Source organism: Bos mutus, chromosome 17, assembly GCF_027580195.1.
Source record: "Bos mutus isolate GX-2022 chromosome 17, NWIPB_WYAK_1.1, whole genome shotgun sequence".
Classification (NCBI taxonomy): Eukaryota; Metazoa; Chordata; class Mammalia; order Artiodactyla; family Bovidae; genus Bos; species Bos mutus.
The window spans coordinates 19,161,805-19,300,811 of record NC_091633.1 but is presented as its reverse complement, the minus strand read 5'-3'; the positions used below and the strand labels follow the sequence as shown (position 1 = coordinate 19,300,811).

Here is a 139,007-nt window from a genome sequence, read left to right as displayed (position 1 = left end):
AATATGCATTCCTCAAGCAGGTGAGGGATAAACTTGGGCATTAGGAATTCACATCCCTCCTCAGCCCAACCGCGGACTTCTGTGACATTTGTTGTGGTCCAGACTTGGACCTGGACCAGAGCTTTGTCTGCCTGCCTTTGCCTTCTCAAACTTGCTCCCACCTCGCCTGGCTGCAGTGCCTGTTACCTTCACATCACCTGGGGGCACACGGGCCTTCTTGCCAACTCCTCGCCTCCTGCTTCACCTGCAGTCTACTTCCATAGCTGCCCTGCCCCCACCTCCTGTCTGGCTTTTTCCAGTCCATGCCATTCACTAGCAACACCACCCCCAGTCCAGCAGAGCCTTGGCTCAGAAACCTCCAGCCACTTCTTAGCATCCACGAGGCAAAATGAACTCCTTAGGCCCATGCCTGGGCTTCCTCCACCATCCTAGGCGCCTCCCTGACCCCTGCCATCAAAATGCACCTCTCCCCAGTTCCAAACTGTCCCCAGCATCCTAACGTACCAGCTTATCTGCTTAGAAAGAAAGGGTCAAGTTGGAGTCAATGCTGCCCAGGGCTCAGTACACAGATGGTGCTCAAGTGATGCCTGTAGAGTCCAAATTTCCAGCCCTTGGGCATGACTGGTCCTTGATGAAGGGAGATGAGAGGAAGTCAGAAAGCTCCACAGAGACAGGGAAGCTGAGAGAGACGGAGAAGATAAAGCAGAATGTCTGAGACGAGACCCAGGGGCCGGGAGACAAGAATGGCAGAAGGAAGGGGAGAGATCCAGTGATGAGGATGAGTCTGGAAGGAAGGGACCTTCAGCTAGAATTGGAGACCCAGGGAACAGATCTCAGGGACACCAGAGAGGGTGAAAGTGTGCCCGCTAAGGCACTTTTTGGTTAAGCAAACAAGGTCCCTATGATTTATGTTTTGTCAGGATGAACTTTCCATATCAGGAGTTTATTTCACTGAGCAACCAATCCTGGTAAAAACACTGGAACACCTTAAAAAGGAACGGGGTGGGGAGGAAAGTCAGACAAAACAAAAAGGAGAACGTTTGCCTCCAGGTCGGGCAACACGGTGACTTAGCACAGGGCTGCTAGAACAATTGTCCCACCCCTTCTGCCCCTAGCTGGTGGTTCACCTAGGGCCAGGTTTCAGGCGCGAGAGGAGAAACAGAGACTGGACAGAGAAGAAAGGAGAAAGTCCACTGGGGGAGGGAGGCCGAGCTGGAGAGCAAGAAAGAGCCTGAGTTGTGGGGGGAGAGGCCCTGGGGCAGTCCTGGATCCAGCCTGACCACGAGTCACTAGCTGTTAAGGCGAGTCAAGACAGAGTTGCAAGTCACCAAAGAATCGACCCCTGAGCCATGGGCCAGAGACTCCTGAAATGAGGGACACTGCCAGGACGCAAGATGGGGGGCAGATGGCCTGGCTGTAATTTATATCAGGGTTCTAATTGGCTACCAACTCAGCCTTCCAACAAGGTGGTCGACAACACCCACCCACACCATGTGGGAGCCCACAGTCCTGGCGTTCAAGTTGTACACAAAGTCAGGGCCACACTGGAGACACCAGAGCAGCCCACTCTGTGAGTAAAATCTCACAGGATCTTACTCTTTACTCCAAAATCACATGGTGTTCATGATTTGAATTTTTCTTTTATTTTCTGAAATGGAACCATTGTACATTGTACAAACCATATCTACTGATGGAATAAATAAGTGAAAAATTATACTGCTGTACAACACACCAAAAAAAAAAAAATCGTAAGAAAAAAAACAATTAGGTAACGGTGAATAAAAAGGTCTTTGTATCTCTAACCAGGTCCTTGGCTGATAATGGAACATTCCAAACCATGACATCGTTGGTAATGGGAGGTCACCACCTGTGAGTCGGTCTTCCGCCTTCGGGTTATGGGTGTAAGTGCCAGCACTTTGTGGAATGTGTAACCGCAGCATCCCCAACTTCAAGTTTTGCGGGGAGTTAAGTTCGCCCTGGGAGCCCTTTAGGCTGCGGGGCCTGGTGTTGGCGGAAGGCATTCGCTTAGGACCCCCGCCTCTGGCTCGGCCGGCTGAAAGGTCTCAGATTCCGTGGTGGGAGAAGGGGTGAGGGGCGCAGGATGGCGTGGGGCAGGGCGGTGGCCCTGAAGAGCGGGCCGTGTTGGGGGAGGAAGCACATGTGGGTTTTTGCAGTCTCGCCATCCCGCGTGGAAGGCCTTCCTGGCCGGCGTGGATGGGGGCGCAGGGCCGCTGGCCACTCTGCCTGGCGTGGCCGTGGTGGGGCCCAGTCGGTCCGGACCCCCGGCCCATTTCCTACCTTCAGGCACTTCAGAGAAAAACTAATGACAGCCTCGTATCCTGGGCGTCATCTTGTGTTCACCCTCAACCGTGTCCGCTCCCCTTGCCTGTCGAGGGGACCCTGCTATTTCCACGGATGCCTGTGTTGTGATTCGTCTTCGGCTGTCTTGCTTGTCACCTCTCGTTTCCCAAAAAAAATAAAAAGGAGGAAATAGATATTCAGATTCATCTTTCATCCAAATGGAGTTTTGCTGCAAAGAAAGGAAGTTAATTCTCACTCTATAGGATCTGGAGGTAAAGCCGCCTTGAGATACGCTGAGAGGTAACTCAGAACACAGTTCTCCTAGAACTGACTGCCTGAGGGGCAAAATTGACAAGGATTTTTTAAGACAGAAACCTTCCGGCATCCTAACTTCAACATGACCATTTTCAAAGTTTGTGTGTGTGTGTGTGTGTGTGTGTGTGTGTGTGTGTGTGTTGTTTCCCTTCCCTTGCTTCAGGAGACATGTTTGCATGAGGTATTTGAAATTCAGGAACATTTTGATTCTTCTTGAAGTGCAGGAAATAGATTGGCTCCCTTCAGAAACAAAGAAGAGCCTCACCCTCAGAAACGCTTAGAAAATGGAGTCTGGCAGACACTCCCCATGGTGGTCAGGAGAGAGATCCACACGTGAAAGGTGGGACTTGAATATATGCACCAATTGGCCGAACAGAAACAAAAACAAACGAACAAACAGAAAAAAAAAAAACAACAACCAACCAACAAAACCCGGAGCCCCCCCTCCCCCCTCACACAACCCAAAGGGAGTTGGAACTCCAGTGCAGTAAAGAAAGCTCAGGAGAAGGGGTAAGGGTCTGAGGAGTCCATAGAGGAATTAAGAGCAAACCAGGCCTCAGAACCAAACAGTGAGGCAGTTCATCCAAGGTGGGGGGCGTGGGGAGAAGAGGTGCTTCTCCGTTTTAGTGACAGGAAGCTGTCCCAGTGCAGGCAGGGGATGGAGGCGGGGGAGGGACCCCAGGGCCCCCTTTCTGGAGGAGCGCAAAGCTCTCCAGTTTCTCGGGGGCCTCATTTCCGGCCTTCAAGTTCCAACCCTTGAGGCCTGCTCCCCCGTGGGGACCCTCGGAGCATCCTGGGAAAGAGACACGATCCAACTGATGGCTCCAGGAGTCGGAACAGTGTGCAGAAAGAAGCCAGTGGACTCTGGATTTCAGCCGACTGCAACCTCACCTCCCCCGCGGATGGGGCCAGGTGGAGCTGGGGAGGTAGACTAGGGCAGCAGGTGACTGTGGATTTGAAATCCAAGCGACGTCCTGTGAGAAAAAGTTCAGCACCAGCTATTCCTGACGTCTGCTCCCAGCCTCCTCTGGCCCTTTATCGTCTTAAGGAGACTGTCCTGCCATCAGCCGCAGAAGCCAGTCTGTCTTCGGAGGTGTGGGAGGTTGCCATATGGGGGAGAGGGGCTGAGGCGGGAAGTGCCAGAACAATCCAAGGGCTCTGTATGTCCCTCTGGGCAGCTGTGGGCTTGGAAACACCAGTTCAGATGCCTCAAGTAAGCCCTGGGGACAATGCCCAGACATCTGAGACTCCTCGGACCCTGGAGGCTAGCACTGTCCCCAACCAGGGCTCAGGGTGTGTCCTGCAGCCTCCCAGCTGCACCTAGAAACCAGATGGCCGGGGAGGTCCTGCTCTTCTGTGGCCTCAAGCTCTCCTTCTCCCTGCCTGGTCCACTCCAGCTGAAGTCCTGAGGCAGGGAGGAGAAAGACTCGAGGACCGGAGCAATGGCTGCCTGAACTGAACCAAGAGGGCACTTGTAAGGGGAGATGCAAAACAACCAGGAAAACATGCCAGAGGTCACCTCAAGGGCACAAGGCACAAAAAAAGAAAGCGGAAGGAATATCGGTTGAACAGTGAAAAGCCCCGATGAAAAAGCGAATTCCTGATCAGTACCACCCTCAAATAGCTTATATCATTAAATAGAGGAGTGGGGAGGAAAAAAAAAAAATACAGCAGCAACACAAATGTAATCTTGGCTTCAGAGACAGTGTCCAGACGCTCCTGAGCTGTCGACCCCGCCTTCCCCAGGACAGTCCCTTCAAGATTCGAGTGTTTTGCTTCACAGCAGAAAGTTCTTCAGTGTCTGAGAAGTTACGCCGTTCTAGGTTTTCTTGGATTTGCACTTGGCAAACTTGTTAAGTTAGTAGTTCCCTTTGCACCCGACAGGGATCTGCTCGGGTGAGGTTGTTCAACAACTAAGCCTGCGGATGGATCTCCCGTGAGACGTGGATCAGAGGACTGAACTCAGCGTCTACATCTCCTCGGAGTTCTGTTGCGAAGCCTCCAGTTTCATCTTTTTGGAGGGTGGCACTCCTTCCAGATCCTTGGGGTTGGGAGGTGGGGGAAGAGGAAGAAAAGAGAAATGCAGGTTGACACCCCGGGAGAGCAACTCAGGTCAGCTGGGAGGTTACAAGTTGAGGGTGGACATCTGAGGTTCTGACCCCATGGCCCTGGCATGGACTCGAAAGGGTTCATGGACCCACCGGGAGCCACACACCTGAGCTACTCCTATGTCCACCAAGTCACCTGTGTCTTCCAATTGCTCACTAACTGCAGGGTAATTATATACGCAGTTTTAAGTTTACTCTCCAAGATCGAAGGTTAGACCAACCTGGCTGTGTTGACAACCGCTCATCCAGGGCTCAGCACAGGTGCCTGGCCTGGGGCAGACATTTATGGAATGCATACACGTTGGTTATTCTGGGGGAAGGGTCTGTAGTGCCACCAAATTCCCAAGAAATTCCAGCACTCACACACACACACAAGTTCGACACTCACTCACCTACTTCTCCCTCGACTTTCTCGCTCTATCATCCCAGACAGCTCCAAACTAACCCATCCCCCAAGTTCAGCTCCTAACGTCGCCCATCCTAACCGGCGCTCCCACGGCTGGCGATGGCCCTGAAATCTGCCTGGGATACAGCTGGACAGCACCCTGGAGTCCTCCCTTCTCGCCACGCCTAACTCCATCTCCAGAGACCCTCGGCCCACCCACGGCTGCCCTTGCCAGCCGCCCCATCCACACCTGAGCCCTCCGTCCCTCGTCTGGCTGGAGCAGCACCTTGCTCCGCAGCCGCCCCGCCCAGCCTTCAGCAGAGCTCAAGAGATAGTTTCAAAACAGAGATCATACAGAGCATAACACTGATCTCGGAGCAAAATCCCAACTCCTCATCAGGCCGAGAAGGCCCCTCTCCGTCCCCTCCTCCTCGTCCGCCTGGCTCCAGCCTCCCTGGCCTCCCCTGCCGTTCCTCAGGCTGGCTTCTGCCTCTTGGCCTGTGTAACCTTTTCTCTCCTGCTCTCATCTCACTCCTTCCCGCCCACAGCATCTAGGAGGGCTTCTTTGCATCACCCTGCTCCCATTCTCCTACAGCTCGAACTGCAATCCACTTGCTGGCTCCTGGCTGTGTCTCCGCCTCCCTGAACCCATCCTCCCTGTCCCCGTGAGGACAGGGACCATGTCAGTTGGCTCACACTGCCTCCCTAGGACCCAGCTTACTGCCCAGTACACAGTGGAGGCCCAAAAGGTGCTAAACAGAGACCCCTGGGTCTTGATGGACGAGGTGAGTGAGTTTCCTGAGAGTTGATATGACAGGAAGGCAGGAATAACTGCCCCTGTCTTTCCCCTGGCTTTTCCTCGTGAAAGTGATAAAAGCTCGGTCTCAACGTAACAGGACCAAGTGGGTTGCTGTGCCTTCTGAGGAAGGGGGATACCATTCAGGCCAAGTGTCCACAGAGCATCTGCATGGGGGGTGGACAGTATATGAACTTGGCAGTGGACACTGGAAAGAGAACAACTGTGCCGTGAAAGAGAGGGAGCAGCAGGGAGTGGCTGAAGAGGGGGACGAGGAACCTTTTTCTTTTTTAAATGGGCAAGGCTGAACGTCAATGCTGAGCTCTCCGCTTCAGGGCGCGCACCCACTGTCTTGCTCACAAGCCGAGCGGCTCTGGAGACAAGGGCATGTCTGTGTGAGTGTGACGCCTGCGGAAGGGGCCCCATCTCAGGTCTGGGTCCCTGAACATGGGAGTGGAGGTGGGGGTGTGTCAGAATGGAAGACCCCTGGACTTTCCAGATGCCGGCGGGGAGCACCAGATACCCCCGGGGTGTGGATCAGCATCTCGAGAGGCCAGGAGATGCCAGCTGCCATCCTGGCTTTTGTCAATTCTGAGGGTTGGATTTGTATTGTAATCAAATGGGCTCACACTCCGCTGGAGGCCCAGCCTTGCATCTCACACTGTGAGAATGTTTCTTTATTTTCTATCTGTACCTGGCCAATGCACTTTAACAGCTGCATACCAGGCTGTGCATCTGCCACTCCGGATTTATTAAACCCTTTCGAGACACTCAGGTTTTGGCCGGTTTTCTGCCATGGCAAACTCGTCTTTCATCATCACTGTCCTCCTGTCTTTGGGCCCCTGGAGGAGTCTTGGGTAAGCTGGCAGGGGGTTTCGGAGCCAAGGGTGCCAGGATGTGAGGGTCTGAGAGTCTCTTCCCCTTGAGGAAGGCCTGGTTGAAGGCTCCCTAGAGTACAGATCAAGCTGGTCCCCTTTCTCTGCAGCTACTTGTTTTCAGTTTCTCCCCAGGTGTGAAAATACTCAAGTGGAAATAGTCTTATTAGCTGCAGTTTTGATACCCGAGTCCCCAGACCTCTTTGATGAGCACAGACGACGGACAGTAAAAAAATTCACAACAGAAGCCAAGGCAACGCTGGGGCCTCTGCTGTGTGTCCAGCTCTGTGTTAAGTGCTACCCATATTTTCTCTCCTCTTGTCCGTGTTCTGGCCCCAAGATAGTCCTGTGATCTCACTGTGGCAGCAAGAGACACTGAGGCTCGTGTGTGTGTCAAGTGGGGGATCTGGGATTCGAACCAGGGACATTTGCTCCCATCAGCAAGGCCACCTACATCTGCACTGTCTGATTGAGACGAGATTCTGGCAAACAGTGATAACCTGGAAAGGGGACCAAGTAGCGGGGAGTGTGGTCAGATGCAAAATTCCAAAGGATGGTTCGTCTAGCATTCAGGAGTCTGAAGACCTATCTTCCCAGCTCTAAGTGAAGTTGACTTTGGGTCACTGAGACTGGGCAGTGCTTTTGTGGACCCGAATAAACAAAGTGATGAAGCTAAGGCTGGGATAAAGGACTGACCCCAAGGGGGTCCTGTGTGTCTCCTCTACCGTGGGCCCAGTGACCAGACCGGCTACAGGATGCTCATGGATCCTGCTCAATGAATACCAGAGAGTTCCAACCATCTAGAGAGCAAAGGAGAAAACAAAAACAAGAAGACACCTTTCAACGTACCCCCGACACCCCAGCAGGCTCCTGGCCGAGCTGGCTGCCCCTCTGAGACCTTGATCGAGGTACCTGAGAGATTGTGGATGTCTCTGCAGCCAGGCCCGCATCTCCAGACGGCTGCCGTTCAACTTGCTCTGAACTGTTCATCGAGTTTTCCATTGAAGACTGTGAATTCTGCTCGTCGGAAGCATCTGAGGGAAAAGCAAGATGACAGAAGCTGTTTTCAGACACAGGCGATACGGAGCCAGATGAACCACTTACTAAAAATACCTGGAACTGGGTAAGTTGGGAGGCCAGGCAGTTTGTCAGGACTGCAAGGAGCTGGGGGGCTTGGGAAGCCTCTTATTTTTTAAGGATGTCATTTTAAGCAGCCAGGCCACACTCTGCCACTGGGGACTCTGACCCTTTCCCTTGCACACCTATTACCTGCCAAGTGCCAGGAGAAGCCATGTAAAGGATGCTACAGGCTTTATGCTGCGTGCATCTGGTGCCCTCTAGTGGACACAGCCTGCTTCAACCATCATGGCTGCAGGCCCCTCCCTCCTCCATTAGCGAGTGTGGGGGAATTCACAGAGGGAACTTCTACTTTGTAAACATTTCTCTTGGTAATAGGGATATTTTTCTGATTGCCATTGCAAGAACCAAAAAATACAGGGGGGAGGGAATGAAATCAGCAACTACCTCATGTCACCCACGGCCGCCACGCCACTAACATTTTAGGGGATCTAGCCCTATTTTTCCAGATGTTTCTCCCTACATGCACTTCTAGTTCCGCATTCTCCCCAAATAGGGATCTCACAATATTTGGGAAGAATTCTGCACGTCTTTAAAAAGTCTATAAACATGAGCGCCTACAAGATGGCTGCACAGCATTCTATCAGGCTGTCATTTACATTTAATGAGTCCCTGTTTTGCTGGTCATTTGGGCTCTGTCTCATGCACCGGTCTCCCTGCTCCCCCTACCACGTTCCGTTAGCAGAAGGAAGGTGCAGGTCTTAGCAGGCTGTGGGAGGTGGTGCAGCTTTGGAAAGAGGGAGCAGCCGTTGCACCTGAAGCTTATCTTAGGCACAGAGCGCATGGAAGGAGCAGCCGCATCCCGCCCAGGGCCCTGCTCTGCTTGCATTCAAGATACCAACAACATATGTCACCCTGATTTGTTAAAAAAAAAGAAAAGAAACACACTAAAATATTCAAGAATGTTTTACGTTCTGGGGTTTCTGAGATAGAAGCACAGCAGAGGGAAAAAATTTCCCAGGTCTAAGTTTTCTCTTTCTTTTTTTTTTTTGGCTATGCTGTGCAGCCTGTGGGATCTTAGCTCCCCGACAGGGGATCGAACCTGCACCCCTTGCATTGGAAACACAGAGTCTTAGCCACTGAACCACCAGGAAAGTCCCCAGGCTTAATTTTTAAAGCAAGCAAGCAATTAAGAGGAAGGAGCGGGGAAAAGCAGGCAATATTCCAGAGCTTGAGGCCGGCAGGGCACAGAAGGATGGGGAGCAGGGCGGCAGGAAGGAGCTGCAGCCCTCCTTCCAGAGGCTGAGCCCTAGTATATCCCTCCCAGCGAAGGTGCCGTTAACACAGACTCTGCTCCCCCAAACCAGCTGCTCCCCCGAAACCAGCAGCCCTGAGTGCTCAGGGCAGTACCAGGAGACCCAACACCCTGCCACGGTCTGAGCTGGGTTCTCCTAACGCTATCAGGAGGGTCAGGGGGTCCACCACACCAGGACCCCTGGGCTCTTCCTACCAGCTGGTGTCTGGGTGGGGGGGACACAGGGTCTAGACACAGACTGGGTTTTTAAAATTATTTAATATATATATATTTTATTTGGCTGCGCCAGGTCAGGGTTGCAGTGCACAGGATCTTTAGTTGCGGCATGAGGGGTCTAGTTCCCTGACCAGGGATCAAACCCGGGGCACCCAGCATTGGGAGCATGGAGTCTTAGCCACCAGACCAGCAGGGAAGTCCCAGACCTGGTTCCTAATGCTGCCTCTGCCGCTTGTTCCTATGAAGCCGGGCTCCCTGTGTCAGACCCCCCCACCCTCCATAAAGTTGAGGTTGACAACAGCTGTCCTGTTGAGTTGCTGTGAAGATTAAATGGAAAGATGGAAAAAGGACCCAAGTGGCAAAATAATCCCACGTGGGAGTAAATGAGGGATCATCGAGGGCAGGGAACCAAACTCCCCATAAACCTGACATTTCTTTGGTATCTCTAGTTTTACCTTTAAAGACCACGTTAACAGCAGTTCCTCAAAAACACACAATTTCTATATGACCCAGCAATTCTACTTCTAGGTGTAGCCCCACAGGAACTGAAAACAAGTCTTCAAACTGATGTTTGCAAACAAACATTCACAGGAGCATCACTCATGATGGCCCAAATGTCCATTAACAGATATGCAGATAAACACAACGTGGTCCACCCACACAACGGAGTATTATTCAGCCACGAAAAGGAACAAAGCACTGACCCAAAGCACTGATGAACCTTGAAACCATGATGCTGAGTGACAGATGTCAGTCAACAAAAGACACAGGTTACATGACTCCATTTCTATGAAAGGACCAGGAAAGACAAATCCACAGAGACAGAAAACACAGATTGGTGGAGGCCAGGGATGGAGGAATGGGAAGTGGCAGCTGAAGGGTACAGAGCTTCCTGTCAGAGTGACGAGAACAGTTTGGAATAGACAGAGGTGGTGACTGCGCAACATTATGAATGTGCTAAATGGTACTGAATTGCTCACTTTAAAATGGTGCCTTGCATGCTATGGGAATTTCACCTCAATTTAAATAAAAGAAAAATAAATCCACGTTAACCTTATATTCTAGTTCATATTATAAGTTTGCTTTAACAAACCTTTGCAGTTGTTATTGTCCTCCTTCTCTCTTGAATACAGACCTTTTTAAAAAAAAAAAAAAAAAAAAAGCACTTACTTTTTTGCCTGGTGTAGGTCTTAGCTGTGGCATGGGATCTAGTTCCCTGAGCAGGGATCAAACCCCAGCCCCCTGCACTGGGAGCACAGAGTTTTAGCCACCGGCCCAGGAGGGAAGTCCCGACAGAGCCCTTTCTGCCCTACATGGTGGGCTTTGCAGAGAGGAGAGGGAGGTAGGGGCCAGGATGCAGGCTTAGAAATCATGAAGGTGGTGAGTCACCCACAGAGTGGGTCCACAGAGTCATGCTGACCCCTTGCCTGGCCCAAGAACACAGCGGGAACTGGCCTTGGAGCTGGCCAAGCGTTCCAGGCAGGCCCCGCTGCTGCAGCCTGGTTCTCTCAGCCCAAGGCACTGGAACTCACCCAGGGGAAATTATTTTCCAAGGGCCTAAATTTAGTCCAGGGACTTTGGACATTATGTCATTCCCTGAACTCACTTAGCAGTAAACAAGTTCAAAGCAAGGTCAACAGCTGGCGACCAACCTGCCCTGTCCTGCAGGAAGCGGACCCCCACCTGGGGAAGGCCCCTGACAGTGTGTAGGTGGGCCTGGCCCCGGGGGTGTGTCCCCTGGGCAAAGCTGGGCAACTGTGCCGGCCCAGAGGCCTGGCCTGGCGGGGAAAGGACGCTGGTGTGGTTCCCGTGGACCTGTGGCAGCGGGTAGGAGTGACAGGGTCCAAACACAGCAGCCATGAAAGCACAGACCCAGACAGAATTCCTGCAGCCGAGCTTTAAGCGACCCTTCAGGGCAAAGGAGATGCAGACCCCAAACACGGGAAAACCGAGGGCAGGCCCAGAAAGCCGGGATATGCCACACTGGCCCCGCCCCTCACCGCTCCGCCCTTCCTCTGCCCCGCCCCACCCACAAGCTCCACCCCCTTTCCCAGAGACCTGACGTGACAGGCAACTTTCATTTGTCTCGAGGAAACAGGAAGGTGCACCCGAGGTCATGCTGCCAGCCTGAGGCCACACGGCCAGCACGGGTCGGCCCAGATGTGACCAGCCTGTCTTGCGTTCATGGCCCCGTCCCAGCACCTCTCCCCAGGCCCAGCAGGGGCCCCATGGGGAGGAGAGGGGATGCCCATGTGCTGTACACGGGAGAAGGCTGCACCAAAGCCGCTGGGACAGGATTCTCAACGGGTGTTGGTGTTTTTCCCTGTTCCCCCAGGGGACATCTGCCCCACCTGGAAACATTTTTGGTGTCACTAAAATGGAGGTGGATGCTACTGGCATTTAGCGATAGGGATGTTTCTCAGTGCTCCACCATACACAGCAAAGAATCACGAGGCCCCACAAACCTACAGAGCCCAGGTGGAAAGGCCCTGCTCTGGGGGAAGCCATCCTGCCCATGGCACGGGTGGAAAAGGGGAAGACCACTACAGACACTGTAGATGTCCACTGCCCTTTGTCCCCATAGCCCCTCTCCAGGGCCGCATCCTCCAGACTCATTCACATCTGAGCAAAGATGCCAAGGGACGTGAGTACAAGACGCCTTTCAGCACCGTCGGTGCAGGGGAAAAAAACAACTCAATTGACCCACCAACACGGGGACTATTTAAATACATCATGGTACAGTCACAGCTCTGAATGATAAGCTGGTAAAGAGAATAAGAAAGACCCGTATGTCTTAACGTGGAACTATCTCCATGGTGACTGTTAAGTGAGAGTGTTCTAAAACGGGAGGTAATCATCTCACATAGATGTTTCTAGGTGCAGACTACCTCTAGAAGGCCCCACAACAGATCCAGCAGTGGTGGTCTGTTAGGGGACCTTAATCTGCATCCTAATTCAGATCCTCCTGGCACATGGGCACATTGCCCTGACCTCCCCAGGTACTGCCCTATGGTCCCTTCTGCCTGGATTTTGCTTGGTTCCCTCCTATTTCTGCTCATCCTTTAAGCCCAAGTCAGACAGCACCTCCTCCAGGAAGGCTTCCCAGAGGCCCCCAGGCTCCATTTCCCTATTGCATCTGACCACAAAGTCAAGACCCCTTATGTTCCAGGCAGTGCCAGAATGAGTCAGGAGGGCTGTTTAATTCAGACTCAGATAACCTTTGCACAGAAAATCTAAAGGAACATTCTCTTCTTCCTCAAAGACATGTGCATTTCCCCCCAGGCTCTCTACTCTTAGTAGAAAAAAAAGGTTCAAGAAACATATTAACTTTTTTTTTAAATCAGTAACAAGAAAAACAGCAGTGATCACAGGGTAAAACATAACTGCCTTTGGCCTCGGTGGTGGGGAGATGATAGGGAGTGGTGGGGAGTGTGGTAACTGGAGTATGTAGGTCCTTTGGGCCCTCCCTGGAGACGCAGCCACATCTCTGCTCTAGCTGGTTGCAGCTCTATGGGAATGCAGGCTTCTCTTTTCAAGAGAAGCTGGAGATCGATCTTATTTTAAGTGAGATTGCTCAATTTTTAAATTTTGCCATCAAGTTCCAATTAAAAATAAAAACAACACTGGGCTTTGGGGCCACATCCGCACACCACATGCTGGATCTAGTTTGTCTGCGACCTCTGTGGACTGTAATTCTCAGCTTCAATGCCTGTCTTGCCCATGAGCTCTTGGGAGTCTGGAGTGGGACTGGGCCCTGCCTGTCACCCGGGATGAGTAGGGAGCCTCTCAGGGGGCTAACAAGTGAAGTGTGTGGAAGAGACTAGAACCAGATGTGAAGGAGCTCTCCAGCACAGGACGGCCTTCTCCCCAGGAAATGCACGCCCTCCCCAAGCACCGAGAAGCCAACAGCCTTGCCCCACCGGGTAAGAGCACATCACCCCGAGCCTCTTCCTGGAAACCCAGACTGTGCTCGGGCATCTGCCGGCACCCCAGACCCACTGGCCCTGCCCCTCCACCTCTCTCCCATCACAGATGACGGCAAGGCCATTTCTCCAGGCACCAGGAGTCACTCTCAAGCCCCCTCTCTCACGGCCCATGCACCATCCATCAACACGCTCTGAAACACACCAGTATTAGACAATCGGAAACTATTGTTCATTTTCTGAGGTCCAATAATAGTCACTGTGATTATGTAAGGGAATGTCCTTATTTTTAAAAGAGGCACAGTGAAGTGTTTAGAGATAAGACATCATAAAGTCTACAACTTAACGTCAAGTGGCCCCAGAAAAAAATATTTTTAGGCAAAGCAAAAACAAAACAAAAAAACCCCTCAAATAACAACAGCCTCCAACAAAAAAACAAAAGACCCCAAACATTAAATATCAACAATTGACGAAATCGACTGGTGGGTATACAGTAAAGTATTACACTATTCTTTCATTTTTTTGGAATATTGGAAATTTTCCATTTAAAGAGAACCTAGGGACTTCCCTGGTGGTCCAGTGGTTAAGACTCCATGTTTCTGACGCAGGGGGCATGGGTTTGATCCCCGGTCGGGGAACTAAGATCCCACAAGCCATGCAGCATGGCCCCAAAAATAAAGAAATAAACAGAGAACCCAGAAATCTAAAAATAAACAAACCTATACATATGAATAGGGCTTCCCTGGTGGCTCAGTGGTAAAGAATTTGCCTGCCAATTCAAGTTCAATCTCTGGGTTGGGAAGATCCCTTGGAGAAGGAAATAGCAATCCACTCCAGTATTCTTAACTGGGAAATCCCATGGACAGAGGAGCCTAGCGGGCTACAGCCCATGGGGTTGAAAAGAGTTGGACAAGACAGCTTCTAAACAACAAGAATATGAGCTCTAGGCATTACCTGTCTCTACCGTTACCTTCTGGGGGCCAGAACTTGGCAGGACCTCCTTAAAGTCCCTTCCAGCTGCCTGGCTGAAAGCTGGCTATAGAGAGGTCTCTCTTGAGCCCCACCCTTGAGGGCACATACCTTCGGCCCCGGGGAGCTCCTTCCCATCGACCTGGGCCTCGTCCACCTTGGCGTCAGTGCCATCGCCAGGCGCGGCTGAGTTGGGCTCAGGAGCAGGGCTGGAGTTGCTGCTGTTCTCCTGTTTGATGGGGGAGGCATCTGCGATGGAGCTCTGGTTGCTGTTATCATCTGCATGGCAAGGGAACAGAATCACAGCGTGAAATGCTGCAGCTGCTGAGAAAAGAGGGGTAGGAGGTCATGAGTCTCTATTTGGGTGAAGAAACCAGGTATCTCGTGGGCCTGGCTCTGAAGCAATGCAGAGGCTGGAGCACGGTCCCAGGAGGCAGCATCGCCAAACTGTTTCATGGGATCTGATCCAGCCCTGGGCCAACTGCACTTGATACAAAATTAAAGGAGAGACAGAAAGAGAAACAAGTTCACAACAGAAAGTGAATATTTTACAGGACAAGGTCCCAGGCTCACTAACAAGTCAATGCCATTAAAAAAAAGGAGGAGGGTACTTCCCTGGTGGTCCAGTGGTTAAGAATTTGCCTTGCAATGTAGGGGATCGGGTTCAATCCCTGGTTGGAGAAGACCCCACATGGCTCGGAGCAACTAAGCCCCCCCACTGTATTGAAAGATCCTGAATGCTGCAACGGACACAGCCAAATCAATCAATCAATATTTTTTAAAAAAGAGAAATGGGAAAGATCATTGTCATATTACAGATTAAAGAAATTTAAGAGACCTAACAACTAAACATGACGTGTGGGATTTATCTGGGTCCTGTTTTGAATGCACCAGCTCCGAGAGACATTTGGGGACAACTGGGGAATTGAATACAGTCTGGAGTTTCAAAGTAAGGAATTAATTTTGTTAGGAGTGATAATGGTACAGTGGGTAGATAGAAATGTCATTTATCACTGACACATGCTGAAGTGTTTAGGTACAGACTTAAGTATCATGGTGTGGGGGAAATGTACTTTAAAATCTAGGTTGCATGCAACTGTCACAATTCCCGGAATTTCATACTCAAGAGCTGTGCAATTTTGAATTTGTAAATTGTATTTCAATTAAAAAAAAACCTAACACATTTAAAAAATAGGTGAGGCAAATGTGGCATCATATTATGAAAATCTAGGTGGGTGGGCATGTGGATTTCATCAAACAATTCTCTCTAATGTTCTCTATTATGACATTTTTTTCATACTAAAAAGGAAAAGGGGAAGAAAGTTCATTGGGCAAAAAGGGCACTAGGGGTGGAGCTGGGGGTCCTGGGGGTACATACCTGCTTGCCCTGGATCCTCTCTTGGGCACAAAGAGTCATTTTCTTTTCTTTCTTTCTGTATTTTGCTGCACCACATGGCTTGTGGGATCTTAGTTCCCTGACCAGGGATTGAACCTGGGCCCTCGGCAGCGAAAGCTCAGAGTCCTAGTCACTGGTCTGTAGGGAATTCCCTACAATCTGTCTTTTCATACTGAGTTATTCCCCGAGGCGGAGCACCGTTCCTGGAGGTACTGCAATGCCAGGTTGATGTGTGGAGCGGACAGCGCAAGCTGCTAGCCCAGTGCCTTCCTCCAAAGATCCATGTACTACACTGTCCTCGGATAGAGATATTAAACTGATAAGAACAGATACCACACTTCGTTTTAGCCAACAGGCCGAGAAGCGATCAGAGTCATTTTAACCTACAGATACCCACATGATCATTTCAAAAATATTACTACAGCTTTACCCTGCTTTTCTGGGCCATGCTGTGCACCTGGGACCAAAGCCATTTTTGTAAAAACGAGAGAGAGAGAAACAGAGACACAGAGAGAGGGAGAGGGAGAGGGGAGAGGAGAAGCAACCACATCAACATGTCCGGGGCACCGACTACGTGCTGGGCACCAGGCCGGGGCATCTACAGTCACCTTGTTTAATCTCAGAAGCCTCCCAGGTGGGGAAACTGAGTCTCAGCAGCAGAGCCCGCGCTCATGCTGGTCTGCCCAGCCCCCAACGCCAAGCCTTTCCTCTGCTTCCACCTGGCGAGGCAGCACCAGGCAGCCCCGCAGCCCTGACTTGGTAAATTGCACCTTATTTTAAGTGTACTCTGGGGCACTCATTACACAAAAGCACCCTCTTGTGAATTCTAGGACTTAAAAAAAAATAATAATAAAGATGTAAACTCCCCCTGGTTTATCTTTCGAGAAAAATCTAAAGTTCCTCTCTATGCCAAGATATACATACGGGAGTGTGTGTGAGAAACACAGAACGCAAAGCCACAACCTGTGGGTGCTTGCACGGGGTCATGCTGATTAAGGACAGTAAGCACTAACGTTTAACGATCAGCTGCCCTGAACCTAGCCTGGTAACCTGGTAACAGCATGACCCTGATGCTCGGGCTGACCCCAGGTGGATCCTGGAGACTTATAAACAGCTGGATGCAGAAGCTCTGTCCCCTCACTTCGTCCCAGGTCCATCCATCTGCCTGGAGCATTCCAGGTAATTGTAACCAGGCCCACAACTTTCCCTGAGCTTTCAGGCTTCCACGACCCGTGGTCAGACTTGGGTCTTTCTTGGCTGCACAGGTACTAAAATAAAATGGAAAGTGAGCACGGTTCCTGAGTCAGGGACCCGGGTTGCTCGGCATTCTGGATTTTCCTTGGGAGTTAAGTCTGGGCTAGTGGACATAAACTTGAACTCTCCAAAGGACCTCGGACGCCAGCACTGACACTGACGAACTTCCTAACTCTAGGCAAGGTACTTCACCTTCTTCAGCCCTGGTTTCTGTACAAAAGGGGCTCACTACCAGGACTGAATGAGGTGATGCCTCAAATGGGCTTAGCAAGATGCTTGCTTGGCACACTGGGATGGCTTCTTAAACGTTAGTGACTGACACACCCAGGCCTTTAAGGGACTGTCTTATTTAATACTCATAACAACCTTGTGAAGTAGGTATTACCATCCCTGTGTGACAGGTTAAAAACAGACAAACCCAAGGCTACATGTTCAATAACTAGCTCATGATCATCTAGAGGCGATCCTAGCAGAGTCACATTAGAATCCAGGTGGAATCTGGCTCTCTGCTCTAAAGGTTCTCACCTGTAATTCTATGAATGAACTGAAACCAAGCCAGGCCAGGGCTCTCCTTGGTACCCAGAGGGTAGGGATGCTGACCAGCCCCAGGGAGACAGGGTATGCCCCAACTCAAATACCTATTTCTTTGTTTTTTCATATTTATTTGGCTGTGCCGGGTCTTGTGTCATATGAGATCTAGTTCCCTGACCAGGGATCGAACCTGGGCCTCCTGCTTTGGGAGTGCAGAGTCTTAGCCACTGGACCACCAGAGAAGTCCCCAAAAAGCTGTTTTTGAAAATGAAATGCATCTTGATTATGACTGTATGGCTAGTTGGGGTCCGGGTGTGTGTTGTGTGAGTGTGTGTGACTTTCTTGACATGTTAACCGTCAGCAAACACCCGCCTCTGCTTTTTTCTGAAGCCAGTTTGGCAACCAGCAAGAATCCTTGCCCTCAGAGCTTGTGACTGTTTTCCAGACTAGTCAGTTTGTGCGAACGGGGAAGTCTGCTGGGCTCCCTTCCCCCAGTTAAGACAGCCCTGGGCCCGGAGGATTAGGAACTAGATCCAGCCAAGGTTCCCTTTTGATTATTTGTTGATTTATCTAATACCACTATGCTGTGCAAAAAGAAAACTCAGGTGGTCAGAAGGACAAAAGACACAGCAACTGGGATCGAGACGGAGAATGGCAAGCGCTGGGAGCTCTGAGGCCAGTGGGGCAGGCACGGGACAAAACGGGAGGTGAGCCTGGTGGGCCTCGTGAGGCCGGCTCTCCCCGCAGGGATGGCTGCTTCTGCTCCAACGGGCTGTGGCCTCAAGGATTCACACGCCCAAGGACTGGCAGATCTGATTCCTCAGAGGAAGGCAGAAAAGCAGATCTCTGATAGTTTATAAATATCAGAAACTCAATTTTTTAGCCACTTCCAGTTCAAATCTCTGCAGTTAGAGGTCAGGTGGTGGTTCTCCTTGATGGGGTGGGGACGGCCAGGAGCGGATACCCTGTGGATTGCTGGGAACCTTCTTTTTAAAAAAAAAAAAAAATATTCATATTTATTTGGCTGTGCTTGGCAAATAGATCTGTGGTGGCACTCAGATCTCCTTAGATCTTATAGCTGTAGCATGTGGGATCTAGTTCCCTGACTGGGGATCGAACCTGGGTCCCTTACACTGGGAGCACAAAGTCTTAACCACTGGGCCACCGGGGAAGTCCCAACCTTCTGTCTTGATTTGGGCCGGTTACAAAAGGGTGTGTAGTCTGTGAACATTTCATGGAGCCATACACTTATGATGTGTGCTTTTCCTAAGATAAAAAGGTTAAAAGAAAAAAAAAAAACGCCAGCAGTGTCAAAACACTTGCAGACTGGTTAAAGCACGGGCCCCCAACTCCCGGGCCGTGAGCCGATACCCGTCCGTGGCCGCACAGCAGGGGAGGAGTAGCAGACGAATGAGCAAAACTTCATTCTGTATTTACAACCACTCCCCACTGCTTGACTTCCCCCTGGTCCGTGGAAAAACTGTCTTCCACGAAACCAGTCCCTGGTGCCAAAAATGCTGGGGACCGCTGGGCTAAAGCATGCTCCAGCCTGGATCTGATCAATAGGACATTGGTTACAACTTTTGAAATATGACAGCAAAGGAAATTAAGCCATCAATGTAGAAGGGCAAGTCCCAGGGTCCCAGAATGAGTCACGTGAAGTCAGAAATCCAGTTAGAGCTTCCCAGTAGCCCAAGCAAAACAGGAAATGGGAAACAAGAGTCATTTACATGATATGTCAGGCCCAGGAGAAAAAGAGATAGTTACTCCAAAAAACTTCCTGGGCACATGGGACTCACAGAACATCTCCTGTGAGGTTTGTGTCACTGGGTGAGAAGGAGGTCTTATTTAATATTTCTGGCTCAGGTTTTGAAAATATTTACTTCTTTAGCTGCACCAGGTCTTAGCTGTGGCATGTGGGATAGAGTTCCCTGACCGGGGATTGAACCTGGGCCCCCTACACTGGAAGTGTGGTGTCCCTGGATCTCCAGGAAGACCCACTCTGGCTCATTTTATGATTCTTGGCTCGTTGCTCTGGGAAAAGAAGCTTCTTCTCCTCCGATGAGCCTCTTCCTTGGCACTGGGGCCTCCCGGTCCTGCCCAGCCTGCCCAGCCCTCCTACCCCTGGCCTGGAATGTGAACAAACCTGCTGGCAAAACAAAAACACAGCCGAGCGCTCCGGGCAGGAGACGGGCCCAGCCGGCGGCCGCGCGAAGCTCACCATGCATGTCCATCATTCCCGGGGAGGAGCTGTTCTCCGGCGTGGTCACCTCTGAGCCACACTTCTCATCTTTGCCCTTCTTCTTGTTCTTGTTTTTCTGGAGGAGAAAAGTGATGCAGAAACCGAGTCACTGAATTGTCCATGTCTGCACACACAAGTGAGACCCTGGGGAACGGGATGAGTATTTTATTCCGAGGACGCATCTTGGAGCCCCCACATCTCTGGAGGGCTCCACCGGCCTGCCTTTGAACATGTCCCATGAGGGGGGTCCCCTTGCTTTGGGATCAAGGAGCCCTGTGGAGGGGAAGTTTCTGGGGGGTGGGCTGGCGATGCTGGGGGTAACACCACCTTGCTTGTAGGGGCTACCCCGCAGGCCTGCAAACACCCTGGCTGGTGGGAATTTCCCCTGGTGAAAAGGCCGTGGTCACTCAGCCCGAAGCTGGTACAGGAATGCCAGGTGAGGGATGGAAAAGCCAGCTCATGCACTTCTACTAGGCCCCAGACACTGCCTTCCTTAAAGACAGTCAGCTGACTTCTGACCCAACTCTGGAGACTAGGTGAGGAGGGGTGAAGGGGATGCTCTTTACATGTGGTTCCATTTTTTTTAACTTATTTATTTGGCTGCACCAGGTCTTAGTTATAACATTCGGGATCTTTAGTTGTATCATGTGGGATCTAGTTCCCTGACCAGGGATTGAACTTGGGTCCCCTGCATTGGGAGCATGGAGTCTTAGCCACCGGACCACCAGGGAAGTCCCATGTGGGATTGTGTTGGAAACAACCTAACTGCCTCCATTGGAAAAAGTCTTGTTAAACAAAGTTCAGTACATTCATTCACTGCAACGGTATGCACCAATTACAGACGCCAGGGAAGCTCTTCCATACAAATGCAGAAAGATCCACAGAAATATCCACATATTAAAATATTTTAGTATCCCCGAGATGTATAAAAGACGCAGAACACATGAACAGGATGCTGCCATTGGTGGTAAAGGAAGAGCATAAAGGAATGTGTGTGTGTGTGTGTGGGTGGGTGGTGGGTGGGTGGGTGTGGGTGTGCACATGCACACGCTCCCTGGAAGGATACATGAACATCGGTTGTCTCCAAGGAAGAGAGCTGGGGGGGGTCGGAGGTACTCATGGGAATGGGATGTAGATTTACAAAAAGATAATACTGCGGACTTCCCTGGTGGGCCAGTGGCTGGGATTCTGAGCCCCCAAGTCGGCGGGCCAGGGTTCGATCCCTGGTCAAGGAACTAGGTCCCACATGCTGCAACTAAGAGCCACTACAGCCAAATAAATAGAAAATATATTTTTTTAAAAAGATAAGGCTATTAAAAAAATAAAGTAACATTTAAAGAATATGCAAATATACACAGACAGATAGTTGACTCCAGGATCTTCAGGACAGTATGAGTTTTCCTTATTCTTTATGGGTTAATGAAAACATTCTGGAATTACAGTGATGATGGTTGCAGCACTGTGAACATACCAACATTGGCTGGCACAATTTAAAAGCGTGAATTTTATGCAGGTGAATTGTCATAGTTTTTTTTTTTTTAAAGGGTTTTTAAGTAACATTTGAATCTTGTAACATGTTTTACCTATTTAAGAGAATAAAAATTTCAAGAAAATTCTGAAGAAAAAAAATGATGTAACCATGCCATTAATGGGCATTTAAAAACATGAAAAGCTGTCCTTTTCCAATGCAGATTCCCAGCCACCACCATCAAAGATGCAGATTCAGCTGTCTGGGGTGGCACCTGGGAACCTGCATTTTGTCGAGACTCCCAAGGGATCAAGTGCTCAGCCAGGAGTGGGACCCATCGCCTGAGAGGGAGCAGGCAGGAATATTGTACATCTCAGCTCAGAGACGACAACGAATTAGCATCTAAGCGCCGTCTGCACAGCCACGCTGAGCTAAGTTCTTCCCATATGATATACTGCCTTTGCTCTGTTGCAGAAAACCCCAGGAGCCAGATAGTAATGCTCCAGTGCACAAAAGAGGGGACTAAGACCCAGCAAGGTGGGGTCACCTGTCTGGAATCACAGGTTAATTGAGGCTATCCTGTCCAACTCCACAGCTAGAGGTCTCTGTCCAGCCCTGGGCTGCCCTGTCCTTCCCCAAACCCCATCGATTACGTTTTCTCCTTGATCACAATCCATTTGGCGCTTCCCTGATGTCTGTTTCATGCTATTCTATAATTATCTTCCCCCAACGAGATTATAAATTCCTTGAGAGCAGGGACCACATCTTCTCAAATGCAACCGGCGTTTATACAACACCTAATGATGTGAAAGGCGCAGACATGGGCAGGAGCCAGAAGCTGCCTTCCAGGAGGCTGGCCGCACTCTGCTCTCCCTCCGGAATGGCCCACACTGAAGGCCGTGATGGTCTGTGTTGGTGCCTCTGGGGTAAAGCAGCCCTGGTGGCTCCATGAGCCAGGCCAGGACCAGAGGGGACGACACGCCACCGCCATCTCAGCCCAGTGTCGACTCACCTAGGGGCTAACGTGATCAAAGGGTCAAGAACAGTGCCTCAGCCCTGTCTGGAGACCCCAGACTTGTGGGGTAGGTCATTGGAAATGGCGGAGGGAGGCTTTGCCCTGCCTTTTTTATTTTTTTGGCCAAGCCACGTGGCATGTGGGATCTTAGTTTCCTGACCAAAGGATCGAACCTGGGTCCTCGGTAGTGGAAGCACCGAGTCCTAACCACTGGACCGCCAGGGAATTCCCTGCCCCTCCTTAGGTCCCTAGTAACCTACCAATCATGCATACTGTCACGACTGGAAGCACGTATGTCAGTGTGAGCCACCCTCGCATGAGCAGGGACGGCACTCCAGGCAGAAGGAACAGCCCACGGGGAGGCTAGTTGGTCGGACCATTCTGGATTTTGACTGGAAATGATAGTAGCTGACCCGGGGGTCTTTGAGGGTAACCTGCCTGGGAGCCAAAGAGCTACAAAACTATCTGTGATGTGGGGCAGCTGCCAGCCATCAATCCCTAAAATTAGGACAGCATATTAAAAAGCAAAGACATTACTTTGGCAACAAAGATCTGTCTAGTCAGAGCTATGGTTTTTCCAGCAGTCATGTATGGATGTGAGAGTTGGACCATAAAGAAAGCTGAGTGCCAAAGAATTGATGCTTTTGAACTGCAGTGTTGGAGAAGATTCTTGAGAGTCTCTTGGACTGCGAGGAGATCCAAGCAGTCAATCCTGAAGGAAATCAGTCCTGAATATTCATTGGAAGGACTGGTGCTGAAGCTGAAACTATAATACTTTGGCCACTTGATGCGAAGAACCGACTCATTGGAAAAGACCCTGATGCGGGGAAAGAATGAAGGTGGGAAAAGGGGATGACAGAGGATGAGATGGTTGGATGGCATCACCGATGTGATAGACATGAATTTGAGTAGGGTTCGGGAGTTGGTGATGGACAGGGAAGCTTGGCATGCTGCAGTACATGGGGTTGCCAAGAGTGGGACAGGACTGAGCAATTGGACTAAATTTAAGATTAGGCACAGACACCAGGGCTCCCCCTAGTGGTCATAGTCATCGCTCCGCCTGGAACCCTCCCCTTAACAACTAAGTGCCCAGGCTTCTCTGCGCCACTCTCTGGGGTCACCCTTCACCAGCAGCTCCAACCCCCAGAAGGCTCTCCAAGAGTAGAGAATATGTGCTTTGGAGTCAGACAGATCTGACAGTTGCTGTGTGACTCTGGGGAAATGGCTTTGCCTCTCTGAGTTCGTGTCTTCCTTTGTACAGGGTGGATACAGAGCTCAACTCCACAAAGTAATGTCTGACAGATGGTCAGGGGCCAGGAATGGCCCTACGATGATGGCGGAGGGCCTGCCTGTCTGCAGGTACCACCATGCCCACCCCAAAACCATGGTGCTCAGTCTATGAGAGAGGACACCTTGGCGCTAAAGTGTGGGGCAAATCGTAGGGCTCCTGTCGGAAGAGGCGACTTGCAGGGGACACTCCCCCCTTCTCTGAGGGCCAAACTCAGGCTGGACTATGGGGGAGGGGTAGACTACTGGGGGAGGGGTAGATCCAGCAGCCTCTCCAGCCCCAAGCTGGATCCTTCTGCTTTCCAAGTGTTCTGCCCCCAGGTCCCCACATGGAGGGTGGCAGTGGACAGCCAGTCCCCTGTCGCCATGGTGGGGAGCGTGGACGGGCAGCCCCACTCCAGGGACCAGCTCCCATACTCACATCGTCAACCTTTGGCTCCGTCACGGGGACCCACTTGTAGATTCGCAGGGATGTGTCACCCACAGTCACCCACTTCTTCTCCCTGCAGAGGACGAGGAAGAACCCGTTACCAGGGGGCTTCTGGGGTGGACCCCTGCTCACGCTGGTGGGGGGTGTGGGCCACATGCCCTTGGAGCAGCTGTGACACAGCAACTACCCCAGGTGGGGCTGAGAGAACGTCTCTGGATCATGCAGACGCAGGTGTGAATCCCAGCACTGGCTGGGATTCCCCCCATCCTGCCCCCCGCCGCCGAGAGTAAGTCACTTCACCAGCCAGAGCCTCAGTTTCCCTATCTTTTGGACCACATGGGGTTGTCAACCTCTCCAGGTGGCCACAAGAATTACGGGAGACAAAGCATGTGGACACTTTCTTGTATTTGGGTAGAAGTGCTTGGTAAGATGGGAGTGGGGGCAGGTCACTGCCACTGGGATGATTCCTCTGGATGAAGGGAACCAGAAAACTGGGCCACCTGAGCCCTCTGGGCAGCAGAGAGATCGTCAGACCAACAGGGCATTTCCTCCAGTGGGGCTAGGGTGGGGTGGGAGGGTCTTCAACAAGGGCATCCAGGGGCTCGCCCCGCCCTCCTGGCAAGTCCTCTGAGGTCCTGGGAAGGGAGGCGGGAGCAGAGAGCATGAGTGCCAGTTCCCCAGGCTCTTCCGGGCAAGTGCCAGTTTGATCAGCACGGGGGCAAACCTGGATGCCCAGTGGCCTCGGCCCCCAGACACTGATGCTCAGGGATGGCGACAGGAAGCTCGGCCCGGGCGGAGGGCAGCAGCCAGGTGGGAGGTTGCTCCGAGACCCTACACTCAGAGATGGGCTTGAGTTCAGGGTCTCAGCTTCTAATATCTGCACCGCTGCCCCTGACCCACCCTCAGCTGCATCCTGAACGCCTGGGGCACAGTTGTCAAAGGCAGGTTGACAGTGAGAAGTAAGCCACAAGCCGTGGGAAGGAAAGCGAGTGACTAGTTTTCACCAAAGGTAATGATAATGACCACTCTCTCCTCCCACCTCTCTACTCCAAGCATCATCTTCCTCCTCTAGTAATCACCCCAGCCTCCCAAGTTCAGTCCCGACCTCTCACAGCCTAAAAATCAGGTCCTGTAGCTTCCTGCCCCTAGCACTAGGGGTGACAACCAGAGACCACATGCCTGAGGAAACAGAGGCTCAGGGAAAGCTCCCCCAGAAGAAAGGCTGGGATTCCAACCAGGTCGCTGGGGCTCTGGAGTCCACATTCCCAGCACCAGACTCTGCCGTCTCAGAGACGTGGGAGGTCATGCTAAGGAAATCAGCTGATTCAAGGGCCCCATGAGATGATGTCGGGGCCAGACACACACCTGCTGCAGGTGGCATGGCAGCCAGGAGACCTCAGCAATTTTAGCAACAGGGGTTGCACCAGAGCCGAGAATTACGAGCGGCTGCGGACACCTTGTCCAGCCTCCCCGCCAAGACCTTGGCCTTGGGTCCTCCCCTCCATGGGAAAGTAGACCGAGCTAAAGGGACACATTCCCACCAGCTGGCACCAACCCACCACCGGGACTTCTGGGGACCCAGCTAACCAAAACCACAGACACTTCCACGCCCCAAACTGTGCCTGCATGGTTCCCAAAGTCCTCTGCTGGAAGAAGCTAAGGCCTGGCTTTTTTTTTCAGTTCCCCAACCAGGAATCGAATCCTAACCCCCTGCAGTGGAAGCACTGAGTCCTAACCACTGGACTGCCTGGGAAGTCCCTAGGGCCTGGCTTTTATCAACATTTATCCTACTATGCAGAAGACTTCTGAAAGTCCCTTGGACTGCAAGGAGATCACACCAGTCAACCTTAAGGGAGATCAACTCTGAATACTCATTGGAAGGACTGATTCTGAAGCTGAAGCTCCAGTATTTTGGTTTGGTCATCTGATGCAAACAGCCAACTCACTGGAAATGGCCCTGATGCTGGGAAAGACTGAGGGCAGAGGGAGAAGAGGGCGTCAAAGGATGAGATGGCTGGATGACCTCACCGATGCAATGGACATGAACTTGGGCAAACTTTGGGAGATGGTGAGGGACGGGGAGGCCTGGCCTGCTGCAGTCCATGAGGTCGCAAAGAGTTGGACACAACTGGGCGACAAAACAACAACAACAATTCTACTGTGACCGTTTCTAGTGCCTTCTGTGTGATAAGCACTACACACACTTGCTTTAATTTTCCCATAATCTCTGGTGACAGTAAATAGTCACCTTTCCTGTTTGTTAAAGAAACTGAGGTAGGGGGAGGTGGAGTCATTCTCACCAGTGTTCACACCTCCCTGCCACGCTGCTTTCTGGAGTAGCTCCCCCAGCCCCCAGCCCTGTCCCTTTAAGCCTTGAGAGAATTAAATAAAGGCAGGTACCTAAGTCACCATCCACCTGTCCCCAACCTCCTGGAGGCAGGATGGATGACCCACAACCCCAGTCTTTCCCCATCTCCATTCTGAATAACCAGAAGGTGCCTGGAAGGGACAGAGACATTCCAAGAAACAACCTCGGTGACAAGGCAGCCATCACAATAGCCTTTGTGTGCTGAGAGCTTACTTCATGCCAAATGCTTTATTTACACAGGCCTATCAGAGGGGAACTATTGTCATCCTGCTTTACAGATGAGGAAACGGGAGGCCCAGAGAAGTTATACCACTAGTTCACGGTCACGCAGCTACCGCAACGGCAGAACCGCGGTTGGACGTGGGCTGTGACCCCTGGTATTCTGTCTCCCGTGAAAAACACTAAGAAATGACTCCATAGAGCTCATCAGCCACAGAAGCTGGACAAAGAGGCACAAACTGCTCCAATCCCACCCAAAGGGCCACAGGCACTCACTCCTCACAAGCTGGTTTCTTCTGCCCAGGCCCCGGTAGGTCAGATCCAAGGCTTGATTGTGTTTAAAACAGAAAAAAAAGTAACTGACTTGCAATACACAGGACACCTCTCAGGGTATAAAGGGTGCCAGACCTGGGCTTCGCAGGCCACACGTGAGCTGAGATGAACGTGGCAAGTCGCAGGTACTTTCCAGGGAGGTTACGGGCCCCGCAGGTTCTGAGCGGAACATGGCCGGGTTCTGGTTGCCTCCCTTGGCCCCAGGTCCCAACTCGCTCCAAGCATTAGAAACTGCTCTTCAGTTCCAGTCCTAGGTGTAGGCACTGAGGGGCCAGGGGTCAGAGGGAAGAGCGCTGAGACTCTGATCACAGTCTGCAGTCCAGCCGGCAGCCTCCCAGGGAGAGACAGGCCCTGGAGTTCAGGGGCAAGATGCTGAGTGAGAACCCGGTACTTTGTAGGCATGTCCAGGGAGTGTTGGGTGTGTCATCAAGCCAGCGGCTCGGCAGCGCCTTAGGAAACGACATACGAACCTAGAGGAGCAGCGAAGCGTTCCTACCACCAGCTCCAAACCCATCACCCTAGGACTCGCAGCCCCCTCAACCCCCAAGGAGTGTATTACACTGTACTTATCCCCTTACATTTGTGGTGGTAGACGAGCAGCCAAGAGGCACATTTTGTCTGGTCTATATGGTGCTTTAAAAAATAAGAATCCATTGCCAGACTTGGAAAAATAAAACCAACAAACAAGTCAAACCCCACATTCAAATCCAGATTGCTGGCCATTCTCAAAAACACAAGATGGCCATGAGGGACCCGCACGCCCTGAGGAGCAGTGCCTCTCTCAAGATGGGGCCCTTGGCTCTCTCAGACCCCTGAGTCTCACCACCTCTAGGCACAGGACTGGATTCACCACAACCTCCAGGCTGCAGCCCGACATGGCCTTTGACGGGCACGCCCGGAGCCCTCCTGTAACCAGCCAGGCTGAAGTGCCTGTCTCTGCCCCGCCAGGTGGGTTTCTGAACAAAAGGAGTCAGCTGGAGGAATACAGCCCCAAACGCCCCATCCCAGCACAAGCTCCTGTGTAAACTACGAGCACCCCTCTCCCTAGATCCTCCAAGCTGAGGCCAATTCCTAATGTTCCCTCAGGGTCAGCTCCGAGCGCTGGCCAGCCAGGGAGACCTGACTCCCGCAAAGACAGCTCTGAAGCCATCACTTCCTCTCCACTTCCCAGGAGTAGTCCTTGATGCCAGAGAAGGTCTAGCTATGGCTGGCTTCATCCTAACTAGGCCCAGGCCCGCTTGACCCGCCCTGTGCCTGGCAGGAGGGTCCCCTGCAGGTACTAAGGAGAGTCTAGGCACAGTCAAACCCCCCGCCCCTAGGGACCGTGGGAGGGCTCGGGGAACAGGCCTCTCTGCGGCTCCACAAGTCACTGAGGGACCCTTCAGACCGCAGTCCCAGGGGTCCCTGGGCCTAAGCCTACTTCAAGGCTCAAGCCTTTTACCGCCTGCCAATGACTCCCACTTCCCTCTCTTCTCCACCCGCACCAGGCCTCCTAACCCTGCCCCAGTTTCCCCCCAGAGGAGCCCACCATTTTGTTCTTCCTTCAGCCATGATCTGGCTGCCTTGCACTCCACCAGCTGGCCTCGCTGGGGTATCAAACAGAAAGGAGAGGAGAAATAGCCGGTAGCTATGGACAGGGCGGCCACAAGCTGGCTGCTGGCTTTTTCCAGAGGAGGGGAAGGGTCGGGCTTGGCAGAAGGGGGGATTTTTAGGGGTCACCGGGACTGAGAAACACCACCCTAGGCTTACAGGCTGAGTGGTATGCTAGGCACCTCCATTCTGAATTTTTTAAAAAAAGAGAGAAAGGGGATGTTGAGTTAATTTCAGATAAACAGTGAATAATATTTTTTAGTATAAGTATGTCCCAAACAGTGCATGGGACACACTTACACACTATATATATATATATTTTAAAAATATTATTTTGTTGTTTATCTGAAATTCAAATTTAACTGGGTGTCCTGTAATTTTATTTGCTAAATCTGGCAACCCAGTGTCCCAGCCAGTAGGACGTCCCAGACACGGTTGGTGGCCACAGAGTTAATAAACAACCCCAAACCACAAGGGCTGACTGGAAGACACATTCTAAAGGCAGAGCGAGGGTAGGATTTGGCTTCTTGGTGCTGGGGAAACCTATGAAATAAGGTAAAGTCCCTTTTGCTTAGAATGGGCAGGAGGGAAAAAAAAATCAGCAAAACCAAGCTTCTACCTGACAATAAAGGCAGCATTTAATAGCCAGGGAAATGGCTCCCCACTCCAGTATTCTTGCCTGGAGAATTCCATGGACAGAGGAGCCTGGCGGGCTATAGTTCATGGGGTCGCAAAGAGTCGGACACGACTGAGAGATTCACTCACACACACACACACATACACACACACCCCTGAGAGATTCACACATACACCCCTCCCCGATGTGAAGGATTAAGTGCTTTTGGAGACATGGTATTATTCCAGGAGGGGAGAAGGCACACAGGGACCCTTTGCTGTCATGGTTAAAGTTATGTGGTTAGCCCAAAGTCACAGCAAGGAAGTGAACTGGAAGTCCAGTCATAAGATCCCAAAGTCTGAGGTGTTTAATGTACTTGACTCCTAGTTTCCCAAAACACAAAAAGGGAGGGAGACAGGTTCTCCTCCCCTCCCCCCTCAAACCAGAGCCTGCTCAGCAGCACTGAAGGCTTCCAGGCTGGCTGCTCTGGGGCCCCCAGGGTGGAAAACCCCACAGCTCCATCTGCCCTCCCAGCAGAGCAGCTGGCGGGTGGGCCCTCCAGGAGCAGCTGTCAGGGTGCAGGGGCCTCTGCCAGGCTGGGAACCTGGGGCAGAAGGCCCCACCAGGCCTCCCGAAGCACAGAAAGGCAGCGTGCCCCCACCCCTTTCTCACCTCTAGGCTGGTAACAGAAGGAACTCAGGCCCAGACAACAGCTCTTTCTTTGCCTAGGCGCTCAGGCAGGGGACAACTCCAGCCTTGCCTCTGAGAATCCCGCTGGAGAGGGGGTGGTGGGCTTGTTTTTCCTGTGTGTGTTTTGGCCTGCAGCTGTTTCTGCCATTTTTAAATGGCTCCAGTCCCGGCACTCGGCGCCCTGCGCGTCAGGGGAGCTCCCACGGCAGGGAAGACTTGGATCTCAACTTTGGAAGGCCTCCCCTTCTCACGGTTCTGAAAATTCTTTGTCCCATTGGAGCCAAACCCAGCCCTCGGCTGGGCATCCGGCCATCTGCAGACAGCCCTTTCCATAGGAGGCCCGGGAGCACGTGGACTTTATTGATTTTCCTCTTGCCTTTTTTGTTGGGTTTGACTCAGAAAGGACAGCTAACTTGTGACACGGCTAGACTGGAGGCTCGCCCCCAGTGGTTTTGAGAGACCCAGGCGTTACTTGAGAAATGACACCCCTAAACATAAACAGAGCCCGCCACGGGGCCTTGCCGGGTTTTCAGGCTTTAAATAAAGGGTCAGAATGAGCCCGCGGGCACTGACACTCGAACGTCGCGGCGGCTCTTCTCCCTCCCTGACCCTGGTGAAGCCGTGGGAAAAAAATAATAAAGTTGAAATCCAGGAGCCGGGAGTTTTCAACAAGTCTGCCCCAACCTGACGATCGGCTGCCGTCTCGGGCCTGGCCCTCGGGCCGATTCCGAGACAGACCCGGACGAGGCCGGGGAAACGTTCAGTCGTATTAATTACAACCAGGCCACGCCGGACGGAATCTAACGTGAGCCGGAGAAACCGCACGGCCCGACACCCGAGTCCCCCTCGCCCCCCGCGCAGAGAACAAAAACAACAGCTCTCTCTGCAAAACAAACACGAACCGCCGGGTTTGGAGCAGCACACGCGGCCCAGGACCGGGGTCTGGCCCCAAACGTTAGCTCGCCCGAGCCCCCGAGCCCGGGTCCCGGCAGAGCTGGGCGGGAAGGGGGGTGGGGGGCGCCAGGAGCCCCGGGCCCCGCGGCCGCAGCCAGCGTTTCCTCCTCGCGCTCGCCCCCATCTTTCTTCGTCGCCAAGAGCCCTCTCTCCAGGCAGCCCAAAGCGCTAAATTTAAACGGCTCGCGCTCTACAAACTCCGCAGACTCGAGGGCGCCGAGCCTGGGAGGCGGGGAGCGAGCAAGCGAGCCAGCCGGGGAGGGAGGGAGAGAGGGAGGCCCGGCGCGGGCAAGGGCGCGGGGGCCGGCGCTGCGCCGCCCGGGGCGCGCGGGGAGGAGACGGAGACGGCGGCGGCCCGCTCGGTGCCTGCACAATGGAGCTCGCGCTCTCCCCTCCGCCGCCGGCATCGCGGCCCCGGCGCGCGGGAAGCCGCTTTCATGTGACTTGCACAAAACGAAATGGCTTCTGGGGCCGGCCCCGAGCCCCCCTCCCGGGAGCCAAGCGCTGCGCCGGGGACTGCCCGCTGCTCCACCGCCCGGCCCGGGGCGCCTGTCGCCTCCAGGCTGCCGCCGCCGCGCCAGGTGGGCGACAGGCGCGAGCGCACCTGGGCAGCGGCCGCGGCCCCCGCCGCGCACAGGTGACCCGGCTCGCGCGCCGCCCGCCCTCTCCAACTCCCGGGCCCGCGGGCGGCCCGGGGCGCTGCGCCCCGCCGGCTTTTTGTATCTGGTTTCGGGGTTCGGGGCGGCCGCGGCGCCGAGCCGGCGAGCGAACGAGCCGGCGCCTCCGCTTACCATTTGCGCACTTTCTCGATAGCCGCCATGACCCTCTTGATATCATCTTTGGCCCGGCTCCTGGTCTCGGCTCGAACCGACCTGCCCGACATGGTTCTGGCGGGGAGAGAGAGGCTGGGGGAGCGCGCCCGCCGGGTCCTGCTCGCGCTCCGCGGCGGCCACACTCGCGCCCGCCCGCCCGCTCACTCACTCACACACGGACACACACACACTCGCACACATACACACACACACAAAGCCTGGTGCCGCCGCGCGCCCAGGGCCCAGTGCGCAAGCGCCGGGCGGCAGCTGCACCAAGCAGGGGGAGCAGCGCCGCCGCGGCCGCCGCTAGTGCGGCCTCCGGGCGCCGCCGCCGCGGAGCAGCGCCGGCAGCCTCTCCGCCCACCCGGGGGAGGCGCCCGCGACCCCCGCTCCCCGGGGAGGTGGCGAGGGGCTCCTGGCTACCCCCGGCTCCGGGCACGCGGGGTAGTGGGGGAGGCGGGCTGGCGGGCGGAGGTGCGCACGGACACTTACTCGGAGGCCGCAGGTGCCGAGGGGTCCCCCGTGGAGAGCGGGCCGGCTGGCCGGCCCGCCGTGGAGCGGACGCATTCCTGGGGAGCCGGCGCGGCCGCCGCTCCGCGGCCCCGAGTGTGTGGCAGCGGCTGCAATAATGCAAGTTTCCTGTGGGGCTCCCGACTTCTCAGAGTTGAAGGCGCCGATTCGGGACGGGAGGTGCTCTTGGAAAGAGTTGAGAAACGCGGACCTCTGCTGGCCTTATGCCCGGTTTAAATACGCGAGCTAGGACGTCGCTTCCCTGTCTTTCGTCCTTTTGGAAAAGTAGGGTGGGAGGAAATGAGCTTGGGGTGACCACGAGAGACATTCGACCTTGCTTCTTAAATAGCTTTCGGCGCAGGAGAACCTGGATGATTATTAGCATTTCAAGAGGGGCTCTTAGACATTGCCTCTAGTGATAAGTTGCCCTCGCCATAAATAAGGGAAGCGGACCCACGCTGGAGTTTCTGTCCTAGAACCACATTTGAGCTTAAGCCACACCTGATGTAAGTTCCGGGCTCAGCCCAGCTGCTGCTACCGCACAAATGACCCTGGCAGGTAAAGTAGACTGGCCGGCTACGAGGAGGACTTCTGGGCTGGTGTCTTCCCCGCGGTGCCTCAAGACAGCTCTGCACCAATCTACAATTACCGGGATAAGCCATCCTTGTGTTCAGCTGCAGCTAAACTGGTATTGAACAGAGCGGGTTCGTGCCCAGATGGATGTTCCGGAAAGAGAATGACCCCTGCCAGTAAACCCAGTGCCTTGGAGATCAACTAGCCCAACAAGCTGTGAGCTCGGTGTGTGACTACCACTCATTCTTAAACCAAGCCCTTTGCCCCAAGGTTTTGGTGTGGGGTAGAGAATTTTCTGGCGCTATGGAGTGGAAGCTCCACTGAAGGCCTTTTCCTAGGCATGTCCTTTTACCATCCTGAACCCCACGTTCCTAATGTGAGGACTACATGGGAAAGCATGTCACAGCAGGTCATAAAACACAGGTCCATATCACTGGTGCTCTGACTTACCTGGCCAGCAGATACATGCTTAAAGTTACACATAACATTTAAAAACATACATTTGAATCAAAAGTAGAAGATATATTTTAAAATCCAAATACTGAATGATGAATGGACAAATGTGCGTATTTAATACAGTGGGATATTATTCAGTCATTAAAAAGGAATGAAGTACTGATACATGCCACAGCATGGATGAACTTTGAAAACATCCTAAGTGAAAGAAGCCAGTCACAAAAGGACAAATATCATATGATTCCACTTACACGAGTTATCTAAGCTAGGCAAATCCATAGATACAGAAACCAGATTGGTGGTTGCCAGGGACTGTGGGGAGTAGGGAATGGGAAGTGACTTCAAATGCGTATGGAGTTTCCTTTCTGGGGGTGGAGGGGTGATGAAAAAAAGTTCTGAAAGAAGATAATGGTGACTGTGAATGTGCTTTATGCCACTGAATTGTATACCTTTAAATTGTTACAGTGTTTGGTGAGTTGTTGTTTTTTTTTTTTTTGCTGTGCCGCTCAACTTGCAGGATCTTAATTCCCCAACCAAGGATCAAACCTAGGCCCTTGGCAGTGAAAGCGCTGAGCCGTAACCACTGGACTGCCAAGGAGGTCCCACAGTGGTCCGTTTTATGTTATGTGTATTTGACCACAATAAAAAGAAATCCAAACATCCAGCTTCTATAGACATGTCAGATCTGCAAACTGGGCACTGTGTGCCACATGGCAACAATCAGCTGCAGCTGAGGAGCCCTGTACCCTTTGGATACAGCTCCCCAGGTCACCAATGTGTCACCTAGTCACTGTACTCATTTGTGTTACCACATGGCCCCTGAAGGCATGTATGTTTTTCATCTCCGATTAAACTACAAAGCTCTCTACAAATGTTCTTTATAAATCTAGTGTGGCACTTTTTATAGTTTCCTGTCTCCTGCAGATATTTTTACACTTCTTCCTTTCAACAAAGCACAGTTGTTTAATAGTCTGTGTCTGACCATTGATAGTTGAAGTTTCTGAGAGTCTGTTTCTGCTAGTTCTTACTCATGGTGTCCTATTTCCTTGTGATCTGCCTGATTTTCTTTAACCTTGCTGGACACTGTATTTCCAAATTTATTTATAGGGATAATTGGAGGCCTAGAATGAAGCTACCTTCGTCTCCAGATACTTTACATTTGCTTCTGCCAGGCTCCTGAGGGCAGTGCTAGTGCACAATGACCAACGTCCAAGTTCAGGGGGCTTCCCTGGTGGCCCAGTGGCTAAGGACTCCAAAGGAACTAGATCCCACATGCCGCAAGTAAGAGTTAGCATGCCGCCACTAACAAAAAAGATCCCCCATGCTGCAACAAAGATTGAAGATTGCATGTGTCTCAACTAAGACCTCGTGCGGCCAAATAAATATTTGACATCCAAGTTCAGGGCTGGTGGGTCCCTGGACCTGCAGGTGATACCAATACAGGTTGCCTAAGTGATGAGACTGATTTGCTTATTGTACCCAGGGTGGGGTCAGTGAGTGCTGACAGGCCTACACGTCCCAACTCTGTGTTCAGTGACCTCATGTCAATAGTTTGAGATCACGTTTACACTACAGAAATTGGCAAGTGCTATAGACAGCGTTGACTATGATGGCATCATGGTCAACAAAAGAGTCCGAAAGGCAGTACTTGGATGCAGTCTCAAAAACGACAGAATGATCTCTGTTCATTTCCAAAGCAAACCATTCAATATCACAGTAATCCAAATCTATACCCCAACCAGTAATGCTGAAGAAGCCAAAGTTGAATGGTTCTATGAAGACCTACAAGACCTTCTAGAACTAACACCCAAAAAAGATGTCCTTTTCATTATAGGGGACTGAAATGCAAAAGTATGAAGTCAAGAAATACCTGGGGTAACAGACAAATTTGGCCTTGGAGTACACAATGAAGCAGGGCAAAGACTGAGAGAGTTTTGCCAAGAGAATGCACTGGTCATAGCAAACACCCTCTTCCAACAACACAAGAGAAGACTCTAGACATGGACATCACCAGATGGTCAACACCAAAATCAGATTGATTATATTCTTTGCAAACAAAGATGGAGAAGCTCTGTACAGTCAGCAAAAACAAGACCAGGAGTTGATCGTGGCTCAGATCATGAACTCCTTATTGCCAAATTCAGACTTAAATTGAAGAAAGTGGGGAAAACCACTAGACCATTCAGGTATGACCTAAATCAAATCCCTTACGATTATACAATGAAAGTGAGAGATAGATTCACGGGATTAGATCTGATAGACAGACTGCCTGAAGGACTATGGACGGAGGTTTGTGACACTGTACAGGAGACAGGGATCAAGACCATCCCCAAGAAAAAGAAATGCAAAAAGGCAAAATGCTTGTCTGAGGAGACCTCAAAAATAGCTGTGAAAAGAAGAGAAGCGAAAGACAAAGGAGAAAAGGAAATATATACCCATTTGAATGCAGAATTCTAAAGAATAGCAAGGAGAGATAAGAAAGCCTTCCTCAGTGATCAATGCAAAGAAATAGAGGAAAACAACAGAATGGGAAAGACTAGAGATCTCTTCAAGAAAATTAGAGATACTGAGGGAACATTTCATGCAAAGTGGGCTCAAAGGACAGAAATGGTATGGACCTAAAAGAAGCAAAAGATATTAAGAAAAAGTGGCAAGAATACACAGAAGAACTGTACAAAAAAAGATCTTTAAGACCCAGATAATCAGGATGGTGTGATCACTCACCTAGAGCCAGACATCCTGGAGTGTCAAGTGGGCCTTAGGAAGCATCACTATGAACAAAGCTAGTGGAGGTGATGGAATTCCAGCTGAGCTATTTCAAATCCTAAAAGATGATGGTGTGAAAGTGCTGCACTCAATATGCCAGCAAATTTGGAAAACTCAGCAGTGGCCACAGGATCAGAAAAGGTCAGTTTTCATTCCAATCCCAAGGAAAGGCAATGCCAAAGAATGTTCAAACTACCACACAATTGCATTCATCTCACGCTAGCAAAGTAATGCTGAAAATTATCCAAGCTAGGCTTCATCAGTATGTGAACTGTGAACTTCCAGATGTGCAAGCTTGAGTTAGAAAAGGCAGAGGAATCAGAGATCAAATTGCCAACATCCGCTGGATCATCGAAAAAGTGAGAGAGTGCCAGAAAAACGTCTACTTCTACTGTATTGACTATGCCAAAGCCTTTGACTGTGTGGATCACAACAAACTGTTGAAAATTCTTCAAGAGATTCGAATACCAGACTACCTGACCTGCCTCTTGAGAAATCTGTATGCAGATCAAGAAGCAACAGAACCAGACCTGGAACAATGGACTGGTTCCAAATCGGGAAAGGATTATGTCAAGGCTGTATGTTGTCACCCTGCTTATTTAACTTATATGCAGAGTACATCATGAGAAATGCTGGGCTACATGAAGCACAAGCTGGAATCAAGACTGCTGTGAGAAATATCAATAACCTCAGATATGCAGATGACACCACCCTTATGGCAGAAAGCAAAGAGGAACTGAAGAGCCTCTTGATGAAAGTGAAAGAGGAGAGTGAAAAAGCTGGCTTAAAACTCAGCATTCAAAAAACAAAGATCATGGCATGTGGTCCCATCACTTCATGGCAAATAGATGGGGAAAGAATGGAAACAGTGACAGACTTTATTTTTGGGGCTCCAAAATCACGGCAGATGGTGACTGCAGCCATGAAATTAAAAGCCGCTTGCTCCTTGGAAGAAAAGTTATGACCCACCTAGACAGCATATTAAAAAGCAGAGACATTACTTTGCCAACAAAGGTCCATCTAGTCAAAGCTATGGTTTTTCCAATAGTCATGTATGGATATGAGAGTTGGACCATAAAGAAAGCTGAGCGCCAAAGAATTGATTCTTTTGAGCTGTGGTGTTGGAGAAGACTCTTGAGACTCCCTTGGACTGCAAGAAGATCAAACCAGTCAATCCTAAAGGAAATTAACCCTGAATATACACTGGAAGGACTGATGCTGAAGCCGAAGCTCCAATACTTTGGTTTACCTGACTCGAAGAGCCGACTCACTGGAAAAAACTCTGAAGCTGGGAAAGATTGAGGGCCGGAGCAGAAGGCGGAGACAGAAGATAAGATGGTTGGATGGCATCACTGACTCAATGGACATGATTTGAGCAAACTCCAGGAGACAGTGAAGGACAGGGAGGCCTGGCTTGCTGCAGTCCATTGGGTTGCAAAGTGTCAGACACAAGTGAACGACTGAACAACAAAATAATATATCAGGACCTTTCCCCGGCAAGCCAAGAGCTGGTGATAAACATCTGCCAGCACACCACTGGTGAAACCCGTTATTGTGGGCATTCTAATAAATCTGCATTATTGTGGGCAAGGTCTCATCTCCCCACTATGTGGATCTTGGGCTTCGATTTCTGATCTCTTGCCTCAAAAAACCATTCACACTAAAGTTCAAATATGCTACGCTTGGCAAATATCTACAGGCTTCAAGTGGGCTCCTTGCTGGATTATGTTTCAGGATTCTTTTTTTCCTTGAGTTTCTCCTAGTCCTTACTATCTTGTCAGCATGTGGTGGCTTTTAGGATGTTTTAAAATATGTTTTCTAGCATTTTAGTTGCTTTCAGCTTGCGTATGAGTCTGAATAACTAAGTATCAGGGCTGGAAGTCAAGCTCTCACTGAATGTTTGTGATTATTTCAGACACATTGAAAGAGTGACTGTGAGGTTCCAGAAGTGAGTTATTTAGCCATGACTTGTGTTTTGACCTCTCTGTGCCTCATCTGTAAAATGGGGATGAAAATAAGACTTGCCTCATAGAGTTATGTGAATTAAAAACAGTATTTGTCAAGGAAGGAGGGTGGGATAAATTAGGAGTTTGGGATTAATAAAATTAAATAAAATAAAATTAGGAGTTTGGGATTATACACGTGCGTTCGTGCCTGCTCACTTGTGTCTGACCCTTTGTGACCCCATGGACTGTAGCCTGCCAGGCTCCTCTGTCTATGGAATTTTCCAGGCAAGAATACTGAGATGGGTTGCCATCTCCTACTACAGGGGATCTTCCTGACCCAGGGATCGAACCTGTGTCACCTGAACTGGCAGATGGATTCATTACCACTGTGTCACCTGGGAAGCGCAACATATACACATTGCTATATATAAAATCGATAACCAATGAGTTCCTACTGTGTAGCACAGGGAACTATACTCGATAGTTTGTAATAATCTATAAGGAAAGAGAACCTGAAAAAGAATATACGCACAAATATACACATACACACGTATAACTGAATCATTTCGCGTGTACACCTGAAACTAACATGACACTGTTAGCCAACTATACTTCAACTGAAAAACATACAAAAAAAAAAACCCAGTATTTGTCAAGAATTTAGAACAGTGCTTGGCACATTGTAAGTGCTAGATACCAAAATGCATGCTAAGTCACTTCAGTCTTGTCTGACTCTTTGCAACCCTATGGACTGTAGCCCGCCAGGCTCCTCTGTCCATGGGATTCTCCAGGCAAGAATACTGGAGTGAGTTGCTGTGCCCTCCTCCAGGGGATCTTCCCCAAATACCAAAAAGTGTTGTTAAATAACACCCTCTATGATCTTCGCATCAGTATGCCCCACGCTAGGGACTGAAGTCAAAGTACTCTTCCTAGGACTGGTGAATTCAAGTCTTACTTCACTCCTCCCCCTGAGATGAAGGCCCATTCACCAGGGGGTGGGAGTTTGGGGTGGGAGAAGGATAAGAACACAGATGGAGACATGTGACTTGAGGAAGATGCAGACCCAGCCCTGGCGTTTCTGGGTAGACTTGGTCCTCGCCTAGCAACTTGCAACTGAATACTGTTTTCATAAACAGAGGAGCTTTGATGTTTGGGGAACATCATTAGCAAGGCCCAGCCAAGGGGGAGGTTTGAAGGGAACACTCTAACCACAGGATGAAATACAGTTCCTTCCTCAGAGACAGAGACAGAAAGGATGAGCTGCAGAGTTGGAAGCCTCCCTCCTTGTGCAGAAAAGGATGCTACCATCCCTCAGTCACAGTCTGCAGAGTTCCAGCCAGAGCCCCTCTCGCCTGTGCCTCTGGAGTGTGCTCCCCACTTCATAGTCATCAGAATGTAGACAGTTGTAAATCAGCCCCCTGTGAGTGCTCTGGGGACCCTCCTGTCCCTCCCCACCCAGAGAGGATTGGCAAACATTCACCAGCACGCCATTGCTGGAGCCCTATGTGGTCCCAGTTCATTGTAGGGAAGGTCTCCCCCACAATGTGGGCCTGATGATAACTTTCAGAGACTGGGTCAGTAAAAATTTGCGGGGGAGGGGCACTTCCCTGATGGTCCAGTGGCTCAGACTCTGCACTTCCAACAGGGGGCCTAGATTTGATCACTGGTCAGGGAACTAGATCCCACATGCCACAGCTAAGAATTTACATGCTGCAACTAAATATCCTGCATGCTACAACTAAGACCCAGAGCAGCCGAATAAATATTAAAAATTTTTTTTGATAAACCAAATATTCCAAATTGCTTCTATGCCTACTTTTTCTTGCCTGTAACTACAACTCTAAAAATGGTTCCCAGCTCAAATACTAATAGACCGGCAAGCTGCCAGACTAAAAGTTAGGCCACTTGAGGATATATTCAAACAGAGAGATAGTAGATATAAAGTGCTTCAGAAGACGGATGTGTTCAAAGGTGAGATGGTGTAACACAGCCGCTCTTCTAACAATGAATGATTAAACACGGAACGTCTGGTCATGACCCAGTGACCCGGAGCAGAGTTGGAATCCGTCTACCGATGCGCTTGGTAAGCTCTTAGGTCAGGAATCCAGATGGCTGCCCAAATGTCTTCTCTCTTGCTCCCACACATGTGTCATTTTGGCTGCCTCTGAAAACCTTTCCTAGCTCTGGGTGAGCCTTTAGGGATGGAGGCTGCCCCCTACTACAGAAGCTGGGGAATGGGGGCCATTTCACTCTTTCTTCTACCTGGAAGTTCTAGGTCCTGGGCATGGGACCTAACCTTGATCTAGTAGGTGGATGGTCCAGTCAGTTGATTTTTTTCTTTTTTACTGACATATAGTTGATTTATTACAGTATTATGTAAGTTTCAGGGGTACAATGTAGACATTGGTTCCCTTTTCTCCCCACCTTCACCACCATTTGTTACTTATGGTCTTTTTGATGACAGCCATTCTGACAGGTGTGAGGTGATATAGCTCTTTGTGGTTTTGATTTGCATTTCCCTGATGATCAGTGATGTCGAGCATCTTTTTATGTGCCTGTTGACCATCTGTATGTCTTCTTTAGAAAAATATCTATTCGGGTCTTCTGCCCACTTTTCAAGTGGGTTGCCTGTTGATTTTTTTATATAATAGCTTTATTGAGACATAATTAACATACCATAAAATTCACCCTTTAAAGTTTTTTTTAGTATAGTCACAGAGTTGTGAAACCATCACCACAATCAATTTTAGAACATTCTTGTCATCCAAAAAAGAAACCCTCTACCCATTCGCTGTCATTCTTTCTACCCCTAGCCTTAGGTGACTGAGAGTTTATTTCCTATTTCTATGGATTTGCCTCCACTGGACATTTCATGTAAGTGGAATCATATAATATGTGTCATTTTGGGTCTGACTTCTTTTTCTCAGCATATTTTACATCCATGTGGTAGCATGTATTAATATTTCATTCTTCTTATGGCTGAGTAATATTCCATTATGTGGATTTACCACATTCATTGATGGACATTGGGTTGTTTCCACTTTTCGGCTACTATGAATAATGCTGTGATGATGGTTAGTATACAAGTTTTTGTGCAGATGTGTATTTTCATTTCTCCCAGCTACATACCAGTTCACCAGAGGGGAATTGCTGGGTCATATGGTAACTCTATGTTTAAAATGCTGAGACACTGCCAGCCTGTTTTCCAAAGCACCATTTCACACTCCCACCAGCAGTATAGGAGGGTTCCAGTTTATCCACATCCTCACCAACACTTGTTACTGTGTTTTCATTTCTTTTTCATTTTAGTCTTGTGGAGGTAAAAGGGTATCTCATTGTGGTTTTGATTTGGAATTTTGAGGGCATATGGGGCAGTGGAGAAATGACTTACAGCAGAAATGCCATTGGAGAGCCTGAGGTATTGGAGGCACTGAGCTCCCAGTAGCGCCACTGGCATCCTGGCTGTGGTTGCTTCCTGGTCATTTACTGAGCTGGCTGCTCCAGTCTTCCCACTGAGCCTATGGTCCTCAAATAACGTCACTTTCCACTGAGGCTCAGATCAGATCAGATCAGTCGCTCAGTTGTGTCCAACTCTTTGCGACCCCATGAATCGCAGCACGCCAGGCCTCCCTGTCCATCACCAACTCCCCATCGAGTCAGTGATGCCATCCAGCCATCTCATCCTCTGTCATCCCCTTCTCCTCCTGCCCCCAATCCCTCCCAGCATGAGAGTCTTCTCCAGTGAGTCAACTCTTCGCATGAGGGGGCCAAAGTACTGGAGTTTCAGCTTTAGCATCATTCCTTCCAAAGAAATCCTAGGGCTGATCTCCTTCAGAATGGACTGGTTGGATCTCCTTGCAGTCCAAGGGACTCTCAAGAGTCTTCTCCAACACCACAGTTCAAAAGCATCAATTCTTCGGCGCTCAGACTTCTTCACAGTCCAACTCTCACATCCATACCTGACCACAGGAAAAATCATAGCCTTGACTAGACGAACCTTTGTTGGCAAAGTAATGTCTCTGCTTTTGAATATGCTATCTAGGTTGGTCATAACTTTCCTTCCAAGGAGTAAGCAACTTTTAATTTCATGGCTGCAGTCACCATCTGCAGTGATTTTGGAGCCCAGAAAAATAAAGTCTGACACTGTTTCCACTGTTTCCCCATCTATTTCCCATGAAGTGATGGGACCGGATGCCATGATCTTCGTTTTCTGAATGTTGAGCTTTAAGCCAACTTTTTCACTCTCCACTTTCACTTTCATCAAGAGGCTTTTTAGTTCCTCTTCACTTTCTGCCATAAGGGTGGTGTCATCTGCATATCTGAGGTTATTGATATTTCTCCTGGCAATCTTGATTCCAGCTTGTGTTTCTTCCAGTCCAGCGTTTCTCATGATGTACTGTGCATATAAGTTAAATAAACAGGGTGACAATATACAGCCTTGATGTACTCCTTTTCCTATTTGGAACCAGTCTGTTGTTCCATGTCCAGTTCTAACTGTTGCTTCCTGACCTGCATACAGATCTCTCAAGAGGCAGATCAGGTGGTCTGGTATTCCCATCTCTTGAGGCTAACCAGAGCCAATTTCTATTGCTGCAAACCAAGGGTCATAATTGATACTATCTTTGATAACATTTAACTTAGTCTTTATACTTACTTCTCCTTCCTGAGTGCCTTTTCTCTCGTTGCAGTTCTTCACTTCTCCCCAGAGTACTGTAACAGTCTCCTTGCTGTGGTCCCTTTCCCCAGACAACTCCTCTTGCCCATCACCTGAGGCCCATCACCCTAGGCCCCTGAGATGCAAGTTTGATCTACTTCTCTCCCTTCCCTTTAAGTTTAACCTCCTTGCTTTAGCACACAAGGCCATCCATAATGTGACCACTGTCTTCCCTGAGTTGCTCTCCTGCCACTTCCCCCAGGCACCACTCAGATAGGCTTAGAGCGAGTACCACATTTATGTAACTTCTCCACCTCTCCCTGGTCGCCTCCTCCTGCTCCTCCTCCTTCCCACCCTATCTGCTCTGGATGCCCCTATGTCATATCACAAAACACTATAATTATTATTGACATATCTGTTTCCCTCACTATGATGTAACCTTCCAAAGGGGAAGAGCCAGTGCTTCCTGCCACATTTTATCTCTGGGCTTAGCATGCTGCAGGGCACACACAGTTAAACTGAGGTCGCTGTTAGAGGATCTGGCACCGGTTACTGCTATTCTGTCCTCTCTCCTAGAACAGTGAAAAGGTGGAGGGGATCCACAGCACACTGAGGGAGAGGTAAGTGGCCAGGGTCTGGTGAAGCTTCACTGTATGCTGGGCTGCCTTTGGGATACCACCAGTGACTCGGGGGAACACGACTCTGGGGAACGTGGAGTTAGACCTGACTGCGAGAATGGACAACGAGATAGTGGAGAAAACTGTGTCTTTTTAAAATGTTGAAATTCCTGGGGGAAAACCATGAAGGATGAATTGATGCTGACTGAGGGCTTAAGGTTTATGGGGCTGAAACCCACTGTGAACTTCTGCACGCGTGTCTCCTGTCACATGAGACGACATACCAGCTTCAGGGCGGCTCCACCTGTGACTTCTCTATGGTCTTTCCTGGGCTCCTCTGAGGGGCAGCCTATCCTATATCAAGACTCTGAAAGTGAAGGAGTGAGAATGGCCAGACCATCCTCTTGAATATGCGGCCTCCCTCTCTCCCTCCCTCCCTCCTGCCCATAGCCCACATGAAAACATCCCTATTCGGACTTGGGAGGAAGGACCACGCCACAGTGGTACTGAAGGAACGGGAGAGATGGTTCTAGACTTCCGTGTACCTCACCTTGAGCCTATGTCCCTTTCTAGGGTCTGACCATACAAACCTTTGGCTCACTGAATGCGTCTGGCCTTGGTGTGTCAGAGGGTCCCACGAGACTGCTGGCCCAGCTTCCCTTGTGTGCACGTTTAAGGCAACTAAGATACGCTTATTGAAACTAAGAAATTAAGTTTGGAGCAAACAATATCAACTAAACCACAGACTTCCTCTGGGTTTCACTGGTTCTTCCTAACGTCCTTTTGTTTTTCCTGATCCAGAAAACCAGGATCCTGCTTCACATTTCGCCATCGTCTCCCTTTAGTCTCCTTTGACCTGTGACAGTTTCTGAGTCTTTTCATGTTTGTCATGACCCGGGCTTTCTTTTTCTTTTTTTTGGCTGTGCTGGGTCTTTGTTGCAGCACGTAGACTCTCTAGTTGTGGTGTGCAGGCTTAGCTGCCCCATGGCACAAGGCATCTTAGTTCCCCAACCGGGATCAAACCCGCATCCCCTGTGTCAGAAGGCAGATTCTTAACCACTGGACCACCATGGGAAGTGCCATGACCTGGGCATTTTTGACGAGTACTAGTCAGGTGTTTTGTATAGATTCGTCATATTTGTAAAAATCTGTTGGATTCATCCTGGCCAATGAGGTGTACCAAACTCCAGCCTGTGGGGTGGATCTGGGCTGCCGTGTCTGTGTGGTCTGCAAGCTAAGAATAGTTTTCACAGTTATTTGTTTGTTTTTGGTTTGTTTGTTTGTTTGGGCCACCAGGCAAGTGGGATCTTAGTGCCCCAATCAGGAATGGAACCACAACCCTGCTGCAGTGGAAGCACAGAGTCTTAACCACTGGACCACCAGGGAAGTCCCAGTTTTCACATTTTTAAGTGGTTGAAAATAATATCAAAAGAAGATGATTTCATGATATGTGGAAGTTCTCATGAAATCCACATTAATTTCAGCATCCATAAGTAAAGTTTGATTGGAATGGGGCCACGCTCATTCTTCTCTGGACCAAAGTTCTGTGTGGCTGCGTTTGTGTTCCAGCAGCCGAGCTGAGGTGTCCGACAGCCCACTGGGTCCACAGATCCCCACTGTTTACTCTCTGGCCCTTTCCAGAGAGTCTGCTGACCCTGATGCGGATGGCCTGTAGGGGCCGGATTCACTTTGATTCAGAAACTAAGTCAGCTATTAAAAGAGCACTGAAGCTTCATGCTCATTCATTCAATCGTTCTGCAAATATTTATTGAGGGCCCTTTGTCAAAGCTTGCAGAGACCCTTATTTGAGCAAGTGTTAACTGGTGCTAAAACCCTGGAGTTGGAAGAGATTAATTCTCATCAGACATCTTCCCGAGTCTCAGGCACAATTTCTGCCAGCAGTAATAATAGCTGCCGTCCTATTTTGAGCACTACCTTATGCCAGGAACACTTTATTTGCAATATCTCTTTTAATCCTCACCATCACCCCAGGAATTGTTCCAGGAGGAAACTGAGGTTTAAGAGATTAGCCACACCCGAGGGCACACAGGGTGCTACTCAGTGTCAGAGGCAGGACTCAGCCCAGCCAGCCTGCGGGGCCAGTGCTGTGTAAACAGAACGCTCACCCCGCACCGGAGGGGCCGGGGGTTCTGGAGGAGAGGCTGGGGATGGGGAGGCTCTGAGTGGTTCCTGGACGACTATGCCTTTTCCACCTCCAGAACTCTGGAAGCAACAGGCCAGGATGCAGAGGCCAGCAGCCAGAGGCCCATGTGATATGCTATTATCTTTTCAAAAGAGCATCACATGGTGCTTTCAGAGCATCACATGGTGCTTTCTGGTGTCCAGCGTGTGTCCCCACGTCTTGAGGTACAAGCCCAGTGAAACTGTTTGCCATCTCTCCTTCCTCCTTTCCTGGTGTCCCTGCTCTGCCAGCCACCTGGTTGGGAGAGTCTGGGTTCTCTGTTCACTTGGTAGGAAGGCGTCCCCCGCTTCCTCCCCTGGCCTGGGGCACTGGGGCCCGGCTTCTCCATTGCCTGTGTGGCCAGCTGGTGGGCCTGAGGGGGATGGAGGTGCAGATGCCCTCTGGGGGCCAGAAGGTACATGTGCTGCTCTTCTTCCTGGTCAGACAGGCTGAGAGACACCCCAAGAAAAGCACCAGCAGGAGCTCCTCTGGCCAGGCTGTTGACACGGATCCTGCTGCCCCTGGCCACTTGGGCCTTCCTGGGTGAACAGCCGCCCTGACCCTAACCCTTACTCTATATGTGTGTGTGCTCAGTCGTGTCTGACTCTTTGTGACCTCATGGAGTACAGCCCACCAGGCTCCTCTGTCCATGGGATTTCTCAGGAAAGAATACTGGAGCCGGTTTCCATTTCCTACTCCAGGGGATCTTCCCAATGCTGGGATTGACCCATGTCTCTTGCACTGGCAAGCAGATTCTTCACCACTAGAGTCACCTGGGATGCCCACCCTTGCCCCTAACCCTTCCCGGTCGTCACCAGGACCTCCCCTCCACATACTGACTCAGCACAGAGGGACTGAGGCTCAGCCTGGGCCTGAAGGTGGTTGCTGCTACTGGCCCAGTCAGAGCAGGTCCAACTGGTCACAGGCCTATTCTGCTCCACACAATGACTCCAATATATATATCGTTGATAAGAACCAAAAAAGAGGAGCCAGATCCAATGAGAGAAGCTCCCTGTGGGTGTCCAGAGGACATCCAACTCTGAGCTATTTTTTTTGGAAGGAAACAAGTCATTGGAGAGTTTTCTGTTCCCTAAAGCATCCCCAGGAACCTTTTAACCAGCTTGATAATCTATCTCTCCTAAGCCCTCAGCGGCTGCAAAGTTGATTCATAAAGCTTGTTTTCCTTTTTGGGTTTTTCAAAAAGAATGCAATGTAAACCAGCTTGCGAAGCCCTGAAGGTAAAATCTGACCAGTGGGGCGCCTGCTGGACCATGGTCCACGCCGGCTGTCCCAAGGTCACGGTGACACGGCCTGGCTGGGGAGCTGGCTCTGTCCTGCGTTCCGGGGTGTTCTGAGGACTCACCAGGACCCAGGTTTCCGAATGGCCGCCACACAGGGGGCTCTGTGCCAGGAGAAGGATGCTGAAGCCGTCCTGTTTCTCTCACATGGAACTCTGCCCCTGGGGAGGAAGGACCTTTACAGAGGTCAGCGACGTCATCTCAAAGGCTGCTTTCTCTGGGAAAGGCACTGGTTCGGGTGGGCGGGGGTGTTGGACTGAACACACGTGAAGGATAACCTTTGGCCCACTGGCCTGAGAGAGGCTTCATAACCGAGGACGAAATCGGACTATAACTTTCATCTGTTTTTAGGCGAGGGATACCGTCTTTTCAAGGTCAAAACGGCGCTGCAGCCTTAGCCACGTTCCTGAAACAACCCCTGAGCGGGGATCTGTTTTTGCCTGCTAGGTGTTCTGCAGCCCAGCGGAGTTCAAGGTTGTGAGCCAACCAGATGGGCCCGTGCAGGGTGTGCGTCACGGGAGAGGGTGGCTGACACGGGCCGGGCTCTGCCCTGGGAAGGCTGGCTGTGTGGTTCTAGTCCAGGTGCGCACCCACAGGGCTCCAGGGGGGTGGGGAGGCGGGCTTTTTCTGCATTCTCTCTGGCAGCTGCTACCGGGGTTAAGCTTGGCTGATGATGCTCTTCATAACGGCCGCACACAACTGCTCGGGGGGGTTTACTGATAAGAAGCCACAAGCCAGGGCTCTCAGCAGCACCGAGAGCCCAACACCTCCTGCCCCAGTCTAACAGCTGACTGGGATGATCTGTATCTGGCCATGTTAGGCTAAGGGTCCAGGTGCCACTCGAGACGATGGGAATCAGGCCACACGTGTCACAAGGAAGGACAACTGCTGGCTGAGGCCCTCTCTGCCCCCGGGGACCATGCCACCTCCTCATCCTGGCAACCCTGCTCCAGGAAGCACTGCCATGGATCAAGCATGGGGATGGCAGTCGGGGTTTCCAGCCACCACGTCCATCCAACCCCAGTGTTTTTCTTGCTTCCACCCACTTTTCTATTTCAGACAGAGTGGAATGTCCAACTCTGTGAAATCTGTTGCTTAACAGAAATATGCTTTTAATGTCTAAACATTCTGAAGATTAGAGCAGGGGTAGGGAAATGCCAGAATAGCAGTACCTCTGGAGGGGAGAAAAACCACACATACACACACAAAGTCCTTTGTGCTTCAGAAACTCTGCTCGGCTTCACTGATCCTAGGATCTTGTCCAGAATCTTGGGAAATGGTTAAGCCAAGAATTTCAGTCGTGAATATTTCTGCTGTGATTTCGTCTGGAAGTTCTTCTTCTAAGCAAATTTCAGAACCTAACAAACAAGAGAAGAAAGCAAATGCCTTCATAATGATTAGGTTTCTAAGTCAGAAGCATTTTCCAAAAAATATAAGGAACTGACACAAAAGAGAAGTGAGAGGCGCTCTGTGCCGGGATTTGGCTCTGGCTCCTTGAGAAGTCCTGGGGTGGAAATCGGTCAAAATCCCTCCTTTATGGTTTGGGTTTGGAGCACTCTTACCCAAATCTCTGCACACGTTATTGGAAAACCTCAAGTATATGGCATCATTGATTTTACTGTTTTGAGACACTTAGGAACACTGTATCCATGTATTGTGCATATGTGTGTGTGTGTGTGAAAATTACATTCTGAGATACCAAGTACACAAGGAATGGGGTGGGGGAGCTTGCAGGTTGGAAATGACAGATCAGATTCTGGAGTCTAGAATTGTCTGATTAGGAACCCTGTTCAATTTGAAACTGGGAACAGACAACAGAAGGAGAGGAAGAAGGAAGCCCGGTGAGGGGTCTTTGCTCCTGACTTCTTGGTGGGGCAGTGGGGTATTCCTCGGGGTTTGTTCATAGACATGTTCCAGCACACTCAGGCCAATGGACTAAAAGAAGGAGGTGGGAAATCCTCATATAGGGAAGAAGAAGAGGATGATCTTTTTTTGGCCACACTGTACTGCATGTGGGATCTTAGTTCCCCGACCAGGGATTGAACCTGTGAGCCCTGCAGTGGAAGTGCCAAGTCCTAACCACTGGTCCACTAGGGAAGTCCCCAGGAGGATCTCTAAAGACGTTCAAGTTCTGGCAACTTGGGTTGGGGCTCCTGCCTGCCCCTGAGTCACTGACCCTCTTGTCCTTCAAGCCTCTCCTGACTATACCTCCCCTGAAACGACTTCCAAACCGTACTCTCAATTAGTGGCCAGTGTTTGCCTACCCTAGCTGGAAAGATGAGGACTGGGTCGGGGGAATAAAGGGAAAAACAAGGCCAGAAGACACAGGGGATGTCAGAGCCCGGGAACAAAGCCTTTTATCTCTTCAACGTGACCACCGCTCCCTGGTCCTTTCATAACTTATTCATGTTGGGTTCCCCACAGACCTGCTTTGTCGTGTGCACAGCATGAAGGAGAGTGGCTGGCACCAGTCAGGAGACATAAATGCACTCAAGTCAACAACAAATTAGCGTGCCCTGGTTACGTGCCCAGACAGAGCCCACTCGCTAGTAGTACCTTTGACAGAGGAGGCTGCAGGCTCGGATTTCCAGCCCTCGGGATTCAGTCCAAACAGTGTGGCAAAGCAGTCCGTCATCTCCTCTTCCGTCATGTGCTCACCTGGGCATCGAAAAGGGAAAAGGAGGCGGTTCGGCTTGTGGGACTGAGCTTCACATCAGAGCTTAGCATCATCTTTCTAAAGTCTTCAAGAGAATTATTCCATGGGTTTCTTTTTCTTAAGATGCAAAAGCCACCTAGGAAGTCCCGTGTTACCGTCACATAGACTTCCCTATATGGTGCTAAAAGTGGGGCTTCAACCTGGGGGACTGTGTTGGGGCTTGTGCAGATGGGGAACAGCTTTCTGATAAAGACTTCACTTGGCTTCATTTCAGTTTCCCTCATGTTAGAAACACCAGTTTCGCTGAGATGAAATGATCACCCAGAGAAAAAGGAAAAAAAAATTTTTGTTTTTTTTGTCTTTTGGCTGTGCCACACAGCATGTGGCATCTTATTTCTCTGACCAGGAATTGAACTCGTGCCCCTCACATTGGAAGTTTGAAGTCTCAGCCACTGGACTGCCCGGGAAGTCCCTAAAAATGATTTTTTTTTTTACTTTGGTGTGGTTTTATCTCACAAATGTAACCCAATCTCATGGTACCTCATCGTGAGGTCAATGGCTGGCACTTGTATTCCTGCTTTATGAGTGCTGTGCTAAATTGCTTCAGTTGTGTCCCACTCTTTGCAAACCCATGACTATAGCCTGCCAGGCTCCTCTGTCTATGAGATTCTCCAGGCAAGAATACTGGAGTCAGCTGCCTTTCCCTTTTCCAGGGGATCTTCCCAACCCAGGGACTGAACCCATGTCTCTTATGTCTTCTGCACTGGCAGGCAGGTTCTTTACCACTAGCGCCACCTGGGAAACCCAAGGTAAGAGGAAGGCATCCAGGGCCCTGAATTTCGCAGTCCCAGGAAGTTGGAACACATACTCCATCCTTCAGGTCCCCGCCATCCTTCCCTTTATCCCTTGTTCACCAGCCATGTGGGTCAGTAAGCAGCATCCTCAGGGCTGAAACTCTGTGAAATCAAAGATGCGGGTGTCTGGGGGCTGCCTTCCCAGCTCAGTTCTCTCCAGGGGGATGGGCCCAAGGGTGTTACAAGATCTACCTATTTGTGTATTTACCTTTAGTGTGAAGCAGATTCAGAAAATCCTCTCTTTGAATAGCCTTCTCTCCCTTTGAATTGGTGAAACCAAGAATGTCAAAGCTCTGCTGGATGCCGCTCATGGTGTTACCGAAGGGTGGCCTATGATTGAGGTAGACTTTGAAGAAATCTGGTAAGTTGATTTTGTCGGTGAGCTTTCCAGTGTCCACATACTCACTAAATCTGATTTCATTAAACATATCTTCAATCTACAAAAGAGGTTTGGCGGTGGGGTGGCGGGGGGAAAGACCATGGTAAGCAGATAGATTTCTAAGAATTGGAGCATAACAGACAAATGTTCGTAGTTAGCTTAGAACATGTCTGCTATGGGTTGACTGTAGCCTCCCGCCACCCCAACCAAGAAAGACAGGTTGAAGTCCTAACTCCTCATCTCTCAGAATGTGACTTTATTTAAAAACAGGGTCATGGCAGATGTAACTAGTATGACGAAGTCAATACTGGAATAAAGTGGGCCTTTAATCCAATATGACCGGTGTCCTTGTAATAGCAGTGGGGCAGGTGCAAGCTGGTAGTGGGCCTGCTCAGCCATTGATCGGTGCCACAGTGGGCCCCTCCCCAAGCAAGCGACCATTAGTGAGCAACTGTCAACGAGACACCATTAGTGGCCCTGCTCAGCGATTGGTTGGTGCTACAGTGGCCCCTCCCCCTCTTGTGTATAAAAGGAGCTCGAATTGGGACTGAGCGGAGATGATTTTTTGAGATGCTAGTCTGCCATCTTCTTGGTCTGCTAGCTTTCCTATTAAAATCGTTATTCCATGTTCCAACAACTCATCTCCTAATGTATTGGCCTGTCTGTGGCAAGCAGAATAAGCTTGGCTCAGTCACATTCTCATTAAAAGAGGAGAAAGACACTCAGGGCCAAGATGGACAATATGATGGTGGAGGCAGAGGTTGGAGTGATACAGCTTAAGCCAAGGAAAGACAAGGACTGCTGGTAACCACAGAAACTAGAAGAGGCAGGGACGGTTTATCCCCTATGTGTTTCACAGAGAGCCTGACCCTGCTGACACCCTGATTTTGGATTTCCATGAGAGAATAAATTTCCATTGTGTGAAGCCACCCAGTTTTTGGTACTTTTTACAGCAGCTCTGATCCACTGTCCAACTGGCCAATACTATTAGCACTGGCATGAACAGTGTTTCATTTTATCACTTTTCACCTAAGTATCAAAGGTCTGTATAGTCAAAGCTATGGTTTTTCTAGTAGTCATGTGCCGATGTGAGAGCTGGACAGTAAAAAAAGGCTGAGCACCAAAGAATTGATGCCTTCGAACTGAGGTATTGGAGAAGACTCTTGAGAGTCCCTTGGACTGCAAGGAGACCAAACCAGTCAATCCTAAAGGAAATCAACCCTGAATATTCACTGGAAGGACTGATGCTGAAGCTGAAGCTTCAATACTTTGTCCACTTGATATGAAGAACCGACTCATTGGAAAAGACCCTGATTCTGGGAAAGACTGAAGGCAGGAGGAGAAGGGGATGGCCGTGGACGAGATGATTAGATGGCATCACCGACTGGCCCCAGGAAATGGTAAAGAACAGAGAAACATGGTGTGTTGCAGTCCTTGGGGCTGCAAAGAGTCAGACACGACTGAGCGACTGAACAAGTCTTGCACTGTATTTGCTATGTCCCTGCTTTGTGAAGAAGCTGTTTTATGCCATGTGCTCAGTCGTGTCCCACTCTTTGTGACCCCATGGACTGTAGCCTGCCAGGTTCCTCTGTCCATGGAATTTTCAAGCAAGGATACTGGAGTGGGTTGCCATTTCCTCTTCAAGGGGATCTTCCCGACCCAGGGATCAAACCCATGTCTCATATGTGTCTCCTGCATTGCGGGTGGATTCTTTACCTACTGAGCCATCAGGGAAGCTCACAGAATCCTGAAGAATTTAGAAATTAGTTTATAAAAATAAGCAAATAATTCAGTGTGAAACTCAAATACAGGACCTATCACTATGGTAAGTTTCTTATGACAACTGCATTGTAGTTCTTTTTTCCTTTCTTTCTTTTCCATGTTTATCCTGCAATGTTTTATACACACAAAGATATTTTGTAACATACACACGACTTATGTGATATATTTTTTAAAATGAAGACCTAGGAAGCCATCATTCATTGAAAATATCAACACAGTTGACAAATATTAAGGGAGACTAACCATGAAAAAAAAGACCCAAATTTTTAAAATCATGAATGAAAGAGGGAATGCAAGTATTGACACCAATCTTACAGAAATTAAAAGGAGTATGAGCAACTGTGTGCCAATAAATTAGATAACTTAGGGAAAATGAACAAATTCCTAGGAAGATACAAATGACCAAAACTGACTCAAGAACAAATGGAAAATCTGAACAGACCTATAACAAGTAAATAGATGGAATTAGTAACTTTACAACTTCCGTGAAGAAAAGCCAAGGACCAAATGACTTCATTGGTGAATATGTCTTCCTCCAAATTGAGGGGTTTTGAATTTTATAGAGAAAGACAAGGAGAGAGAGAGAGAATAAGAACCATAGAAAAGTGGGAAATAATGTTTTCCCCCAGAACATAACTCTAACTTGGTCTGTAGGAATGAATTTGGAAGATAATCTGTATTTGTACACAATATTTACTGGTAGATAACCAATTTCTTCCTGTCCACTAAATAATGTAGAGCAAAAACTGAAAGAAGCACCAGTTTGAAGCAGTGTCAAATATCAGCCAGTCTGGAGCATCCCAGCGTCTTGGTCTTGTCCCAAGTATCAGGAAGAAAATACAAACCTCTTACAGTCCAACCGTCTGATCATAATTACTGTGAAAGATCTGGGGCACTTTCTTTTCACTTTTTCCCATGCATACAAAATACATGTGTCTTTTTTTGCAAATCTGGTTTGTGTATATATTCTTTTTGTATCCTGCTTTTTACACTGTATCTTAGTAATCACCTAATATTTTCAAAGAAGCTACATATTCTCAATGTAACACTCCCAGGAATGGTCTTTAGACATAACATCATTGGTTATGGATACAAATGAACCTTAATCATTACTATGTCACAGCTCTAACTGGTAACATTTTCATGTATAGCATTTATTGAGTTATATTATGTGTAACTGATGTTGCTGCTACTGCTGCTGCTAAGTTGCTTCAGTCGTGTTCGACCCTGTGCGACCCCATAGATGGCAGCCCACCAGGCTCCCCCGTCCCTGGAATTCTCCAGGCAAGAATACTGGAGTGGGTTGCCATTTCCTTCTCCAATGCATGAAAGTGAAAAGTGAAAGTGAAAGTGAAGTCGTGTCCGACTCTTAGCGACCCCATGGACTGCAGCCCACCAGGCTCCTCCGTCTATGGGATTTTCCAGGTAAGAGTACTGGAGTGGGGTGCCATTGCCTTCTCCAGTAACTGATGTTAAACTATGTATAATTTTCTGTATAAGTAAAACTATATGGTAGCATATTATTTACAGATTGTACTATACAGATTTTTTTTTTTTTTACTATTATTTATTTGGCTGCCTTGGGTGTTAGTTGCAGCATGCGGGATCTGAGCTTTCATTTCAGTGTGTGGGGTTCTCTCTAGCTATGCCCCAGAGTCTGCAGAGTGAGCACGGGCCTTAGTACCTTAGGCACGCGGGCCTCTAGTCATGGCACACGGGCTCCAGAGTGGGCATGGGCCTCAGTACCTTAGGCATGCGGGCCTCTAGTTGTGGCACACGGGCTCCAGAGCATGCAGGCTCAGTAGTCGCAGAGCACAGGCTTACTGGCCTCACAGGCCATTGGATCTTAGTTCCCTGACCAGGGATCGATAAGGAGTCCCCTTCATGGCAAGGTGACTTTTTAACCACTGGACCACCAGGGAATTCCCTGCACCATATGATTTTAATAGTATGAGTATACGCATGTGCTACCGCTTACTATGAGCCAGAGGAGACTGGGGCTAAAACTACAATCTTTGATGACAGACCTCTATTCGAACCCTGGCTCTGCCATTTTCCATGTGACTTTGGGTGAGTAATGTGATGTTCCTTATCTTCAGTTTCCCTTTTTGAAAAGGCAGGTAATATGGTGAACGATTTGCAATAGAGCTGATCTGCAGCTTACTGTGACAGTGTATCTAAGCATGGACATAATGATTAAAACACAGTCAACAACTCAACAGCCATTAAGAGTTCTTGTGATTATGATACTTTCTACGCCCTTGCTGATTACAATGCACGCAATTATATCATTTATAAATATAGAAACTATAATGTAAATGATATGTGTACATTCTAAACACAACATACGATTTAAATTCAATTCAGAAATAGGACAGTAACTCAAAGATGACAGAAAGAAATCCCAAAGTGCCTGGAGTTATTCATACCCAGAGCATTCCAAAGATCTCAGGGAACATGCTTGGCACAAATCACTCTGTAGGTGATTCACCTCTGACTCTCTTTCCTTAAATGACTGATCAAAACTCACTGCCCAACAAGCAGAGAGCTGGCAGCTTTGGCATCACGACTTTCTTTCCCAAGCCTAGTTTGCAAGTGTTGGTTGAAGAGGCAGGTTCTGCTACGTGTCTGAACAAGGTTCACGCTTGGGAGAGGAACCCTGGAGCTAGAATGAAACACCACAGCCTTCCAAGGGCCCCTGTGGGCGGGCAGAGGCGGGGAGGAGCGGGAGCCCCCAAGGCCACCCAAAATGCTCTGGCTGGCTTCAACCCGGTCTTTTATTGGCATTCTCATGCTGGCCCGTCATCTGCTAAGGCAGGGAGCTTTAACCATTCTGAGGCCCAGGCCCCATTCCCAGAGATCCTGATTTAATTGGTCAGGGGTGGAGTATGAGCAGTCATAGCTTAACAAAGCTCCCCAGGGGATATGAATGTGTGGCTAAGGTTGAGAAGTTATGGCTTTAGGGCAGGGGAACTCAAACTATATCAGGTATAAAGATGACTAGGAGGCCCTGTTAAAACACGGACTGTTGGTCACATCCCCAGGGTTTCTGATTCTGCAGGTCTGGGATGGGGGCCGAGAATCTGCTTTGCTTACAAATCCCCCTGTGAGGACTGTGCTGCTGGTGTTGGGGGCCACAGCTTTGAGAATCGGTTCTTACACCGCAGTGCTTGATGGAGGTGATACTTGTGCCGAAAAGAAGCAGCACCAGCTCTTGTGATTTTCACTGAGGGTAATGATGGGTGGCAGCTGTGATGCATGGTCTAATTCTTCAGGCCTACATCTGTCTCCTCCATTAAGCTGTAGCAATGGCATTCATCTCTATTTCCACTGCAGCTTCCTCATTCAGAAGGCCCAGAGAAATGTTTACTGAATGAATGAATTCACTGTGGGCACAATGTAAAAAGTTCTGTTAAAACTTACAAAAGGCCTGGGACTTCCCTGGTGGTCCAGTGGTTAAGACTCCGAGCTTCACTGCAGGGGATGCAAGGTTCAATCCCTGGTCAGGGAACTAAGATTCCACATGCCACGTGGCGTGACCAAAAAAATAAACATAAAAATAAAAAAACCTCACAAAAGGTGTATTTCGAATAACTGCTTACTGCCCTAGTTAATTTAGTTCAATTTACTAGAAGTTACTGAGCATTTGGATTGGCATTGGCAAATGGAAGACTAGTCGTTTAATTATTACTAGGCGGCCCTGCATTCTAGTGTACACTTAGCCAATCAGTCAGCAAAGATTAAGCACCTACAAAGTGCCAGGCACTGGTCTGGGTCCTGTGAAGAAACACTTAGGAGACCACACACACACACACACACACACACACTCACTCCTGCTACAGTGAACTAACAGGAAGGCTCCATCACTGGCTGCTTAGCCTTGTGCCTACACCTGGGGGCTTTTCAAAACTATCCAGGCCCAGGCGCCACCCCAAAGTTCAACAGATTGGAGGCTGAGCCCAGGTATCAGTACTTTTTAAGTGCCCCCAAGTGATTTTAACACGGTTGGACTCCGTGGCTCTAAAAGATTTCAGTGCCTGAATGCAGGAGGTTGACATCCAGGGCTGGAGGAGTGTTCAGTAAGGGGGACTTGGGAAGACTGCCTCAGAAGAGGTGGGCCACTGAGGATCCAGGCAGTGGGAGGGGAGGGGAAGGCACTCTAGGCTGGGAAACAAGTGTGAGGAGGGGGGAAGCAAGGGAAGGGTGCCCACGAAACCCTTCCAAAGCACCCTCTGTGTGTCTCCCATTGCTGCTGTAACAAACGATTACACCCATAGCGGCTTGAAGCACACAGACTGACCTCACAGTTCTCAAGGCCACAAGTCTGGAATGGGTGTGAAGGGCCAGAACCAAGGTGTTGTTGGTAGGGCAGCATCCCTTCTTCCTTCTTTCCTTTTCCAGCTTCTGGAGACAACCAGCATTTTTTGGCTTATGGCCCCCTCCCACCTTCAAAGCCTGCAAGCCCATCACCCTTTTGAACCTCTTCTTCTGTCATCATGGCTTCTCCTTAAACTCTGGCCCTCCTGCTTCCCTCTTATTTATTTGGCTGCTCTGGGCCTTAGTTATGTCATGCAAGATCTAGTTCCCCCACCAGGGATCAAACCCTGGCCCCCCGCATTGGGTGTGTGGAGTCTTAGCCACTGGACCCCCAGAAAAGTCCCGGGCCTCCCTCTTATAAAGACCCTTGTAGTTACACTGGGCCCACTGGGTGATCCAGGATAATCTCCTCATCTCCAGACCCTTGATATAATCATACAAGTGAAATCCCTTTTGCTAGGTAAGGTAGCATGTTCACAGGGAGTTACCCCCCTATATTCTATGCCTCCCCATTCTAGGCAACACTCTGGGAATGCTGAACCCCAGGATCCCCTCCCTAGATAACCCAGGCCCATTCCTAGGGCCTGTGGGGGTCTTGTCCTGAAGTCACCCACCTGAGAGGAACCTAAAGTGGTGATGGTTGCGTGACTCTGTGAACATACTAAAAGCCATTGACTTGCATACTTTAAAAGGTCGAATTATGTGATCTGTGATATAGCTCAATAAAGTTGTTTAAAAGGAGGAAAAATACAGAGTTCCCTGGTGGTCTAGCGGTTAGGAGTCTGTGTTTCCACTGCATGGTCACAGGAGATCACGCAAGCCACGTGGCATGGCGAAAAATAGTAATAATGATAAAAGGAGGGACCTCCCTGGTGGTCCAGTAAGAATCCACCTTCCAATGTAGGGAATGTGGGTTCGATCCCTGCACTGATGTGGGTTGGGGAACTAAGATCCCACATGCCTTGGGATAACTAAGCCTGTGCCGCAACTACTGAGTACACGGGCCACAACAAAGACCTGATGCAACCAAATAAAAAAATAAACATTTTTTTAAAAAGAAAAATAAAAGGAAGAAAACTAATACAGAGGTGAAGCAACGGCAAAGACAAGTAACAAGGCAAATAATATCAGTATTTTTGAAAATACATTTTTCACTATGACTATGATCTATTCTTTAATCATCATTAAACCAGTCAAGATGACAACATGCTTGTAAAAAAAATTCAAACACTGGAGATGCAAAGGATGGAAGTAAAGTGCCCTATCATTCCTCATCCCGCAGCAATAACCAGTGTTCCATGTCCTGACTTACAGGATTTCTTCCTCGTTTGCAGTAAGAGGCACATGTCAAAACAGAATGTGGGGTCCGAGGCCAGCCTGCTGGGGTGCAGATCCCGGCCCTGCCCTCAGTAGCTCAGTGGCTGTGCGGGCTTCCTCCTCCCCCGAGGCCTTACTTTCCCTGGTGGTGAATGGAGATGATGAAAGCATTCCTTGCTGTGAGGACTGGACGCCAGGGAGGCTGGCGTGGCGCTTGGCGCCCAGCGAGCGCTCAAGCGAGAAGAGCTGGTCGGCTGCTGCCACTGTCGGTGTTATGACACTATGACCAGCTGTGCTCTCTTTCAGTAGCCGCTCCGCACTTCAGGATTTCTTTCTTTAGATGCTGTGAGTGCGGCAGGCAGAAGTCCTGTCCTGATCTCTGTGGGCAGGCACAGCGCTCCCTGGTGTGGGGTTCTCAGTGGACCAGGAAGGCCTCCCCACAACACTGGTTATTGCTGCGGGATGAGGAATGATAGTGCATCGTTCCTCTCGCCTTCAGGATGGAAACGCCTCCTGGTATTTATGTCTCAGAGCAAATCCAGCACACCAGGGACCTCTCTTCAAAGGGCGCGTTTCCAAACTCCCCTGGGGTCTTCGTCAGAGCAGAAACTACCCATGACCCCTCGCTCGGATTTCTCCTCCCTCTAGAGGGGCCGCTGTACCACTTGGCTCTGCTCCCTCCACCCCAGCTGGGACCACGGTTTAGCCACAAAGATCAGCGCACAAGGCTTTGGGAGGATTTGTTCGTTTATCTTTCTGGGTTTTGTTCTGAATACAAAAGCAATACAAGCTACTGCCTGTAGTTAAGAAAAATTAAATTCTTCAGGAATGTATGTAAGATGCTCCCCTCTCCCTGGCAATTTACAACCAAACCATCTATTAAGGAGGATGGATGCAACTAAATGGGAAGTTTTGTCGTTTGTAGACCCTGGATATGGGCTTATGCTGCAGATTCGGAAATACAAGCTAAAAGCTGAGTTGGCGTGGCCAGTAGAGGGAGAGGAGGGGTGCTGCTGGGGGAGGGAAGAGGGGGAGCTAGGAAGCCCCCTGGGGTGGTCATCAGGACTGGGAAGGAGGTCTAATTAGCAGAGGTTTTGGAAGGGGGCATGGTTTGTTTTTTACTTTTTGGCCGCTCCACTCAGCATGTGGGATCTTAGTTCCCTGACCAAGGATTGAACCCTTGCACCACTCCCCACCCCCGGAATTGGAAGCACAGAGTCTTAACCACTGGAGTGCCAGGGAAGTACTAATAAGCAGTTTTAGGGAAACTGCTGTGAAATGTGGTTACGCTTGAAACTTTCTGGTGATTCCCAGTTTTTCAGGAAAGTTGTCTTGCATGGATTGGGCTTTCTGCTTTTGTGGAAACGGAGGAAGGAGCTGAGTGTCGGGTCTGGAATGACCTGGAGTCTGCACACGCACATGGGGGAGGGGCTGCGAGCCCAGGAGAGCAAGAGTCCCCAGGGCAGCCCCAAACTCTGATGGACCAGGGCCAGGTTCCAGCTGGTACTGGAGGCCCCAGCTGACAGGAAGTGATGCACAGAAATTAGGGTTTAGAAGCTCTTATGAGTTCCATGCCTCAGAAGTCAGTATTGCTAAGCGTCTGGAACAAGTTCTTTCAGTTCTTCTAGATCTACGTATTATTGTTAATGAAGGGAGGCCATGCTTTACATACTGTTTTGCAACTTGCCTTTTGTCCTTCAGTAACAAAACCAGCACATTCTTTCTGAGTTGAGAATCACAGGTTGGCTTCCCTGGCGGTCCAGTGGTTAATAATCTGCCTGCCAATGCAGGGGACCAGGGTTCTATCCTTGCTCTGGGAAGATCCCATGCACCACAACTACTGAGCCTGTGCTCTGCAACAAGAGAAGCCACGAAAGGCAGAAGCCTGCTCACCGCAACTAGAGAGCAGCCCCTGCTCACCTCAACGAGAGAAAGCCCGCACGCAGCAATGAAGACCCAGCACAGCCAAAAATAAATAAATTAAAAAAAAAAGAATCATAGGTCAATTTCACTGTTCAGTAACTACTAAATGTAGGTGTGTCTGGCTTGATTTATCCAATCTCCTGTCAACGGACGTTAAGATTGTTTTAATTTTTCATTATTATATAAACTATCCTCGGAGAAGGCAATGGCACCCCACTCCAGTACTCTTGCCTGGAAAATCCCATGGATGGAGGAGCCTGGTGGGCTGCAGTCCTTGGGGTCGCGAAGAGTCGGACATGACTGAGCGACTTCACTTTCACTTTTCACTTTCATGCATTGGAGAAGGAAATGGCAATCCACTCCAGTGTTCTTGCCTGGAGAATCCCAGGGACGGGGGAGCCTGGTGGGCTGCCGTCTATCGGGTCGCACAGAGTCGGACACGACTGAAGCAACTTAGCAGCAGCAGCATAAACTATCCTGCAGTAGTTGTAAGATCTTCCCTGTAGCTCAGACGGTAAAGAATCTGCCTGCGATGCAGGAGACCTGGGTTTGATCCCTGGGTCAGGAAGATCTCCTGGAGAAGGGAATGGCAATCCACTCCAGTATTCTTGCCTGGAGAATCCCATGGATAGAAGAGCCTGACAGGCTACAGTTCGTGGGGCTGCAAAGAGTCGGACACGACTGAGTGACTAACTCATTGCAATAGTTATATGTCACTGTTACCCTTGCCTGAGTTTTTCTGTAAGATACATTCCTCAAAGTAGAATTGCTGGATCCAAAATGAGCATATTTAAAAAGCTAAGCGATTATTTATTTTGTCTCCAAATTCTCCTGCTGCTAAGTCACTTCAGTCGTGTCTGACCCTGTGCAACCCCATAGACAGCAGCCCACCAGGCTCCTCCGTCCCTGGGATTCTCCAGGCAAGAACACTGGAGTGGGTTGCCATTTCCTTCTCCAATGCATGAAAGTGAAAAGTGAAAGTGAACTCACTCATTCGTGTCCGACTCTTAGCGACCCCATGGACTGCAGCCTACCAGGCTCCTCCGTCCCCGGGATTCTCCAGGCAAGAGTACTGGAGTGGGTTGCCATTGCCTTCTCCAAACTCTCCTAAACAAGGCTAAAGTTGCAGAATATACCAAATACTTATTAATTACTCTGAGATCAAATCATGAAGTCAGGGATTCTATCTTCCTCATTGTCTTTGCAGTCAAACATGACTGGTGAGCATCATTCAATTATTCATTTATTAATTCAACCAAGATTTGCTGAGCATCCACCATGTGAGCTCTTGTTGGGCCCATGCCTCTCTGCCAGGATTGGCCTTAATTGGCCTAAGAGGTCGCACTGCTGTGAATTCACTGTGAAAACATCAAGAATGTATAACACTCGGAAAGCTAAATAGGAACATAGCCACAAGGGACCAGGGAACACACGTGGCATGAAGCGTAGGCCAAGCCCAACAAGATAGTCCAAAGACCCGGAAGAGGAAAGAATACACCTATAAAGATGGAAGACAAAACTTTCTCATGGGACTTCCCTGGTAGTCCTCGGGGCAAACTAAGCCTGCACGCCACGACCACTGAGCCCACGTGCCTCAACTAGAGAGAAGCCAATGCAGCCAAAAAAACACTTTCTTGTATGTGAAATCAGCTATACAGACTAGTGAAGGAACCCTAACTTAGGAACCCAAACCTAAGTTTGAGCTCCTTATACAACATCATAAACACTGCAGACCTTTCTTTTGAAAAATGAAGATTTGTAGGAGCAACCCACCCCGACCTCTTTGGCTGTGTTCTGCAGAAGATGGGTGGGGTTAGGGATCCTTTAGGGAGGGTTATATTCTTGTATAATTTGGCTTCAGTTTGCCACACTGACTAGATACAAATTCCCAAGTCAGTTTAAATGACATAAAGAAAAATATAAATAATGTCTAGCCTTGGGGGAGGTCGGGGGTGGTTGGTTTGAATCTCTAAGTCTTTCATGTAACCAAATGCTAAAATACTCTATGAGCTGGGCCTACTTCTTCATAGAACTTCTCGGGGCAGGGGGAGCAGCTGCATCTCAGTAGGAAATGTTTCATGAACCAGGGCAAAGCCTGGGTCTGAAAGTTTCAAAGCCCCCAAAACATTTTTTATTAAAATCGGTATAAATCTGATGAGAACAAGAGATCAAAAAGTTCTCCCCGAGGAGCTTCAGCAATAAACGCGCTCCTCAATGAACACATCTGGATCGGGGGCCTTCAGAGAACGTCTCCAAAGAGTAAACATGTTTTTTAAGTGGATGAAAAACCCTGGAATCCAGGGGATTTATGAAGACACTGGGGCACCGGAACCCCTTTTGTGGCAGCTGGGGTGGGGGACTCATGCAAGAGCCAGTGATAACCCGGCAGTGACCATTTTCATTATTTTTGTTTCTATGTGGGTAAATAATATTCAGTATCACTTTAAAACATTTGTGGCAGGCTAACCTTTTTTTCCTGGTATTTTTTTTGTGGGGGGGAACACCAGGAAGCTTGTGGGAACTTAGTTCCTTGACCACGGATAGAAGCCTGGGCTGTCATCAGCGAAAGTGCGGAGTACTAACATAACTGGGCCACCCGGGAATTCCCTCTGGGTACTTATTACTCATCAGCAAGAACTTCAATAGGTGATTAAGTTTTATTATTTTTGCCCAAAGATACGACAATGGAGTGAGCCTTCAGTGATTACACCTCTTACTTCCAGAGAAAGCAGAAAAACCAGTCACTCTGTGCCACCCTCGAGCACTTTGCGTGGCAGGTGGGTGACAGGCACAGAGGTTAAACATCCAGAATTCACTTCTTGACAAAACAGTACTGCAGAGGACACATTTACTTGAGCCCAGGGTTTAAAACCAAGAATCCTGAGTGACAAGGACTTCCTTGGTGGTCCAGTAGTTAAAAGAGTCCACCTGCCAACGCAGAGGACATGGGTTTGATCCCTGATCTAGGAGGATCCCACGTGCCGTGGAGCAACTGAGCCCATGCATGTCACAAGTACTGCACCAGTGCTGTAGAACCTGAGAGCTGCAAATACTGAGCCTACGTGGAGTAGCTACTGAAGCCCATGTACCATAGGGCCCGTGCTCCTCAATAAGAGAAGCGTATGCACCGCAACTAGAAAAAAGCCTGCACACAGCCACAAAGACCCAGCACAGTCAAAACTAAGTTAATAAATTTAATTTTATATATATATAAAAAGAATCCACCTTGCAGGTTTGATCCCTGGTCAGGGAACTAGATCCCACATGCTGCAACTAAGAGTTCTCATGAAGCACATAAAGATCCCTTATGCCACCACTAAGATCCTATGCAGTCAAATACATAAATAAATGTTTTTAAAAAATAATAATAAGCAAACAGAAGAAGGAGGAGAAAAAAAATTTTTTAAAAGGAAAATGCAGACCCTTAGATTCCATGGAGATTCTGAATGGCTAGATCTGGGATGGGGCCAGGGACTCTGATTTCTTAGTAAATGTTCCAGGTGATTCTATTGAACTTGCCAGCTTGAGAAATAGGGTTCTAGGCAATACGCTTTAGGAACACAGCTCTTAAAAAACACTTTCATGTGGGTTGCACAAACTTTCTGGATAGTTTCCATTTCTGGCCACATACTTTTACAAAATGCACACTGGTCAAAAGACTTTAAAGGAGCTTAAAAGAGTCTCAGGTGTTTTTAAGGTGCTCATTCAAGACCCAACTTGGGTTTGCGGGCTCTGAAAGTTCATTTCTCCAGACTCTATGTGGAGAATAAAAGTCATCTTCTAGTCACACTTGGAGAATTAAAAAAAGAGGTGACTCTGGGGAGGCCACTGAGGCCAAGGGAAATGACCAGGGTCATAGCTCACATCACTAAACTATGCTCAGACACCTAAGACGAACATCAAGTCTCAGCTGAGTTTCAGGAGTTATGTGTGATTGAGGGTGAGCCGTAAAAGGCTACATTTCTGGAAAACTATTTGGCAACTGGGCCTTAAAGTTCTGATCTGGTAATTCTGGTAATATTATCTGATCTGGTAATTCTATTTCTAGGACTTTGACCGAGGAAAACAATCAGAGAAGTACAGAAACCGTATGCAGAGATGTTCATCATAGCCATGTCTCTGACAGCCTAAATACTTCACACAACCTCTGTGTCATCAACTAAGGAATGGATCAACTGAATATATGGACTTAAGAAAGCATGTTGTCGATAGCAGACCAAAAAGCTTATGCACAGGAGAAGAGATGACTGACAAAATGAAAAAACAACCTATGGAACAGGAGAGAATATTTCCAAACCACACATCTGATAAGGGTTTGACACCTAAAATACATAAGGAACTCACAACCAATAGCAAAAAACCCAAATAACCCATTTTAAAAATAGGCAGAAGACCCAAGGGGATATCTTTCTAAAGAAGATATTCAAATGATCAACAAGTACATGAAAAGATGCTCACATCATTAACCATTAGGAAAATGCAAATCAGAAGCACAATGAGTTATCACCTTGTATCTGTCAGAACGGCTTTTATCAAAGACAGAGAAAACCAGTGCTCACAAGGATGTGAAGTTAAATGGGAATTCTTGTGCATTGTTGGTGGGAATGCATAAATAAAATATGCGCTGTGTCTGTGTGCATGATGGAACATTACTGGAATATTATCCAGCCATAAAGAAGAGGGAGTTCTTGCCATTTATGACAATGTGGATGGACCTTTAGGGCATTATGCTGAGTGAAATGTCAAACAGAGGAAGACAAACACTGTATGATCTCAAATTGTATGTGAAATCTGAAAAAAAAAAATTAAACTCATACAAACAGAAGACAGATTGGCAGTTGCCAGGGGAAGAAGGTGGAGAGTCGGAGAAATGGGTGAAAAGTGGTTAAAGGATATAAACTCCCAGGTATAAACAAGTCCTGGGGTTAGAAGGTACAACATAAGGACTCCAGTTAACAACACAAAGGACTTCCCTGGTGGTCCAGTGGTTAAGAATCCACCTTCAATGCAGAGGACACGATTTCAACCCTGGTAAGGGAGCCAGATCCCACACGCTGCATCTGAAGACCCCACATGCCACTAAGACCCAGAGAAGCCAAATAAAAACACAGTACTGTATATTTGAAAGCTGCTAAAATAGTAGATTTTAAAGTTCTTACCATACACAAAAAATTGTAACTCTGCAAGGTGATGGATGTGATACGTTAATTAACTAAGTCGTGGTGATCATTTTATAATATATATGTATACAAAATCACTATACTGAATACTTAAATGAACACAATGTTATGTCAATCAGATCTTCATAAAGCCAGGGGTAAAAAAACACATTATCAAGTAATTTTCACCACATGCTCACAAAACAAGAGTTACTGAGAATCCTGCTGTATACATACACGTATACACATACTCTGTAAAATGTTGAGATATGGCTTCCCTGGTGGCTCAGATGGTAAAGAATCCGCCTGCAATACGGGAGACCTGGGTTCAATCCCTGGGTTGAATCACAAGATCCCCTGGAGGAGGGCATGGCCACCTACTCCAGTATTCTTGCCTGGAGAATCCCCATGGACAGAGGAGCCTGGTGGGCTGCAATCCATGGGGTCGAAAAGAGTCAGACACGACTGAGTGACTAAGCATGCATGCATTTGCTGATCTATACCTACATACACCACATAACAACAATTCTTTTTAAAAATTTATATATCTATATCCAAACAGAAAACAATAGATAGAAGTCCACCAAAATGTTAATAATGACTACCTCTGAGTCATTTCTCTTCTTCTTTACAGTTCTATTTTCTAAATCAAAGTTATAAAATTAAGCTATATCCTTTAAAAATCAAGTTTTCAGAGAACTGTTAATGAAATGGGAAATGTGTATGACAATACTAAGCGAAAATATAGGATGAACATATATATCCAATATGGTACTCATTCATTTTTAAACATTATATATACATGCATTATATATAAATCAATCTAGGAAGATACCAATAACTGAAGTCTCCGTGTAGTGGAATTACAAGTAATTATGTTCTTCATTTCACTTGTGTATCTTTTCCAAACTTTCTACAATGAGAATGTGCTAGCATTTTAAGTCAGAAAGAAAACCCAGTCAGTTGCTTTTTTTTTTTGGCTGTTCCTTGTGGCATGCAGGATCTTAGTTCCCCGGGTGATGGAACTCAAGCCCCCTGCAGTGGCAGTGTGGAGTCTTAACCACTGGACTGCCAGGGATATTCCAATCAGTTGCATTTTAAGCCACAGTTTCCATGAGGACCACTTCCTCTGGTCCTTGTTGGGAGCCCCTTGCATTTGGTGGTGAGCTGTGAGGTGCCAAGGAAGGGCCATGTCTCCCGAGCTCCATCCCCAGCCTGGGATGAGCAGCCACCTCAAGGGCAGCCCATTCACACAGGCCAGGTGAACTGTAGCTACACAGGGAAATGATCACAATAGTGAGCATCCACTGAGATCTTTCTATGCAGCCTACACTGTGCCAAGCGCTGTGCAGGCATCACCTCCCTGAACCCCATGAGGCTGGTCCTCATGCATCGAGGGCCCTTCTGTCTAATTCCGGAAAGGTGGCGCTAGTTGTAAAGAACCTGCCTGCCAGTGCAGGAGTAGGTAAGAGACACAGGCTGGATCCCTGGATCCGTAAGATCCCCTGGGGGAGGGCATGGCAACCCACTCCAGTATTCTTGCCTGGAGAATCCCCATGGACAGAGAAGCCTGGCGGACTACAGTCCATGGGGTTGCAGAGAGTCGGACGCGACTGAAGCGACTTAGCAGGCACGCATGCTCTCACCAACCACATCAAACTCTGGCAAAGAATCCGCCTGACAGGGGTATCTTTACGGTAAGTCTGTTTCTAAGCAGTGCCTCAGCTATGCCCAGAACCTCCTTTCTGACCCATTTATGTAAGAATGGTGTTAGATTTTTACTTTGGCCTATGATGACGGCTCCCTGAGGTCGTTTTTTTATAAATAACACGTCCTGCCTGCGCTTGTTTTCCTTCTACCTACCTCCCCTTCCGATGGGTAAAAGCCAATTGCTCTCATGACAAAAGGAAGCTCCGACAGGCAGATGTGTTCCGACACCTTTCTGGTCTCCATTGTATCGATACCTTGACTACGGAGCTGAGAATAGTAAAAATAGTCTTCCAGCTCCTACGTGGAAATAAAGTGGAAACACAACATGCATTTTTGGCTTTAGTCTGAAGCAGCCATTAAGACTTCAAGGACATTTTCTAGAAAGTACATTTTGAGCTCAGTGGGGAAAAGAGCTTTGGGAAAAATAAAAAAAAGCAAGAAGGTTAACCCCGGGCACATTTGTTTTACAAACTTAACTAGATGTTTCGGGGAAGTGTTTATTCTGAGGACAATTACCCTGTAGAATTTTCCTTCCCTGCCACCAGACACCAGACCATAGAACGGGGTCAGGTCTTCGCCCCCGAGAGAAACCGCTGCCTCCAGGGCACTAGAACAATAAAAGAAACATCGTTATTAGAGAGCACTCAGGCGGGAACGAGGTGGCCCACAAGTCCTGCAGGCTGCAGACCTCTGAAGGGCATTACAGTGCGGATACAACTAGGGTCTCTGTAAATTTGCTAAGCAAATTCCCTCCAAAATGAAGCTGCAAATGGAAAATTCAATTTCAAGTGTGGTACCCGGTGGCTTGGGGCCCCTGTCTTAAAGATGGTGATACTCTCTCGGATGACAGGGCAGGCGCCTGGCAATCTGTCTGCAATCTTTGGGGAAATCTTCTAGAGGAAGAGGAGGGTCCCCATGTGCTGAGCCCACGGACCACCCCCAGCAGAGCGGCCGTGCTGTAACCTTAGATCTGCGTGTGACCAGAGCCAGGGGAATGGGATGTGGCACAGGTGGATGGCCAGCACTAATTGCTTCCATAAAAACTCAGGAGGCCACAAGGGGCCCACATTGGTCAGATAAAAATAGCCCTCTGCTCTCTAACACAGGGTCAGATTTTTCCAAAAATAGGCCCTTTAAGTGGTAAGAAAACCTACTTTTTATGTGAGGCTGACTCTGTCTCATACAAAATGCTAATAATACAAAATCATTTTAATAATCCACTGACTGGATTTCTGCTCATCAGACCACTAACTTCTTTGGAGGATGATTAAGACACACTTTGTAGAGACTATGGTGGGGAAGTGGTTAAGTATACCGAATCTGGAGTGAAAGGGACATGCCTGTGACCCCCTGGCTCTGCCTACAGAGAGCAGGGTGATCATGGGCAAGTGACTTTACTACTCGGGGCCTCAGTAATTACAGGGTCTGCCTCACGAGACAGTTGTGAAAATTAAAGTGAATGCACATAAAGGATTGGACACGAAGCCCTTTGTTTTTCTCCTGTGATGAATCTTTGTTGAGGTGTGGAATTGAATTAGGAAGATAGCATATGAATCCACAGCCTCACCACCTCACTCCATGCCTGGGGCAGTCCCTGAGCCCCTCGGAGCGAGTTTCCAGACCTGTACAACGGGGTTGTCAACAGTCCCTATGTCGCCAGATAGCTGTGAGGATAAATCAGGCGATGCTTGGAAAGCACGGGACCCAGGGCCTGGCCCAGGGTTATTAGTACTGTTGACCTGGGTCAACCTCCACCGTTCCTGCAGGAGTCAGCCACCAAACAGTCCTCAGTCCTCAGTCCGGACCCCGCACAAGCCCCACCCAAGTAGGATGCTGGTGGTCTGTGGAGCTGCTGTACTCTCCAGGTGGGCCTGGGCTCCAGGTGGGCCTGAGGCCCGTCTCCAGTTGGGCCCAGCCTTCACCCAAGTCTTGGCTCTGATATTAGCCATCGAGGCAGGAGTCTGGCTAAGAGGGCGCCTGCTCTGAGGCTCCGAGGCCAGCCTCAGGCCCAATCCCAACAGGCATGGTTCTGAAGCAGGGCCAGATTAAAGGCCCAATGTGACACGGAGGAGTCTGTCACCACCAGGAAAGCCCCAGGGAACAGGACCACTGAGCTCTGGATCCTATGGGAGCAGCCCTCCGCTGGTCAGAGCTGCAATACATCCCTGGCTCCCCAGCCACCGTCAGCTGATGGGAGAGCCAGAGGGACTGACTGGGCTTGTTCCACCAGAGCTGGGGGATGAGCCTTGCCTCAACTCTGGTGTGAAATCCAGGAACCATCAGAGGCCATGTTTCCACCGAGTGATGAAACCCGCCTCTGCAGAGTGACAGCGGGTTACGGCAGAGGTGAGCAGAGAGCAAATGCAGAGGGTGGGCAGTTCTGGCTGCGGGAGCGGTGACCTGAGATCCCAGGACGGGACTGGTCCTAACGTCCCCTTTCTCCCTAAGTTGGGTTTCTAACACTTGCCACGAAACAAGGGGTCATTGGGGAACAAGAGGGAGGCGCATTTACTGAGAATGCTCTTTCTACTGTGCCTAAGAATATAGTCAGTACTCGGGGAATGATCCAAAGCTGGAGAAGCTGTGAGACAGCAACCAACATAGAGCAGGTGCTCAGTAAAGCTTCCCTAGGGGAAGGGGAGGGGAGGCGGAGAGGAGGGGGAGGAGAGGGGGAGGGGGGGGAGGGGGGGGATAGCAATTGTAGACATCACTATCCTCAAAACAGCTCTGGGGTCCTCCCTGGCTGTCCAGTGTTTAAGACTTCCAGCTTCCCCCACAGGGGGCTCAGGTTCAATCCCTAGTAGGGGAACTAAGATCCCACATGCCTTGAGGTGCAGCCAAATAAATATACTGCCAAGTGCAAAACGCAGGTGCAGATGGGTGCATATAGCATGCAATATGAATATATATATATTTGTATAAAGATATCGTGGAGGGAGAATTCTCTGGCTGTCCATTGATTAGGGCTTGGCACTTTCACCGCATCTTAAGAGAGAGACATCAAAAACAAATAAATCAGCTCTGAACACAGTGGTAATATTCCCATTTTAACAGATGGAGAAACTGAGGCTCAAGGAAGGGAAGGAACTTGCCTCAGGTCACCAAGTAGCAGGGGAGATGGGATTTGCATCTGGGTCTTTCTGGCACTTGTCTGAGCAAGACTGCAGGATGCCAGGTGGGCGTGAGGTTGAGCACAAAAATGGGGGATTTAAAAACAGATGCCCGACAAGGAGAGAAAAAGGGTGGCCTGCCACCCAAGATAGGGGAAGGGAAAGTAAGAATGGGGGGCTCTGGGGGAAAGATGAAGGGAAGGGGTCTCCCAGGGGAAGTCTGAGACGCTGCAATGATAATTCGGGGGCCTAGGAGTTTGCTGATTAAGACGATGTGAACGTGACAGGATTTATCACCTTCATTTTACCCTACAACTTGCCATCAATAGACCTAGTAGGAAATTTCACCGGTTTACTTGTTTCGGGTTTTTACATTTCTTCCCATTAGTGAAGCACTGAACATATTAAAACACCAGAAGCAGTGATGAAGTGCTAATTAGTTTATAATGATCCTTTGTCCCCACAACAGATTAAATTGAAATTCTCGCAAGCCTGGATTCTGGCCATGTTCAGGAAAGCTACTGGAAAGCGAGTGCTCTTTTTTTTTCTTAAATCTCTGCCATTCCAGATCTCAAGATGATTGAGACAAGGACAAAAATGAAAAAAAAGGAAGATTCTGTCTTCCCACCAGGACGTCACTTGATCCCACCCATCCAGGTGACAGGCTATAGGTGTCAAAGGATTAAGCACCTCATGCTGGAGACGTGATGAGTAAGTTCTTTTCAAGGGGAGAGTTCACCTTCAGCTTCTAAATCCCCCAAATCTGCCCTCCTGGGTGAGAACAGAGGTGAAGGTCAGAGTTGCAACTGCGATCTGAAACCCCCTCGAAGTTCCAAAGCGGATTTACCTGGCTGGTCTTGCTTCTATTCACGTGAATGCCACTGAAGAGGGATGTGCACTTGGCAGACGGTGGGGGGTATACTTTATGTTTTATTTAGTTTTGGCTGCAGTGGGTCTTTGTTGCTGTCACGTGGGCTTTCTCTAGTTGCGGCGAGTTGGCTTCTCTTCTTGTGGAGCACCGGCTCTATGGCTTCAGTGGTTGCAGCACACAGGCTCAGCAGTTGTGGCACATGGGGCTTAGTTGCTCCATGGCATGTGGAATCTTCCCGGACCAGGGATCAAAACTGTGTCCCCTGCGTTGGTGGGTAGATTCTTATCCACTGTGCCACCAGGGAAGCCTAGGGGGTATTCTTTTCCTGGGGGTATTCTTTTACCCAACAAACAAACTGGGTTTGTTCTTTTAGGAAGGTACCTTTCTCTGGGCTGTTTTTACCCAGCTCCTCATGGGACCCTGCCAGGAAGAGGGGCATAGAAAAGGTGGTCAGGAAAGGAACTGGCTCCGCCCTGTGGCTATTCAATGAATTTGGAGAGATGAGAAGATTACTATAGTGGTAAACCTTCTTTTTAAAAAAAAAATTATTATTTTTTGGCCACACTGTTCATCATGTAGGATCTTCGTTCCTCAGCCAGGGATCGAACCTACAGCCCCTGCGATGGAAGCATGCAGTCCTAACCACTGGGCCGCCAGGGGAGTCCCTAACCTTTTTTAATAAGATCCTGCACTCCTAAGCAAATGCCTTTATAAGGAAGAAGAGATGAAAGGAAATCATTAATTTACTGAGTCTTGAGCTCAGTGCTGTGTGCTTTCCATAAGGATCCTATAAAAGTCCCTATTGTTGTCCCCTTCCCCACCCCTCCATTACACAGACAAGGAATCTAAAGATCAGAGATGCTAATCTCTGGGACCTAGGGCAGCCTAGGTCCCACAGCCAGCAGACAGCAGTCTTCAGATTCAAACCCATGTCTCTCTGACCTCAAAGTCTATGTCTCTCCTATGCCCGATCATGGAACTCCTCAGCCTCGCCCTAGGCAGAAATTCGCAGCTCAGGGCAGGGTGGTGAAAAGAGAAGACTGAAAATACACATTTCAGATAATACTCTTACTATTTCTGTAACACACATTTTGGAGATTCAGGCTTGATCTCTCTAGCTCGTGTGGATTTTCAGGCAACACAGTGAGAAGTATTTTGGGGGAAAGGGGCGTGGGTTCATGAGGTAGGATTACACGGTCTCGCCTGCAAATACCATGGGTCTCTGAGACAGAAGAGTAACCTGTCAGCCCGTTAATATGAACAAGTGTCTCAGGGAGCACCCTGAAGGCCATGCCTGAGTCTTGGCTGTCTTTAAACCTGCAGGCCTACCACAGTGCCCAGGATGTTGTAGGGTGTTTTTGTTTTTATTTTTTCTAATATTTATTTATTTGTCTGAACCAGGATGCGGCATCTTTTATTTTTTTTAGTTGCAGCATTTGGGATCTTCAGTTGCAGCATATGAACTTTTAGCTGTAGCATGTGGGATCTAGTTCCCTGACCAGGGATAGAACCCGGCCCCCTGCATTGAGAGCATGGAGTCTCAGCCACTGGACCACCAGGGAAGTCCTGTCATAGGGGTTTAATACCTGTCTGCTGTTGCTGAGTGAAAAGAAGGGGTGTACACGTGACACCCTCCTTAGGGGGCCAAGCTTTGCACCGCAACACACACCTTAAGTTGATTTCCCACTGCACCACTGACCGATCCTGCCCTCCTGCTGTGAAGGCACAGCAGCCGTCATAGGAAAGGGCCATGCCGGCCACCCCATTCGGGTGGCATATGAGGGCAGAGGTTTTATGTGGATTGCCATCAACTGGTAAGATCTGAAGTCCAACCTACAAAGGAAGAAAAGTGAAGTTGCTCAGTCGTGTTCGACTCTTTGCGACCCCAGGGACTGTAGCCCACCAGGCTCCTCTGTCCATGCGACTCTCCAGGCAAGAATACTGGAGTGGTTTGCAATTTCCTTCTCCAGGGGATCTTCCTGATCCAGGAATCGAACCCGGGTCTCCCGCATTGCAGGCAGACACTTTAACCTCTGAGCCACCAGGGAAGACTAGAAAGGAAGAAGTAACTAGATATTCAGACTAAGATACCCAGGCCAAAGGCCAGACTTGGCACAGTCACCTGTCAGCTCCAGATCTGTTTATGCGAAGGACCTGCCGGTCTGGAACTGCCTTCTCAGTGTGTGAGGGCTGCATTTCAAGCATTTTACATGGCTGGGGCTTCACATACACTGCGCCCTGCAGGGTGGCCCCTTGGGAGAGAGATGCCTGGTTCTACCAGGGACACAGAAAGGAAACTTCCCTCTTACCTTCATGGTCAGATGTCCAGGCTTTTCCAGGATAATTATGGCATTTTATGATCTTATACTTTTCCATATGGATTTGTAGTTTTTTTTTAAATTTTAGTTAATTTATTTATTTGGCTGTGCCACGTCTTAGTTTCAGCATGCAGGATCTTTAGTTGCTGCATGTGAACTCTTAGTCACTGCAAGTGGGATCTAGTTCCCTCACCAGGGATCGAACCCAGGGTCCCTGAGTTGGGAGCTCACAGTCTTAGCCACTGGACCACCAGGGAAGTCCCTAGATTAGTTATTAAATGTACAACTAAGTGTAACTAACTTGTCTTCATAAGAAAAGGAAAGGAAAGGAAAAATCCTTCGGTGTACTTTGGGGAGTAAAGAAAACAAGGGAAGTCTCCTAAGAGTCGTCCTCACTCAATTATGGCAGTTTGCAGTGTGGAGCAGGATAAGAGTCTCGGGCTTGGGGAAAGCCAGTGTTCTTAAGTCTGGTAACACCTGTGGCTACTTCCCAGTGCAGACACGCGGTCACCTTAGTGGGGCAGAGGGCAAACCGCTGGCACCTTGTCTCTGTTAATAAACACCACGTAGCGCTTCTGCAGTTCCAGAGTGGACTTCACTGGGAGGATTTGTATCTGCTCGATGGGAGATCCGTACACCGGCCCGAGGAGTGTCTTCCTGCAAGAGAAAAAAAAGAAACGCGTTCTAAATTCCACAAATCTGAACGCAGGTTTTATGACTTGTTCCCTTTCACAACGCCTCATACGTTTTAAAGATCTTGTTTTTTTTTTTTTTTTTTTGTATCATTTTAAAAGTCTTTATTGAATTTGTTACACTATTGTTTCTGCTTTATGTTTTGGCGTTTTGGCAGCGAGACGTGGGATTTTCACTCCCTCACGAGGGATTGAACCCACATCCTCTGCAATGGAAGGCAAAGTCTTAACCCCTGGACCATCAGGGAAGTCTACCCTATATGTTTTAAATTTTGAGTTTCTTGTCGCTTAACTAAGCCCACTGTTGTAAAGACCTCTCTCTCAACCGCTAATGGTGGCTGCAAATCAGAGGCAGCAGCTCCAGATGTTTCAGGGAAATTTCGCTTGTGAAGGATGCTCTTCCTGGCCGAGGCTCTGACTTTCCCCTTGACAGCTGAATGAAGGGAACATTATGCCTCGAGAATGCGTACACAAACAAGGGATGTAGAAAATGCTGCAAGGATGAGACGAGCATGGACAGGATGTGAGGAAACAGCCCCATCCTCCCAAGGTTGCCCAGGATCTTAGAGGGAGACCCCGTCTGGTGTCCAGAAATCTGACAGCAGGTCTGAGAGCAACTCAAGGGTCCCCCCAAAACTCTGTGCATCACACTCTAATGAATTGCACCCCTATCATGGTCAGATTTCTGATTTCAGATTCTCTTACAGTAATTAGGAACCTGATCCGAGGTGAGGCTGCCATAAGTGACCTCAAGCCTGGAGCTGCATTTGCTCTGCAGCTGGCAAAACCTGAGCTGCAGGACCCCTCCCTCACACACGTACCTTCTGAGGCCTGGGAGGGGCCCTTGCCATTTTTAATTTATTCCTAATTATATATCTTTTTAATTTAAAAAATTATATATATTTGTTTATTAACCAGTTAATTTATTTGGCTGCATCAGGTCTCAGCTCATGGGATTTTTGTTGCAGCGCATGGACTCTCTAATTGTGGTATGCAGACTCAGTAGTTCCAATGAGTATTTAGTCCCTCCCAAGCACGTGGAAGTGAAAGAAGAGAGTGAAAAAGTTGGCTTAAAGCTCAACATTCAGTAAACTAAGATCATGGCATCCGGTTCCATCACTTCATGGGAAATAGATGAGGATACAGTGGAAACAGTGGCTGACTTTATTTTGGGGGGGCTCCAAAATCACTGCAGATGGTGATTGCATGAAATTAAAAGATGCTTACTCCTTGGAAGGAAAGTTATGACCAACCTAAACAGCATATTAAAAAGCAGAGACATTACTCTGTCAACAAAGGTCCGTCTAGTCAAGGCTATGGTTTTTCCAGTGGTCATGTATGGATGTGAGAGTTGGACTATAAAGAAAGCTGAGTGCAGAAGAATTGATGCTTTTGAACTGTGGTGTTGGAGAAGACTCTTGAGAGTCCCTTGGACTGCAAGGAGATCCAACCAGTCCATCCTAAAGGAGATCGGTCCTGGGTGTTCATTGGAAGGACTGATGTTGAAGCTGAAACTCCAATACTTTGGCCACCGGATGTGAAGAGCTGACTCATTTGAAAAGACCCTGATGCTGGCAAAGATTGAGGGCAGGAGGAGAAGGGGATGACAGAGGATGAGATGGTTGGATGGCATCACTGCCTCAATGGACATAAGTCTGGGTAAACTCTGGGAGTTGGTGATGGACAGGGAGGCCTGGTGTGCTGTGGTTCATGGGGTCGCAAAGGGTCGGACACGACTGAGCGGCTGAACTGAACTAAACTGAAGCATGTGGGATCTTAGTTTCCCAACCAGGGATCCAACCTGCATCCCTGCATTGGAAGGCAGATTCTTAACCACTGGACCACCAGAGAAGTCTTTACATCTCTTTTTTAATAATAATAAAAAAAAGAGGACCCACAAATTCAAATACACTTCACATCCTACAAAACCTGAGTCTGCCCCTGAGTAAGGCCAGTAGCTTTTTCATCTTATATTTTAAACCCCTTGTTGTTTGGATATGTTTTCTCCCTGTATCTCCTGTACCCAGCCCGTATCTGGCGGGGACAGGAGACACTGTTTGTATGACTTTCTTGAGCACCTCTCTGTGCCAGGCACCGTGAGGGGCTCGGGACTCAGAAATGAGTGAGAGGTAGTTACTGCCATTGAGCTCATAGCCTTGCAGGGACAACAGCTGTGGAAGCACCACGAGGGGAGAAGTGAGGTGACAAGCAAACACGTGGCATGGAGCCTGCACTGGGGAAGGAGAGATGACATCTAGCAGCAGACATCCGAGTTTGCAAAGGCAGGAAAAACAGGGCAGTAACAGAAAAACAGGCAGTGGGAACAGGAGCTCAAACATATGGGATGTGGACTACTGCTTGAAACCTGCAGAAATGGTAAAGGGGAAAGGAGTTGGGGGAGGAGGGTGAAGGAAGGTAAAACCGAGATGGTGAGCATGGGCAAACTATGAAGGCAGACTTGACTGTGACTGCTGGGCTGCAGGATGCAGGGGGGGCCAGGCTGGATGATCCATGATCAGGCTCATATACGCAGAGAATTAGGTGAAGTGTCAAAAATACTAAAATAACCAGATGAGAGACAATGCATCAGCTAATTTTAAGTCATCTTTATCTAATCATTTGAGTAGAAATGTTTAAAGACCTTCCTCAGATATCATTGAGTAGGACTTCCCTGGTGGTCCAGTAGTAAGGAATCCATGCTTCTAATGCAGGGGGCCCAGTTCAGTCCCTGGTCAGGGAACTAGGATCCTGCATGCCATACGGTATGACCAAACAAAATAAAAACCAGTATTATTCAACGGGTAGATGCAGGGAAGAGGATGGTTAAGAGCACAGACGCTGGTAAGAATCCCAGCTCTGACCCTTAAAAATTAGGGGCAAGTTGTAAAGAAACTAGAACCTTCGTATATGGCTGGCAGGAATGTGAAGTGGTGCAGCTGCTGTGGAAAACAGTCGGGCGGTTCCTCAAATGGTTCAACATAGTTACCATATGATTCAGCAATTCCACTGCCAACTCTGTATCCAAGAGAAATGAAACAGATGTCTACACAGAAACCTGTGTACAAAGGTTTGTAGGAGCTGAAGAATAGAGACAACCCAATTGACAGCTATGGATGGAGAGACAAAACGTGGTCTGGCTATACAATGGAATACTACTTAGCCGTTAAAAGGGATGAAGCACTGACACAGACTACAACATGGTTGAACTTTGAAAACATGATGCTAAGAAGCCAGACATCAAAAGTCACATATCATATGATTCTATTTACATGAGGTATCCAGAACAGAAAAATCCATAGAGACAGAAAGTAGACTAGTAATTGCCAGGGATGGATAGTTGTGGTGGGGCGGGGGGTGGCCGGAGGGAAAGAAAGGGAATGGGGAATGATGGCTAGTGGGTTTGGGATATCTCCTTAGCGGGTAATGACAATGCTCTTGCATGGAATAGTGATGATGGTTACACAACCTTGTGAACATAGTAAGAAGCCACTGAAAATGGTAGATATCACAGTATATGAATTCCAGCTGAAATTACAAATAAGCAAAAGGAAAAGAGTTCAGCTATTCAACCCCTCTGGGCCTCAGGTTCCTTACTGGTAAAAAAGGGATCATGACAGTATTTTCTCCATAAGACTATGCTGCTGCTGCTGCTGCTGCTGCTAAGTCGCTTCAGTCGTGTCCGACTCTGTGCGACCCCATAGATGGCAGCCCACCAGGCTCCCCCGTCCCTGGGATTCTCCAGGCAAGAACACTGGAGTGGGATGCCATTTCCTTCTGCAATGCATGAAAGTGAAAAGTGAAAGTGAATTCGCTCAGTCGTGTCCGACCCTTAGCAATCCCATGGACTGTAGCCTACCAGGCTCCTCTGTCCAGGGATTTTCCAGGCAAGAGTACTGGAGTGGGGTGCCATTGCCCTCTCTTCCATAAGACTATAGTCAGCATTAAATAAGTTAATATATATATAAAGCACTCAGTACAGTTCAGGAGATAGTAGGATACTCAGCACATAGTAGGAGCTATGTAACTGCTACATAGTACTGCTGAATTTCTAACAATTTCATAAAATTAATGTCTTTTTCTTCTGATGGAAAACATTTTACATATTCATTGTGAAAATTTTCAAATATTTAGACAGAAAGTAGAAAAATCTACCCATAACTCTACATGGCTACACCCTTTATTCCAAGATAATCATGGGTAATAATTTGCTGTATACAACTTTATATATATATTCTAGCCCACCTAATTACAATTTTAGATTAAAATATATAAGTTATATAAATATAATTTTATATGAAAATATATTCATGCTTCTTTGGCAGTTTATCTCATTTATGTCTTACAGATACTTCCATGTTACTATGCAGAGAGCTATCTTCTCTTTTTTTTTTCCTTTTTCTAAAAGCAGCATCATGTTTCAGCGTACTGACAAGCCATCATTTAACTAATCCCCTATTAATGGACATTTGGAGTGTTTCCATTTTTAAAAATATTTTCAAACAAGACATCCTTTTACTTATGCCTTGGCATCCTGTGCGAGTATTTCTGCGGGCTACATTCCTAGAAGTCAGAAGACAGGCTGTAATTTAATAGAGGGTAACAAATTGCTCTCCCAAAAGGTTGTCCCCCTTTACACTACACCCCCCAGCCCAGCCGCTAGCAGCCCATTACAGCATCTGACGACTTTGCCAACACTTGATGCTATCGATCATTTTTATCTTTGCTAATCTGATTTGTGAAAAATGATGTCTTCTTTTCATTTGCATCTTTGATGTACTGGTAAGCATCTGCTCATAGGTTTATTGGCCTTTTTCTCTGAACTGCCTCTTCGTGTTCTTTCAAATATTTTTAAATGCATTTTAAAATTCTTTTGGATTTATCATCAAAAGGCAATTCCTTCCCAATTAAGTTGTGGTTACAGGGCTTTATTATTCCTACAGCTTAAAAGATGCTTTATGCCAGGGGTTTTACTTTGGAATGATGAGAATGTTTTAAAACTAGATGGAGGTAGGTGGTGAAAGGACTGAATACCACTGAATTGTTCACTTTACAATGGTTGGTTTTACATCATGTGAATTTTGCCTTAATAAACTATTTTTTAAGAAAGATGCTTTATACTAATTTCCAATTGCTCTTCAATGGCAGAAATGCCTGATTTCATAGCTCTAAATGAAAACATTAATTCGAAAAGATATACACACCCCTATATTCACTGCAGCATTATTTACAATAGCTAAGATGAGGAAGAAACCTACATGTCCATCAATAGATGAATGGATAAAGAAGATGTAGTGCATATATCCGATGGAATATAAATCTTGTCATTTGTGATAACATGGGTGGACCTGAAGGGTATTACACTTAGTGAAATAAGTCAGACAGAGAAAGGTAAATACTGTATGATTTGAGTTATATATGGAAGCTAAAAAAAAACAAGTGAACAAATATAACAAAATAGGAACAGAGTTATAGATACAGAGAACAAACAGGTGGTTGCCAGAGGGGAGGAGGGTTGTGGGGGAGGAAAGAAATAGGAGAGGGAAATAAAGTGGTTCAAACTTCCAGTTACAAAATAAATGAGTCCCAGTTATGAAACGTACAATGCAGAGAATACAGTCAATAACTATGTAATATCCTTGTATGACAACATATTGTTGTGATCATCTTGAAATATATAGAAATAGGAATAAATGCACAGAAGCACTATGTTGTGTAACAAGAAATAATACAGTGTCATAGGTCAGTTATACTTCAAAAACAAAGAAACTCTTAGAAAAAGGGACCAGATTTGTGGTTATCAGAGGGCAGGGGTTGGGGGGAAGGGGAGTTGGATTTAGGCAGGCAAAAGCCACGAACTTCCAGTTGTAAGAAAAATAAGCACTAGGGGTGTAACATATAACACGATAAATATAGTTAAGACTACTGCATGTTACAGATGAGAATTGTTAAGAGAATAAATCCTAAGAGTTCTCATAACAAGGAAAAAATGTTTTACTATTTCTTTAATTTTGTAGCTACAGGAGAGGACGGATGTTCACTAAACTTCCTGTAATAGCACTTCATGATGTATGTAAGTCAAATCATTACGCTGTACACCTTAAACTTATATAGTGCTGTATGTCAATTATATCGCAATTAAACTGGAATAAAAAATAACAGCAACAATAAAGGCAACAGGTGGAAACATTTTTTAAAACAAGAAAGATGCTCTATACCAATTTCCCATTGATCTTCAATGGCAGAACCTCCTAACCGCTCAGCTTTGAGTTCTCATTACTAACTGTGAGGAGGAACTCCAAGTCTGGGCAGCTCCATCCCCCAGCCACCTGCTCAGCCAACTCGGAGCTTCTCAGAACTGGGCACATCTATGGGATATTCTTTTTTTTAATGTTTATTTATTTGGCTGTGCTGGTTCTTAATTGTGGCACGGGGGAATCTTCAGTTACAGCATGCAAGCTCCTCGTTGCAGCATGTGTGATCTAGTTCCCTGACTAGGGATCGAACTTGGGCCACTGCATTGGGAGCACGGAGTCTTAGCCACTGGACCACCAGGGAAGTCCCTATGAGATAGTTTTTATCCAAAAAGCCTGTGTCCATTAAAGATGATGTATAAAGATTCTGAAATCTTCCCAAAACTCCATTTTACATATTTCTTTCAAATGTCTCCTTCCCAGTGTTTTAATAGCTTTAAAAAAAAATTGTGCTGTATTTCTTTCCTGTCCCTGCCACAATGACATGGCATGTCTCAGTCATTTTCCCATGGGCCCTTCTAAAAAGGGCAATCAAAAAAAAAAAAAAAAAAAAAAAGACCCTGAGTGATCTTGGCCTTTTGAGGACCTATCTTATTTGAGATACATTTCCAAAGGATAGTCTTCCTCAAGCATGGGGCCAGCTGCTGTGGTGTTTTCTGACTTCCTCCTCCCAGCTGGGGTCACCACAGCATCCTCACCTCTGTGAGGGCTGCATCGGGGACCAGCGATCCCAAAGAGAGGACAGAGTCACACGTGGGTTCAAGGGGCAAGTCCTGCCCTGACCAGCTCCGTGACCTTGGGCAGGTTTTGTTACCTGTCTGATCCACAGTGGCACGATCTTTTTGCAGGACTGTTGCAGGTGAAATGGGATGATGAATGCAGGGCCCTGACGAAGGGGTGATGCACTGATCAGGAGGAGCAAACCCTGGACTCACAAGCCTAGCAGTGCAAGAGGGCAACCACAGGTGTAGACGTATTTCAGGATGGAGGCACCACTGCTCTAAGATGCTAAGCTTTGGATACCCTGGGCTTGGTCCTTTAACCTCTTCTCTATCCACCTTTCCCCTCCTGAACCTTCTCTTGTCTTATGCTTTAAACCACCAAGTGTGCTGACCTCAAATATGGATCTCCAGCCCAACCTCTAACTTGAACGCCACTTCCCCCAATAAAATGCAAATCTCATGGTGACAACAACATTGTTTTGTCTTCATTCCCATCTTCAGCACCTAGAACAGCACCTGGCTCTGGTAGGGGGCTCAGTAAACACTTACTGAGAGAACAAAGGGGGCTTCCCAGGTGGTGCTAGTGGTAAAGAACCCACCTGCCAATGCGGGAAATCCCTGGGTCGGGAAGATCCCCTGGAGGAGGAAATGGCAACCCATTCCAGTATTCTTGCCTGGAAAACCCTTTGGACAGAGGAGTCTGGAGGGCTACAGTTCATAGGGTGGGCTATAGTCCATATAGTGGGCTTGAGAGAAGAAAGAATGCTATCAAGTTGAACTTATAACTTCTTTAAGAACCAAGAATAAGAAAAATCAAACAGCTGGTAGTATTCAGGTGAATCCACTTTTTTCCAGGAGAGAAGAACAGGAGATTCCATTGCACATGAGCAGCTTTTCTGGGGCTGTGGGGTCTGATGCCTTTGCTGAATCTCCATCTCCGAGGCCTGAGTACCTTATCCCTGTGAAGTGCTGGGCTCAGAAACAACGTTTCTGGGTTTGAATCCTGCCTCTGGCACTTCCTTTTTAAAATGTTTTTAGATGTTACCAATGCAGTTTATTATTTACTTATTAAAATTATTTTTGGCTGCACTGGCTCTTCATTGCTGCACAGGGACTGCTGGCCGTGGTATGTGGGCTTCTCTAGCCGCAGCACACAGGCTCTAGAGCGTTGGGCTCAGTCGTTGCAGTGCACAGGCTTAGTTGTCCCACAGATGTAGGATCTTAGTCCCCCGACCAGGGATTGAACGCGGCGCACCCCCTGCATTGGAAGGCGGATTCTTAACCACTGGACTGCCAGTGAAGTCCCTGCCTCTGGCACTTTCTAACCATGTGAACTTGAGCAAGGACAACTAACCTTATCTGTGCCTCAGTTTCCTACTTTGCAAAGTAAGAAGGGTTGTAATGGTAGGCAAGCTGTTTGCAGGTCCTTAAGGTGGGACTTGAAATAACCTGGGGACTGAGAAATTGATTTATGCACCATTTGTGGGAAGCTCCCTGGCTTACCTGCACATTTTTGTGGTAGAATTAAAAAGCTTCACTTTGTAGCCACTGTTGCAAATGAGCAGGAAGAGCTCCTTGGTGAGTGGCGGGTACCAGACCATACAGGTGGGATAGCTGCCCTGGTCGGTTCGGTGAATGTCCAGGACTGCCAGGTGGTCTTTGTAGCTCTTGAGTAGGTTATACTCAATCTACAGGGAAGCCCAGATGAACACACATGAGGACTGAGGTGAATGAAGTCAGTCAACAATCCTTTTGTCGGGGGAGACAGTATCAGGCCTTTTAAGAGGAGAATTGCCTGAACTTCTACACCTAACAAACTACCAATATGGAGTATCCGTTATGAGCAAGCTGATGCCATTTAATACAGCTCCCCAGCAGTGCAGTCCTGCTATGCCCATTTTGCAGATGAGAAAACAGATGTTCAGAGAGATTCTGTGGTTTTCCCAAGGTCACACAGCCAAGGAGCGGTAGAGTGAGAATTCAAATCTAGGTCCAACTAACTCCAGGACCTGAACTCTTACAACTCTGTTGTCCTGCTTCACTTAGCATTATCTTGGGAACTTTCTGTGAGTACGAACCAATTCATAGCTAGATCTCAGCTCTTGAAAGTCATACATTCGCAGCCTGCTGAATTTCACCCATAGGTAGGTTTTGGTGGACAGACCGGGATGGATGGAAGGAAGGATGGATAGATGATGGGTGGATGGAAGAATGGACAGACTTCGCTGGTGGTCCTCTGGCTAAGGCTCTGAAGTCCTAATGCAGGGGGCCCGGCTTTCATCTCTGGCTGTGGGACTAGATCCCATGTGCCACAATGAAGACTGAAGATCTCATGTGCTGCAACTAAGGCCTGGCGCAGTCAAATAAATAAATAAAATTTTAAATATATTTTTAAAAAAAGAATGGATAGAATAAAGGAAGTAAGGGGACAAAAGAAAGGAAGTTAAGACGGATACACAGATAAACCAATTCATTTTGAATCCTTTGGGCTCAATCATGTAATATCACATCTGCCACTGTCACTGCCTTTCCTTCTCGATCCTCTCTGGGTTGTCACATGGAGGTAACAGCCTGGGCCTGACCCCGAGACCCGGGAATTGTGAGTGTTGGCTTCCAAATGTCCACTGAGAGGCAAGGGTGGCTGAGCTGTCCATGCTGTGGGGAGGACCACCTCCGCTCCACCAACATGCCATTTCCCAGGCCCTCCTCACTCAGGACACGAGTCCCTGTGCAGTGTCAGAGCTGCATGAAAGCCAAGTGCCAACTCAGAATGGTTTTTGCTATTTTGTCATACATTCACTTTCTTTTTTAAAAGACATTTATTTTTTAAATTTATTCATTTGGCTGTGCTGGGTCTTAGTTGTAGCATACAAGATCTTCACCTGCCAACTCGAACTCTGAGTTGTGGCATGTGGGATCCAGTTCCCAGACCATGGATAGAATCTGGGCATTGGGAACGTGGAGTCTTAGCCACTGGACCAGCAGGGAAGTCCCCATATATTCGTCTTCTCCAACACACACACATACTGGTTTTATGCCAGACTCCTGGGAAATAACAAGAATGAGACACAGTCCTGAGGACCAGACAAAGGAAAGCAAAGGAGCTCACCAGGAGTCTGTCTCTGCCGAGGCTCAGCAGTCGGGGCTCGTTGCTGTCCAGATGAACCCCAAACAGGATACTTCGAATGCTCTTGCGGTGAGAGCGCAGCCTTGCCAAGTATTCCCAGACCCTTCGTCTATGTTTGACTCTCACCACATAAACAGCCACAGTGAAACTTACATCCTGAGTATGAGGGAAAGAGTCGAAGTTACTCCATTTTCGATTTTGTAAGTTAAGAGTTATCACTGTGTTTTTTCATACTAACTTTGCTTTTAGAGTATTTTATCCAAAAAGAAAACCTCTGTCTATTGGAACAAGTGGTAAAATAATACCCATTTTTGCAGATGAGAAAAATCAGAGTTCAAAGTAGGTAGTGGGAGGCAGTGGGGCAGGGAGGAAGGTGGTGGGTGGGCAGAGATGGTATTTGTCTAACATTATGGTCTTACTCTCCTTGCTGGTCCCCGTGTCATTCTCTGTTGGAAACTGAAATCCTTACCCTTTATGCCTTTGTCATCCCTTCTCTTTATCCAGCTACACAAAATTTTAAAAGGTATGATTAAAAAATACATACATGATGGCTGAGAGCTCAACGGAGAGCAGACGGGAACAGCCTGAAGGGACAGGGGACACCTGAGTCGCTGTGCTGATGGAAAGCGAGTTGGAGTCAAGGATGTCAGCAGCTACTTCCCTGCATCCCCACCCCCTCTCCCAGGAGAAGTGGGGGGAAGGGAGAGGTCGGGGGTCCCGAAAAAAATCTTTACTGAGATTAAGAGCCCTATTCACAGAGGGAAGGAACAGAATCCAAAATGCTTGGCAGCAGACTTTGCCTTGAGATAAATGAGAATGTCATCTCGTCAGAAATCAAAGGGAAAGATGAAAGCCAGGATGCAGAGAGAGGGTTCCAAAAAACTCACAAACCAACATGAGCTGTCGGAGTGGCAGAGTCCGGAGTTGGGGAGTTCTGAGGCCCCTGTCTTGTTTTCAGGCAGAAGTGCCCCCACCCACCCACTGCCCCATTTCCCCCATCCCTTTCTCTTTTTATAACAGCTTTATTGAGATATAATTCACACCACACACAATTCACCCCCCAGAAATGTACAATTCAATGGACTTTAGTTTATTCACAGAGTTGTGTGTCCATCATCACGGTTTTAGAGCGTTTTCATGGCCCACCTCCCAAAGAAACCCATACCCTGGAGCCCCTGCTCCCCAAACCCCCCCACCCCCCTGCACGTCCCAACTCCTCCCTCTTGCGGCTTTAAAGGAGGTTGCGGATCCACTGGACCACACTCAGTGAGGATACTCACAGCAGTCGCCATGTACTGGGAGTCATGGGAGAAACTGATGTGAGTCACGCTGCTTCTGGAGTATCTGAAAGGCTCTGAGATTGCACTTTCTAAGGACATTGCATCAAGAATGTAAACTGTCCCCTCTGTGAAGCCAGCTCCCAGCAGAGCTCCTAAAATCACAAGTCGGAGAACAAGGGTTGAAAAAGGCTTTCACTGGTACTTTCCTGGTGGCCCAGGGGCTAAGACTGAGTTCCCAGTGCAGGGGGCCTGGGTTCAGTCTCTGGTTAGGGAACTAGATACCAATCCGTATCAGCACTTGCAGCTAAGAGTTCACATGCTGCAACTAAAGACTCGGCATGCCGAAACTAAGAACCACACAGCTAAATAAATAAATACATTTAAAAAAAAAAAAAAAAAGGAAAGAAAAGGACTACATTGACTCAAGAAATATCAACTCTGTGCTGAGCCTTGTCCTAGGTGCCAAGGAGACAGCAACGAACAGGAGAGACAAGGTCCTGAGAGGAAGAAGTAAACTGGAAAACATGGCACCATGGGATGAGACCAGGCGGTGCAGAGTTCTGCAGCATCCAGGGGGACCAGACATCCCATCTGCCCTGGTGCGGGGAGTGGGTCAAGGTCACCCTCCTGGAGCTGCTACAGCCGAAGGCAGAGCCATTTGGGTCTGCTTTTGGTTTAGAACCTAAGACAGGTGGATAAGATGAAAATACCTTCAGGGTTGTAGGTCAGACTCTGAACTCCAAGCCCCTTCTCAAAGACCCTGCTGAAGAGGTATTTTTTCTGTTCATAATCCCACACTTTGATCATCCCGCAAAAACTTCCGATGGCGATGAGGGGCTGGTATGGGTGGCAGGAGATGGCACAAATGGCATCCCTGGGCTCGACAAATAACTTCTCAAGTTTAGTCCCATCTACTGTCAGGTGGTACACTGATGCGTCTGATGTTCCGATGATAAAATTCCTGTTTGCCAAGGAGAGACCAACCCGTATCAGCACTTGCAGGGAACAGGGCATGCCAGCAATTCTGCTTCTAATTGCACACGAAACGCCTCTGTCGTCTATAATTTAGTGACATTATTAACCCAGCATCTCCAAAAATACGCCACCAAAACCCAACAGCCTCCATTTGCAAGTGAAAAAGCCCACATTTCTACATGTAAATTGAGTCATTAAGTATGCAGATGGACAGTCAGTTGTACAATTAGCTAATCTGCACATGCAAATATTCATTTGTGTATGCAAATATGGTGCTGGGTGCACACATACAGATGTGCCTGCAAATACGGCAAGGGTAATTAAGCAGGCTCACAGATAATTCTGTCTTGAAATGTTATGGCTATTCACTATCAAATCCCTTTAACCATAGAGCTAGGACAAACTCAGCTCAGAGAAAGGAGACCAACCTACAATGAAGGACTCCAGAGGTCACTGAGATCAGAGCCATTTCCAGCTTCCTATCACTAAACATTCTTAATAGGAGAATGATGTTTCACTTAGAAAAAAAAGATTAAACAGTGATCGTAATCAGCCAAGGAGATCCATCTCTGACCCAGGGAAAGGCCTAACTAGAAAGGCCAGGTTCCCTGTATTTCACATCCCAGGAACAGGAAGAATATACCACGGCACACAAACTAAAAGACACAGCTTTCTGACTGTTCCAATGATGAGGTTCATGAACGACTTCAACTGAGCGCTGAAGAAATGATGCTTTCGAGCTGTGTGCTGGAGAAGACTCTTGAGAGTCCCAAGGAGATCAAACCAGTCAATCCTAAAGGAAATAACTCTGAATATTCATTGGAAAAACTGATACTGAAGCTGAAGCTCCAATGCTTTGGCCACCTGATGTGAAGAGCCGACTCACTGGAAAAGAGCCTGATGCCGGGAAAGACTGAGGGCAGGAGGAGAAGGGGATGACACAGGATGAGATGGTTGGATGGCATCACCAACTCACTGGACATGAGTTTGAGCAAGCCCGAAGATAGTGAAGGACAGGGAAGCCTGGCATGCTGCCTGTAGTCCATGGGGTCGCAAAGACTCGGACACTCAGTGACTGAACAACAACAACAGTTAACAACTCACCTTACAACAAAATCGTCACTTTTTAGAGTGCAGTCTGGAGGATAGTTTGTATTTTCGGCTGGAGGGGCTGCTGGGGTCTTTGAAAAGGACAGGGATCTTATGGAGCTGAGTTTGAAGTGGCTGTACCAGTTCACAATGGAGAGGGTGTGATCATAGAACTTGATGTTGCCCCGAATGTCACCTGTGACAATATAGCTGAAAACAGAGGATAAAGTCAGTTTGTTAAATGATGGTGGTGGTGGTGGTGGTTTAGTCGCTAAGATGTGTCCAACTCTTTGTGATCCCATGGACTGCAGCCCGCCAGGCTCCTCTGTCCATGGGATTTCCCAGGCAAGAATACTGGAGTGGGTTGCCATTTCCTTCTCCAGGGGATCTTCCCGACCCAGGGATCGAAGCCAGGTCTCCTGCATTGTAGGTTAAATAATGATACTGAGTATCATCTATTGAACACATATGCCAGCCTCTGGACTCCAGGCGTTGTTAAAAACTTTCACTGAATATGGCCCCATGTGGCTGATTTTACTGTCATTCCCAGTTCACGTTTGGGAAACTAAGGTTTAAAGCCTGGGATTGCCAGATTTAGCAAGTAAAAATGCAGGATACTCAGTTAAATTTGAATTTCAGATGAACCACGAGTAAATTTCTAGGATAAGTATGTCCCAAATAGTGTATGCTCCCAAATGCAACTGCTTCATGCAGTATTCGGGACATTATATATATATATATATATAAAATTTATTTTCTGCATCAGGTCTTAGTTGCAGCATGAGGGATCTTGAGTTCCACACTCAAATCCTTCATTGTGCAATGTGGGATCTAGTTTCCTGACCAGGGATTGAACCCAGAGTCCCCAGCATTGGAAGATCAGAGTCTTAGCCACTGGACAACCAGGGAAGTCCCAGGACACACTTAAACCTGGCAACCCTTTCAGGGCCACATGGCTAGACTATGCAGGGGTCCAAGTGTATGGAACACAAAGTCCATGCTCTCTGCTTTCCTCTGCCTTGCCCTCCAAGGTCAGTCCTGTGCAACGGCTGTGGGCAGTGATTTCCATTCTCTACCACAGACTACAGATGACAAGAGTCCAGCTACCATCCCTCTGAAGTCACACAGGCTGGCAATGGGACACAGGGAGACAACTGCTGTGAGAGGGATCGTAAAACCCTGTCCAGTCATCACAGCCAAAGGCAGTGCTGCGTGACAAAATGGTTTTTATTTCCTCAGAGCCATCCCAATGAGCTTGCTTTTTTTTAAGCCTCTGACATAATTCTAATCACGGGGGTAGGTGGGGGATGAATTTTCTCATATATATATATTTTATATATGAAAAGCGATTAAATGAGGTTTCTGATTAATAAGCAAGGCAAGTGGGCAGAGTAATTGGCTAGAACGGCATTCACTGCCCTCTGCTGGACAGAAACAGCAAAACAAGGAGAATTTTTTTTTTTTCCTCCTGTGTTTCTTAAGACTTTTTCCTCCAAGGGCTCCCTGGTCCTGGCTGGGGTTTTTTGTTTGTTTGTTTTGTTGTTGTTTTGGCCGCATCACTCAGCATGCAGGATCTTACTTCCCCAACGAGGGACTGAACCCTCATTCTCTCCCTTGGAAGTGCAGAGTCAACCACTGGACTGCAGAGGAAGTCCCCTGGCTGTGTTTTACTTAACATGGAGAGAGGGGAACCCCGGCATGGTCTTCCCTGGGTCCTATCTCTCAATGATTAAAGTTGACTGCTTCATCAAGTGTGATTCTACTGCTATCTTTTCCCACCAACTGGGTGAAGATGACGATCTGTATTTCTCTATGCAAGCCACATCAGGGCCTCACTGTTATTAAAGAAAGGGGAAGACCTTTAATATAGACCCTAAATTAAAGAAAGGAGAAGGAGAGCAACGGGCCTTTGGAGAGCAGAGGGCACAGTGACTCCCACTACGTGGGCAGGGTCCTCGTCATGAGGCAACTGTCTCTAGCACTTTGGGGAACTTCCCTAGCACCCTGACAAGGGCTGTTGTACCTAGAGCTCCCCTGTGCCAGAGAGCATGCTAAGAGTTTTACAATCCTTGGGACGTTCCCTTGTAGCCCAGTGGTTAGGACTCAGTGCTTCCACTGCAGGAGACATGGGTTCAGTCCCTGGTCAGGAAACTAAGATCCAGCAAGCCATCCTCACAAAATCACTCAGAGAGGGACAGTGTTACGGTGCCCACTTTACAGATGGAAGGATGGAGGTTTGGCACATTTAAGTCCCTTGTCCCAAATCATTCAGCAAGGAAGGAATGTATTTGGCATGTGAACCCCTTTATGTCTGAGGCTAAGGCATAAGGCTGGGATCAGTTGTGGATCCCCACAGCCCCTCAAAATCAAAGCGTTAAGGAACTCTATAAAGGTTTGTTGTATTTCATCTTTTCATGATTGGCAAATGTTATTTTGTCATCAGAAAAAAAAATAGCTCTTTATGCCATTTTCTTCCACTGAAAGAATGTAAAATTTAGGGTGTGAAATAAGTCTAATTAGAGCAGAAGAAAAAAACAAAACAGTTACTTTTTGTTTCACCAACCCCAAAGGGTTGCGTTTAAAAGTAATGCATGCCCATGCAATTTTTTTTTAAATAAAAGCAACCCAATTAGTACAAATGAGACTATAAAAAGAAGTAAATCCACCCCTGTCCTTAATCTTGGTTCTCAGTTCTTTTCCTCAGAGGCAGCCAGTGTTCCCAGTTAAATTGGTTCTCCCCAGAAACAATCTTTGCATATACAAAATATGTATCTACCTCCAAAAGGGTTTTTAGATAAGTTTATAATCATCTACAGCTACTTTTTCATTCACTAATTACCTGTCAACTGTAGTGAGCACAGTGATACCCTCCTTCTGCAAATGAACCAGTTTGCAAGGTTTGATATGGGGAAAGCCCATGGAGGAGGAGGCAGATGGCGGTGGGCGGTAAATGTCCCAGACAACCAGCTTCCCTTCCATCGTCGCGGACAGTATTTGGGTTAAATTCAAATGAAAGACAGACTGGCTAAATTTTCCCACGAGCTTGTTGAATGTCTGTATTTCAAAAGACAGGTTACACGTTATATGTACAAGTTATCGTTGATGGTAAATATAAAACAAAACATTTATCAGCACAACGTTTTATAATGTTTTACCTAAATATAGTAGGAAAAAAATAAAGTTAAAAAAATAACTTAAAAAACACTTCCCTGAGGATTGCCATGATCCAGGCAGTTCTGAACCTCTGAGGGTTTGCTAAGAGCAAGTGAAGGGCTACGTACGGGCTTAAATGGTTTGCTTAAAGCAAAAGAAAGAGTGGTTAATCATTGTTTATACCTGCACAACTTCTCTTTCAGAGTTTTCAGAGACTGATAAGGAAACTAATGTCTGTCATGAACAAAAGCATGCTCCAGCTGTAAAAAATCATAAAACAATTCTCCCAGTCTTCTTCTGATCATAAATCATCTTCCCATCAGTGGAAAGTAAGTGCTTTACACAGAAATGCCCCTAAGATTCCTTAGTAAATGTATGCTACGTAGGATAAGGCACCAGGCCATCTTTCTCTGACAGTGTCCTAGAGATGAAGTATAGAAAGAACGCAGAGCAGCGAGTGAACCCTTGGTGAATGTTTACTGAATGAATACACGAAGGAAGTCAGTGATCTGTCTTATGATACAGCAAGTCTGCTGTCTGGCTCTACTTAGGCAGAGAAAATCCTAGGGTAGACCTCTGTGAGGTCAGTAGAAGTACAACTGGTCAAGCACGAACAACAGCACATTCTGTCTAAAAGCAGCTCTGTTCAACACGAGGCGTTTTTATCATTTCAAACTGCAGCCGATTTTCATTCTTTGTGGATTCCATTTTCGTGAATTTACCTACATGCTGAAATGTATGTGTAACCTCCAAAGCAATCCTCGTGGCACCTCACAATCATTTGCAGATGTGTGCGTGTGCCGAGTGGCAAAAAACTTGACATTCCCAGCTGAGGTCAAGCAAGGCAATTCTCTGTCTGGTTTCAGCTCTCAGGAAGCAAGTGTCCTTAGCCTGGTCTTTACTGCCATGATATTTGCTCTTTTTGGGGGGCGATTATTGGTGATTTTGGTATTTAAATTGGCTCCTGAACATAGTATTAAAATACCATATGGTGCTCTTGGAACACGAGAAGGCTGTGACATGCCTTCCAGAGAATTCACCTGTGTTAGATAAGCCTCATTCAGGCATGAGTTCTACCTGGTGCTGTCAACCTTGAGTCTAATGTTAAGGAACTAACGTTATAAATTAAATACGGTGTCTTTAAACAGAAATATACATGAAACAAGGTCATGGATCTGTCAGTCGATGAAAGTATGGTGGTGACCCTAAGCTGGCAGGAACCTGTTCTTACAACTCTCCTAGGAGCAACGATTCAGCATCCACTAATTCAGGTCTAAAGAGACCTTACAGAATTTAACTATGGCAAATAACGAGAATCGACTATTTAGTTTTTGATACTTCGAGTTATAAAAAGCTGAGTTTGCAGACAGAATCATCTTCTTGCCTTGTGTCCACTGTCTCTCTCTCTTTATTTTTTCTTCCTGCATGCTTGCTTGAAAAGTAAAGTTTTATAGACTGAATCAAAAAAGAAGAAAGGAAACAGAAAAACCATCATAAGGTGCATACTGAGAGCAGGTTACACGAGTATCAGAAACAGAACCTGATGCAGGAGACAGGACTCAAGGTCCACCCCCGGTGCAATCGCTCAAGGAGAGCCGGCCAGATAAAATGCTTCTGCTAACACCTGGCTCACCACCCTCCTACTGGACCTTAAACAGCTAAACACCCAATATCTGTTTTTAAAATTTGGTTTTGGCTGCGCTGGGTCTCAGTTGTGGCACACAGGATCTTACGTTGTGGCTCGCGGGCTTCTCTAGTTATGGCACATGGGCTCACTTCAGTTGTGGTGCGTGGGCTTGGTTGCTCCAAGGCATGTGGGATCTTAATTCCATGACCAGGGAACGAACCCACGTCCCCTGCATTGGAAGGTGGATTCTTAACCACTGGACCACCAGGAAAGTCCCTCCATATCATTTTTTAATTGTTCTGAAAACTAAGAAGCTTAAGGATCCACTCATGTCCAATGACTTTACTTAGTGACTAGTGAAGTCACTCAGTCGTGTCCGACTCTTTGCGACCCCGTGGACTGTAGCCTACCAGGCTCCTCTGTCCATGGGGTTTTCCAGGCAAGAGTACTGGAGTGGGTTGCCATTTCCTTCTCCAGGGGATCTTCCCAACACAGGGACTGAACCCGGGTCTCCCGCATTGTAAGCGGACGCTTTTACCATCTGAGCCACCAGGGAAGTCTTTACTTACATCACCCCAAATTAACTTTCATCCTTTGTCACAGGCACACATACATTATAAAAGCCACCACTTTCTTGGGTATTTGCTTGTGGTAGTAAATTTCCTTTGCCATTTATTTTCAATATTGCAGGATAAATTTATAATTTTTTCAAACTTTTAATTTTGTATTGGGGTATAGTCAATTAACAATATTGTGGCCGTTTCAGGTGAATAGCTAAGGGACTAAGCCATACGTATACATGTACCTCTTTGCCATTTATTTGTATTCTATATTATTTTGAAAAACCCTTCCATTATTTTAAATTGACCATTCAGTATGGTAAAGGACCTAAGTAAAAATTTCAAATTATTTCCCAATATCAGGACACACACAGAGCACCCCAAAGTGACTAGGCTGACACACACATGCTTATTTCCTACAAAGTCAGGCATATAAAAGCACAACAGGCATACTCACTTTTTCTGTTAAAAGTGGGGCACTGTGAACAAGAATGCCTCCCTCTGGATACTGATAAGCACAGAAAAAAAAAAAATCACTACTTTAAAAACAGACATTTCCAAAAGAAAAGCAACATAACAGCAAAATCAAAACAAATGCATCAAAACGGGGTCAGAGCTTTTCAATTTCTACAGGGAGGAGAACCTGCTGTCTCCAGGAACATCTGAAAACATGCTGAAAGAAAATAAATAATGCCACAAATGACTGTGATTTTAAGTCGTTGTTAATGCAGATCTGACTTCTGCATTTATAAGGTTTTAAGCTATCATTAATACCTGAAGTAATGAGTTATCACTGTAAATCAGCAACTCAATTGTCTTGCATTTTTTATTGAGGGAAAATTCACATAACATAAAGTTAATCTTTAACCATTTTAAAGTGTACACCTGAGTGGCATCTAGTACATAACCAGTGCTATGCAACTGTTATTCTCTTTGGTTCCAGGACACTTCCATCACCCCAAAAGGAACCCCCCCTATCATCAAGCAATCACCCCATCCCCTACTCCTCCATTCCCTGACAGCCACCATTCTTCTTCCTGTCTCTATGGATTCAGGTATTCTGAAAACTTCCTATGAATGGGATCATATGGTGTTTGGCTTTTTGTGTCTGGCTTCTTTCATTCAGCCTAATGTTCCCAAGGTTCATCCACAGTTGCAGTAGGTGTCAGCACTTCATTCCTTTTAAAGACTAGGTTATGTTCCATATGTGGATAGACCACACTGGGTTTATCCATTCATGAGTTGATGGACATTTGCTCCTATCTTTTGGGTATTGTGTATAATGCTGTTGCTGTGAATATCTGTATATAAGTATCTGTTTGAATGCCTGTTTTCAATTCTTTTGGGTATATACCTGAAAACTGGTGGGTCATATGGTAATTTTATGTTTACATTTTTATGTCTTTTTAATATCATGATTTTGCCCTGTGTCAGTATACATTATCACCAATCTGTTTGCTAATTGGGGGTTCAGGATGGGGGACACATGTACACCCATGGCTGATTCATGTCAATGTGTGGCAAAAACCACTACAATATTGTAAAGTAATTAGCTTCCAATTAAAATAAATTAATTAATTTTTTAAAAAAGGGAAAAGAGTCCAAGATTTGAAAACTCCTATATCTTAGGCCTTAAATACATTCAAAAAAATATTCATTAATTTAAAAAATTAAATAGAATTTAAATTATGTGCTTCTGACTTAATATGCTAATTTTCAGTGGGACTAAAATAAATGCTATAATTAAATCAAAACACTTTAATATGTTTATTGCTTTTTAAGTAGATACTATATTGTTACATTACCAAAACATCTGTACTCAAAGAATAAACAGATACTTGTCCATATATTTAAAACAAATGAAAACAGTTTTACTTACCCACGTATAATATATTACTTGTGTTTTACTATTGCTCACCAATTCTTTATTATTTGTTGGATTAAAAATTAGGTAGTTCTGAAATATAAAATATTAAAATATGTTATAATAAAAAATTTTCTGTTTCTCTCTGGTTAAATTGAATGTTGCTGCTGCTGCTGCTGTTGCTAAGTCGCTTCAGTCGTGTCCGACTCTGTGCGACCCCATAGACAGCAGCCCACCACGGTCCCCTGTCCCTGGGATTCTCCAGGCAAGAACACTGGAATGGGTTGCCATTTCCTTCTCCAATGCATGAAAGTGAAAAGTGAAAGTGAAGTCACTCAGTAGTGTCTGACTCCTAGTGACCCCATGGACTGCAGCCTACCAGGGTCCTCCGTCCATGGGATTTGCCAGGCAAAATAAATAATATTTTGGGGACTTCCCTGGTGGTCCAATGGTTAGGTCTCTATACTTCCACTGCAGGGGGCATAGGTTCAATCCCTGGTGGAGGAACTAAGATCCCACAAGCCAGGTGGTGTGGCCAAAAATAAAATTAAATTAAATAATATTTTTAATTAAAATAAATAACCGAGTATGAATATAAAACAGAAAACACATGGCATTTTAGAAGCAATAGGAATATAACTGAAATACTGAGTGTGAAAATTAATAAACTCGAGTTTCCTTTCTTATTTAGTCTTATTTACTGTAATTCATCATCTGTAAATTGGAACAAGCAAAAGCTAAACCAGTATTCACCAATAACCTTTATTCTGTGTCCTTTTGGACAAAGGCTGCTGTGTACTGATTTCTAAATTTGACGGGGCCACAAGGGAACTTGGAATGAATGCAAAATATTGGAAAGATTTTCTGATTCCTGCCAAGATGGTGAATAGCATGGGTTGCCTGGCTCCCTTCCCAAAAACCAACCCTGTGGATACTATAGAAGTGAAGGAAACCTGAAATGCAGAACAACTACAACAAATGAGGAATCCCTGCGGACACTTAAGTGCAAGTCTTGAAATGATATGTGTGCAGGAGGCAGGTGGCTGCAATCTGACAGGAAGGGGTGCGCAGGAGGCAGCTTTGAGAGACAGGTTCAAGAAATGCTTTTTAAGTTCCGTTCCTGCCCCTTCCATCCCATCACCGACTCCTTGCCCCTTGCTTGCTGCATCACTTCAGGAATGTAAGCTACCATGGCTAATGTCTGAGGATCAATTTCAGGACAGCACAAAGGTCTGGGTGGGGTGAAGACCTAGTGAAAGGAAGTACATGGATGAGGCTTCACAAAGACTGAAAATCAGCCTCAAGTCACCTCAGTCTCTGATTAGATGGAGGTGACTGCTTTGCCAAAGGCCCCAAAGAAGCAAAACTAAGTCTTCCTTGGAGGAAGTTATTATCATCCTGAGCCTCAAATTATTCCTATTCTTTTTAAAGTACAACATCAGGCATTCAATGAAAAATAACCAGGCATATGAAAGAGTCATATGACTGAAAAGGAGGGAGATGAGTGATCTACAGAAAGAGAACACCAGATAATTTTTATGGCTGAGTGTTCCACTGAATGTATGTACCACATCTTCTTTATCCATTCATCTGTTGATGGACACTTAGGTGGCTTCCACATCTTGGTAATTGTAAATAATGCTACTTTGAACATTGAGGTGCGTGTATCTTTGTGAACCAGTAATTTTTTCCAGATATATGCCCAGGAGTGGAATTTCTGAGTCATATGGAAGTTCTATTATTAGCTTTTTGAAAAACCTCTATATTGTTTTCCAATGGCTGAACCAATTTACATTCCCAGGTGTACAAGGGTTCCCTTTGCTCCACACCCTCACCAATATTTGCTATATGTGGCCTTTTTGATGATAGCCATTCTGATATGTGTGAGGAGATAGCTCATTGTGGTTTTGATTGGCATTTCCCTGATGATTAGCCACAAGATAACTCTATTTTTAAAAAGAATCAAATGGAACTTTTAGATCTGAAAAAAAAAATAGCTTTAAAAACTCAAAATATGGTTTAACAGAAAATTAAATATAGCCAAATAAATAATTCGTTAGTAGAAAAGGAGCTACCAGGGAAGCCCAATTAACAGTAAAAAAGGAAGACAAATTACAGGAGAAAAGATCCAGAATGAAGCATAAAGACACAGAAGAACAGAAAAGAGAATAAAAGACCTTTGGGACAGGCTGAAAAGGTCTAACTTACATATAGCTGGAGTCCCGGAAGGAAAGGAAAGAAAGAATGTGGCAGAAATAATGTTTGAAGAGACAATGGCCAGAGTTTTCCAAAACTGAAGAAACATGGCATCTCAAGTTCAAAAAACCCAAAGGATAAAGTTTAAAAAAAAAAAACAAAAACCAACAACATGTCCATACACACATATATACACCATCCATTGAAAAACTGCTGAAAACCAAGAGAAAATCTTAAAAGCAGCTAGAGGTGGGGGAAAAGACACAACTTTAAAAAAAATTTAGCAGTAAGGTTGACAGTTGTGGGACTTCCCTGATGGTCCAGTAGTTAAGAATCCACCCGTCAATGCAGGGGTCATGGGTTCAATCCCTGGTCCAGGAAGATTCCACATGCTAAGCAGCAACTAAGCCCTAGAGTCCATGCTCTGCCATAAGAGAAGCCACCTCAATGAGAAGCTCTCACACCACAACTAGAGAAGAGTCCCTGCTCACAACTAGAGAAAGCTCGTACGCAGCAACAAAGATCCAGTATAGCCAAAAACATTTTTTGTAATTTTTTTAAAATAAAATTCTATAAAATTAAAAACTAAAAATGGGGAGACCCATTGGGAAGCTATTAAAAAAAAAAAAAACAATGTCCATTTGATTAGGGATACCAGTGACCGTGAGCAGCACAGCTCTGTTAGAGCGGTGGGTGGGTGGAGGACAGATGGGACGAGGGAAATGTCCATCCACAGAGGATGGATAAATAAGTCCTGCAACACTCAAAGAGCAAAAAACAAAACAGCAGTGAAGGTGAATAGGAATTACAGCTCAAAGATTGACATGAGCGATTCTCAGAAACAACGATGAGCAGATCAAACAATTATTCTGATTCCAAACATGTGAATGCTTGGTCATTTCAGTCATGTCTGACTCTTTGCAGCCCCATGGACTGTAGCCTGCCAGGCTCCTCTGTCCATGGGATTCTCCAGGCAAGAATACGGAGCGGGTTGCCATTTCCTACTTCAGGGGATCTTCCTGACCCCAGGCGTTGAACCCACGGCTCCTGCAGCTCCTGCACTGGCAGGTGGATTCTTTACCACTGAGCCACCAGGGAAGACCCAATCACAAATATAGAAAGGTCAAAAACAGGCAAAATGAAAACATATAGTATTAAGAGATACATAAGTCACTGGAGAAAAGTATAAAGGAAAGCACAGGCATGAATAATACAAAATTTGGGATAATGGTTAACTTCTGGGAGCAAGACTGAGGATGAGATCAGGAAGGGGAACACAGGGGCCCCCTAGGGTTAAGGTAACGTTCTATTCCATGATCCTGTGATGAGCACACAGGTACATTTTATTTTCTCCTCTACAATGTACACATTTTGCACGTATGCCTTATTTAGCAACAAAACACAAAGAGGTCAAATATTTCCTGCAAAAAAATAAAAAGGAAATGAGACGAGGAAGTAGAGAAAGCAAGTGTGGACGGCGCTTCTGAGAAGTTTGCCTGTAAAGAGGAGCAGGGGGCGTAGCTGGAAGATGTGGGTCAGAGCATTCTCTCAGGATCAGTGGTCCAAAAGCATGTTTATGCGTAGTAGAGGGAGAGATGAGAGCTGCAGAAGGGCCTCAGGCAGCCAGGAACTAGTGCCCTGGCCCTTCACTGCAGTCAGAGGGGAAAAGAGAAGATGGTGAGGTTGAAGGTGTGTGGCAGATTTACAGGGCTTCCCAGGTGGCTCAGTGGGTAAAGGATCCACCTACAATGCAGGAGACACTGGTTCGATCCCTGGGTCAGGAAGATCCCCTGGAGGAGGGCATGGCAACCCACTCCAGTATTCTTGCCTAGAGAATCCCATGGACGGAGGAGCCTGGCAGGCTACATTCCACAGGGTTGCAAAGAGTCGGACATGACTAAAAGAACTTCACACACACACACACACACACACACACACACACGGCAGGTTTGGGAGGGAGAACAGGCTGGTGTTTGTATCTGACGGCTTCCATTTTTCTCAGTGAAACAGGAGGGGTAGGGGTCATCAGCTGAGTATGGGAGGCAGGGCAGTGGGAGATGGGAGGAGCAGGTATGAAACTGTTGTCTCTAGAAATGAAAACGACAGCCTACCAGAGCAGCCAGGCCAGGCTGAGAGCCCTCTTGAAAGTCGTGACTGAATTTTAAGTAAGATGAATCTGCTCAGTTGGGTGGTTCTCATCAGCGACATTCAGCCCTCTGGGGCCTGGATCCAGAGGACGCTGCCTGTGGGACGCGCCCAGGGCTTGGGGGGAGGGGGCCGAGAGTTTGCGCAGTGCTGTCCACAGTACTTTCTGAGGGGATGGAGATATTCTATCTCGTGTGTTGTCAACAAGGGTAACCACCGGCTCCACGTGGATGATGAGTGGTTGAAATGTGGCTAGTGAGACCAAGGAAATGAATGTGCGCTTTTATTTTAACCAATTTAAACTGAAATAGCCATGTGTATTTAGCAAAGCTGCAGTATAGAAGTCAGCTGCATTTCTATACGCTAGCGATGAACATTCTGAGAAAAAAGTTAAGAAAACAATTCCACATGAAAAGCATAAAAACATAAGCATAAAAAATACTCAGGAATAAATTTAGCCAAGGAAGTGAAAGATTTGTACATTGAAAATTACAAAACACTGCTGAGACAGACTTTTTGACACAGTAGGAGTGAGAGAAGGTGGAATGATTTGAGAAAGTACCATTGAAACATATATACTACCATATGTAAAATAGTTAGCCAGTGGGCATTTGCTGTATGACTTAGGGACCCTGAAGCTGGTGCTCTGTGACAACCTAGAGGGGTGGGGTGGGGAGGCAGTGGGGGGTTCAAGAGTGGGGCCATACATATACATATCTATAGTGGATTCGGGTTGATGTATGGCAGAAACCATCACAATACTGTAATTATCCAATTAAAAATAAAATACAACTAAAAACCTGGTGAGATTAAAAAAAAAAAAACACTGCTGAAAGAAATTAAAGATTATATAAATAAATAGAAAAACATATTGTGCTCCTGGGTTGGAAGGAAATACTATTAAGATGACAATACTACCCAAAGGGATCTACAGATTCAGTGCAATGTCTATCAAAATCCCCAAAATATTTTTGGTATCTCATCCTAAATATCCAAGTATGACTGGTAACTCTTAAGAAGTAAGGAAATTTGGGACCTCCCTGGTGGTCCAGTGGTTAAGACTCCAGCTCACAATCCAGGGAGTCTGGGTTCAATCCCTCATCAGGGAACTAGATCCTGCTTGCTACAAGTAAGACCTAACACAGCCAAATAAATTTTTTTTTAAGTAAGAAATTATTTTTTTCTGGGAGCAGGAAGAATGTTGGTGGAGGGGGAGAAAGAGAGAAAATGAATATAAAACTGATAATGATGTGTGTCTGGCTGAGTCCAGTCACCCAGACCCTAGCTTGGGTTCTAGTTCACACAAGCAGCACACGTCCTTACCACAGCGCCTGGGACACAGTGCAATAAGTGCAGGGGAACAAAGGCTACGAGGTTGACTGAGACAATACAGAGCAGCAGAGTCATCGCTCTTGGTGCCCTTGGCAAGTCGCCTCATGCAAATCAAGAATACTGATAATTGCCCTATATGAAGAGCAGTTCAGAGCATGCTTCTAGAATAAGAAAAGCTAGGTGACTGTAGACCAATTATTTGATAATTAATAGCACTAATATTAATTCCACAGTAACCTCATCCTTGGAAGGAAAGTTATGACCAACCTAGATAGCATATTCAAAAGCAGAGACATTACTTTGCCAACAAAGGTCTGTCTAGTCAAGGCTATGGTTTTTCCAGTGGTCATGTATGGATGTGAGAGTTGGACTGTGAAGAAGGCTGAGCGCCGAAGAATTGATGCCTTTGAACTGTGGTGTTGGAGAAGACTCTTGAGAGTCCCTTGGACTGCAAGGAGATCCAACCAGTCCATTCTGAAGGAGATCAGCCCTGGGATTTCTTTGGAAGGAATGATGCTAAAGCTGAAACTCCAGTACTTTGGCCACCTCATGCGAAGAGTTGACTCATTGGAAAAGACTCTGATGCTGGGAGGGATTAGGGGCAGGAGGAGAAGGGGACGCCAGAGGATGAGATGGCTGGATGGCATCACTGACTCGATGGGGAGTTGGTGATGGACAGAGAGGCCTGGCGTGCTGCGATTCATGGGGTTGCAAAGAGTCGGACACGACTGAGCGACTGAACTGAACTGAACCTCTTTCCAGCATGTTGCATAGATTATGTGAGATACTGCATGCAAAGAACTTAGCAGAACTTGCACATTAAAGATTTAAAATAATATCTATTATCATCAAAAATAAACTAAGGACATGGATGCATGCATAAGTTGCTCCAGTCAGTGTCCGACTCTTCACAACCCCCATGGACTTTAGCCGGTCAGGTTCCTCTGTCCATGGGATTCTCCAGGCAAGAATACGGGGGTGGGTTGCCACTTCTCTTCCAGAGGATCTTCCTGACCTAGGGATTGAACCTGGATCTCCTGTGTCTCCTTCATTGCAGGCAAAATCTTTACCACTGAGCCACCAGGGAAGCCCAAGAACACGAACAGGAGTTTTTAAAAAGCTCTAGTACACCATAACTAAGCTCCAGCAAAACAAAAAGGAGTTTTGACCTGGCTTCAGGGTAACTTCAGGTGGATCTTTACAGGTTCAAATTGAACTCACCTGAAAACCATACTCCTTGGGGAGGTCAAGAGTGCACGCTGGCGTTTCTACCGCTAACGTCCACTTCCAGATGCAAACTTTCTGTGAGTGAAAGCAGACAGAGGAGAGAGAGAAGGTTCCCAAACGCTGCTGAAGTCACCTACACCTCTCATGGTAATGCAGTGACTTCTGCTAACTGAGCAATGCACAGTGAGCTCAGCCTCAGGCAGGGAGCCCCTGATGGGAATCTGCTCATCCATCCACCCAGGGAACCACAGATTCCACACGGCCTGAGGCAGAGATGCTCACAGGGAAACATTTGACAGGCTGGCTGCCCCAATGGGCCCCGTACCTGAATTTCGGCATCTGAGATGGTTGCCAGATACTTAGCGTCGCGGGTCATGGCCATGGCCCTGATGCCGTTATCTCTTGGGCAGCTGTCGAATATTGTATGCACAGGAATGCTGCAAAACACGATGGGGACATCCACTCCAGGAACAGGACAACTGTGGTCCATCCACACTATGGAATGTCACTCCGTCACAAAAAGGAGTGAAGCACTGACCCAGGTGACAACACGGATGAACCTTGGTGCTGAAGGAAAGGAGCCAGACACCAAAGGCTATGCGTTGTATGATTCCATTTACATCAAATCTCCAGAATAGGCAAATGCATGGAGACCGATAGCAGATGTATGCTTGTTCCAGGTGGTTGTGGATGGAGGGTGGGGGAGTGGGTTGTGACTGCTGATGGTTTCAGGGTTTCTTTTCGGGAGACGGAAATGTTTGGGAACCAGATAGAGGCGATGGCTGCCCCTCACTGTGATTACATGCAATGCCACTGAATTGTTCACTTTAAATGGTTACCCTTTAGACTTCCCTGGGGGTCCAGGGGCTAAAACTCTGCACGTCCACTGCAGGGGGCCCAGGTTCAATCCCTAGTTGGGGAACTAAGATCTCATATGTTGCATGGTGGGGCAAAAAATAAATAAAAAATAAAGTGGTTACTTTTATTCTACGTGAATTTTGGTGGTAGTGGTTTAGTCACCAAGTTGTATCCAACTCTTTGCAACCCCATGGACTTGTAGTCTGCCAGGCTCCTCTGCCCATGGGATTCTCCAGGCAGGAATACTCGAGTGGGTTGCCATGCCTTTCTCCAGGGGATCTTCTCAGCTTAGGGATCAAACCCCCATCTCCTGCGTTGCAGGCAGAGTCTTACACTGACTGAGCCATACATGAATTTTGCCTTAATTAAAAAGAAAAAAAACCCTCTAATCTGGCCCTTAACAGTCCTCAGGCATAAAAATGAATGCTTTTGAGTCAGTTCTAATGAGGTGAATGAACCTAGAGCCTATTATACAGAGTGAAGTAAGTCAGGAAAAAGAAAACCAAATATCATGTATTAACACATATACATGGAACCTAGAAAGATGGTACTGATGAACCTACTTGCAGGGCAGCAGTGGAGACAGACAAGGAGAACAGGCTAGTGGACACAGAGGATGGGAAGGGGAAGGGGGATGAATGGAGAGACTGAAATGGAAACATATACACTACCATATATAAAATAGAGAGCTGGTGGGAATTTGACGTATGACTCAGGGAACTCAAACCAGGGCCCAGTGACAACCTAGAGGGGTGGGACAGGGTAGGAGGTGGGAGGGAGGTTCAAGAGGAAGGGGGCATATGTATATTTATGGCTGATTCATATACTGATATACAGCAGAAACCAACACAATACTGTAAAGCAATTATTCTTCAATTAAAAATAAATTAATTTTTAGAAAAAGCTCAGGGCAGCATATAAATGTGCTATTTGTTCCCTGTCTGAGCTCGAGTCTCTCCTTGGTTATCAAGGGCCAATTCTGGGCCAGGAGTGAAGGATGAGAACATGAAACAAGCTGCCTCAGACACCATCCCAGCTCACAGGAAAGCCGCAACCTCCTCCAGAAGGGGGAGAATAAACAAGCATAGGCTTTCTCCACAGCAGCTTAACTGCACGTGTCAAAGTCTTCAATGCACAGATCCTAAGGGCCACCAGTTTCACTTCTACAACTTGTTTTTTCCCTAGAGAAATAACAGCAAAAGCAAACAGATAAATGCCAATTCATATTCCTTGCGGCACGGCTCTCACAGCAAAAATTTGGAAACACCACATATATCCATTGCGTATGGGGTTTATTTAACAAATAGCACGGTAAAACCATATAAAGAAAAAAATGTCACCTTCAAAAAGAATGAGGTAGATTTGAGAAAATGACTAAAATTTTGTGGAAAAAGCAAATTGCAAAGCGGTATACGTAGCATCATCCTGAGTGTGTGTGAGTGAGTGTATGTGTGTGTGTGTTTATAAGTAAAAAAAAATTTGGAGGAATGAACTGCAAACCACATGGTGACTCCAGATATAGGCTTGGGTGAAGGGGGACTTTCATTTTTTTTCTATTTCTACATGTTTGTATTATGTCACTGACAACACTTTAGAACTCTATGAAGCAGACAAAGCCTTAACACATGCACAATTTAATTAGACAATATATGAATATCTGAGAGAGTCAAAGTAACAAAAGAAACAGTTGAAGACATGATGGAAGTGAGTTGTGAGGTGGGGGAGGCACTGACCTCCACTGGAAGAGTGGGTGGTAGGAAGGCTTAATCCAGGTACATGGGCTGTGTGGATCCAGGGTTTCTTTTTTATTACTTACTTATTTGGCTGCACCGGGTCTTATCTGCAGCACGTGGGATCTTTGATATTCATTGTGGCATGGGGGATCTCTAGTTACAGCACATGAATTCTTAAATCTCAGCATGCTAGATATAGTTTCCTGACCAGGAACTGAACTCAGGCCCCCGGCTTTGGGAGTCTTAGCCACTGGACACCGGAGAAGCTCCTGCAGTTGGTTTTTCATAATGGAGACCTTAATGTAAACAGGCCTCAGGATGTCACATTGGTGTACCAATTGGCTGGAACCAAGTCCACGTGCTGGCTGAGGGCCTGTCTGGTTCTCTGTCACTTGAGAAATCTTATGCCACTGAGAAGCAGCCCCCAAAATTCCCTTGAGAAGGGAGTTCTAAAGTTGTTAGGAATGCCATACTGATGTCCTTTGTGGGGAAATGTCTCTCATCTCTGGAGATAGAATTAAATGTAGAGAAGATGAAGTCAGCTGGACCTGTGCTGTTAACGTTTGTGATAAAAGATTTTTTTTTTAAAGGACTGAGTCATGTTTATGAGAATTTAACATATCAGAGTCTCTGATATGTTAACAAACAGATTAATTTGTGATTCTAATTTACAGTCTGTAGTTGATTTAGACTTGTGATTTCAAATTCAAATTGTATTAGGTTCATAAACAATATTAGAACACTTAAGAGAACTTAAGACTTGCCACATTTATGTGTGGCTTATTGCCATATTTATGTCTAGTTTATTAGATTTATGAGAATTACTTAAGTACTGATGAAGGATTTATTTGTTAATCAGACTACTAAAGAACTTAAAGATGAAACTGAATATATTCCAATTCTAAATGCAGTTTACAAGGCTTAAAAGGAGATAATAACAAAATTTGTGAGACCAAACACTAATCAGAGCCCCTCTTATAGGCAATTGCAAAAACATGCTAGATTTTCAGAGTTAGGATTCAGGTGAACTGATATCTCAAAAGAAGAAATACGGTTTATCACTTTAATAAATGAATATTAATTTTAACACCAAATATCCTTTCTGGGTTCGCCAAGTCATCATTTGCAATATCATAAAACTCATTATCGATGAATCATTTGCATTGTTAACCAGAGACACACTTTACTTCACAGTTAAAGAAAAAAAATTACTACAGAGTCACCCCCAGTCTAATGGGGGAGACAGTTCTATAAGCAAATAAAAAGCAAAGGACAAACACAGTTTGAAAGGAGGCCAGCTCTGCCTGGGCCAGGGGAGCTGTCGGCAAAGGGTCGAGAAAAGAGACACGAGAGAGAGGCCTGCCCTTCCTGCCTCAGGCGGCTGTGTCATTACTCGCAGCTGAAAAGCATGTCATTGCTACAGATAACCGCTAGGCACACAGACGGGGATCGTGGCAGAAGTGTTTGCGTGGCTAGTGCGTGAGATGCGAATCCCCTGCAGCAGGGGCTGAACTGGCAATGAGCAGTCCCTGGTGGGTTCTCAGCAGGGGAGCAACACAATCGGATTTTGCATTTGGCTCAAAGATCAAGCTCAAAATGCTGTGGAGAGGGACTGCCTTGGTGATAGTGGTTAAGACTCTGCACTTCCAAAGCAGGGAGTGATCCCTGGTCAGGGAACTAAGATCCCACATGTCACATGGCCAAAAAAATAAATTAAAAAAGATCTTAAAAAAAAAAAGTTGTGGAGGAAAACCATATGATGCTGTTGGCCACACATGTGTATTTAATACAACAGCAAATATTCTGGAACCAAATGCTCCAAATTGACTAAAAGACTAGGATTGGAAATGGTGGCCAAAGGAGACTAGCTTCCAATTAAAATGTATTAAAGCAGTTTAAAAAAATCAACAGATGCGTGGATAAACAGAATGTATATTCATGCAATGGAATCTTAAACAGATATAAAAAGGAATGGAATACTGATTCATGCTACAACATGGAAGAATTTGGAAAATATTATGCTAAGTGAAAGAAGCCAGACACAAAAGCCACATATTGTATGACTCCATTGACATGAGATGTCCAGAACAGGCAAATCTACAAAGATAGAAAGTAGATGAGAGGCTACCAGAGGTTGAGGGGAGGGAGAGTGAGGAGTTCATTACTTCAGGTTTTCTGGTTGGGCGATGCAAGTGTTCTGCAAATGGTGGTGATGATTGCTTAACATTGTGAATGTAATTAATGCCAGGAAATTGTATGTGTAAAAGTAGTTCAGGAGCTTCTCTGGTGGTCCAGTGGTTAAGATTCCATGCTTCCACTGCAGGGGGCGAGGGTGTGATTCGTGGTTGGAGAAGTTCCACATGCCGCGCAGTGTGGCCAAAAATAAATAACTAAAAGAAAAAGTAGTTCGGTGCCATGAAGGGTGGGTTGAAGAGCAAAACTGCAGGTGGGGCAGGAGAGATCCAACAGGAGGCTATTGCAGTGGCTCAAGCAGGAGAGGAAGGGCAGAGGCAGCGGTTATCTGGGGGCAAAGGCACTGGACTTTTGGACAGTTTGGCAGGGGAGGCCCATGGGACCGGCAGGTGGAACCCCCTCCAGCAGTGCCCCCTCAGCAAACACAGCAAACACTGAGAGTAAGATGGTCTGGCTTCAAGCGCTGGGTGTGCTCCTGCCCGGCTGGAGAACATCACCAACAGCACCTGCATCCCCTCATGCCGCAGCTAAGGAACGGCCAGAGGAGGATAAGGCTGAGAAGAATCTGAGCGGGAACAGACAGCACGGGGTGGAGAACCAGGGGCACATGGTGTCAGAGGAGCCAAGGGGAGTGAAGGGTGTTGGAAGCCACTGGGCGGCCAAGCGAGGTAAGGACTGCGGCTAGCTAACACAGCCCTGTGGATGCCACGGGCCACCCGGAGGAGGGAAGTTCCTGTGTCCAGAAATTCAATGTAACTTCTTCCTAACCTTCCTCTCCACCTGGACTCGTCCAACCCACCTCACCTCTCCCCACCCCACCCCCCACACCCAGTCAAGCCCTTACAATCTTGTGGATGAAACTGACACTGCCCTCTGTCTCTAGGACCAGGAATTACAAAAGGACACACATCTGCGAGCATCTGCCCTGGGCTGGGGACTGTGCTCTGGATCTTCATAACAATCTCGTAAGGTGAGTAGCGTAGGTCAGATGGTGCGCCCCTCAAAATTCACTCCACCCAGAACCTCAGAATGTGACCTTACATGGAATCAGAGTCTCTGCAGGTCTAATTAGTTAAGATGAGGTCATACTGGCTTAGGGAGGACCCTAAACCCAACGACTGGTGTCTTTAGAGGAGAAAAGACCTTACAGAAAGATATGGAGGGAAAACACCACGTGAAGCAGAGGCTGGAGGGACATATCTACAGGTCAAGGGCCACCAAGGATGCCAGTGACTACTTGAAGTCAGGAGGGGAGCATGGGACAGATTCTCTCTCAGGGCCCCGAGGAGCTCCCTGCAGACACCCTGACTTCAGATGTCTGGCCTTGAGAACAATGAGAGAAAAATTTCTGTAATTTATGCCACCTAGTTGGGGGGTAATTTTTTTGTATATATATTTATTTATTTTACTGTGCTGAATCTTTTAGCTGCAGCATGTGGGATCTAGTTCCCTGACCAGGAATCAAATCCCAGGCCCCCTGCATTGGGAGCACAGAGTCTTAGTCACTGGATCACCAGGAAAGTCCCTGGAGGTAGTTCCTTACAGCATCCCAGGGAAACAAAGACGGTATGATTAGCATTTTTTTTTTTTTGCAGATGGTGAAAGTCACACAACTTCTCTGTGTCCCCCAGCTGGGTGAGTGTGAGTTGGCCTCCCCTCAGGCCAGTGTGCCTGGTAGCGTCAGTTGCTCAGTCGTGTCCCCAACTCTTTGCGACCCCATGGACTGTAGCCCGCCAGCTTATCCATGGAATTCTCCAGGCAAGAATACTGGAGTGGATAGCCATTCCCTTCTCCAGAGGGTCTTTCCAACCGAGGGATCGGACCCAGGTCTCCTGCATTGCAGGCAGATTCTTTACCATCTAAGCAACAAGGTTTCTGGCTTAAAGAGCCAAGAATTGTCCATGGGAAATTCACCAAAGTCATGTCACTCCCATGGGCCTTGAGGCAGGAAGACAAGCTCTCCTGGGACCCTTGCACCTTGCCCTACATTCCAGCACCAGCTTCTGTATCCCCAGACCAGCATGCCCCATTTTTTGTGGGTTACAGCAGCCCATTACTGTACATAAATGAGGAGGAGGTGACTCTGGCATGCCTACCCTGTGAAAGAGTCCCATATGATGATCAGGCAGTCAGGCCCTTTGTCGGCCGTGGCAACCCAGCGTCTGTCTTCGCTGATGCAGAGGCAGGAAATGACGTTGGGGTGGCCCTGTGGACATGGAGAGAAGATGCTCTGAGACATGGAGGGTGCGGCCCAGCCCTGGTACCAGCAGGAAAGGCGGGACCCCAGAGAGAGACGTTAGCTCCCTGTCCAGTCTCCACCTCTGAACATCCAACTCCTGCCCACTTTCCCAGTGTTACTCTACAGCCAGAGGTTTTCAAACTTTCCCTTGAAACGCTTGTGGGAGGGACTTCCCTGATGGTCCAGGAGCTGGACCATCTAATCCCCTTCTAATTCCGGGGATGTGGGTTCCATCCCTGGTCAAGGAGCTAAGATCCTACATGCCTCAGGGCTAAGAAACCAAAACATAAAACAGAAGCAATATTGCAACAAATTCAACAAAGACTTTTAAAATGGCCCACATTAAAAGTAAAAAAAAAGTATTAAAAAAAAACAAAACACTCACAGGACAAGCTACACGCCCCACAAGAACAGTGGCTTCCTAGGGGTCGAGGTATGTACCTGACTCTGAACCCTGGTTGAGAATAAATGTCTGGGTCCTCCCAGGTCCCACCTCCTTGGACCCCCCTGCTGGCCTCATCTCCCTTAAAACTGCTCACTCGGGTCCCTGAGCAGCTCTGGAGCCAAAGCCTCCTTGCTGGCCTCTGCTTTCACTTGTATCCTCCTACAATCCTCCCCACACAAAAAGGAATCTTCTGGAAACACAAACGAGAGATGGCAGCCAGGAAACAATCCCTATTGCCCTCTTTCCATGTCACCCCCTCGCTCACTCTGGCCTCTTCTCTGGGCCCTACACAAAAGGCCTGAAAATCTGGAGCTCTCTCTGTCGGGGATGCTCTTCCTCGCAAAACTGCCCCTTGTTGGCTCATGCTCAGCCTTCGGGTCTCAGCAAAAATAGCACTTTTCCATTCCCTGCCTACCAGTTCAGAGGAAGTCTTCTCAGACCTTGATTTTTCTCCTTTAGAGCAATTTCACATACCCATTCCAGCGATTATTATAATCTTTATTTTTATGCAATTTTATTTTTTATGTATTTCTTTGCCTGTGCCAGGTCTCTAGTTGCCGCTCGTGGGACCCTAGGTCTTCAGGGTGGTATGCTGGACCTTTTAGTTGTGGCATGGGAACTCTTAGTTGCAGCACACAGGATCTTCAGTTGTGGCATGCGGGAACTAATTCCCTGACCAGGGATCGAACCCAGGCCCCCAGCTTTGGGAGCACAAGAGTCTTAGCCACCAGACCACCAGGGGAAGTCCCTAATCTTTAGTTATATATTTATGTGTTCACTTGGTTAATGTCTGCCTCTCCATGGTGGGGGGAACTAGGTCTGTTTTGTTCATGACCTCATTTGAAACGTAGTGGTTATGACAAATACATATGGAAATGAATGAATGGCCAAGGCCCCGCCCAGCCATCCCCTCTGGGGAGGCTGGACGCCTGCCTGGCTGCTCCCTGCTTCTCAGCCCATCTGCCCCTCCTCCACATCCCTACCATCACACTGTCCCTTCTCCCTCTGCTGCGCTCGGCGCTGCACATTCAACTAAGCGCCAAGAAGGGCGTGCTGACTGTGTGTATTTCAGGACTTCTAGGAAGCAAATTCCTGAAGTTACACCCACGTGTCTTGGATCCCTGGCAGGATGCTGAGTACTGGCTGACCTCTTGGAAGAATACCTGGTGAAGCTTCTAGGCATTGACTGAGGAAGGTCCTTATTAAAATATAGGTCAACTGAAAGGGGTGAAGTGGAACTGTTTACCAGGTTAACTAGTAGAAATTCAGACACTGGAAAAACATTTGGACAGGTAAATGAAAACGAAAGGGGTAAAAAAAAAACATCCGGAACAGAGGAAGCAGAGCAGTGTGGGGACAGAAGGTGTGTGGGGCATTTAAGGAGGCACTTAGGGGGTGTAAATAAAAACAGATGCTGGAGGGAGGACAGGGAGGAGGACAACTGACCTACTTAATACTTTCAAGTTAGGAGACCTGAGCCTAAAACCCAGCTTCACCACCTGCTAGAGCAGCCTTGGGCCAGTCAGCTAAATTGACCTAAGCCTCAGTTTCCTCTCCTGTGAAATGGGGATATTAACACCCACTTTTCAACATGAGTAGGAGGATCAAAGCCCTGAGAGCCCTGGAAAGGAGGCTAAGGATTAACGAGGTCTGAATCCCCGCTGAAGAGCTTCCCTTTGCGTTCATCATTGTCCCGTGGAGACAACATGGTCTCTCCTGACCCCATTTTTACAGAAATGTAAAAAAATACAGATGCTTTAGACTCTAGTTACTATAAAATTAAAGTCAACTGCTATTTGTAAATTGATTCTGATTAGAATCAGAAAGACAACAAACAGCAAAAGTTGTTTGCAAACAGAATTCGCTCTGATTCAGAAGGGAGGAAGGAACACGTGACTGAGATAGAATGAGGTTGGTCTTAGAAATAAAAAACAAAGTGCTGCATTCAAGTTAACGACAACCTCTTTCACCAGAAGAGGGGCCTCCAAACCTGAAGATGGTACTGGTTATTCTTGAGGACGTTGTAGATGACCCCAGTGTGACCACTGGCGTAGAGAAGGACTCTCTGGTTTTCTCGAAGGTAGTAAACAGGAAGGGAACTGTTCCACCCGAATGACCAGGTCATGGTCTGTAAGACAAAGGTAAACCAGCAGGACACTATGGTGTGTGAGCCCAGAGCTGGGCTGCAGGGCGATCCTAGCACGAGTCCTGGAGGAAAAGGGTTCACATTGTTAGGGGAAGCACACTGATTGAAACCGCCCACCCTGGCCAGGCACCATAGTAACCATCTGCATGAGTTGTTTTATGACAGGAGATCCTGATAAGGAATACAGAACTAATAAGCCACCACCAACCGGAAGAGTTCGGGAAAGGTCTAAAGGAGACACCGCGTGTCCGTCCACTTCCCAGAATCCCTCTCGCTAGCATCCATCTTGGCTGAGCGATGCGTGCACCACCAGGAAAGACTGAATTAGAGTGATTGGCCAAAGACCACCTGGAAACTAATCCCATCACCATAAAACCTGAGACTGCGAGCCACGCAGCAGAGCAGTTCTCCTGGGTTCCCTTACCCTACTGCTCTCCACCCAGGTGCCCTTTCCCAATAAAATCTCTTGCTTTGTCAGCACATGTGTCCCCTCGGACAATTCATTTCCGAGTGTTAGACAAGAGCCCAGTTTCAGGCCCTGGAAAGGGTTCCCCTTCCTGCAACAACATCATCAGCCAATAAAGAGACACCACCTTGGGACTTTCCTGGGGGTTCAGTGGCTAAGAATACACCTTTCAACACAGGCTATGTGGGTTCTATCCCAGGTCCAAGAACTAAGATCCCGTGTGCGTGGGGCAACTAAGCCCTCAGGCTGCAACTCAGATCCAAAACTGCCAAAAATATAAAACTGCCATCAAATAACAATTTTTTTAAAGAGAGAAACATCACCTTGAGAAGTCAAGAACATGCTACTACGTGGATGACCCCTAAGAATGTGATGCTAAGTGAAAGCAGTCAGATGCGAAGGACCACATAGTGTATGACCCCATCTATATGGAAATGTCCAGAATAGGCAAATCCATAGAGATGGAAAGTAGGTCAATGGTTTCCAGGGGCTGGGGGAGGAAGTGGGGAGTGACTGCTTACTGTGTATGGGTTCCTTTTGGGGTGACAGAAATGTTCTGAAATTAGATAGTGGCAAACGTTGCATAACCTTGTGAATGGGCTAAGAAACCAAACAATTGTACTTTCTTTTTTTTTTTGGCTGCATCAGTTCTAAGTTGCGGCATGCAGGGATCTTCGTTGGGTCATGAAGGATCATTCATTGCAGCACACAAACTCTCTAGTTGTAGCAATGAGGACCTAGCTGCTCTGAGACATGTGGGATCCTAGTTCCCCAACCAGGGATTAAAACCCGTGACCCCTGCATTGGCAGGTGGATTCTTAACTACCGGATCACCAGGGAAGACCCAATTGTACATTTTAAAAGGGTAAATTTTCATAGACATAGAAAACAAACTTATGGTTACACGAGGGGAAAGTGGGTTGGGAAGGAGGGATAAACTAGGAATTTGAGATTAAAATATACACACTACTATATATAAAACAGATAACTAACAAGGACCTACTGTATAGCACAGGGAACTATGCTCAATATCTTATAATAATCTATAAGGGAAAAGAATCTGAAAAAGATATACACACACACACATATATATACATACAAATATATATTATATATAACTGAATCACTTTGCTGTACACCTGAAACTAACATTGCAAATCAATTGCATTTCAACAAAAATAACTTTAAAAATTAAAAAAACTTAAAGGGTACACTTTACAGGGATGCGAAGAAACTGGGACCTTTATGCATCATGGGTGGGAGTGTGAAACGGTGAAGCTGTTGTGGAAAACAGTGTGGAAATTCCACAAAAAAACTGAAAATACAATCCCCATGTGATCCAGCCATTACACTTCTGGGTAGATTCCCAAAAGAACATCAATCAGAGTCTCAAAAAGATACGTGTACACCCATGTTCAGAGCGGCACGTTTTGCAATAGTCAAAAGGCAGAGGCAACCCCAGGGTCCATGGACATATGAACGGATAAACAATGTGTGAATATTATTCAGCCTCCAAAGGGACAGAGATTCTGACACATGCTCCAACATGGATGAGCCTTCAGGACATAATGTAAGTAAAATATGCCAGTCACAGAAAGACAAATATGAACTGAATGGTTCCACTTGTCTGAGGTACCGAGAATAGTCAAATTCATAGAGACAGAAAGTAGAAGGATGTTGGCAGGAACTGGGTGGGGGGTGGGGAGTTGGCAGCTGTAGGTACAGCGTGTGTTTCACTAGATGAAGAGAGTTATGGGGATGGCGATGATGACAGTTCCACAACTCTATGAATGTATTTACTGGGTTGGCCAAAAAGTTCTGTTGGGTTTTTCCATAACAGCTTATGAGGTTTTCCCTGGTGGCTCAGTTGGTAAACAATTCACCTGCAATGCAGGAGACCCACGTTCGATCCCTGGGTCAGGAAGATCCCCTGGAGGAGGAAATGGCAACCCACTGCAGTATTCTAGCCTGGAAAACCCCATGAACAGAAGAACCTGTGGGCTACAGTCCATGGGGTCACAAAGAGTCAGACACGACAGCAACTAAACCACCGCCACCTAACATGGTTTTTCCTTACAGAAAAACTAGAACAAACTTTTTGGCCAACCTAACAAAATCATTTTACATGTAAAAATGGTTATGATGATAAGTTTTATATTATGTACCTTTTAACACAATCTGATTAAAACTATGTATTTATTTATTTGGCTGCACCAGGTCTTAGCTGCAGCACGTGGTATCTTTAGTTGTGGCATGAGAACTCAGTTGTGACATGTGGGAACTAGCTCCCCAACTAGGAATAGAACTCGGGCCCCCTGCATTGGGAGTCTTAGCCACTGGCCCACCAGGGAAGTACCTTACCATAATCTTTTAAGAAACAGTTAAGAGGGTGGATTTTATGGTATGTGATTGATAATAACTCCATTTAGAAAGAAAAGCAAAGATGCAAGGGGCTTACACAGGTATGTTTACTGTGTAAGAATTCAGTGAGTTCTACACTTGTGTGTGCACTTTCTCTTTGTATATTTCAATAAAAATGTTTCCTTTAAAAATAAGGGAAAGCCTTCAACAGTAAATAGAAACAACTTCCTATTTACCTACTCCCCAGAACCTAGAACCCAGTTCAGTAATCAGTCATAAAGTGAGCACTGACTGTTGTGAAATTCAATTTACTGAGAGTATGTAGAATGGATAAGTTATAATAAAGTCACTAAGTAACTTCTTAAGAAAGGCAATTATTTAGCCTGAGTATTTGTTCCTTATTCATGATTCTCCCTGGAAGGACAAAGTATTCAATATAAAGAGATAAAATCCCCTTAGGAGGATTAAAAACCCCATGTTTCTAGTAACAAGTAAAATAAAACAAAGTTAAAATTTCCTGAAATGAAAAATAACAGGTACTATAAATCTGACTATTGTTTTCAATTCAATAGCAGTTTGTTTATGTATATTTTTGTTTTCAATGTCTCTTACAAAAATTACAGATCAACTGTGGTACATTCATACAATGGAGTATCATTCAGTGATAAAAAATAAATGAGGGGGGATTTCCCTGGTGGTCTAGTAGTTAAGACTTCACCTTCCAATACAGTGGGTGTGGGTTTGATCCCTGGACCCTCATGGCCAAAAAACCAAAACGCAAAACAGAAACAATACTGTAACAAACTCAGTAAAGACTTTAAAAATGGTTCACATCAAAAAAAAAAAAAGAAATCGATGAAGGAATTCTCTGGCAGTCCAATGGTTAGGACTTCCCACTCTCGCTGCCAAGGGCCCAGGTTTGATCCTTGGTCAGGGAACGAGGATCCCACAAGCCACAAGACATGGTTAAAAAATTAAGTAAAATTAAAATTTTAAAAATTAAAAAGAAATTGGCTAATAAGCCAGAAAAGACACAGAGGAAACTTAAAGGCATGCTAACTAAGTGAAAGAAGCCAATCTGAAAAGGCTATATGGTGTATGAGTCCAACTACATGACATTCTGGAAAAGGCAAAACTATGGAGACAATTTGAAGAAATTAATGGTTGCCAGTGGCTGGGGTGCTAGGGGAGAGGGGGAGATGAACAGGTGGGACACAGGAGATTTTTAGGGCAGTGAGACTACTCTGCATGAAACAGCAGTGGTAGATATGTACCATTACGTATTTGTCAAAGCCAGAGACTACACAGCACACAGTGAACCCAAAGGTACACTATGGACTTCAGGCAATACTTACGCTTCCCTATTGGCTCATCCACTGTGACAGGCGCACCGCACAAATGCAAGAATAACAGAGGAGACCGGGGTGGGGAGAAGGCACAGGGACTACACGGGATTCTCTGTTTTTCACTCCATTTTTCTATAACCTAAAACTGCCACCCCCCCCATACAGTCTATTTTAAAAATTAACCAAGGCTGATGTGGTAGAGTGTTTAAAATAATGGTTATGTAATTAGTTACCAAAAATCAGTGAATTATATTGGAGCACAGAGATGAAGTCTGGTGTATTTCCTTTCTGATATTTGAATGATACTTAAGGTTAAATGATGGACCATATATTTCTCCCAGGACAGACAGAGTGGGCAACGTGGCCAATTTCTCTCCTACACACTTCATTCTCCATTGTCTCCTCATTCCATCTGCTCATTTGCTGTAACTTATATTTAGATCTTTTATTGCATGGGTGTGAGTGGTAGAATTATGGAATCATAATTGTCTCAAGCTGCACCTTTTAGGAATGGAAATATTCCATATCTAGCTGGATCTTTTTTAAAATTAATTTATTTGGCTGTGCTGGGTCTTAGTTGCAGCACACAGGATCTTCACTGTAGCCTGTGGGGTCTAGTTCCCTGACCAGGGATCAAACCAGCGACCCCTGCATTGGGAGTGTGGAATCTTAACCACTGGACCATCAGGGAAGTCCCCCCTAGCTGCTTCTTAAAAGCTGATTTCTTCATGTGAGAGGGTTCTTTTGGAAACCTAGTAATTCTAAAAGGCCTTATAGTCATCCTGGAAATTTATGTTCCAATTTAACAAATTAGTTATAAAAAGAACACATTCTTAACTAGACTCCTGCCTCCAGGTAAAACAACTCTTCCAAGATCAAAACTAGATGGACCTCACTCAGTAGTCACAGAACTTCCTTGAGCAGCCTTACCATTAACCAAAATCACACAGGACTCATACTCATTGCGTTTTGCACTAGTTTTGACGTTTATGATAGATGATCATGGGGACAGTCACCTCTCATATTAATCTTCTAAAACGTGGTGATCTGGAAAACAAAACTTGATTGTCAAAGCCAGATTTCACTATATTCGATAGTCATATGATTCCTTCTCATAAACTCATGATACTTAGTATTTTGGGTGGAGATGGTATCCACAGCTATGCCTATTTACCAATGAGCATTTCAACTTATGACAGGCCTCTGGGATAAGGCAGGGGACCCCAAAGGAAAATGAGGGTGCTGTGGCACACAGATGGAGAAGTATACGCACTGAAGAGTTAGGGGAGACACACTGACTGAAGCCACCCACCCTGGCCAGGCAGCATAAGCAACCACTGCATGAATTATTTCACAACAGGAGGTCCCAATAAGGAACACGACCCTCCTTGCTGGCATCCATCTTGGCTGAGCAAGTGCCATCGGGAAGGACCCTGATTGGCCAGAGACAACCTGAACACTAATTCCACCACCATAAAACCTGAGACTGCGACCCATTGGCACAGCAGTTGTCCTGGGTTCTCTTACCCTCCTGCTCTCCACCTGGGCCCCCTTCCCAATAAAGCCTCTTGCTTTGTCAGCACGTGCACCTCCTCAGACAATTCATTTCCGAGTGTTAGACAAGAGCCCACTTTCGAGCCCTGGAGGAGGCCCCACTGCCTGCAACAGAAGCACCTTTGGTGAGAGCAAGAAATTAGAAACAGCGTAAATGGCCATCAACAGGGAAATAGCTGAATTTAAAATGAGGAAGTGGATACACATGCACTGATACAAAAAAAATCCTCTAAGAGATACTAAGTGCAAAAACATTTTACAGAGATGCAGAATATCTCACTGGTAAAAACAAAAACTGAAACACAAACGTGTGTGTGTGTGTGTGTGTGTGTGTGTACACTGTACACGTGTGTGCACGCGTTTCTGTGTGTATAGATACATATTTGTATATGTACCAGAAAAAGTCTGGAAAGATACATGGTTATACCAAACTGCAACAGTAATCATCTCAGGAAAATGGTTTTGGGTGAGAGTGTGTTAAAGAATAGGAATCTTCACCTTTTTTAAAGAAAAAAGAAATAAAGGGTGAATTTTTTTTTAAGAAAGATAAATACAGACTACTTATTTATTTATTTGGCTGCACCAGGTCTTAGTTGTGGCACACAAGATCTTTGAGCTTAGGATCTTCAGTTGCAGCATGTGGGATCTAGTTCCCTGACCAGGGATCGAACCCAGACACCTTGAATTAGGAGCACAAAGTCTTAGCCACTGAACCTCTGTGTGTGTGTGTGTGTGTGTGTGTGTGTATATATATATATATATATATATATATAAAATTTTAATAAAGAGCACTTATTCATTTTAACAAAAAGAAGAAACAATAAAAGCAAAAGGAAAGGAAAAAGAAAGCGCCCTCAGAGAGCTAAGCAAACTTGCAAAGGGGGACAGCCTCTGCAAGTCTGGTTCCACAGCAAGCCCAAGGCTAACAGGGGCCCAGACCTGCATGGTGGCTTTTGTCAAGTCCAGGGAGCGGGGGCCCTGGCACAAAGATCACTTGCTCTCATCAGTGATATCACCTGATTTCTGGTTAGTCGGCTAAATAAGACCAATGTCCTCATGGGCTCTAAAAAACTCAAAGTTATTCTTTCTTTCAGACCAAGCAACTGCAAGCTTGAAGCTTTAACTCCACTGCTCAAAGCCAGCCACATCTACAGAAAGGAGGCTGTCAATTTCTCCGCACTTCCCCTCGGCATCCTTCCATTACCACCACCACCACCACCCATTCATCATCTGGTTGTTAACACTTGTCAAGTGCTCACTCTGTGTTAGGAACTGCATTAAGTATACACACTCCATCACTTACAAATCTTCCAAAGGCACGGATCTACAGTGGAGAGGCAGGGGGAGGATGAATCCCAGGAAACAATTTTCAGAAAGTAGCAGATGGAGGAAGAAGGGGGAAAAGAAACCTCCTCTTCCTTCTCTTGGCAAATGATAATATTTTTATTCCTCGCAGATGGCGCCTCCCTGCAATGCTGTCAGTGGCAGCAAAGGCAGACTCCATTGGATCGAATGGTGCTTTTCCTGGTGGCTTTCACTTCTTCCAGACCTTTCGCTTATTGATCCATCTTGGGGTGGCTAGTTTTTAGGAAACTGCCATGGTTTGGGGAGCTGCTAAAAGGATCAAGCCAGTTACAGGAGAAGAGGTGAGGAGAGGAGGAGAAAAAGAAGAATTGGTGGCTGGATGAGAAGTACTAGAATATCAAAGAGAGAGAGTGGGAAGGGAGAGAAACAGAGAGAGGGGAGAGGAGAGAGGGGAGAGAGAGATTTTGAGTCTCCCGCAAGAAAACGACACCCTGGGCTTCCCTGGCGGTCCAGTGGTTAAGATTGCGTGCTTCCACTGCAGAGGGCATGGGTTCCATCCCTGGTCGAGGAACTCCCCACATGCCTCAAGGTGTGCCCCCCCAAAAAAAAAGAAAGAAAGAAAGAAAATAACACCCTATGCAACAGACAAACCGCTTGGGGAATTTCTTTGCCTGCAGAACAGCACCGCTATTGAATCCAGATGCAGCGCATTCTGTCACACACGTCCAGCCAGAGCTCTGAACCGAACTTTAAAAAGACCAAGTCTATGATTAGCTTAAAATGGATCTTTCTGGTGGCATTTTTTCCATAGGCAAAATACTCTCAAAGCACTGGGGGCCATTTGGCAGCTTGGATGGGAGGAGGGTTTGAGGAAGAATGGATACACGCATGTGTATGGCTGAGTCCCTTCGCTGTCCACCTGAAACTTTCACCACATTGTTAATCAGCTATACCCCAATACAAAAATAAAAAGTTTTAAAAAGTAAACACATAAATGGACGCCACACTTACCAAGGGGTACATGTTGGCACTCTCCCTCCTTTGGAACAAAATGTCCTCAGTGGCAGTGGAGACCAGCGATGCCTTGGTGATCCTTGCTTTGGGCTGTGACTCTTTTTCGCTTTTCTTGCTGATATATGATACACTCTTTTCTTTTCTCCTTTCCCTCTTTTCCTGCTCCAAGTCTCCCCTTTCTGGTTCCAAGTCTCTCCCTTCTTCTTCTTCCAATTCATCTTGGGGCCTCTGGTCGAGCTCGCCTGAAGGCTGCCTTTCCGGGAAACTAATCAGTGGTTCCCCAGAAGTGGTTACATCCAAATCCAGAAACTCTAATTGTGAGCCAGGGCTTCTTGGAAGCTCGAACGTTTCCAAAAACTCTGATTGTAATGAAAGCTTTGACTCGCTACCACTTTTCTTTAAAAAAAAAGAAATAAAAAGGAGACTGTGATGCCAAATCCAGTACACGCCGCTACTCGCCCTCATTTAGTCTCCTTTCTTTTCCTAATCAGCAGCCAGTCTTAGTGTTAGCCTCACATCAGAACTATGAACTGCTTTAAAAGAGAGCCTGGGATGTTTTGTATTCAAATAACAGGAATCGTGGGTGTGTCAAATTTATTCTCAGCTTACTAGCAGACCCACAACAGCAAAATGATTCTTCTAAGTGGCCTCCAAAACCACCACAAAGTCACAGAGAGTCACTTCTCCTTGGGGCTTCCCAAGTGGCTTAGTGGGTAAAGAATCCACCTGCAATGCAGGAGATGCAGGAGACTCAGGTTTGATCCCTAAGTTGGGAAGATCCCATGGAGTAAGGCATGGCAACCCACTCCAGTATTCTTGGTGGGAAAGTCCATGGACAGAGGAGCCTGGTGAGCTACAGTCCACAGGGTCCCAGAGAGTCAGACACGACTGAAGCAACTGAGCACCCAGGCGCACACTTCTTGGATCACAGCTGAGTTTTACAGGCTGACTCTGTTTAGATAAGCACACTCCAGCTAACCACTGTCCTTTAAGTCAGGTCTGGTACACACTTCCTCCAGGAAGATTTCCCTGATCATCCTCTAAGCTGGGTTGTCAGCCTTAATATAGATACATATCTCTTATGCATCTCTCAATCACTCCACTTAGTTCAGTTGTTTGTTTGTTTTAATATTTATTTGACTGTGCCAGGTCTTAGTTGCAGTATATGGGATCTAATTCCCTGACCAGGGATCCAACCCAGGCTCCCTGCTTTGGGAGCTCAGAATCTTAGCCACTGGACCACCAGGGAAGTCCCTTCACTCCACTTAGTTTTCTAACACTTGCTCTTTGGTTATGGGTCTGCCTCCCTACACACCCTAGAGCTCCTTAAGAGAATGGATTGTGTCTTATTTGGTTTTATATTCCCACAGCTGGGCAGGTAAGTGGGTAACAAGCATGCAATTATGATTAGGAATGAATGAACGAATGACAATTCCTACTTACTAGGGATATTTCTGACAAGACTGTCTGGGAATCAGGCTGCGTAAATCTCTCCAAACTGATAATGGACGTGGTGATTTCTTCGGGCTCCACTGTGCTTTCTTCCTGTGCTCCTGAGGCCTCCTCTTCCTCCTCCAGTGCTTCCGCAGTCTCTTCCCCCACTTCTTCTTTGACAGCCTCCTTCCCAAATCCTTCTACCACTTCCTCTCCCTTCCCTCCTTCTTCCTCCTCATGCTCCTCCACTCTCTCCTCCCCTTCCCCTTCTTCCTCCTCCTCTTCCTCTCCCTCCTCCTTCCCTTCCCTGTCCTCCTCCTCTTCTCTTATCTCCACCTCTCCTTCCTCCCCATTCTCTGCTTCCACCTCCTCCCCAAACTCCCTCCCTTCTTCTTCTCCTTCCTCCTCCTCCTCCTCCTCTGGAGACTCTATCCATGCTAATGTGTTAACTTCTTTTAATTCCTTTTGCACATTTTCTAGCCCTTCAAACTTTGGATATTCTTCTTCTTCATCATCCTCTTCTTGCATTTCTATTTCTCCATATTCTTCTGTTTCTTCTAGTGGGTTTTCCTCTGCATCTGACATTATTCTCTTTGGAGTTTTCTCTAAAGAAATTTTGAACATAATAGTCAGCAGGGCCCTTTCTGTCCCACTTGGATTTCCTGGTCCACAAACATATCAATGAAATGGGCAATGCCAGCTCGGTCCCTTTCCATGAGAATAAGAACACCAGACTTCTGGGAAAGCTTGTCCTAAATCTTTAAAAATACTGATGCCCAACACCCCTTCTCCCCCTACCCCCGGGGATTCATTGCTTTCTAGGAATAATTTTAGAGCCCTCTAACTCACTTTAAATATACTCATATTCCCACAGGCAGCAAAATGATAACCCAGGTATTTGGGACAATTCTAATCACATGAATCAAGGAAGAAGCAGGTAGTGGTTAAAAGTGTTGTCTTTTCAGTCAGCCTGTGCTGGCACTGAACCCCAGTTCTACCACTCAGTAGCTCTGTGACCTCGGGCAAGTCACTTTACCCCTCAGAGTCTAAATTTGCTCACTGGCAAAATGAAAATGATAACCCTACATTCTGGGGGTCTTGTGAAGATGACAAGATTGTAAAATGCTCAACAGAGTTGCAGCACAGAGTGCTTGAGAAATGGCAGCAGTCGTTTAGAAAGTTTAAAAGCCTTTTTACGTATTCTCTCGTTTATTCCTCATAGCAAACTTAAGAGGCGCTGAGAGGTGTAGTGACTTATTCAAGGTAAAACAGCAAGTAAGCAGCAAGGTGCGGGCGGGAGGGGTGGAGTGCGGGGAGCAGGTGTCTGGGCCCTTGGGGTCACAAAGCTCAGGCGCGGTGGAGGTCTCCCTGGACCTACCTCAGGCCGGGCCCAGGTGGGGTGAGCGCCCCCCGCCCCCCGAGAGGCACCAGGCCCCGCCTTGCCGGGGACGCCGCTCCTGACTCACAGAGCGCACCCACCCTGGTCCTCAAAGGCCGGGGTCGTCCCGCTGCGTGAAGCCCTCTTCCCACCTCCCGGCCTCCAGCTGCGGCCGCTTTCTCCACAGGCTCCCTAGTTACGGTTGCCAACCAAGCTCCGTCTCCATGGTAACCGCTGCCGCTGCAGGCGACGGGCCGTAAAGCGAGAAGGCCGGACCGAGATCACGTGCCCAGAAAGAGGCGGGAGCGGGCCGAGCACGCCCCCTGGCGGTCGGTGGGGAGAGGCGCCGCCGCGACTTGGCGAGCTGAAATTTGGCTTTCCTCATCTTCCTGTCCCCCAGTTTTTCCCTTGCCGCCATCCACTAAGAAGCTGCAGAGCCCAATCTTAGCAATTCTGACTTTCTGAAGGCTTGACAAAATTAAGTGAAGAAGTACAAACTGTTTGATAAAATTCTCTTTGTCAAAAGCAAACTGAATTTTCCGATCTCGTTGATGCACCATACAACTGTCCTCCAAGCTCCTCGCCCGGGGAACTACATGTTGTGTAGATCATTTTAGCTGGCTGGGATTAAATATTACACAGGTTACATTATCTTGCGATTCTTATCACAAAATGTTTCTATCAAACCAGTGTGGTAAAATCCATTAGGATGATTCCACCTCACAGCGACCCTCCACTAGCCCTTCACAAAAGACAGCCGGACTGCATGTCCATCCTGAGGTTTCTGAAGGAAGACATGAAGGAAACCAGCCAAAGGCACTGAGGCAAAAAACTCTTAGGAGGGTTGAATGCTTCTCCTGACCCCACCACACCCTCTTTTCACAAGGCTGGCTGATAAGCATGTGGGTGCCTGCGTGTGTGCTCAGTCCTATCCAACGCTTTGCAACCCCATGGACTGTAGCCTCCATCCTCTGGCCCATGGAATTTTCCAAACAAGAATACTGGAGTGGGTTGCCATTTTTTCTACTCCAGGGGATCTTCATATACACACATCTCAAAAAAATAAAAGGGATTACTGGATGGGACAAACCGTGTTTATTATAGTCTAGGGTTTATAAAAAGAGATTGGAAAACACATGGAATTAGAAAAAAACAATTTAAACAGCAAACACTGGTAAACACAGCACATCTGTAACTACAAGGGGGGCAAATCCAAGTGGAAGTTTGGCTAGGGTACATGGTTTGGGGCACGTACTCAATCGGAGGTCTTTCCAGCTGAGCATGAGAGCCCATGGATAGGAGCACACCCAGTACTGACTCCTGTCAGGACGACCTGGTATCTGTATCCAAGCCAAGCAAATCCAGCCCTGAGGAACCGGAGCATGTGTTCAGCAGAATGTGCCAATGCCCTCTGAAACAGAAGGTGGTCTAGCAGAAACTGTGGAGTCACAGCATTGTAATACGATGACGAGAGAAGGAAAGTAAACAGGGAGTCACTAAGTATCACTTAAACTCACGTTGCCATGTTCAAGAAAGAAAATAAAAGGCAGGCAGGAGGAATCAGCATTTTCAAGAAGCCAGGTCTGCACACCCCGCTGATTCTCAACAGTAATGTCAACACACCTTAGGAGGTTCAATTATGAAAGTCATCAGAGGCTAATTTGCAGGGTCTTTTATTCCAGAAAAGGACCTTTCTGCTCTCAGGTGGGTTACGGAAAGCACCAGGCGTGCTTCCTGGCTTCCGTTAGAGGGAGCTGTGGCCCTGGAGATCCAAATGCTGAGGATGCAATTTCTGTAGCCAGAGCAGCAATGCTGCAATGCAAAAGCAGATGGTGCAGCCTGAGTGTTTGGAAACCTCACTCACTAAAGAATCATGTTCCAGAGATATTGTTAGTCAAACTCAGCACAACTGTTGATTTGTTCTGCCCAACTTTCTATGAGGAGGCTCTAACTCCTGTCCGAGCTTTGGTTTGAGAGGTTCATAGGAAATTCAACTGGGGTGATAACATGATCATATCAATACTGTAAAACTGGGTTTATTTGAGGAAAACAAAAGATTTCTAGAAGAATAAAGTCACATTAGCACCTGCCAGAATAACTCCCGCCCACTTCCTCACCATCCAGAGGAGTCTCATTTCGGGTCACAGCCTAAGCTGCAAGAGATGCTAAACACAAATCAAGTTTTTAACAATGCCTTAGTCCCGAGAGATTGAACTGAGAGGCCACAGCGTTTCCACCACCTCGAAGTTCAGGCGTCCAGTCTCTTTGAGATCCTTGAGCTTCAGGCAGAGAAGAAGAGGAGGAAATGCCCACTGGACCCAGGTCTGGGGCAAAGCAAGATGCTTTCCTGTTTCCATTCCTCAGGGACAGTCATCTTTGCAATGGAATAATGTTGCAGCTGGAAGAAAAAAAAGAAAAGAAAACAGTATGTAAGTTTGGTGGCTCCATTCAGGAAGATCAGAAGTGATCCCTTCTGAGCTCTTCACCTACGTGCTTTCCCGTTCATTCAACACAAACACCCAGTTAATGAAAGACCCAGAGTGACCAGGGCTCCCTTCATCTCCACACCTGCAATCTCAATCCTGCCAAAAAGATTCATCATGAGTTGCTACAGGTAATCTGGAAATTCCCTCCTTCCCCAAAGACCCCACCTCCTGCCTACAGCTTTATGTCTAACAAGCATGCGACGGACATTGCAGTGTGAATGGACACAGATACTTTACCCCAGCAGTCCTTTTCCCGCCCAGCGTGTTGGCACGAGTCTAAGCTGGTGTTTCTCCCCTCTGCGCATCACTGTCACATTCAGGGGCTTCTGAAAGGAAAATAAACTCATTTTATGTTCAGCCTCCTTAGCATTCAAAGAGATTCAGGCTAGAAGGCTGAGATACTGGGGTTGGGTGGGAGGAACGGTTTTTTGGTTTTTGCCCACCAGATTGGTAAAGAGGCTTAAAAAAAAAAAATTCCTTTTATTTATTTATTTGGCTGTGCCAGGTCTTAGTTGCAAGATGTGGGATCTAGTTGCCTGACCAGTGATGGAACCTGGGCCCCCTGCATTGGGAGTACAGAGTCTTAGCCACTGGACCACCAGGGAAGTCCCAGGATGCTTATTCTAAACATAATTTCTGCAACTGGCGAGAATGTGGGGGACATGGCACTCTGGGGGGAGCCAATGGGGCTACAGATTTGGTACCATCCTCCTGGAGAAACATGCCTCCCCAACAGCAGCAAAATCTTTAAAAGGTATCTTTTAAAGATATCTTTTGCAAAAGGACAAGATGATAAATAAACAAAGCATTCATCCCGGACTGTTCAAAAATTTCAAAAACTGAAAACACCCAAAATACCCCTCAATAAGGTATTGTTTAAATATAGTGCAGTGAATAAGTAGGTTTAGTAAAAATAAAACAAAACCAGTGAAGCATGAATCCATCTGAATATATGTCCTAAAAGGTCCCATATGTTATAAATCAACTATATACTTCAGGGACTTCCCTGGGGGTCCGGTGGTTAAGAATCTGCCTTACAATGCAGGGGACATGGGTTCAATGTCTGGTTGGGGAAGCAAGTTCCCACATGCTGAGTGGCAGCTAAGGCTGCTCGCTGAAACTACAGAGCCTGTGCTCTGCAACAAAGTCCCCATGTGTCACAACTAAGACCCCAGGCAGCTAAATAAATTAATTAATTAAAAAAAAAATCACCTCTCCTTCAATTAAAAATAATAGAAATTTTGAGACTTCCCTCGTGGTCCAGTGGTTAAGACTCCTCATTCCCAATGCAGGGAGCTTGGGTTCGATCCCTGGCAGGGAACTAGATCCTGCATGCCGCAACAAAGATCCCAGGTGGCCGCAACTAAGACTCAGTGCAGCCAAATAAATAAATACATATTTTTAAAAATAATAAAGTATACAATTCAGTGGGTTTTAGTATATTCAGAGATTTGTCCAACCATCACCACCTAATTTCAGAGTATGTCCATCACCCAAAAAGGTACCCCGTGCTCATTAGCAACCACTCTCCAGTCCCTCCTCCCCAACCCCTGGAAACCACCTCTCTACTTTCTGTCTCTATAGATTTGCCTCTTCTGAACATTTCATATAAATGGAATTCTAAAATATGTGGCCCTTGTGTCTGGCTTCTTCCACTTAGCACAAATCCCTTCAAGGACTGTTACTGTTACAGCCTATCAGTACACCATTCTTTTCTTATGGTTGAATACACACTATTTTTATTATAAAGAAATATTGTTTTAAGATTTTTTTTCCTTTGAAAATACATGCATTTGATCCAGAAACTCACCTTTAAAAACTTATCTACAGAAACAGAGATTTGTCTACAAGGGTGTTAATTTCCAAGTTTCCATAAAATTGGAAACTCCCTAAATGTCTAACAATAAAATGCTATGGGGTTAAAAAAAGATTTTTTTTTCCAATTCACAGAGCAGACCATGGAAACCCAGATCCGTGATTCTGAGCTCTGGTTCTAGGAGGACCCAGGGCCCTGAGAGTGTGAGACTGCCCCCACCCACCTCTAGCCCATCCCAGCAGTTCAACTTATCTGTTTGATATATTGGAATTCCCCAGGAAATTTCATTTTAAAGAATGAAATTTCTTACAAAATGTTCAATGACTGCCTTTGTAAAAAAGGACTCATGCAGTATTATTAACTAGAGTAACCATGCTGTGCAATATGGAATATAGTAATACTCTCTTGGATATCTGAAAGTTGCTAAGAGAGTAAATCTTAAAAGTGCACATCACACACACAAAAAAACCCTGTAACTACTATGTATGGTGACAGACGTTAACTATACTTATTGTGGCAATCATTTCCCAATATATACAAACATTGGATTATTATGTTTTACACCTGAAAATAATATTCATATAATGTTATATGTCAATTACACCTCAGTGTTAACAAAAACAGATCTTTTAGCTATAAATAGCCTAAGACTATATCTAACTAGAAGAGACAGATTAGAAACCAGTAGCTATTATGAGTAACCACCAAAAAGTGGAAACAACCTAAATGTCCCACGCTGGGAAAATGGATGAAGAGTCTGGGGGTCATTACGCAACGGATTACTACTCAGTGGTGAAAAGGGATGAACTACAGTGCACATGCCAGCTTGGAAGAACCGCAGATGCAGGACGCTGCGTGAAAGTACCAGACTTACAGGACCTTTTTTCAGCCGTGCCACATGGCACGCAGGGTCTCAGTTCCCTGACCAGGGATTGAACCTGCACCCCGTGCAATGGACGCACAGAGTCTTAACCACTAGACTGCCAGGGAAGTCCCTTAAAGGGCTTTACACTATGCAGTTTCACTTATACATTTTGGAAAAGGTAAAGCCACAGGAGTGGAGCAGAGATCCGTGGTTTCCTGGGGATGAGGCATGGGGAGAAGTTAACTACAAAAGGATGAGGCCGTTTTGGGTTGCGGAACTGCGATGTATCTTCATTTGGTGATATTTACATACACATACAGTTGTCAAAACTCACAGTACTATACACTGAAAAGGGTGAATTCTGCTGTGGGTACATTAGGCCTTAACTTAATCAAAGCACCCAGTAGCTCTGAACACCAATGCACAAAGAACCCGTCCCTGGAAGGACACACAGCTGGAAAGCAGCTGCCTTTGGAGGAAAGGAAATGAACCTGGAGGAGAGGGAGGTTTCTCACTGTTTTTTCCTTCTGTTTTTGCCATTAGTAAGTATTACCTCTTCCAGGAGGCAAAAAAAAGAGACACATTTACAACACAAAGCAGTAACAATGAGCCCAGATAACTACAAAGTTTAAAAGTATTGTCACATGCAGCAAGGTACCCAAGAAACATGAGTAAACTCTAACACCCTAGCAAGCTGGGGAGGTGGGGTGGGGAAGAAGGAGTGAAAAATAGACTTTGGTAAAAATAACACAATGTGTCATCTCTAGAAACCTCACTAAGATGATGATGGGACAGTAAAGAGATGACAAAGGTATAATGCCACAATGATAAATAAATGCTTCGAAATTCTTTCCTTCTAGAGTTAAAGCCTAATTCCTTTCCTTTTGAGTGAGGACTGGACTTAGCTGCTTCTAACAAATAGAAGACAGTGGAACTGACAGTGTGAATCTTCAGAGACCGAGTCAGAGAAGGTGCTGCTGTCGGCTCTCTGCTCTCACCTGGACTGCCCACTCTGGAGAAGCCAGCTGCCAGGCTGTGGGGGCACGCGAGCAGCACTGTGAGAGGCCCATGTGCTAAGGAACTGAAGTCTCCTGCTAACAGCCATGTGAATGAGGCACCTTGGACACAGATTTTCTAACCTCAGTCAAGCCCTCAGATGACGGCAACCTCTGCTTACATCTTGATCACAACCTCATTAGAGACCCTGAACCGAAACCACCCAGCTACACGACTCCTGGACACTGCCTGACCCCCAAACTGTATGAGCTAATAGATGCTTGAAGCTTCAAGTTGCTGAAGTTTTGGGGTGATTTTTTTCACTCACCAATACACCTTCTCTGGCAAAGGGTTAAAGGGAAGCAGAGCAGGACAAATGGATTTATTCTAGGGAACCCCAGAAAGGTTCCAAACAAATAGACCAAAGAAACAAAGAATCCCACGTATAAGAATTATATAACAGATGTGGCAATATAAAAGAGTGGGTAAAGTACTAACTTTTCAATACACAATACTGGAACAACTACTATCCATTTGGGGAAAAAAAATATGTCTGGGACCCTGCTTCATACCATTGACAAAAATTAATTTCAGATGAACTATGAATCCAACAGAAATGAAAACATATGTGCACACACAAACTTCTATAGAATGTTCACAGAGGTATTACTCTATAATAATGCCCCCAAAGTGGAAACAACCTGAATATTCATCAACTAATGAATGGATAAATAAAGTATGGCCTATCCATACAACGGGGTACTATTTGGTCATAAAAAGGAATGAAGTATTGACATATGCTACAACATGGATGAATCTTGAAAACACTACATTAAATGATATATATATATCACTTAGTATATATATAAGATATATCACACCATATATGTGTGTGTATATATATACAGTATAAATCACATACTGTAGGATCCTATTTACATGAAATATCCAGAACAAGCAAGACTGTACAGACAAAGAGTAGTTTAGTGGCTGCCAGGGGTTGGTATGTATGGGGAAAATGGGAGTGACTGCTAATGGGAATGAGGCTTCTTTCTGAGGTGATGAAAATGTTCTAAAATTGATTGTAAAAAATAATAAATAAATAAAAATTTAAAAAATAAATAAAACTGATTGTGGTGATGGATGCCCAACTCTACGAACAGACTAAAAATGAGTGAATTATGCATTTTAAATGGGTGACCTGGAAGGTATGTAAATTGCACCTCAAACTGTTATAAAAAAAAAATAATAAAAGATACATGCCAGATGGATTAAAGAAAAGCTAAAAAAAAATAAAAGCACTAGAAGAATTTCTTTAAGCAGATATAAGCCATAAAGTGCAAAACTAATGAGTTTGACAAAAATCAAAATTATAAACTTTCACCTAAGCACAGCCTGAATGAAGGGGTCAGTCAGTGTGGAAATGAAGGCCTGACCTCTAGCAGGGCACCGACACTAGCCGACTGCTTCTTGGCCCGATGCCTGCCAGAAATCAGGGGGATAAGCATTCTAGGCAGAGGGAACAGCCCATGTAAAGGCCCCGTGCGGGAAGGACTGTGCTTGAGTAACAGCCCCTGAGGGCAGCTGGCCGCACCCTGGCCACAGCTCCTGCCCCGACAGTTCCAGGGTCGCTGGCCAGACACCACATAGCCTCCAGCTCACCCCCTCGCTGTGCTGGACCACACTGCCGATGTTCTGCAGCGACTGGAAGTTCTGGGTGTTCACAGAGCCGAACTCTAGAATCTCATCATCCACTTGCAGACCCTAAAGAGAGAAGAGAAAACAGGAAGTCAGGAGAGCGCTTCAGTGTGCTTCTGGTGCTCTTCACCCTCTCAGACAGTCCTAACTTAATGCACGCATTTTCAGTGGGAATCTGCTGTACAGCACAGGGAGCTTAGCTCGGCGGTCTGCGGTGACCGAGAGGGGTGGGATGGGAGTTGGGATGGGAGGGAGGCTTTAGAGGGAGGGGACATATGTTATACGTATGGCTGATTCACTTCATTGTACAACAGAAACACAACGCTGTAAAGCAATTATACTCTGATTTTTTTTTTTAATGAGCATGTTTTCCACCGAGAAGAATGGCAGGCAGGAAGCAAAGAGGTTAGGATTTAGATACACTGGGCAGGGAGGGGCAGCGCATAACTGGGCCAGCTCCTCCAGGGGTTCCTCCAGGCACAGAGTGAGCAAAAGGTGGCCGGCCAGGTCTGCCCAGTGCCTGATGAAAGCTGCCCAGTGCCTGATGAAAGCTGCAGGCCTTGAGGAACATGGGGCAAAGCTCTCTGGGGGTCCTGACCCAGGTGCGAGGGCAAGGAGTGGCAGGCTAATCTGGCTTACTTTGTTCAGGAGTCAACATTTAGACACATTTGCCCTAGAAGGCCCCATTCGAGCAGCCAGGGGCACAACGCTGACCCAGGACAAGAGTGACCCTGTGGTTCTAGAACACAGATCACAGTTCCTCCATCCCTTCTGCAAATACTCGTCACGGGCTGACGACAACTCTGTACCAGATGCTGTGTGCACAGTGGTGGATAAAACATGTAACTCACGGTCTTACGATCACTAAAGATGACTGGCAGGGCCCAATTTCACCTTCTAGAAGCTATGTGTCCTGGCAAAAAGTACTTCAGGGGTTGAGGCTTTTCCCCATGGGTGAAATGGTACCTACTCCAGAGGGTGGCTGTGGAATTCAGCATTAATTGCAGCTCTACATAAAAATCCGTATGTCACGTTCACAGAGGCATTATTCATAATAGCCAGAAAATGGAAACGAATTGATGAATGCATAAACAAAGTGTGATCTATACTATAGATATTGAGTATAGACACCACACTCTACTCAGAAAAAGGAATGAAGGTGAGAGAGGGATAAACTGGGAGATTATACACAACTATATATAAAATAGATAACTAATAAGAACCTGCTGTACAGCACAGGGACCTCTACTCAGTACTCTGTAATGGCCTCTCTGGGAAAAGAATCCAAAAAGGAGTGGATGTACGTATATGTATAACTTCTTCACTTTGCTATACACCTGAAACTAACACAACACCATAAATCAACTATTCTCCAATAAAAAGCTCTAGAAAACGAAGAAGGAATGAAGTTGACATACATGCTCCAACACGGACAGACCCTGAAAACACGATACTAAGACAGAGAAGCCAGACACAGAGGACCACACATTGTATGATTCCATTCACTCGTATATGAAGTGTCCAAAATAGGCAAATTCATAGAAACAGAAAGCAGACCGGTGGGTGTCAGGGGTTAAGGGAGATGGGGGGTTGAGGTGTAATGCCTAACTGGTTTCTTTTCAGAATAATGAAAATACTCTAAAATCTGACTCCTAATTGTTACTACACCAAAAGCCACTCAATCATATATGTACCTTAAATGGATAAAAGTTACGGCATGTGACCTATATCCCAATCACAGCTGTTAAAACTTGTCAAAACACACCAGGCGAGCTCACTTGGCAGGACACGTGTTGCAAAGCAAGGGCTCAGTACGTGGCAGCTATTGTTGTCACTCTCCCGTCTGTTACTCAACACCCAGCGAGAATCAGGCCCAGGAAGAGCACCTCCTTCCCTCTCTTGGGACATCTATCGCCTTCCACCTTGTGGCCCAGGGTTTCCCTCATGGCTCCTTGAGCGGGCAGCACAGCCTCACTCCTGCTGGCCCTCCCTGGTGTCTGCTGCCCTGGAGACAGTGTGGGTCTATCTGTCCACAGTGCCCCAGCCTCAAGGCACCCTCAGGGCGTGGGCTCAAGGAGTCAGCCCTGGCTTACTGCGATGCTGGCGGGGGAGCCGGGGCTGATGCTGTTCACTTTGGCGAAGGCCTGAGCGGGGCTGAGGCCCTGGCTCTGGTCGCGGCTCAGGGCCTCCCTGTGGGCTTCCGCCAGGTCCCGGGCCTGCTTCTCCTTGTCGCGAGCATGCAGCTGGTGCAGGGCGTCTTCTACCTGCTTCATCACCGCCTTGTGGTCATTCTGCAGGCCTGAAGGAGAGTATCATATCAGGGGCCAAGAAAAGACAGCAGAGGACATGAGACGTGCCCCCAACATTCATTCACTAAATATTTAACGAGTGCTTATTATATCCCAGAGGTTGAGCCAGACGCTGAGGACTCATCTACAAACAAGACAGAGGGGCTGCCCTCGTGAAGCCTACAGTCCCGCAAAGAGAGCGGCCAAGGGATGAGTGATTACAGTGACACCTGATGACCACGATGTGGGCTGACCCGCCCACAGGCCCTGACCTGGCTCGTCTAGAAGATCAAGGAAGGCCTGCCAAAGGGAGCACCATTTCAGTGGAGGCCTGAAAGGTGAGCAGGAGGGACTCGTCCAGCGAATCCATGGCCACAAGCTCAAGCGTACACAACGAGCAGCGCCATGAGCAAGCGACCAAGTGAAGCAGGCTGGAGCCAAGGAGGACCTCACTTTTCTCTTAATGCTTCCAGAAGATGCCCCATCTAGCAACACGTGACTGGTGGTGTTCAGCGTGGGAGAGGCAACAGTGAGAACAGCTGGAAACCAGGAGTTTGGGGATGAAGTCCTCTGATTCTTTTCAGTATTGCCAGTTAACTCAAAATGTGTGGAACAAACGCGACAGTCGAGTAAGCTGTCTCTGCAGGCCAGTCCATCAGAGTAGCTAGGATCTGGGTAACTTTTTTTTTTAACCTAAAGACAACTTATACCAAAGCATGCTGCAGATAGAGTCAAGATTCACATAGGTAAAACAGAAGTCATCAAGGGGATAAAGTAGGACTTCCCTGGTGGGCCAGTGGTTAAGAACCCGCCTGCCAATGCTGGGGACACGGGTTTGATCCCTGGTCTGGGAAGATTCCACGTGACGTGGGGCAATTGAGCCCGTCTGCCACAACTACTGAAGCCCACGCCCCTAGAGCCCATGCTCGGCAACAAGAGAAGCCACTGCAGTGAGAAGCCAGTGTACTGCGACGAACAGTAGCCCTAGAGAAAGCCCGAGTGCAGCAACAAAGACACACTGCAGCCAAAAATAAGTTAACTAATTAAATTTTTTAAAAAGTGGGAAGAGTAATGAGATGATAAATTCCCTTCTATTTGATAGGCCCTTGTAGAAATCATTGGTTGCCTAGCTGTAGGAGCATGAAAAGTGGCCCCAAGGAAGAATGTTCACATCCTAAATCCAGACCCTGTGAATCTGCTACTTGACATGGCAAGGGAGGCTGTACAGGTAGGATTAAGTTAAGGGTCCTGAGATGGGAGGCTATCCTGGATTACTCAAGTGGTAGCCCAGTGTGATCACAGGGATCTTTATCAGTGAAAGAGGGAGGCAGGAGAATGAGAGAAAGACGTGATGACAGACTCAGTAATTGGAGAGAAGTGACCAATGGCTTTGAAGATGGAAGGGGCTACAAGTCAAGGAAGGTGGGCAGCTTTTAGAAGCTGGAAAAGACAAAGAAATGAATTCTCCGGAGGGAACACAGCTCTGCTGACACCTTGATTTTAGTATAGTGAGACCCACGTGGACATCTCACTTCTAGAAATTTAAGATAATACATTTGTGACTTTTTTAAGATTTTTTTTTTTTGATGTGGGCCATTTTTAAAGTCTTTACTGAATTTGTTACAATATTGCTTATGTTTTATGTTTTGGTTTTTTTGGCCACAAGGCATGTGAGATTTTAGTTCCCCGACCAGGGATCAAACCCACACCCCCTGCACTGGAAGGCAAAGTCTTAACCACTGGACCACTAGGGAAGTCCCAATTTGTGTGACATTTTAAACCACTACGTATGTGATGATTTGTTACAGCAGAAACAGAAGTCAAATAAACTACCCAACCTCTATTCACTCTCTTAGTTCTTTGATAATAAATACACACATACATACTATACTGTTGTTTAGGTGCTAAGTCATGCTCAACTCTTTACAATCCCATGGACTGTAACCTGCCAGCCTCCTCTGTCCATGGGATCTCTCAGGCAAGAATACTGGAGTGGGTTGCTATTTCCTTCTCCAGGGACACACTATATACACCTATATACATAAGACATTTTATTTAAGATAGCAATACGCCCATTGTGGGGTACATTTCTTGCAGGCAGGGGAGCCTATAAGAGAAAAGCAGAAATTGATGCAGGACGTGGGCATGGGACTTGCAGGACAGATCTTTAACAGGAGGTGTACCAGCTGGCATAGGAGCTTGTGTCCTTCCTACCTTCTTCCTTCCCTTTCTTCCTGCCTGCCACATGGATATGGTGACCCTGAAGATGAACAAGATTTCCTAAGGATGGCAGAGCCTGGGTTTCTGAAGACCAGCCCTGCATGGCCTACCTCCAAATGTCTTTACTGAGGGACTCAGCAATTTTCTGCTTGAGTGTCCATAGTCGGGTCACTATAATTAACAGCAAAACATACTTCCTTACATGTAACTGATTTGATTGGGATTGTAAGCCATATCTGCCTTGGGTTTCTGTTGTTACTGCAATAAAAGTTTCCACAATTAAGCAAGATTCCTAAAAGTAAATGAAAAATGAAACCACAGGACTTCCCTGGAGGTCCAGTGTTGTTAAGACTCCATGCTTCCAATGCAGGGAGCATGGGTTTGATCCCTGGTCAGGGAACTAAGATCCCACATGCCACATGGTGAGGCCAAAAAATAAAACAAATTAAAAAAAAAAAAGGATTTAAAAAAAAAAGAAAAATGAGACTATAACTATATACCCCTAGACTCTATCCCATTCCCATAGTTCTCAGTCCCTCCATGGGGACAAGGAGATGATCCCATCAAGGGAGAGAGAGGAAAGCAGGTAATATGGAATACTGGTGACTTCTTTGTGCCCTATACACCTCCTGCTGCAAGGTAGGGAAACATCCCCAGCCAGGGTCACTCACAGACAATGTTGTGCCTTGCAGTTCGGACTTGGTACAGGTCCACATCTGCCCGGGGGTAGCCCTCGCAGTCCACCAGTGGCTCATTCATCCCGATGCCTTTTTGCTGGAGGGAAGAAACAAGGTCAGAAAGATTTTACAGGTATGAAGTCCTCGAGCCCTCTTTCCCCTGACTGCTCCTCTGCAGTCGTGATAAAGGTGCCAGTGACCACGGCGGCCATGTACTGATCACTTCGCACAGACCAGGCCTTCTCCCAGGCCCTCCCACCACTGCCCTTGCAGGTGGGCACTATTTTTTAACTGACTTTTAACAACACCAGTAATGCGTGGACCCACTCTCTTTTCTGACATTAGAGCAGTACAGATAAAACTAACGACTCCTTTGAGCATCACCCTCAAGGCCAGTTGCTACCTCAACTCCTCCAGACCCTCCTTACTATGGGCAGCTGACACCTGGCTGGTGACCTTGGAGGTTAGAAGTGGGTAAAAACCCCCAAGAGCACCCAGCTGAGGCAGGACTTTGGTTCTCCTGAAAATAAAGAGAGATCTGAAGGGACCTTCAAACAGGCCTTTCATCCCTGGAAGGATACACTGATATTACCAGTTGCCATCTGGGGTAGAGGAAAGGGGTGGCTGGGGACAAGGAAGGGAGAGAGACTTTCCATCGTATATCTTATTGTAAATGTTGAATTTTGACCATGGCAATGTATTCCCTATTGAAAACAATACATTTGTTATCATGTTTTGTTTCTTTCAGCTGTGCTGCATGGCTTGTGGGATCTTAGTCCCCAATGAGGGGCTAAACTCACGCCCTCGGCAGTGAAAGCACAGAGTCCTAACCACTGCATCACCAAGGAATTGCCATTTTCATATTTTTAAAGTCTTTTCCTACCTAAATCAGAGCATGGTGCACAACAGCAATGAATCATATTATATGACATACAGCTGGGTTTTTGCAGACTTTGATTTCAAGTTCAATTCGGCTACACACAAGCTGGGTGTCCTTGGTTAATATGTCCACCTCTCTGGGCCTCAGCTTCCTCAATTATAAAATGGGAACAATGACACTCACCTCACTTCACACCTGTTCTGAGAATTAACTAATTGACCTACATAGGGTGCTTAGCACGGTGCCAGACACAATCACAGAGTGTTGAATAGCAGCCCCCAAAAGATATGTCCCAGTCCTAGCCCCGAGAACGTGAACATGACCTTATTTGGAAAAATGATCTTTGCAGATATAATTAAGTGAAGGATCGCAAGAGATCTTCCTGGATTTCAGGTGGCCCCTACATCCAATGATGGGTATCCTGATAAAAGAAAGGAGAGGGAAAGATGGGACAGAGAGATGCAGAGAGTAGGCCATGAAGACAGAGGCAGGGATTAGAGTGACACTGCCACCAGCCAAGGATGGCCAAGAGCCACCAGAATTTAGGAGAGAGGTAGGGAATGGCTTCTCCCTAAGAGCTCCAGAAGGAATCAAACCTACCAACTCCTCATTTCACACTGCTGGTCTCCACAACTGAGAGAGGATAAACTTCTGCTGTTTTAAGCCACCAAGTTTGTGATCATTTGTTATGATGACCCCAGGAAACTAATACACACAGAAAGTAATAAATGAGGGCTGTAATGATCAGCACAGAAACCAACTGCTGAGTGTACACAGGTTCCAAGAGGAGAGATTCCATTCACGTCTCTCCCTCTCTTTCTGAAAGCCTCTGGGTTACACTTACTGTTTCTGTTCATGGGGAAGGGGGTCTTGTATACTCCCTTAACCCAGGACTCTTTATAGATACGGTATAAATGTGCCAGGGGCTAAATATCTGTATCTGCCTCCTGTCTGCTCACAATGATTAAGAGTTGACTGGCCTTCCTGATTGCAGTAAGGCAATACCGCATCAGAGACTGGTTTCCAAAGTTGGGACCCAGGCCACTGGCAACTCATATACAAGGCATTTAATAACCCTGAATCTAAAATACTTATTCCCTTTCCAATTATCATCAACCCTCCAGTAGTCAAGGAAAAAGTCTCCAACTGGTGTTGGTCTTCATATTATCTCCAGATCACTTGTTATATCTGGGCCTCTCCATTTTTTTTAACAGCTTTATTCAGATATAATTCATACACCATGCAATCCACCCATTTAAAGTGTACAACTCTGAACTTCCCTGGCAGTCTGCTGCTGCTGCTAAGTCGCTTCAGTCATGTCCGACTCTATGTGACGCTACAGACGGCAGCCCATCAGGCTCCCTTGTCCCTGGGATTCTCCAGGCAAGAACACTGCAGTGGGTTGCCATTTCCTTCTCAAAGCATGAAAGTGAGAGTGAAGTCGCTCAGTCATGTCTGACTCTTAGCGACCCCATGGACTGCAGCCTACCAGGCTCCTCCGTCCATGGGATTTTCCAAGCAAGAGTACTGGAGTGGGGTTCCATTGCCTTCTCCGCAGGGAGGCCTGGCGTGCTGCAATTCATGGGGTTGCAAAGAGTCGGACACAACCGAGCGACTGAACTGAACTGAATTGAACAGTACAAGAGGTATACAGACACAGCATCCTGCCTGCAGTAGAAAAATAACTAAGGTGTGAGAAATAGCTGGCATAAACCACTTGAAAGCACAGGTTCTGGATTCCCTAGTCATAAGATCTAAATTTCACCTTGTGACTTCCGCTTTCTGACCCCAGAGTAACATACCAATTTCATAGAGCAGTTAAGAGGATTCCAGGATATAGCATACACATAAACCAGCTCCCTTCAGGCACACAGTCAGCACCCAGTAAAAGGGTACCCTGGCCTCCACATGATACTTCATCTTATAACCATCACCTACATTGCACTTCATCCACCCTATATAGAATGTAATTTCATTTACTCTTCCTCGGCAAATTGATTTGTGGTTTTATGCTAGATGGCTTAAGAAAAACTATCCATTTCGGAGCCAGAGAGACCTGAGAACTAACCCCCTCACAGCCACTTCCGACGTACATGACCCTAGGCAAGGGTTTGCCCCACTCTTGGCCCCAGTTTCCTCCTTATACAATAAGGATAATATGCCTTTCCTGTTACGTTCTTACACCAGTGGCATCAGCATCGCTGGGAATTTGCAGAAATGCAGTAGCTGTTCCCATACACCCGTGCATCACCAGAATCTGAATTTTAACAAGATCGCCAGGTGATTCGCATACACATTAAAGTTTAAGAAGCTCTAAGGTAAAGTGGTTACAGGACATCTGGTAACTGTACAACAACGACTGATGACAGAGATGATTATCACCCTGCCTCTGCAAATGTATTAGTCCTGTGATTTCAGGCAGGTTTAAGTAATGTCTGTTTCTCCATCCCTAAAATGGGGGAAATAATAGAACGCACCTCAAAAGATTGTTGGGAGGATTAAATGCGTTAACCAATGTCAAGCGTTTAACACAGCTCCCAGTGAGGGCTCCATAAATGCTTGCTAGAACATCTATTCGAATCGTTCCTAGTAATTCACGTTATTTGCCTCACTGCCCGGCCTGGGGCCGGGTCAGGAATGCGTTGCGGCGCCTCCCAGGCCGCCCGGGAGCCCAGGTCCCACACTCACGCTCTCCAGCACTTCATAATTGGCTTTGATCTGGGCCTCGATCTCCTCCTTGCGCCGTATCAGTTCCTGAACGTCGCTGACAGTTACGCCACTGGCCTCCGGGGAGCCCCCGCTCTGACTCCCTGCCTTCTCCGACATTGTGCACGTCTGCCCGGGATCTGGAATAGCTGGTTTCCAGGCCGCGGACGCCCGAGGAAACTGTAGCTACGGCTTCCCGCGCGGGCCAAAACACCTCGGCTGTTAGCTGGCGCCCGGAAAAGCAAAAAGGTGTGGTTTTGTCTGTGGGGCGTGGTCACCAGAAGCCACACCCTGCTGGAACACGTGGTCCTGTGGTAACTCTTGGCGGGGAGGTATGAAGACGGGTGGATTCCCAGTCCCACCCAAGCGCTGGCCCAGACCAGGGCATGAAGAACTCTCCCTAGTTAACTCACTTTCTTTTCTCATTCATTCAGCTATGTATTGAGCGCCTTCTGTATGCATGAGGCAGCGCACTGTGCGTGACGCTCCATTTCAGCTCTACATCTACACAGTCCTTGAGGGTTTACAAAATATTCAGATTCCTTATCCCTGGTTTTACAAAGCCTATAAGCGTAGGTTCGAATCCCGGCTCTTGCCTCTTACTGCCAGTAGTGACCTAGATAAATCACTTCACTGAGCCTCTGTTTCCTCATCCGTGAGTTGGTTGGCTATTGATAGCAATCTATCTCATAGTGTTGACATTTTGCAAACAAATATTTATTAAATGCCTCCTTTGTGTCATACACGGTCCTAGGTGCTGGAAGGGCAAAGAAGTGAGCA

General features: G+C 47.0%; 3 protein-coding genes and 1 pseudogene across 11 annotated transcripts; all 4 read right to left on the bottom strand.

The window, feature by feature from the left end:
- Positions 1 to 1,201: 1,201 nt before the first annotated feature.
- On the bottom strand, positions 1,202 to 32,211 carry BCL7A (BAF chromatin remodeling complex subunit BCL7A). 7 transcript variants are annotated; one of them, XM_070386235.1, is made up of 8 exons: positions 31,978 to 32,211; positions 31,465 to 31,560; positions 23,895 to 23,976; positions 19,608 to 19,779; positions 14,392 to 14,559; positions 10,482 to 10,523; positions 7,630 to 7,814; positions 1,202 to 4,657 (listed from the first exon to the last, which is right to left on the bottom strand). In XM_070386235.1, exons 2-8 carry the CDS (start codon positions 31,554 to 31,556, stop codon positions 4,586 to 4,588), a joined length of 813 nt encoding a protein of 270 aa, XP_070242336.1. In that variant the 5' UTR covers positions 31,557 to 31,560; positions 31,978 to 32,211; the 3' UTR covers positions 1,202 to 4,585. The 7 variants fall into 7 exon arrangements, with proteins under 7 accessions (XP_070242336.1, XP_070242338.1, XP_070242339.1 ...); XM_070386237.1 differs by lacking the exon at positions 31,978 to 32,211 and having other exon boundaries at positions 1,205 to 4,657; positions 7,693 to 7,814; positions 31,465 to 31,745; XM_070386238.1 differs by lacking the exon at positions 31,978 to 32,211 and having other exon boundaries at positions 1,207 to 4,657; positions 19,683 to 19,779; positions 31,465 to 31,742.
- LOC138991529 (U2 spliceosomal RNA) lies at positions 15,864 to 16,044 on the bottom strand (annotated as a pseudogene).
- A 15,363-nt stretch (positions 32,212 to 47,574) lies between the features above and the next one.
- On the bottom strand, positions 47,575 to 121,800 carry CFAP251 (cilia and flagella associated protein 251). 3 transcript variants are annotated; one of them, XM_070385596.1, is made up of 22 exons: positions 121,697 to 121,800; positions 120,227 to 120,822; positions 118,781 to 119,179; positions 110,582 to 110,719; positions 108,004 to 108,113; positions 101,449 to 101,560; positions 101,118 to 101,198; positions 94,239 to 94,316; positions 92,817 to 92,867; positions 89,859 to 90,073; positions 87,035 to 87,229; positions 85,666 to 85,916; positions 84,956 to 85,107; positions 83,658 to 83,831; positions 82,052 to 82,236; positions 73,426 to 73,540; positions 72,235 to 72,398; positions 67,101 to 67,191; positions 66,738 to 66,881; positions 50,206 to 50,434; positions 49,044 to 49,145; positions 47,575 to 47,845 (listed from the first exon to the last, which is right to left on the bottom strand). In XM_070385596.1, exons 2-22 carry the CDS (start codon positions 120,800 to 120,802, stop codon positions 47,709 to 47,711), a joined length of 3,699 nt encoding a protein of 1,232 aa, XP_070241697.1. In that variant the 5' UTR covers positions 120,803 to 120,822; positions 121,697 to 121,800; the 3' UTR covers positions 47,575 to 47,708. The 3 variants fall into 3 exon arrangements, with proteins under 3 accessions (XP_070241697.1, XP_070241696.1, XP_070241698.1); XM_070385595.1 differs by having other exon boundaries at positions 121,596 to 121,791; XM_070385597.1 differs by lacking the exon at positions 110,582 to 110,719 and having other exon boundaries at positions 121,596 to 121,791.
- Positions 121,801 to 122,673: 873 nt separating this feature from the next.
- Positions 122,674 to 138,406, bottom strand: PSMD9 (proteasome 26S subunit, non-ATPase 9). The gene is made up of 6 exons (XM_005904697.3): positions 138,210 to 138,406; positions 134,636 to 134,738; positions 131,550 to 131,755; positions 129,421 to 129,522; positions 124,319 to 124,407; positions 122,674 to 123,993 (listed from the first exon to the last, which is right to left on the bottom strand). Exons 1-6 carry the CDS (start codon positions 138,345 to 138,347, stop codon positions 123,966 to 123,968), a joined length of 666 nt encoding a protein of 221 aa, XP_005904759.1. The 5' UTR covers positions 138,348 to 138,406; the 3' UTR covers positions 122,674 to 123,965.
- Between the last annotated feature and the right edge of the window lie 601 nt (positions 138,407 to 139,007).

Bases quoted from the DNA above. Each gene is read 5' to 3' on its own strand.
- CFAP251 (XM_070385596.1), bottom strand. From the start codon at position 120,802: ATGTCAGATGCAGAGGAAAACCCACTAGAAGAAACAGAAGAATATGGA. The intron at 94,317-101,117 runs GTGAGTTCAATT...TTTATATTTCAG, and splicing joins CCAAGGAGTATGGTTTTCAG to AACTACCTAATTTTTAATCC. The intron at 47,846-49,043 runs GTACTACTAGCG...CTTGTTTGTTAG, and splicing joins TGCAGCCTCCTCTGTCAAAG to GTTCTGAAATTTGCTTAGAA.
- PSMD9 (XM_005904697.3), bottom strand. From the start codon at position 138,347: ATGTCGGAGAAGGCAGGGAGTCAGAGCGGGGGCTCCCCGGAGGCCAGT. The intron at 131,756-134,635 runs GTGAGTGACCCT...ACTCTCCTTCAG, and splicing joins TGCAAGGCACAACATTGTCT to GCCTGCAGAATGACCACAAG. The intron at 124,408-129,420 runs GTGAGCTGGAGG...TTTTCCTTTCAG, and splicing joins TGGTCCAGCACAGCGAGGGG to AAGCCCCTGAATGTGACAGT.
- BCL7A (XM_070386235.1), bottom strand. From the start codon at position 31,556: ATGTCGGGCAGGTCGGTTCGAGCCGAGACCAGGAGCCGGGCCAAAGAT. The intron at 23,977-31,464 runs GTAAGCGGAGGC...CGTCCTCTGCAG, and splicing joins ATCGAGAAAGTGCGCAAATG to GGAGAAGAAGTGGGTGACTG. The intron at 19,780-23,894 runs GTGAGTATGGGA...TTTCTCCTCCAG, and splicing joins CGGAGCCAAAGGTTGACGAT to AAAAACAAGAACAAGAAGAA.